Consider the following 121,896-nt stretch of genomic DNA (forward strand, 5'->3'; position numbering starts at 1 on the left):
GTAAGTACCAATAACAAACCAATCCTTTAATTATGATATAGAACAGCTGGTGGCATTCACAGAAACATTTCCTTTCTACAGATAACTCAGAGAACAGGGAATAGTGCTATTTTCACTTGGACCCTTTCAAAGAAACAGGAAAATAGGAAGGGAGTTTTAATGTTGTATTCTACATGAACATTAACTCCCACATCCCAATTTTCTGTCCAACATTATAAACAATGTTCATTTGAAGGGCTTTAGATTTATTCCTATTTTAAATACTGCAGGGAATGATTAAAGATACTGAGCATTAATCTTGTGAGGATACATCAGAGGCACTTCCAGCTTGTGCCCTGCAAGCTAAAACTGCACAGGCACCAAAGACTGTAACCTTTCTGCTGCTCCCAGATCATCTGGTAAAATTTTCATCAAATACTCAGCCCTTTTTGATGTCTGCCTGTGTGGTACTTGTCAAGAGCTGGAGAGACAGATTGGTGCTGGATAACTACTGTTTGGACCCAAAAGGCATTTAATAGCTATGTTACAATCCCTAGAAACTATTCAGGGATTCTTTACCACTAGTTAATGAATGTGTTTAGTGATGAAAACAAAATAAAGTCAGAGTGGGCTGAGCTCTTCCTAATGGTTTGTAAATCCTAAATACAAGATGGATTCTGCTCTTAACTTCATCCAGCAGTTTATAAGTTGATGTGAGAGTGAGGATGATAGGAAGATATGGCTCAAGGTCAGCTGTTGCCTCATGGTTTTTGAGAACCAGCAGACTCAAATTCAAAGCATCTGTTGCAAAACTAAATGAATTCTAGTTGAAATTTATTTCTACAAAAGTTGTCCGTTGGGACATTCCTACAGTAAGTTGAATATTTATTTCTGCTGTGAGACATAATTGCATCTGCTGTGTGTTTTTGATTTCTGAACGTCTGGGGGCAAAATCTCAGTTGCTCTAAATGGGTAAAGCTGTTTTCCCTCCTTTTGTTATGGAAAATTCTGCTTGAGATATCAAGCTGTGGGAAAGTTGTTTTGTTTTGGATTTTTGTAAGGAGATGACTTTGGATAGGTTCATTTTTTGGTGGGTTTTGGATCTTTTTTCCTTGTGAAGATAGAGTCAAACTACAAGTAGAATACTTGCAGAAATGTTGTTCTCTTGTGTCTGGTAAAAAGCCTAATTTAAATAGTTTCCTAAATTAAAAAAATAAAAAAGGACGGTTCTAGTAAAAGTTATTGTTTTGTTCAAGTTTTTATTTCCTATGAGCACAATAATATATCATTAACAACCTAAATATTTTCATTCAAAATGGTGCCACTTCTCCTAGTTGGGAGTATGAAACTTCATCCTTTCATCCTTCACTGTGGGCCAGGTTCCAAGGCTGAACTGACATCTGTTATGGGGAGGAACATAAACTCTTCCTCTGGCTGGTTTCCAGTGACAGAGATTTGGGGCTTGGGAGGTCTTTTGAGGGTGTTTTGGAGTTTTGTGTTGCTGGATTTGTGGGTTGGTTGGTTGGTTGGTTTTTTTTTTAGTAAGAAAATATTTTATATTTAACATCTCTAGCTTTGATGTGTTTTTAAACAAATTCCACAGCAAGGTTTTTTTGCTCAGTAATCATTTTGCCCTTATGAGAGTTTTTTATATGATCTCCCAAAACATCTCCCCAAAGCTTCTCCATTTATTGCATGTTGAAGAAGGTTTTTATGGAAACAGGGGCATGCAGGCAGAGTAGGTACACATCCCTTTACGTACCCCACTGCTAATGTCCCATGCTCTGTGCATCTCAACGTGAGAATCATGTGATACCTTCATAATGTCATCATTTCAATACAGAGGTTTGGGGTTTTTTTCAGGATTTTCAGCTGTTGTTTCTTAGCTCTTTGTCTAGCTACTTTGTGCATGAAATAATTCATGTGGTTTGGACATCTATTCAGGAGAAGGCTCTAAGTTCAACTTTTAAACTCTTTAGTTTGTGTATGAGAAATTTTTTCCCACTAGCTTTACTTTGGACTATTAGCCATAGCTGTATCTGGGCCAAGATTTTTTCATGAAGCATCAAGAATTTACTGAGTACATATGTTCATTCTGGTTTTCCCCCTTGAGACTACCTTTCTCCTGCAATCCAGCCTGGAAAAGAAACTTACTATTGAAAGAGCCTTGACGCTTTGCACAACACTTCCTATCCTTGATGCACTTCTCCTCTTGGGTTTTTCAGGAAACCACTGGGGCAGCATACAAAACTGCAAATAAAATGCAAGTTTACAGTTATACTACTCATGGATAAAAATCATAATTTAAACAAATAAGTGTAAATATTGGACATGTGGCAGAAGACAGAACAGATTAGCACTTAGCCGATATGCAGAAATTTTTCCTGCTTTGTTAGAGTTGCTATTTTGTGCTAGTCTGTGCTTTAGGAACCTGAAAAGAAATTTCTAATCACAGAGGGTCAAAACTGGTAGCAGGGTGCTCAAACCTCGTGCTTTGAGCTGTGGACCTGCTACATCTTGATTTTTAGTTTCTTTTTTAACCAGACAAACTCAACAAGTTTCAACTTTCAGCAGAAGATGGGTGACCCAGGAAGAATAGGCCTCAGCTCCCTGATTTTTCTGACTTCATCCTCCAAAATCTTGTCCTTTCCTACTAAGTTTCCCAGGAAATGCAGCTTTGCAACAGACCCAGTTTTATTATTTACACTATTTAAGATTGCCCAGCTTGAAGCAGATTTTCCAGCAAGGGTGAAGGGCTCCAGCTGCTTGGGTCTTTTAAGCAGCCTTAAACTTGACAACCAAAAATCATGTAAGCAATTTACATATCACACCTGAAACCCTGGACTGTTGTTTAGTTACATGAATTCTCACCAGATTCTTGTTTCTATTGAGGCTGTGCATGCCTACAGCACAGGGACAGGAACTCTGCTAATAATCCTGCACAGCCATTCTTCTGGGTTCCCACACTGTGGGGTTTGCACAGCTCTTGGTTGTCTTCTCCTCTCTCTTTCCTAAGTAAAAACTGTACAAGTTTTTCTGCCTGCTTTATGTTAGTGATAGCAGAAAGGAGGTTGCTGGAGAATGTAGATGTGAAGCAGAAGTTTTCATTGGTTTGGATTTTATCTTCATTGGCTAGAGTGAACTAGAGTTGGTAGAAGTAAACTTTATCTCTAAAATATCACTTTTTCTGTAGCTGTTGTCTGTATTCTCTTTACCCTGGATCTCCAGGGGCTCTTGGGTTTTGATTCCCAGTCCCTGAGTATGACTGGCCAAGGACTGAGAAGGACAGGTCAGAATCACCAGAGTAGTTTTACCTTCTCCTCTGACTCATTGCCAGGCAGGACACAGATGTTTTCAGGTTCTCCTACTTGTTGATATCAGGACATCAGTTTGTAGTTTATTGCCTGAGGCAAGTTCTCCTCATATGCATGATTGCAAAGGCTACATAAGCATTATGTATGATAGAATGTAAGAATGTGACAGATTAAGTAGAGTAAGTAACTGCACTTTGCAGAGTTCATATTTGGTATTCAGCTTGCAGCAAGAATAAGAAATTGAATTGTTTACTCCACTATTTTTTGAGGACTATCACTAACAGTGATAAAAATGACAAGATGACAAGACCACATGTGCACTTAAGGCAGAAAAAATAAAAGCATAGATTCAATCCATAGATTTAATTTTCATGCTCTTGCAGTCTCTAAGGATGTACATGACTGACAATTTTAATAGCAAAAATCTGGATCTGAGGGTCTTCCTCCACTGACCCAGCAAACCTTTGCCAAGTCATGATGGCTGCCTGATGCACAGTCTGAGTGTCAGCTGAAGAAAGAGAAACACCTGGGATTCACGAGCTGAAAAAGACATTCAAAAAGGAAATACAAGATGAAGTGGAAGAAGGTCACAGGCAAAGAGAAAAGACTGGAGTAGATAAAACTGATGGTATGGACATTGCTGGAGATGAGACTGCTCCTGCTTCATGGATCATAGGGATTTCCAGCCTTGCTTTTGTCACTGGCAACACTATGCTGCTGGGATATTACTAGTTTGAGAGTAAATGTCCATCATGTGGCAATGCTCTGGGCAATGGGCAGTTCTCTTCCTCTGAAAAGAGTATCAGCTACACCTGGGTGTAAGAGAGGTGAAGGATGCACCAGGGAGCAGCGGGCTGCAAGGAGAGGCTCTGCTACCAACTGGGAATGCCTCAGAGCTCATCTGCAGATGTGAGCTCCTATTTAATGTGATTTCCAGCAAATCTTTAATCGGGCCCATGACCAGCCTTCTTATGTCACTTTTATCTGGATCTCTCTCGTCTCACCCCATAAAAAGTGGCTTTTATGAAGAAGTGGAGTAGCCTACTGCACAAATGACACATCACCTCCTGAAATCTAATAGAGCTGTCATCCTCGTGCTGCTGTTGTATCTGTTAAAGCCATCAGCTGAACATCTGTCCCTCTGTATTTTATACATTACAAACCACTTTGCCAACTGCCTCCACCCAGCTAGGTTGCCGGAAACACTGCATTTTAAATGCTTTTAGAGTGGGAGGAAAGAGGGAGTGGTTTTTTCATTTTTCAGTCAGCTGTATCTGATAAAAGAACACTTTGTAGTGATGGGTAACCCCAAACATTTGAAAGCTGGTTTGCAAGCCATGCTGCAGTATTATAAAAAGGACTGGAGCTCTTCAAAACTCATTCGATTGGAATCACACTGGACCCAAATTTGGCAAGAAAACCACCTAATTTCAGTGCTGAAATCTGTAACAAACTAGAAGTAATTCTCCATTAGCATGGAGTTCATATAAATCAAGGCTTCTGCTTCCAAAACTGAATTACCCACAACAGCATAAGCTCTTGTTGCTTTTAGGAACACACATCCAAACCCAAGCATGTCCAGTTCCAGGTGTTCAATGCTGTAATGGGGGCCAAGATTTTTTGAGATTTTTGAATAAGTTAAACAGCATGTTGAGTTTTCCTGAAAAAACTGGTCTCCTTTTGGAAGGGATTTTAACCCTTTCAAAAAAAATGTTTTTTTCTGATTCTGAATATTTTTAGAAATATTCTAGATTTCTATAGAAATATCCTAATTTTCTGGCAGGATCTTTGTATTTGGCTTGATGATGCCCACAGGAAAGAGCTGCAAAGAGCTCATGAGCATGGACCAGCAGCAGAAGGCTGGAGAAATCAGTGATGAAATAGAGGGAGCAGGAGCAGACTGCAGGGCATGGCCAGAATAGCTTCCTTGGCAAGTCCCTCTTCCCACACACAGTTGGGTAACACAACTTCATCACATGCACCTCAAACAGAATTTGATCTCCTTGTAAAGAGTGAGGAGCTGAGCAGATTGCTATTAAAATCAAGCAGATTTCATAGAATTAACTGTAGGGTGGCAAACATGAAATAACCAACTGCTATTTCTTTTTTACTCTTGTTTTAATGCTTTTTTGCCTAAACAGCAGCAGGTGTTCTGGGCTGCCCTGTCAGCGTTTCCATATGGGTCAGAAACTAAATCAGCTAACAAATATGGTGCAAAGTAATTAATTACTCCTGCAGTACTTCTCTCTCTTTGCTGATATTGCATTTATTTTCATTTTGGGCTGTGTGGCAGTTCCCAAGGCAGTGTCTCATTTTGTTTGCAACTTGGTGTAGTGAAAAGAACATAATTGCTCCCTAATTCTAAATGTTGCTATTGTGTTGTGGGGTTTTTTTTACCTGACACCCTTTTGCTTAGACAATGCTGGAGAGTCAAACCATATATAAAGATGCTGTAGGTTTAATGCATTGTGATTGGGATTGATATGGAATATGGTGTATTTGAGAGTTCGTCTTGAGGGAAAAGTCACAGTACAGCCAATTTATTAGCTGTGATGCTTCTTAGTATCTTGAGAAGCTCACCCTATTGCACCTGCCAAGAAAGGCTGTCTCCTGGAACAGCTTAGGCAGTTTATCTCAATAGATACTTGGATACAGCATAAAGGACACTTGCTGGCTGTGTTACCTGCATTTAAAATGGGTTAAGACTAAACTGTGTGTGTCTGCAGCCTGAGTATGTGCTACTGATAAATTCATAATCAAAGAAGTGAAACCCTTTTGAAGATCAAAGGAACTGTTGTTATGTGTATCTGATTACAAGCAACGGTCTACAATGTCTTGTAGCAGCAAATACAATCAGTGACACAAACAGGAGTGGTTGGGATGGAGACATGGGGATTTAGGACTCTCTTCTCTGGTCTTGGGCACTCTGACCCAGTGTTAGGAGCAAAATACACATTGCTGCCACATACTTCCAGTTTCTCCTACAAGCTGAGTTTTCAGTCAGTTGAAAAGACTTGGGAGGAGCAGTGAAACTGTCAGATGTATTTTGTCATGGAAAGAAATCCTGACTTTTAGAGACAAAGGAAAGCTGTACTTTCTCCCCCACTTCTCCTTTTCCATATCAGACCTGTCCAAGAATGAGGGGGAAAAAATCACACTTAACTATGATAGGTCTCATCCTTGCATTTTCCAGTGTTATGAATTCATGTTGCATGGTTTAGGCTTTGTTCTCCTCCTAACATACTTTCTAGTGTAGTAATATTAAAAACTGAGAGCCCTCAGTGCTCTTTTCCTCAGACACTCTTCTAGCATTCTCCTCCAGGACCATAACCTTGTCTGTCTCCTGAGGTTTGAGGGATGGGGGAATTTTTGTAGACTCAGGGCACACAGCTGAAGGAGTCCCTGAGACTAAGGCAGCCATGTGCCAAGATCAGTGCTGATGGGGTGTGGAGGAGTTTGATTAATATGCTGAAACTTAAGCTGTGTCTGCCAGAGGCTGGTACTAAAATACCCCAAAAAAAAAAAAAATCTAACAAGTTAGATGTTTGAGAAATGTTGTAGATGCCTCACGTTATCTGGGGCACAGGGAGGAGAAACTTTGCCTTCTTGTATTTCTGCACAGGCCAGGTATTATTTTGTTGGTAGATATCAAGAAGCACGTGAGAAAGGATAAATGGAATATCTGGAGACAGGGATTTCCACCAAAGCCACCTCAGTGGCAGCCCCAGAGCAGGTTTTTCAGTCTGAAACATATCACATGCACTGTAACTAATCCTTCCCTCCCATCCTCCATTCTAGGCAAAATCATCTGTGCCTGGCAGCGCTTGCAGGAGCTGTGGTGTAAAGGGGTCTGTACAGTGATTCCAGTCTCATCTAGGTTATAAAGTGATTGTGCTCTCTTCCTCTCACTTCCTCCCACTTCCATATATCCCAGCAATGGATTTCCCAGAGCACTTCTGTCCCATAAATAAGGTATGGTGTCACTCTTCTTTGCCTGCCAGAGAAACTGGGTAACACCTGAAAATCTGAAGAGGAAGGAAAGGAATATTTCATTATAAGTGATTTCTAAATGAAGAATTTTAGAACAAGTGAGTCAAAAGTGTACCTTGAGGAGGAGGGAGGTTCAGTAAGATACTGTATGTTGGAAATTCCAGCTGTTGTTTATAAGAAATGCTGCATAGATTCATAGCACAGCCCAGGTTGAAAAGAATCTTGAAAGATCATCTGGTCCAACCTTGTCATGAAGAAAAAATGTGATTACCAAAATGTCCTGGTCTTGCTATTACCAGGCATGTTGGATTGTGCCTTGCTTTTGACAAGGTCAGATGGTGTCACTCTGATAAAGCAGAGTGGGAAATGGGGCTGATAGGCCACTTCTATTAGTTTTCACATGCTCTATGTAACCAAAAACTGAAGCACAATCTGTTGGCACAAGATTGTCTGTGTACCCTTAGTTCAGTCAAAGAACTTTTTTGAATACTTGACATTTTAGTCTCAACCATAGTTTACATCTGAAGTAATTTGAAGGTTTATTTTGATTAGAATCTGAATAGTCATTTTTGATTAGCAGTCTGCATAGATCAGAAATGATATTGCAAATCTGAAGCCCTGCTGATTGCCAAAGGTAACACATTCTCTGTGCTTACTCAGGTTTTCAGTGCTGAACTTTTTTGAAGTTGAGCTGAACCACGGAATGTTTGTTTGCTTTGCAACTGTTGTCTAGCCATCTGCTTTAGGTTTTACTTGATTTCAAAAAGGGTTGAATTGTTTTGGCTTTTTGTTTTTTATTAAAGATGTTGGATGCATTAATCCTCTGAAAAATCAAAACGCCCTCAAGATTAATTACAGATATGGGTCAGCTATTTGTTGCTTTCTACCCATATGAAACAGGTGTTTGGGTTGGCAAGTCATCCAGGGGTAAAGGAAGGACTTCATAGAGGTTTTTTTTTCCTTTGAGTTTATGGTGAAACTGAGCTTTACACATTCTCCAGGAGTCAATTACTTCAAATGTTGTGTTCTGCAAACAATACTTACTGGAACAGTTTCATAGAATCACAGAAAAACTGAGGTTGGAATGAAAATGTACAGGTCATTTAGACCGATCCCTACACAAAGCAAGACCATCTGCCTTTGTCTTTATCATAGCCACCCATGAGGTAGCTGGAGAAAGCAATTAGATGCACCTATCCTCAGCTTTTTCCTTGGCTGAAAAAATGCCATTCTTGGTCTGTCCTGTGCTCCAGTCCTTGTCTGACTTGGTTACAGCATTTTCGTGTCTTTCTTGGCTGAAGTACTTCCTATGGGAATACAGGACAATCTCTTCCCCTTATCTGGTGTCTCCACACGTAGCCTGAAAGGTTGGATTGGGTTAGAGAACAGTGCAGGCAAGGTCTGGGGAGATGAAATGGGAAGGCAGTAAATTCACCGCTGAGACAGGCACCTGTGGCTGGCAGCTTTCAGTGGGAGGCGGTGAGCTCACGGTGTTTTCCTGGGGGGAATTCTCCAGTAGCATATTTTGGTGTTGGAACCCAGGTTTGTTTTCCTTAGATCGATTTGGCAAACAAATAGTGCTTCCAGCAGCCAACAGCACTTCAAATTTGATCCAGCAGGGAGCCCTCTCATCAGGTAGAAGGGATTCAGACTGCTGAGGTTAAACTCAGATGCTGGATCCCAGCTCAGCACCCCACTCATTAGAGCTTGCTCACCATATGCTGACAGATGACTGTCTTTTCCTCAACAACTAAACTCTTGTTTAGCTTTATTTCAAATGTTTACTTTTCTGCTGGGATTTCAATAAAAGCCCCTTGTCCTGCAGCAGCAGCAAGTCATCCAGGACAAGAATGGGGTCTGTAAAACTGTCCTGATTTTGTGCTTGTAAAGCTCTTTGAGAGAGACTACACTACCCATCCTGTGTTTTGCTTTTGGAAGGAAGTTAAACATACATTATTTAAGTTATTTGTGTTATTGTTAGATCATGGGGACAAAGGGGCTGACTGGTAACAAGCATAAAATAGTTGAAATTTATGCCCCTATGATTCTTTTTCTGAAAAACTAAACAAAACAAACTCCCAAAACAGGAAAGGAAGAGGTGGGGGGAAGTGAGGATCAGTTGTTATGTTTTGAATTGCTTTGGTTTATGCGTTGTATTTTTTCTTTTTGAGCTCCTGTTAGCCTACTGCATCTCAAGCTATCTCTGGTCCAGAAATAAGGCCACTTATTCAGTTTCTCTAACAGAAGAGTTGCTTTTGAAAATTAAATTCTAGACAACTAGTGTTTAGGTTCACTGAGGAGAAGTGCTTCCAGCACTGTATTGTGCACTTGCCTCTGTTTCCTGGTGGCTTTTCCCTCTGTCTGCACAGTGGTCAACTCCCTGTCACAGAACGAATGCTACAGCAGTTCTGGACAGGAGCAGAAAGTGTATTTTAAATTTCTCTTTGCCTTTTCTGTTTCCAGCTTTAAATGGTGCTGAGTAGTGAAAAAAATCAAGCCTTAAGACTAGAGCAGCAGCAGCTCTTGAGCCTGCAGTACCTTTGGGTGTGCTCAGTGCTGATTGTGCAGCTCCCACAGCATCCAGCCCCAGTGCTGTGCTGGATTCAGCCCTCCTCCCAGATTCTGGAGAGAAGGGAGCCAAACCTGAGAGTCCTTCTCCCCTACTGGTGTTGACTAAATCATGTGAGAGGGATTAAGGAGAGCAGTGAAGCATTTTAACCCTACTCTCTCTGCAAGAGCACTGGGGAACCGGAGTGTTCTTTAACAACTGGGCATGTGCATCAAAGGGGCTCGGACATGAGAGGGGGAGAGAGGTGGAGTTTGACAAAGAGTCTCTAATCCAGTTAGCTCTTGCTGCTGCTGATGGGGCCACAACATGGAACTAAGGACTGTTTGCCCCAGGATTTCCTCCCTCTGGACCCTGAGCACTAAGGATCTCTTGGGTTTCAGGAAGGCAGCAGTGCCATAGCAGATTTGTGTGGTGCTTCCACAGCCGTTCCCACTCCTCCCTGGAGCTTTCTGAAATCACTCTGCCTTTTGATAGTGGCCCAGCTCCCCAGTTCAGTGCCTCCTCTTTGTGCAGGCACCATGGAGTCCAGGCTGGAGGGAGATAATACTTCCTGAAGTGCTCATTTATCCCAGCGGGAGAGAGGCGGCTCGCAGCATCCACACGGGTTATTAAGCTGCGCTGAAAAGAAAGAGCAAACTGCAGAGTTGTATTAGTTTATGTATTATCAGCATTTGTAAGGTACCTGTTACCCTAGTAACGAGGAACAATGTATATAGGTTCAACCAGGCAAAATCGCCCTCTGGTCAGGGAAATAAAAAATTCATGGCCTTTCCTGCAGTGCTTGGGGAGGAGGGCTTAGGAGACAGAAGAAACTGAGCTGGTTGTTATGATCATACAATCCCAGTTTCTGTTCATTCACTGCTCCTGGGAACCCTGCAGAGCTGCTAACAAGCTGTGTGTATATTGAGAGCACGTAGGGATATGCTGGAGGCAGGGGGGACAGAGGGGTGGGCAGGTTCACATAATTTGAAGCCTGCACAGTCCATACCAGTGCAGTGGGCTTGGGGATATCTGGAGCTGCCCTTTCCATGTCCCTCCTGCTCTCATCTCCAAAGGACTGGCTGGGGAACTCACCAGTGGGGCTTCTCCTGACCCCGTTCACACTGGGACTAGGCTGTCTTGGCATGAGGGGAGTGACAGGCTCTGCTGTTTGTGTGACAAGTGCATGTGCTGCTCTGTCCTCACTTCTGAAGGTTTAGTGTTTAATCATTAAATGGGAATCACAGCATTGCCGAACTGGAAAGCTACCACAGGTCTCACAGTAGCAGTTACTCTTGTAATGAGGGCTGAATGAGTGAATGAATATGGTGCTGTTGCTGTTTGTGTCACGGCACGGTCTGAAGACCATCATGCTGGGCACTGGGAGCTCACCCTGGCACCATGTCCCACTGGTTGGCCCATCTCTGGAGCAGGGATCCTGGCTGAGTACATGGTCCTCTGCACTTTCAGATGCTTGACACTTGGTATTTTCCTTACAGAAAAATAGATTGTTCTGTATAAACAGTATAACAAGATAAACATTGTGCTCAGTATGACAACCAAGAAAAATACTGCAAGGATACCTTAAAGGCTGAGATGGGTTCAGAAGACAATGCTGACTTTGTGTCACTGTCAGGGGAAGAGTCATTGCTCAGGTCCTGGCAGTTGTAGGAGATAAAATAGCACTTTCTATTGCATGTGGGTCAGCTAGTATGGACTTGTTCCTAGCATTGATTCTGTATGCTGGCTAATGACAATACAGTTATTGTTCTTACACCTGTTTGCAAAGGGAAATTAATTGATGACAGAATTTTAGTGCCTCTCCATGAGGCAAATGGATCAGGTTTCTTTATTTTTGCCATTTAGTGCAGTACATCTCGTCTTTCAAATCCAAGCTGCAACCCAAGATATATATAGGCAATTCAGCCCCTTGTTTTATCATCTTCTAAAAGACAAAGTCATTAAAATCTCCACCAGAATGAAATAAGAGGTGAGATTCTGATAGCTGTACCAGCTGAGGGGAATCCAATTATTTGTGGCACTGCAGGGTTTTTCTGCAGGATCACATCACAACTGGTAGCCAGCAGCACAAAACTTACTTCACTTTGGCTTGATGCTTGTCACAATTGCTACAAAAACAGTAAAAATTCATCATCTGTTACTGTTCTGTGTTCCTATCAATCTATCTTTGTTGCATCAGAAGAGATTTGTCTTCGCTCTCTATCAGCCACCACAGTGATTGCCTCACTGTGACTTTGACTATAATTTTAATCGTCTATAGATCCTGCACTGATCTTTCTGACACTGAAAGATTTAAGAGTAGAGTTAAGCTCCAGAATCGATGTTAACAAGTCTTTACTTGGAACCCTTATTTAATAAACTCTCATAGCCTCTAGGGGTGATTTACAAAACTGACCTTCACTGACTGTCTGTAAAACCAGAAAATCAGTAAATACATTTCTTCAGAAAGTAATGGATGCTTCCTTATTGGGAATCACCATGGCACCTGAGCCATGGCCACAGCTTTACCTGCCCCAAAGAGTTACTGCTCTAACTTTTGAGTAGATGATTTATTGCCCTGTGGAATAAACCCAAGCTCCTTGTTCAATGCACATTAAGATGCTGTAGCAGAGGTAAAAGTAGCTGATTACTTGCAGTGCAGAACCTCTTCCCATGTCTAGCAGAACCGACAGTTTAAATGGTCCAAGTTATAGGAGTCTGAACCAAATGTTGTAAAAGATATGGTATGGAACAGCCAGGCTTTGATGAAGACATGGCTGGATAACCTAACAGGTATTCCTTGGCTTAACAGCCCTGCAACAAAGTGCAATGAGTTGTGTGGCTTTGAGTTCCATATAAAGGTTTCTGCTTTAAAAAGTAAGGGGGGAAAAAAGTAATTGCATTGGGATTCTGTTCCGACAGACAACGTGCGGCTGGGACCATGCCCCCAGTGAAAATGCCATGGAGACCATGTGTCTGCTCCTACCCATCACATCCCTTTCCATGCCAGTGCCTGGCCCCAGTCCATACACAAAACCCAGGCTGCTGGCTGCAGTGGTATTTGCAAAGGTGAAATCCTGCAGCTGTTACTGAAGCCTGCTCGTTCCTGATCGGAAAAGTCGATAAACATTTTACAGATGATGGGTTTGGGCAGCGGGTCTAAAGTGATTCTGCTCTGCCTCCTTTTGCCCTCTGGTTTGACTGCTGGAGATGCTGTGTGTACTTCATAGTAAATGGGTATTAAAGGTTTATTAAGCGATACAAGTCTGTTAAGAGGTGCTATCCACAAATCTGTATAAAATATTCCAGGCTATTGTAAGCCCTATGACAAGAAAATGGAAGGATTTTGCATCAGTTGATTAACCAGTTAGGAAACTGTGCCTCTCATTAAACTTTCATATGACATATTAAATGTACAGTTGTAAATGAAAGGTGACTAGGCCATTTATTGCAAAACAAATGGATTGATATGATTAAAAGGGGGTTGTGCTTTTCTGTGGGGATGCTGTCAAGAGGAATAGGAAGAGCACTCACAAAAATGAGAATGCCACGATGTGCTTTTACTTCAAAACAGAGTCCTGAATCTGCCCTGTTAGAAAAATCTATCACTGAGACTTGAGTGAAGTATTATCTAACCATCTGAGACACAGCCCTATAATTCATGGGTCATTGACACAGTAGAGAAGATCAGTTCTGGCTATTGTAGCAGCAGAGGGACTCTTAATCCATGGATTATTAACGTGGAAAATTGAAGGGGCTGTTACAGGCTTGTGGTTTATTAGACTATTGTGGATTTAGGGAGCTTTAATTTGAAGATTATGGACACAATGGAGTGCAACAGATCCCTTGACAATGTCAGTGGCAAGGCTTTTGTACAGGAGAAAGCTTCTGCCTGAATTCTGTCCTTCCCCATCCCACAGGATACTGCTTAGGAAAACACTTATGAGGCTGCAGTCACCTTTGAAGCTCATTTGATCAAAGTAACTCAGAAACACACTTCTCTGAAGATAATGTTCCCTCAGCTCTCCAATCTGGAAATTATTTTGTTCTAGCAAGGCTTTTCTTGCCAGCACTTGATTTTCATCCCCTATTGCTATTTTGTCTTGCAAAAAATTGATGCTGCATTGTGTTTGTATAACATCATTAGGTCCATGGGATGTTTTGCAGGACAAGTGAGCTGAATGTGTTGCATTTTGGAGAAGGACTAAGGACTGAAACCTTGGACCTTCACTAGTAACAGCTTTGTGAAATACCCTCCTGCCTCTGATCACCATCTCAAAAGCCCGTGTGAGCTTATCTCTGCTCTCCATCCACCTTGAAGGGCTAATAGAGATGTGAGGAGTTGTGGGTATGGAGAGGCACAATGAGGCTTGAACAACGATAGTTCCAAAGACAGCCAGCCTTCTGTGAATGCACACCAGGGAGACTTTCTTCCCTGCCCAAGAATGTTGTATGTTTTCCTTTTACCCTTCCCTATCCCAGAAGAAGGGAAGGAAAATGGAAATTGTTACAGAAAACACTGTGGGAAGGGTTGGGGTTGAGGGAGACTCAGACTGGCATTGGGGTAACTGCAGTGGCTCCACTGCACAGCACGGGCATGAACTGGAAACCTTCCTTCTCCATTCTCTGATTTATGTTTGCAATACAAGAGGAGGAGCTGTGAGCAGGCCAGCACAGAGTGGCTGGCTGGATCAAGGCTCTTGGCATGTCCTTTGTGCCCGTGCTCAGCTCGAGGTGTCTGTGACTCACAGGTTGTTTGGTTCTCTTCCATGGCTTCTGCAGCTAGGGAGTGGACTGAGGAGAGCAGGGAGGGAAAGCCAAAATGCCATCTGTGCAGGCATTGTTTGATTTGTTGCGCTCTTGTCCAGATACAGCATGATTTGTTTGTGGAGCTTCTTGCTGCTGGAAGCTGAGGAAGCCAAAGCATGAATGGGATCAAAAGGAACTGCACAAGCTCAGGATTGGTGGCTCATGAATGGCTTTTGAATGATGTCTCAGAAACAACATTGACATCAAGATTTCTAGCAGTAGGGAGGACAACAGGAAGAACAGCCATGCCCTCTTGTCCATGTTATTTTCCAAAGTTGGATAATTCCTACTTCTTCTATTAGATTTCATTTTAGGGCCAGACAAAACCTTAAAAGCTTTCCCAACAGGGAAAGGAAGAAGGCAGCTACACAAAATAAACTACAGTGTGTGTGAATTGGGGAATGGGAAGCAAAAAGGAGGCAGGGAATTCTGTCAGGACAAGACAGGTGAAAGGAATGCTCCAGTTTTCTGGCCCAAAATCAGTAAGATAGTGTCACTGTCAGTATGTGATAAGAGAAAGCATGTGCAGGACTTCAAAAGGCCACTCAAGAATTTCTAGGAACAGCCCTGGGCACTGGGACAGTCCCCACCCTCTGATGCTCCAGTGTGTACCCAAAGGCTTGATATATACACAAAATCTCTGCAGTCATGCAGAGACTTGATTAAATTGTAAAATTGTTGAGTGATTATTTTAATTGAAAAATATATATTTACTTGAAATAAACTCCTGTTTCTCAACTGTGCTTATGTTACACAGATAGTTTGGTTTATATTTGAATAGAAAATGTTTAATATTCAGCCTGGGAATAGTTATTTAGTACAAATAACTATTTCTTCAATATTAATTTCCACTTCAAGTATTTACATTTTCTTGCTTTCCCTCCTTGCCCTCTTCCATTCCTCTCCCCATCAAAATTTACTTATATTTCCCAGGGAATATATGTGGTTTAGAGTAATGCAAAACAAATGATGGATTGAGTGTATTTGCAATGCCCTTTGAAAACTGTCCCAGTGTTCAAATACTGCTCAGTTTTATTCCTCTAAGTGTTCTGCAGCTTACTGCTGCAACATGTCATCTACACAGCCAGGAAGTTGTACAAGATACACAAGATTCAAGCCAACAGGATAAAATCCAACTGATTTTTAGCTAGCTTTTGAAATGAGTAGAATTTTGTGACCCAGAACTCCAGAAATTAATATTATCTTAGCAGTCAAACACAGATGGTCCACATGAAGTTTTCTGTGTAACTTCTAATTTGACATGTGAAACATTTTATATATTTTTTTTAAAATATACTGTGATTTTGAGCCCTATGCTATTTAATAGAGTGCATATTGTTGCAAAGGAACAAAGACCTGAGAAGTGTTTGGTTCAGGAACATTGCAGGTTTAAGCAACTTTGAGAATTTGTGTAGCCAAAGATGCCTGATTTTTGACAAGCATTGTACATGCAACTCCATGAAATGGGAGCACACCTTTTAATGCTGATGTGCTGGACATCTGGAAGGAGTTCTGAAAAGTTTTAGTTGCTCTGACACACTAAACTCTCAAATAGTGGGAAACTTTCCTTTGATTTCAGCAGATGCCTCCCACTAGTACACAAGAAAATGTTTGTCTTTATATTATCAGCAGTTTTTATATTACAAAATAGCCAAAGGTCAGAATTTCATTTTCTCTCGGGCATGGTGCTGAATGAACAATAGCTGAATAACTGTATTTGGATTCAGTCACTGATTGCACTCCCTCAAGTTATTCTCACAATCGCTTATTTTTCCATTTCTGCCCAATAAAGTGGCTGAAGTTTGGTAAACAGCTGGAGTCAAAGGGGTGTGGGAGGTAAAAATCCAGCTGAGGTAGGTGAGAGGTTCTACTGGTGAGAATATGAAGGAAGGAAAGACACTGAGTTCCCGGAGTACCGGGCATCACCCTCCCTGTGAGAGGATTGGGAAACAATGCATATTTTGGTCATTTGGTTGCTAATGTTCAGAGCAGAATTACATCCTAATTTCAAGTGTTTTGCTAACAGATGAAGCTTTTCTACTGAAGCCTAGGAAACAGAATGGTCGTGTTTGTCATATTCACAGGGGATACCTGGGGCTGCTATGAAACACTCCTCGCTGTATGTGGTGAATATCAGCTCCCATTGCCATGTGAAACACTGTGACTTGCCCCCAAGGTGCAGGGGAATAGCACAGTCTGGGCAACAACATGGAATTACTCCTTGCTCTCCTCTGTCTCCTGGCCTTCCTGTACAGCAAGGTCACATGGGGAGCCATCAGGAGGCTGCTGACACTGACTCAGAGCAAGCCTGGCCACTTCTCCTCCTCAGCTTTGCCAAGATAACCATCTCTGCTGGGAAGAGCCAAGGTGGGGATCTCTTTCTTTACTTGATCAAAGCAAATCAATTACCTCCTTTCAGAGCTTTATATACTAGCATCACATAACATCTCTTTTCACTTAACTAGTTCAGCCATTCATTATCCATTCAAATGGAACCTGGCAGAGCTTCCTGTATTCAAGTTTTTTTGGATCAGTAGTTATATCTGTTATTGGTCCAGAAAACATCAGCTTTCATCTGACCTCTCCCTCGCATGGAGCTTTTCCTTTCAAACCAAATTTTTTGTTTAAATATTTAAACATTTATTTATTTAAGTAGCAAACCCATGCATCCTCTACTCTTGTCAAATTTCACTAGACTGCATTTCTCTGGCTTTGCTTGTTGTCTTATGGCTCAGCAGATAACGTATTAATGACCTGTACAAAGCCCCAGCAGGATGTATCCTAGGGAGAAAATGGACAATGTCTGGATTTCTCAGTAGTCCTTCATTTGGAAATGTTGCTCAAAGATGTTACGACTCTGATGAAACAAATTCAGCTGCTCCTTTGCAGATACTACATTCACAAGAAAAGATCTTCCATCTTCATTTGCCTTGATTCAAAAGTTTCTGGTGTTTCCTACAGGAACACTAAGCTCTGTGTTTATTAGTCCAATAAATGGCTGTCACTTAATGCTCCAGCCAATCCTCCCAGCAATTTCCATCAGCAGGGTTCCCATGCTGTGCATCAGTGACGGTTCGTGAACTTGCTTCAGTAACTTCCCATGAGTTAACACAGCTGAAGCAGACAAGTCAAACTACAATGACTTAGTTTTGTTGGGGGATTGTGAAACCTGGTTTCCTAAAGAGATTTCCACCATCACACTGTAAGTCTCTACACCTGAATATGCTGTTAAGCTCTATCCAAATTTGACAGACAGCTAGATATGTCAGCAATAGCAAGATAAGCCACTGAGGAGAGATTAAATCCATGCCACTCAATCAGGAACAAAAGTTGACCTGTAATCTCAACTAAATCCCCAAATCCCTTAGACTACTCATAGGAAAAGTATTGCTGCTATAGGAGATGTTCTGACTTGGGGTTTGTGAGTTACTACCCAGAGACTAGCCCAGCCCTGAACCAGGGAGCCAAAGGCAACAAGGCTTTGCAGCTTCTGTTGCTCATAGATTGGCTTCTTGTGAAACTCCTTCCTAATTTCACTGTCAGAGATGCGTGTCAACTTTTGGGCTTTTGTTTTAAATACACAAAGGTGATTTTTTTTTTCCATTAAATATTGTGTAAGTCTGCTGAGAGGTGCATTTCCAGTACTTACTTTAGTAATAATTCTTGAGCATGGATGGGAAACTGAACCTGAGGGCAGGGAGCACAGAAAGCTTTATTGCATTAGACAACCTGAGAACATCTCTGTGTGGGACTGCAGCTTGTAGAAAATCAAAATATAAATGTGCCATTCATATAATGTGGTGGAGTGATTCCATGATCCCAGAACTCTGCCTGGGACATTTACATTTGGATCACAGTGGTGCTGTGATGAATGCTGAACATTCATCAGTGAACAGTGAGTTCCTGACAGGTCTCAGGTCTGTTGTGTGGTGTGGGCTGGTTTTTTCAGCTCTGTGTGTTTAGTAGACCCTCATGACCAACTGTACACCTTGTCACTGCTGAGGAAAGGTGTTGGAGCTGAGCCCTGCTTTCCTGTGTGAAGCTTTCCTCTCCTCCAAATCTGCAGCAGCATTTCCTGCTCAACTTTATCTGTTGAAGTGAATTAGGTGAGAAAAAGGTACACAGAGCAATTCTCAAAATTCCCCCAAGATGTCCAGCTCCCCTGAGCATCAGTATTAAAGAATTTCCTATAAGTTTTCTATTTACATCTATGCTAACCTAAATCCCTCTGAATGTCTGGTACTAACTCATCTACCCATGGTTATAGAAGGAATTTGATGTATACAGGAAACAAATCCTTTTCCAATAACAAAACCAGTGTTAGCTGCTGTCTTTTCCATCTCACATGCTGCATTCTGGAGAGCTAGCCAGCTTGAACTGGATACTTTATTTGTGAAGGGAAACTCTCAAACTGCTTTGCATCAGGAAGGATTTTTATATAGAAGTGTATATGTATAAATATACATAATGTGTGTATGTGTATGTACAAAATACATTTACAGTACTAAGAAAATATGAAATGACAGAGAGGTTCTGACATTCCAAATTCTCATCCAAGGGAGAATTTCACCTGTTGCCAGTGGCTTTTGAAAACCTTTGTGAAAAGTGTGAGTGCTACATTGCACTACGTTCCTCACAAAACTTAAGGATGGTGAATGAACACTAGTAAATTCTGAGTAGCTTTTTTCTTTTTTAATTTTAATTTTCCCAGTAAACTCCCTCCTACCAGAAGTTCAGCTGGGACTGCTTACTTAAATTTATTTTGCTTAAAACAGGAACTGAGATTTAAAACCATTATTAATAAACAGTTTATTTTTGACTGTGAGGCATCCAACGTAAGTCATAAATAATTGTCCACTTAATTAAAGACACTCACCTTTCCAGCTGTTGCTCTAATCAGCTCCATCTAAAGCAAATAAATTCAGTGCTTTTCCAGTTCTGTCAGGGACTTTGGTGCAGGCACAAAAAGTGTCAGGGTTCCTTTCTCCACTTACTCCAAGTGTTACTGGGCCCTGTTGGAGCTGATTTTCAGAGGCCCCGAGACATCCTTGAACTTCTGGGAACTCTGGCTCTTCATCAGCAAACTGTCTAAGATGTGGATTTACATGCCTGACCAACAGAGTGAGCTCACCTCTTGTCCTTATTTTTTTCTTATTTTCCTTGAATCCAAGAGTGGACCTGTGAGAAATTAAAGTAACTTGGCCACAGCTATCCTGGAAGAGCAAGTCTGCCATTGATGTAGCCAGCAACTTGCTCAATGACCCTTCAAGCTAACCCACACACAAGATCATTTTCTATGAAATGGAGAGGGATGTTTCAGGCAGCTGGTTGGAGAGAGGAGCATGTCTGTGACTACTATTAATAGCAAAAAAAATTTCTCATTTTTAGTCTTTTCTACAGCTGAGTCTCTGTAAACCTCCTGAGTTCAGGAGTAACCAGATGAGTCCATGGAAAACAATTCTGCTGAGAGCTTTGAAATACAAGTAGAAAGATATCACCCTGACCCCAGAAATCACCCATGAAGTTTGTTACAGAGGCTTCAGGAGAAATGAGATGAGAAACAGAAGATACCTACAGGTAGCTGGAAATGTCTGGGTCGGTAAAATTCACCACGCTTTTGGAGTAACCTGCAAAAGAGGGGACAGTGGGTTAACCTTTGTTTATGGAGACGTGACAAAGGTGTGCATTCCTCCTCGCTGCATCTCACCCTTAATTGACTTCTGTTCCCAGTCCTGGGTATGCTCCAATGGCCTGTGATGTGATTCATAAAGGGGTGAGAGAGAGCCTAGGATGTCTGCAGGTAGGAGAAACCAAAGCATGGCAATACAGGTAGGTAGGTAAGTAGGTATTATTCTGAAATCACACAGAATTTCACCAGCCAACTCTCTCTGTCATCTACTTGGTCAGGCCCCAGAAAGTTGCATTGATCCTCAGTGTTTGTGTGGGAGGGCAGACAGAAAAGAGATTAAATGCCCTTTTGCAATATCTTTTCAAGCATCAAAGCCATCTCTGCTGATCAAATAACAGCACTTCAGTGACTATATCATCTGCCCAGTGATATTACCTCTGGTTTGCAGTTAGATAACACTTCTCAGAAAGGGAAATTTAATCTGTTGGATTACTTCTTCTGAGTAACTGGGGCAAAACATACAAACAGGGAAATTTTGCAAGGCCAGAGTTTGTTTTTACTTATGACATCCTTTAAAACAAAGGTTAACCTTCTGTTCAGAGAATTCCTTGTAGGGCTAAGGTTCAAAACTGAAAGTAGCAGCCCAGAAGAAGTGTGTGAAGCAGAAGATGTGACTGGGAATTGTGTAGCAAGTTGGGGGCTATGATAAATCTGAATTCTTAAGAGAATATATGAGGGCTGGGATGCTGCTATTTTGGGTTAGTTTCTCACTTCATCCATTTTTGATATTACTTACTATTGCAGTTGAATGGTTTGTAGTTTATATTCTGTATTAAAAAAAAATAAATAAATAAAAAAACAACCTTTTCAAAAAAAAAAAAAAACCAAAAAAAACCCAAAAACAACAACCTTTTTAGGTTGGAGAGACTTGGAAGAGAATGATGAATACAGTCTGGGAGGCTGTACACAACACCTCCCTTCTCAGAGGTAGATGTCCTCTGAACCACTTGAGCTGGTTTAGGATTGTTCCCCTTAGCAGCTCTGTCCAGGGTCTGTTCCCATGAAGCAGGACCATTAACTAAAGCCTGAGCATGCTGGAGGAGGGGCATTCTCTGCAGAATGGCCCTTTGTGCACTGCAGCAAAACTGGAGCTGGTGCCACTTCAGTGCTTTGGGTCCTGTGTTTGTGGATTTAACTTAATTTTCTGCTACAGGTCTCCTGGTATGTAAGAGAGCAAACTCAAGCTTGTCGTTGTGTTCAGTGAGGCAGCAAACTTGAGGGGGGAAAATTCCCCTCCTTCTGTAGTTCATGGTGTTCTTCTAAACTATTTATAAATAGGTCTGCTGCAGCCAGTGTTTGCATTTGGAGAGCCTCACTGTTCTCATTTTCAAGGCTTCTCTCAGATCTGAAAGTAAAGGTCAGGTTGACTCCCCTTATTTGAAATAGAGAGGAAGAAAGTTAACCCTGTAAGCAGGTGGCTCTAATGCAGTAATTCTCAAGAAAATGAGTACATCTTCCCCTCCCTTTGGCTCCATTTTCATTTCTCTGCCCTCTTCATTAGCTGATGATAGTTCTAACTTCCTGAATCCTTTTAAAGAGATCCCCCTGCAAATCATCATCCGGGATTCATGAAATGCAGAGATCTGGTAAGCAGCACAAATCACACGCTTCTGGCCCACACTTGCCAGAAGCCCTGGATAAGTTTTCAGCTGAGTTTATGCTTCATCTTCCTCCACTCTACAGAACAATAACATATGGGCCCATTTTCCCCAAAAAAGCTTGCACCAAAACCCAACAATCCACTTCATGAAGGATTATTTTTTGCTGATTGAGAGGTGTTTGGAGATGACAGGCATCTGATATCATCTTAAGCCTCAAATTGCTGTAAATCCTGTATTGGTTTACTTTTTACTTCAACCAAATAAGATATTATCCTGCCTCAGAGTTAACACTTTCCAAGCTTGCCTCAGCTGAGTGTTACACACCAAAGGCATTATTATCTGCCATCACTGGACAACGCACTGCACAGAGCCACCAATTCATGTGTGGCATAGCTAAAACACTAAAGAGGATTACATGGCTCATAAGGCAGGAACTACATACATGTAACAACCATTTTGCTTCTGTATGGGGCCCTTGAAGGATAGGCAAAATACTTGAACAGCCTGAGGGACTGTATTGTGTGTATGGGCAAAGGATGTGGGGTCTCATCACCTTCCAGATGTTGCTATCCAAAGGCTGCAGTAAGAAGGGTGTCAGTGGATATTTACTTCAGTGAGGACCTCAGTGGAGACCACAGCCTATGTCTGAATGATGAAAACAAGAAGGAGGGTGTGAAAACATTTACTTCTGAAATGCAAAACACTTATTTTTATTTCTTTTATTTTTTATTTCAAGAGCACCTTACCCTCCTTTATCCCAGGAGCTGTCTTAGTAGTCTCCTTCAGAATAGATTATCTTTGACTCAAGCATTTATTTTGGGATGGATTGCTAATAAATAGAGTTTTCTAGGTGTTCTGACTGCAGGGAATGTAATTGGTAGGCAGGTACATTATGAACCTAACCAAAGAAGACTTACAAGACTGAATATTGTTTTATTGCCTATTTAAAACTTTGAAATGAAATGTTTGTATAAACGAAGGTGCATTATCCCAAGACAGTGGTTTTATTTGTGCTATTACTTAACAGAGTGTTACAAACACCCAAGAGGCCTCTGTAAACTTTCTGGCTGAGTTGTGAATTGAGGCCAAGGTGAATGTCATGGTTTGACACTGGCCAAACGCCAGGCACTCACGAGAGTGTTCGCTCACCTTCTTCTGCTACGGTTGGGCAGAGGAGAGGGGAAAAAAAAATTAATGAAGGAATCATGAGTTGAAATAAGGACTGGGAGCGAAAACACTCTAGGAGCAAAACAGGTTTAAATTGCAAGGTATAAAGCAAATTTATTATTAACGGAGTCAGAGGACGATAATGAGAAGTAAAAAAAGTCCTTAAAGCACTTTTTTCATCCCCCAGCCCCTCCCTCCTTCCCAGCGACAGCACAGGAAGACAGAGCATGGGAGTTTCAGTCAGTTCATCACTTGATATCTTTTTCTGTTCTTTCAGGGAGAGGAGTCTTTTTTCTGCTATGCTGTGAGTCCCTCCCACGGGCAAACAGTCTTCCCAAAACTGTTCTGGCGTGGGTCACTCGTCCCTGGGGTGCAGTCCTCGAAGGACAGGCTGCTCTGGTTTGGAAGCAAGGGCCCTCTCTCTCTGTCTTTGGAAGCAAGGGCCCTCTCTCTCTGTCTTTGGAAGCAAGGGCCCTCTCTCTCTGTCTTTGGAAGCAAGGGCCCTCTCTCTCTGTCTCTTGAAGCAGGGGCCCTCTCTCTGTTTGAGTCTCCCACTGGAGCACAGCTTTCTCCTGCATCCACCCACTCTGGTGTGAGCTCTTTGCCCACGGGCGGTGAGTGGATCTCTGCACCCCCGTGGAGTTCATGCATTCCAAGGCACAGTTTGTTTCACCGTGCTCCTCACCACAGCTTGCAGGGGCGGCCAGGCGGGCAGAGCTCACCGCAGGCCGCACCGAGATGGCGGCGGCCTTGTCAGCGCATTGCCGTGTGCTGCACCAGGCATGGGCCCCAGTAGCGGCGCTTCGCCACACTTGGAAAAACCAGTGTTTTGGTTTTCTTCTTAAATGTCATCACAGAGGTGTTACCAACCTCCCTAACTGGGCCAGCAGCATGTTCATCTTCAGAGCCACCAGAGATGGGCTCTGTTGGACATGGTGGAAGCTTCCAGCAGCTTCTCACAGAACCTACCCCTGTGGCCCTCTCCCGCTACCAAAAAATCAGGCAGTCCCAAATCAACACAGTGAATTTCGCCCAGTAAGATCCAATCACTGAGTAAAGGTGTTCCTCTTAAGGAGGTGTCCTAGTCAAAACGGCTAGAAGTTATTCTGATCAATAACGGAGGTACTCTTTATGCATTTTTGTGGGTGTGTGAGTTTTTTACCCACTAGTAACACATACCGGTATAATGTCTTTTAGCACAGAAGCACTAAATAATTAATTAATTACCACCGTTCTCCTTGGGCTGCTGCTTGTGTTCAGCTGCTGCTTGTTGTGAACATCCCATAGGCTCTGAGGAGAGGTTTCTGTGCAGGCAGTGGCTGTTACCCTGGCAAGCAAGCGTTCACCCACTGTTTAGAAATCTAATTTTCTCTGCTGGTATGTGAAAAATTGCATGGAATTCTTGTCACAAAATTCCTTTTCTAGTTTTCCTGTGCTTTGCGCTTTCACAATTCTCTTTGGCACAGCAATTATTACTGTACCAGCTGCAATGCTTACAAAAGGTAATCATAATGAAACCTTGGTAGGCGTCTTGTGAAATGCCAACACTGGTGCGTATGGGTCCCACCAGAGCTTTTATTATAGATTTTGCTAATTCATTTGGGTATGCATGTGAAGGCTTTGATGTCATTTGCCTAACAAGCTTTAGCCAAGTGAATTGTCATAATTATTTACCTATGAACCATGATATTTTTTCTAGAAAAGTGTAGTTTGTGACTGGTGTTTTGGGATTAACTTCTTCTCAGTGTGTTCTTTGAACTGCTTGGCACCTCAGTTGAATGACATAGGTTTTAGTTTTGTACATCACTGAAAAAAAGCAAACTTATAAAACACTGTTAATGAGAACTAGCTTTGCATTTCAACAACCATTTTAATTATTACTCAATTATTTGCTTTATTATATTGGATTTCAAATTTAATTTTTGGTAGCTCTGTTTCAAGTATAGAGACTGGTTATATTTACATTTATGGTATGTATATTTATAATATAGGTTTACATATATTTTTATTCACAGAGACCTTAAAAATTGAATTTTCTTTTGTATTTCTTCCATTTATATTGATAAAATATCATACACTAAGTATTCCCATACCAATTACATATGATTTGCCCACTCATACTTATTTTGTCATCCTTACTTCCTCAGGCTATTTTCAGCCTTAAGCCACTGCTAATCCATGACCTTAGTGCTTTTGTCTCCCGGTCTGAATTATATAAGTATTATGGAACAAGGATTGAAATTAACTGCTCTTGACTTTATTGTACAATAACAGTCAGCTGATTAGCTTTTGTATTTCCACTAACTTGAATAATAGAAAAAAAATTAATTACTTTAATTTTTTTAAATTATTAATTTATATTTTTTTCAATGTGGAAAGGCCATTTATGAAATATTTCTAAAAGGAAAGTGGAAATGAAAGAAAATAGTGATGGACTGCATTTCTGGGTGTCCAGAATTGCTGCCAAGCACACAGAAAGACAACTGAAGCAGGAATGTACCCTGCATTCTGCAGTGCCCACTGCAATAGTAATTGAATAAAATCTGCTGAGACAAAAAAGGAAAAACAAAAAGTACTTTGGTCACAGAGCTGAAATAGAAAAGCAGCAACTGTTAAAAGGAACCTTTTGTAATGTCTCCTCAAACTCTGTCTCCTTCCATGAGACTCAAAAAGCAGAACACCTGTAGAATGTCAGCTTTCCTTTGGGATGCAGGAGAGCAGCATCGCATGGCATGGCCATGTCTCCAATAGGCTGGGCAGTTTGCTGCTGCTCCTGTTCCAGCCAAGCTGGCTGATTCTCATTTGAAATGCTATCTCTAAGCTGCTTTTGTTCAATTGCTTACTTTCCTGAAAGGTTATGATCAAAAGGCCATACTTCAGGAATAATTTGGCTCCCTTGTATGATACTGGTTTCAAGTGGCATGTAAATAAGGGGTCACATTTTCCAAAGAGAGTGCTGTCCCACCATCAGTGCTGTGAGAAATCTGCTTCACAGCTCCATGGCTGAATTTAGGGGGAGGCATTGCTGACAGGCTGAGTCAGTGGCCCAAATTCTTCTCCCTTTATCCATATAACCACATGAAAATTGTTTCTCCTATCCACAGAATGTGCATGAATAATTTGCTTGGCATGGGACTGGAGCTAACTAGCACAATAAATGCTTTTGTAAGCTCCATATGTCCCTTGCCTTGGAGCTTTTCAGATGATACAAAACCCTGGTACTGTGACTAAAATGAGAAAAGCCTGGGCAATGACTTCAGAAGCAATTGGGAGTGACCTAAAGCTCATAAAGGATTCTTGGCTTCAATGATGTTGACTCAGGTCCATCAGACTTACAAGTTACATCCAGACCTTATTGAGATCCTGGAATGACCCCTGCAGTCTGCAGAGATGGGTTTTTAAACCCTGCAAGGGGGTCCAAATTTCCAAACTTCAGAAGCACCCGACTCTTTAACTGTACTTTTTGAAATAAGTTCAAGAAACGAGTGCACACACGTTGCTTACCCCTCTCCTTCTCTTTGCACTCAACATTTTTGGTGTAGGAGAGTTCAGTAACGGAAGTGTAAACCTTCTGTTTACATCTATAAACAAGATAAGGTACAAATTGCTGCAATACAAACTTCCTTGCTCTGGCCCTCCACTGACCTCAGCTATAAATGACAAGGACCCCTCTTTCTCACAGTTGCAGGAGTCTCCAGTCTCTAGGGCAAAGTTTAAACCAGCAAATGTGCTTACAAAATCTTCTGTGTGAATTTTTCTGACTGCTGTGCTATTCACACGCCGCTCAGGGCCAGGGGCTCATGCCTGTGACATGAGGGACAGATGCAGCTGGACCTACATTTGGAGGGTGCCCCAGACACCTCCAGCTGCAGGGTGAGCCTGGGTGCATTTGCACTCATTTCCTGAAGTCAGGGAGCAAGCTACATGCACTTTTGCTGAAGGGCTTGGATAGAGAAGGCTTGAACCACATTTTAGACCTACAGGAAACATCCGTGTCACTGTATCTCACGCCTCAAGTCTTCTCCTGGAAGCTGGGTCAAATGAATTGGTTGCAAAATATCCAAGATTATGCCAAGTAAACACAAGAATAATTAAATTTAAAAGCTACTCACGCATTGTCTTATTTTTATAGATTTCAATGGGTGCAAAAAGAAGAGCTGCCAATAACAGAAAAGCTGTTCTAGGCATGGGAACCAAATTCCTTGGTGACCAGGACAGATGAGACATGGCCTGAGGGAACAACACAAAAAGAGGGCTGGGGCATGAGAAAAATCTTAGGGAGCGGGGCAGAAAAGTAAAAGGGAACTTCTACACCTGAGAGCTATAACTATTTCTCCACACCCTGAGAGATGTCACAGCCACTGGCAGTCACACACACGCACCATTGAGACTATGGTGGGTATTCCTAATCGGAATTGTTAATCTGGGATTTCCACAGCCATGTCTGTTCTGGGTGGTGGAAATAGAAAATAAACCTTCATGTGTGGTACCGATATCAGACTGTAGAGCAGTGCAAGGTTGGGCTTTTGAGCACCAGCACTGCATTTGCACAAGGGCAAGAGTTATATTGATGTTTGTATGTCCCCAGACAGGACTTGTGTCCCTCTCCTCCTGGAGCAGCTCAGCAGAGGAGCACAAGGACATCACCTCTGGCATGGGTCACCCAACTGCAGATCCCTGGAAGATGGACTGGTGCTCAGGCAAGGCCCTGTAAGCTTTCTTTGTTCCTGCCCTGTCACCACTGAACACTCAGTGTCCCCTGGAAAGAGTGTGAAATGGCTCTAAGAGGGTCAGGTCAGTAGTTCTTGGGTGTTTAAGCAATGCAGAAACTCCACAGCACAATTCCTCTCCTTGTGCTGTGCAGTGGATTGCAGGAGAGTGACTTAGGAATATCTGCAAGAGAGAAGAGCCACAGGGATGGTTCTTGGTCACTGGTGTTAATGATGCTGCAGAGAGGTGGTGACACTGGATCCCTCACAGTGCTTTCAGCAGAAGCATGTCAGCTTCTGAAAAGTGCCAGCTCCCGGCCCAGAGGCCTGTTTTCTATACATAATGGTATCCAAAACATTTCATGCAATTACATACTGCTGCCCTAAACCACATGGTTTTATATATGTATAACCAGGGCTACAAGGTTCCATTCTCACTGTTCAGAGGAGTTAACTGATGCACAGAATCAAACAGGATAACGTGTTTGTTTTAATGTGCCCAGTTCTACTCATGTTTGGGGGAAGTTGCTCTTTTGGCTCTCCATGTGTTCCACAAGCTATGACAGATCTAGGAGTCTCAGCCATGGGCAAGCATCTCCCTGTCCTGCTGTTGAAAGAACACAAATATCCAATTTGTTGGTAGATGAAATGGCTCGGATTTGCACAATTCTCTGTTTTGACTATGGGCTTTGTGCTAGAAAGAACCATGTGCTGGAACCTCCTGTGAAAACAGCAGAGAAAGAATGCTGCTGGTGTGTATGAGATTTCTCTTCCCTTCAACAAATGCTATTCTTAGCTGGCTGGCCGGTGTGGAGTAACGCATTAACTGAGTGTGATAAGGCAGGGGAATGCCGATACTGGCCCCATTTTCAGCCCTGTGTTTGCTCTGCCATTAGACAATGGGGTCTCGGTCCCCTAGGAGGCCCTGACGTGTCAAAACAATGTCAGTTAAGTCAACAAATATCCTTGTGTTACAGTCATTTCCAAATTGTGCTTTGTCCTTTTAAAAATTCTGAATGGAAAGGTTAGGAATATTTAAGAATTAAGATGATAAAATATGGGGAGACAACATGGAAAGCTGGCTTACAAACACGAGCCTGATTCCCATCACCAGCATTTGTTAAAGTTATTTATGTTGTAATGCATATGAGAAAGTTGAAAGGTCTGAAAAACATGACATGTATATCTCACCATCCATGTGTAGGGTAGGAAATTACCCCCTTAGCAGAGCTGCCACACCTCCAGACATACAAGGTGTGCTGCCCACATGCACATCTCCTTGGGTCTGCCATGCACCTGCAGGTGATGAGGAGCTCCAGCAGGGCCAGAGTTCTCAGGAAGGTCCAAATCCTTTAGATAATTTTGGGTAACATTTCTGGCTGGGGTAAAAATGTCATGCCCTTGCACTGGGTATATGGGAGCTCAATTCCTGGTGCCACTGAATTCAGATATTATGGTGCTATAATCCTTACTGCCAAATGATCACATCTGGATTTAGAAGCAAGTTGCATGTATGAAAGCAACCTTGAGGTTACTGACAGGCTGCTTATTCCTGCTGGCATCCTTATGGCTCCTCTCCTAGTTTATCCCTCCTTGCATGCAAAAGACAAAGTAAGGCTCAGTTGAAAAGTCTTGGGAATTTTGAGGGCTGTTCTTGTGTGCTTAAGAGCTGACAAAATTAGCTGCTTAATTCATTGGCTGAAAACAGATGAAAAGTAACACCTACTTGTGCTATGAATAATTCATCAGAGAAAGAAAGTGCTTCAGGATAGTATTTGAGATGAAAACTGCATAACAGTAGTCTCACAAGTCAATTTGCTACCTATAAAGGAAGGGATTTCTGTTGGCTGTCCTCTCTTCAGAAAAAAACCAAAATAACTCCTCTTAACATTGTCTGCATTTGGAAACAGCCTACATTTTAGGTAATTAAAACTGATGTTCCTGACAAACATTCGCCTCCAAAGAAATGGTCTATTGTAAACGTAAACTCTCAAGATCCTTCCAGGCATACCAGCAGACTGTCTCCTAAAAATTCTTCCCAAGCCATCTGGTGCCTTATCTTTGTAGCCAAGCCATACAATAACTTTAAAAGAGGATTGCTGCTCGCAGGGTTTAATCTCAGGACTACAGATTCTCTTGGAAGTATCCCAGTTCACTCTGAACCCATTAGGCAGCTCTGGTTGTGTGAATTCTCCACTACTTTTAATCAAGACCCAAAATATGCAGCTGTGGTTCTCTGGGGAGATCCCCTCTTCCTGTAGTTTGCAAAGGGAATGAAGGAGTTACAGGGAGAAGCTGGAGATTTCCAAACCGGGATTTACACTCCATTAATTCTCTCTCCAGCATCCCAGCCAGAGTGGCATGACATGAATGTGGTTAGGAAGGTTGCAGCCAATTCACATCATTCTTGCAGCTCTCCTCACACCTGCAAGGGGAACGAATGGATTCCAGGTTTGCTCCTAGACAGCCTTTGCCATCAAATAAAAAGGTATTTAGTGAGTGAGAAGGCATGAAGGCATAGAGCAAAGGTGGCTGTTGGAAACAGCCGGGAAGAAAAAGACAATTTTGTTTCAGCTCTGCTGAAACACCAAAGTGTGTTTCAGATCACCCAAAGTTTGCTCTCCCTGCATCCTGCTACTTTTGTGCCTGCTTTTTAACATCTCACCTAAACTCTGTCTTCTAAGAAACTGAATTCTTAGTGTTAAATACCCTATTTTGGTTGCAAAAGCAGAGCCTGACAGTGAAGTCAAGCAGCAAAGCCAAGGCTGCAGGTACCTGACAGCAAAGCAGTAGTTCAGGCACAAATCAAAGTGAGGGATCCTGTGTTAGGAGAGCCCAGCTGCCCAGGCAGCGACAGCCATCGCGAGAAAGAGAGCAGGGTGCGTGGCTGAAAATAGAATTTGTTCACCACTCCCTCATCCAGGGCAAACAAAGCCTAGCTGGGGAGAGACCAAACCCCTTTTTGGATTTTTGTCCTGTGTTTATATGCTAAATCTTCGACACTAAGCATTTCTAGTCTGTTTCTTATCAATGCTGCTTTCAGAGGAAAGGAGGAAACTGGGTGCAAAAGCATAGGAAAGAAAGCTGTTTCCCCAACATCTCCTGCAAGTTGGAGACTGCTGACAAATCTGAAGCATCACATTTAAGCAGCATCTCTTAATCATTTAGCCTGGGGGGGAGGTCAATGGCTGTGGTAATGATGTGGTACCAGCAGTGCTACAAAGTGATGGGCTGCCATTAGATTATCTTCTCTCTTCCTGTGCCCATCTGTTCTGGCAACCCTCAACTACCTGAGAAGAATTTTAAAACACCCTAGTTTTGGGTACTGCAACTTAGCGAGCACAGACATTTTTCTAAGCTAAAAAAGGAAATGTTTTTTGGTTTTTTTTTTTTTTCAAGCTGTTGCATCTTGGTAAAGAAATACTGGATATTATATATGCTTGTCAGGTGGATATTAATGAGCAAGATGTGATGGTGTAAAATAGTTCCTGGAAATGACAGAAATTCTGCACTTCTCCAAGTCAGTGGAAATTTTGATGATGAGTTTTGACAGGCACTGGATTAGGCCTAAAACATTCCCAACTTTTTGGCCATTGACAATTTTTTGACAGTTTTATAACTGGTAGAGACTTCCTACCACAATACAAATACGACAACACTGTGAAGACTTCCCCCAGGGAGACGTCTTTGCTTTTAGCTGGGTACTTTGTTACACCCCCAGGGAAATCAAACAGTGTAGGGAAAAAGAACTTGATATCTGTAAAGTTGCTTAGCCTTTTCCCTGCTCTATTGGATATTTGTATTTTGTTATCTCTGGAGACAATCTACTATTTGGGAAAAGAATGAAAACAACCCTCCTAAAATAGAGTTTTACAGTTTAATGATCCCTGCACTGAAATATTACATTATACACTTAGGCTGCAGACAAGATGGAGAGGGAGGGTGGAACTACCATGAGGTCAGAGCTCTATGACCCCATGTTCTTTGCCAAATCAGTCATCTCAGTCTTCTTTTCATAAGGTGATGGTGACACCTCACAGAGCTGTTATGATAATTTGTTTATATAACAAAAGTACATGGCTCGAGGGATAAAGCTTTTTGTACCTGTATAATTTCCAACATTCCCAGGTTGCCTTTTGGTGTGGGATTACAGAACATCTGCTCTATTTAGTCCTCCTAGTGTTACTGTTAATGTTTTGGCAAAGGCACCTGAAACATAGTGTAGATGCATAAGTACATAATATCAAAAGTCATGAGGAGTGTATTCAGGTCCTGTTTGACTTATTGCATGTGACATTGCAAAGTGACATTGCAAACACAAAAGATAAACTAATATAATGTTTAGCTTGATGTGGCTTAATTTGCACAAAAATGGGAAAACTCAGAATTAAGTGTTTCGTAGCTTCTTTAGGACCTCTCTCAGATTGACCTGTAGTAAAAAGGGAGATGGGATCAATAACTGCTTATTAGGCCAAAGGAACTGCCAGGCTGCAGCGAGACCCAGAAGCTGGGCTACCCTGAGCACTTTCCACGTGGCAGATAAGAGGTGTAAGGAAAAGCAGCAGTGTATGAACAGTCAGCAACAATGCTGGGAGCAGGGGAGGGGCAAGCTGGAACCAGCAGTTTCAAGTGGAGAGCCTCAAGGGATTATTATGTCCATCCGTGCTGACCTGAAGATGAAAATCCCACACATTTGCAGTGTCTACGTGGGCTTTGCTGTTCCTCCCACCCAGTCCCTAGTTCCTACTCATGTATCTGTTTTCCAGGATTGTTTCTGAGGCAAACTGAAGGCCAGTTTCCTTGCACGTGAGTGGAGCAGTGGAACAGGCTTCCCCGCGTTCCCTCCTTTGCCTTCTGTTCCCAAATGGTGATTCCCTATGCAGGCACAGAGCAGGGATGATATCTGCAAGGACAAAGCTACACTGCATTTCCACTGTGCTCATCCTTGCACCTGTGTGTGGAGCAATGGATGGCTCTCACAGGGCACAGCTCCTGCTGCAATGCTCTGGCTGGGAAGATGTTTGAGTTGCAGAGTTTGACCCAGGACTGAGATGAAGGATGTTTGGGTATTATTGCCCTGGATAACCTTGAATTAGTCACCTCATCTGCACATCTCAGTGTTCGGGGGAGTGGGATGGTACCGATGGCTCTGCAGCATCCTGGCACATCATTTCACATCTCCCCCAGCCATTGGCTCTAAAATGGGGACCAGGATATGGGCTCACAGAGGGCAAGTTGTGACAGCTGTGCTGTGCTGGTATTGTTGGGAATGGCAGGGAGCACTTCTCAGCCTCCTATGGTTGGAGGAGCAAACTCCCAAACAACCCAGTGATTCAGACCTTGATGGCAGCAGCACACTACATGGGGTAAGAAGAGAAGCCCAGGGAGGAAGCAGGAGCTTAAAGGACTACAGTAGATGAGTGTATTTAAATCCTTTTAACGAGGATCAAAAAGAGTTGGCTTGGCACAGATGAGTTTGAAAATTAGGTATACACCGAGAACTTACAAGTTTCAGTCCCTCCAAACAAATGTGAAAGGCTTACAAAACTTAAAAATCCATCTTTGACACAACTGCTGAAAATGTCTTTTAAAGAGAAGCCCTTATGAGAGCTTCCAAAACAAAGAGAAAGGCAGCCCAGAGTGGTATCCTTGTTACCAGCACCAGCAGATGAATGAGAGGCAGGAGAGGGTAGTCAGTTGTTTGAAGGGAATGAAATCTTTCACTTTCTGACCACACAGATTAGACAGAAGAAGAGTTGGCTATTCCAGGTATCTTGTAGCATTGAAGAGCAACCATCAAAGGGAAACTGTCTGCCTTGTGGGATAATCGTTGGGCAAGCAAGAGGATGCAGCAGATAAAGGAAGATGATGCTTACCCAGAGGGGCTGAGCCACAAAGAACAAAGATTAGTACTGGGGATGGCCTCACCTATAGGGAAAATGAAATGGTAACAAGGGGGAAAAGCAGTGCAAAAACCTCAGGAAATCTGGGTTCCTCAAGTGTATTCTTGCAGCAGTATGCACTGCCTTAAATTTCTTACTGAAGTTTTGCTGTTGTGATCAAGTTCTGATTTTGTAGTTTATAGAAGAGGCATTTGCAGCTCAAGTTCTGCAGTATTTACATAGGCAAAATTCCCAGTGTTTTAAGGGGATTTTTCCATGGGTAGGTATGGGCTCTTAAGTCTTACTTTTGACTGGGTGAGGACTTGGAGTCTGCACAATTGCCATACCGTAAGTATTAATAGATACTTCCTAAGAGGAAAGTTATTTGAATTTAAGATTGCAGTTTAGTTTCTCTAAGCTCCACATAATCTATTTACTTACAGTACAGCTTTCATTCTGCACTTACTAATCTCCAGCTGTAAAGTTTCAAAATGCCACACAACATACAACTTGTGCATATTGATGGAAATGGCTCTGGAAGTCATGCCATGCTGCATGGAATGCATAGATGTATGTTTAGTGACATTGCAAAGCCAGGACTTGGTCCTGGGAGTGTTCAGACTGCTCCCAACTCTGCCCCATAATGGAGTCCCATGAGCTGGATCCTCTCTTCTGAATGATGGAGTTGTGTTTCTTGCCTTCCCTCAGGGTGGTGGTTTCAGATCAGTGGATGGCCCTGTGAGGATGCTCCACAAAACAACCTTGCTCTATTCAGCGCAGTGCAAAAAAGAAAGGGTCCTACCCAACCAAGTCACAGGTATGTGCTGTCACTTCTCAGCCTCTACCAGCTCCTGAGCTCCATCAAACCTCACCCCAGAGCCAAATTAACTGGTCACTTTGTAGAAAATTGAGGGGAAAAAACCTCCAAAGCTTTGATAAATTTTCCTGTGACTGAGCTGAACAGAAGCAAGGCAGCTGTCACTAGCACTTGACTGGTATGGGGGGTGCTGAGGCTGAGTGGTGGGATGTGAGATATTTGTGAAATGGGGATGCCCCGGGGCACTCTGCAGCCCAGATAGTCCAGACCTGTTTCCCAACACTGTGCTGATCAGAGGACTGAGGGCTGCACCCCTCTTACCCAGACACTGACAGGACTAGCCCCACGTAAGCCTCCTCCCCTCCCCTCTGACTCAGCCCTGATGCTATGCTCAGCTTTTCACCTCTCCTTCCCAAGGCAACTCGGTTCACTTTTCCTCACTCCCCCGCTGCTGACTGGCTGCTCAGTATTGCTCCACACGCCCAAATGGCAGCACAGGCTCCCCCTGGCACACCTGGGAAATGAGTCCACACCCACCTGAGTTTGGGATACAGCCTACCCTTCCTTCTCCCACCATGATTTCTGGAGCATTATCCCAAGCTCAAGCACCCTGCGTGTATCTCTCTCTGTGAAGACTGAAAGCTTTGGAGTACATGTGGAGATTGTGGGAAGGTGGTCAGGGCTCAGGGTGCTCTGCCAAGCACTGCAGCTCAGGGAGGTATGGGTGAGTTATCTCCCAGTAAGTATCCGAGATTTTAATTAAACCTGGTTTATAAATGCGGGCACAAGGCCATGCAGGGAGATTATGTGCCATTACACCTTGCCCTAAGGATGTGCTCACTTGGTCTCCACAATCCTGGAGATTCCTGCACTGTCGAGGCTCTGCCACCAGAGCTGCAGCCATGGTCAGCCAGTAGCAGTGTTGAAGATGCACAGCTTTGCAGGTGATGCTTTATTTACTCTGAGTTTTACATTCATCATACAAAATTAATAATTGACTCCTAATAGTTGAGATTTGTAGCACTTCACTAGTTGTTTTGAAGAGTCAGGAGGTACCATTTTGCCCAGAAGTGGATTCTGAATTGAATTTTATTTTAGAACTTTCCCCTTCTGCAGCAAATACCAGCATTTCTGTGCCTTGTCCCAAAGGTGAGCAAAGAATGCAAAGAACTTTGACATCTTCTATGGAAGTGCAAACTGAACTTTCGAACTTCTCTTCTGCCTTGCTTACAGGTTTTAAATGTTTAAAAACCTTTTAAACCAAGGCTGGGAGTTTTGATTTGAGGAAGGGGTAGAAGACAACCCTTAACTACATTTAGTTCTAAAGGATGTCTAAAATTTTTACAGAGACCTTTCAAACTGTAAAACAGGATAAAATAAACTCAGATTTGGAGTTCCTTTTCCCTCAGGGTGCCTGAAAAGTGCACAACACAAATCTCATCCTGAACAAAAGTTGCTTGAAGTGCCTCTTATCTGAGAAATGCATAAGAAAACAACTGCTATAAGAAGTGCCACACAGGGGATTCTTCAACTCCTGATCCATTTCTTCAAGCTGCCTTGGGGAAAAAAAAGGGAAAACGTTAATTAGGTAAGAAAACCCAGCTCTCCTCCCAGTGAGTGACAAAGAGACTCATCCCCACCGGGTCCTGGCAGAGCAGGCAGCTGCCGGTGCCGCTCTGCCTGGGCTGCTTTGGGATTTTAAAGCCTTTTGGATGGAGCCTGCGGGGAGCGGTTGCCGAACCAGGGTGTGCGAAGCCGTGGCTCGGACTTCCCCCGCCCGCTCCGTCCAGCTCCAGCGACGGCTTTTCTTGACTAAAACCTGCGACTTCGGCTTTCGCCAGCAATGAAAAAAGAAAGTGTCATGTTGGAAGGAGTGGAGCGGGTGGGAGCAGAGGAGGGCGGGCTTCATCTATGGAGCACGCCCCTTTTAAACTGAGAGTCGCGGCAGCTCTCGTCCACCAGCCCGACGGGGGGAGAGGCGGAAAGCGAGGGAGAGCAGGCGGGCGGGCGGGCGGCTCCCCCGTCCCGGCCCGTCGGTCCCGACCCCGGCCCGTCCGCCCCCGCGCACCATGCGCGGCCCCCGGCGCCCCGCGCGCCGCCGGCCCGCCCGCCCCTAACGCCGCCCGGCTCCTGCGCCTTCCCGCGGCAGCGCTCCGGGGGCCGGGAGGGGGGCCACAAGAAAGGAGAAGAGAAAAAAAAAATTAAAAGAGGGAAAGGGAGGAAAAAGGAGGAGAAGAAGCGGAGGCGGGGAAAGCTGCTCCTCCGAGGACAGCGCGCAGCACCATGCAGCTGGCGCCGCTGGCGCTGGCACTCACCACGCTCTTCATCGACGGCTTGAGGACGGGAGCGAGGAGGCAGAAGCTGCACCCCAGGCAAGGTAAGGGGGTGCTCGGGGAGGGACGCGGGGAGTGCTGCGCTGCCGCCCCCCGGGGCCGCGGGGCACGGCCACTTCACTCAGCGTCTGTCCCCTCGCAGCCCAGCTGCTGGAGAAGCTCAGCGAGTACGAGATCGTGACTCCTACCCGAGTGAATGAGTTCGGTGAGCCCTTCCCCACCGATGTCCACTTCAGGCGGCGCCGGCGGAGCACCAGTGCTGCCCCCGACGCCTGGACGGCGGCCGTCGCCGACTCCCCGAAGGCACACTACAGGCTGTCCGCCTTCGGGCAGCAGTTCCTCTTCAACCTGACGGCCAGCTCGGCCTTCATCGCCCCGCTCTTCACCGTCAGCCTCCTGGGAGAGCCCGCCGCAGACCAGCGGCGCCTCTACGCCGAGGCGGCCGACGCCGATGTGAAGCACTGCTTCTACCGGGGGCACGTCAACGCCCGCCCTCGGCTCACCGCCGTTATCAGCCTCTGCTCCGGGATGGTGAGACCCCCGCCCCGCGGAGGGCCAGGGGCGGAAGCGGGGAGGAGGAGGAGCGGGACGAGGGAGGGAAGGTGGGCGGGCAGAGCGATGGCGGGCGGGCAGAGCGACGGCGCCCGCCCCTTCCCCTCACGGCAGCGGGCGCTCCGGCCCACCCCGGCCGGGGCTTGCTCCCACGCCGCTCTGAGTCGGTCGGGTTCCGCGGTGCGCCGCTCCTGCTCCGCGGATTTTGGGGGGAAAATGCCATCCACCGACACCCGGAGGGGGCGGTCCTCGGGCACGGACCTCGCCTGCCCCCGGGAGTGCCGGTGAGCGGTGGCTGCGGGCTTAGCACCAGCGCTTGTCCCGGAGCCACCCAGCACCCGGGACATGTCCCGCTCCCTGGTACCCTAGCTGGGTGCCCTTCGGTGCGGCGATGTTGGCACCGGGATGCGCAGAAGCTCCTAAAAGGGCTGACTCTTCTGTCTGTCCTGGTGCCTTTCAGTCCCACGGGGTGCCAATCCCAAGGGCTCCCCGGAGGTTTCTTCTGGCTTCATTCAATCCAGGGGTTCCTCTTGATGCATGTGTTCACCTAGGCTTGGGCACACGTGTATGTGGCTTTCCTCCCTGAAGGGAAGGGATGGACAGCAGTATGGGATGGCTGCAGAATGTTTTGTTTCGGAAATTTTTTTATTTACCCACCAAATATGTGCATTCATAGTTGTATGCAACTAGGAGCATTGATGGTATAAGCATCACAACTTCCTCTGGTCCTTACATGTTGGTTATAAGCCTGTCTCATGGAAATGTGCTGTGTGAAACCAGCACATGATGGGGTTGCACTGGCGCCTCCAGCACACAGCATCCTTTAGGTAGAACTGGCTTGTAAATGTCACTGGCATAAGGGTCTGGTGGACATGCCTCTCTCGTCTCATGCTCCCTGCCTGTGGGTTAGTAATTAGCCCTCTCTAAGCACCAGTGGGATGGCTGTGCAGCCCAGGGTGGATACAAGCAGTGTAACCAAAGCTGGAGCTCCAGCTTTGCCTTCACAGGGTTTACCACAGAACTAGGCACACCTCCCTCATTAACTGCTTGCTTTCTGGGGTAGTGCTGCCAGCTGGCTTGTCATCGCGCAAAGCTGACCTCTTGTTCCTCTCTCTGGTCCCCCTCAGCTAGGCACATTCAAGTCTGATGATGGGGACTATTTTGTAGAGCCACTTCTATCACTTGAGGAACAGGAGTATGAAGAAGAGCACAATAAACCACATCTTGTCTACCGACACCGGACACCTCCAGCCAACTCTTCAGGGGACTGGCAGACTTGCAATACTCCAGGTACTCATTTTCTTACTGCCTTGATGACTCGATACTTGGAAGTGCTGTTTGCAGTTAAAAGGCAGTAGGTTTGTGGGGAAAAAAAGGGATGTGGAGTTGAGGGACCCCTCTAGAAATGGTGCTGTGAGTGCCAGGACTGGGCTCGTGGCGGTAGCACTGTCCTGGAGAGATGTGGTGCACCCATGCTTTCTAGGAATTGGTTATAAGGAAGTTGAAAGTCAGAAAAAAGTTTCCCTTTGATTCCTGATGTAATGCTGGCAAGAGAGCTTTTCATCTGTCTTGCCTTAAGTATCCTGTGAGCCCTTAAACTTGTTTTCTGTTCTATCCTACCAGCCATCCTAATCTGATATACTCTCTGTCTGATACTCTGTCCTTTAAAGGACACCTGTCTTAGTCTTGCTGTGCTCCTGGTCTTCTTTCCCCAAATCTGGCTGTGAGTTGCCACGTCTTAACTTCTTTCTAGTGGAAATGAGGAGGTCCTAACACCAACCCTGACAGTTCTTCCCTTAGTAATCACTTTTCCATGGTTCATTTTCAAAGGCTTTTTTTTTTTTCCTCACGGCCCTTCCTCCGCCAGCACCATCTCTATGACCTCCTCACTCCCTCTTTCTAGTCCTTGCACATATGAAGGAGCACAGACCTTTTTCTCTCCCCCATCATGTGCCTTGATGAGCAATAGCCTTGCTCCTACTGTCCCTATTATCTGCAGTGGCCTCCTGCTGCTCTCTGCTTCCTTGACTTCCTGATGTTCACAACTAATCCTCCCCTTTGGCAGCAAATACCTAAATTTTCTCTGAAGAAGCTTATTCCTTCTGTCTCCTGTTTCACCTGTGGTTTTGCTCTCCTCCTTTGGCCTGCAGCTAGATCTACAGTAACTTTAAAGCCTAAACAGAGTAGACCTGGACTGAGTTCCCTTGTGGGCTGCAAGCTGCTCATTTGCTGCAAAGTAGGTGGAGTTGTTCAGGAAGTAAAGATACACTAGAGGAGAAGTATGGTGCCCAAATTAGGCTGCAGTTAGCACGTGTTACTTGTTTGGCATCCGTGACTGTGGATCCTGGCTGTGCTGTTGAGCTGTCAGTCTGTTCAGCTTGCACTGATCATGCTGACTCCAAAGATGCTGTGATACTCTGTGACCAGCCAGAGCAACATGTGTTTCTTCTAGAAGACATGTGAATCCACCTCCACATGCAAACGTATGTACCAGGGGTACAGTGGCACCTCTCACAAGGCTGTCATTGTTTGTTCTTCCAAGGGTTGCTGCTGGAATATGCCATTCTGGTTTCTCTCTTCCAGCTGTTTCTGCTCCCTTCTTTGAGATCAGATGCAGGAGACTCAGAACAGTTGGAAAGAAACACGGAATCTGGCACATTGCATCAGTAACCCTTGGAGGAACGGAGCAGCAGATCACAAGACTCATTGAATCAAAGGTAGCTGGGAGGGCTCTGAATTTTGCTTGTGAACTTGACTCTATGCTGCTGTAACAGACTGCTGTATTTCACCCCACTGTATCATAGTTTCCATTTAGGATATTATTCTTCTGTATTGTAATTCACAAGAATAACACTCCATCTGTGATTTTACCAATGTGCTGTATATCTCTTCCTCCTTTGTTGCAATATGCTTTGCTTCTTGCTTGTCTTTGTTTTCTTGCTCTTCTCAGTTGCTTCATGTAGTGGTGGGAAGAGTTCTCACCTCTCACAAGCTTAAGTGTTCCAGATAGCCATGAGAGTCTTGTCTTCCTGTCCTCTTTTCCTCCATCTCTCCCTCTTTACCATCTCTTCTTTTTGTCATGGTCCAAGCTTTTGAAAGGGAATGATGCTATGGCCATATGTGCATGGTGAACAAGTCTTGGTTATTTCATTTAAGGAGCAAGTTCAGAGCAGCTTGGGCAATGCTGAACCTTGGTATCCTACCTGAGGTTACATCTGGTGAGAGAAGGTATCTCACATGTCTTTGCAGCAGAGGTGAACATGCAAAATCTAGCAGCACTCACTGTTTTAGACAAGGTGTATCTCTCACTCCTGCCAGAGAAGAATGGCTTTGTGAGAGTTTGGGAGTTAGTCATAATTGTAGGGTGTTGTGTGAATCCAGTCTTTTGTCAGAAGAATCTGTGAAACAGTGCATTTGCTTTGCAGGCTTCTGGCAGGGGTGGAAATTTGCTTGAAGAGGAAATTCATGGGAGGGAAATCTAAGATACCCCCTCCTGGGGTGAGCAATGTTGCCAGGCAGTGGTGCTATTAAGAATGACTTTCTGATAGTCATCTTCCTGGAAATGATTAATAGTCAACATACTGGTGTGCCCTTGCCGTAATGATGTAATTTTAGACTTCTCGAGGTATTCAGGAAAGTTTCCCTTGTGAATTGACTAACAGATTGAGTAAAAGCTTTCATTGGCAGCAGTCTCCCTGGTACTTTTAGGTTTCAGTGTCCTGAAGTCAGCTTAGAAAACCAGGTATTTGCTTTTGTTAAGTTTTAATTAGCAGTTTCTGATAACAATTTTAGGTCCTCTGACATAAAAGATACTCTGCAGGTGTTGTGGAAAAAGATCTTTTTCCTCTGAATGTTGATGGATATCAAATGAAAGCTGTGCTCTGCAGGTGAACTTTCACAGCACAGCACTGGGGTCTCTGGCAATGCATTTCAGCCGTCTGGCATACAGCTCAACCGCCACAAGAAAAACTTTGGACAGAGTTTTCCTTGGGGTAACAGGTTAATGTAGTTTCAGTCGTAGGAAATGGTGCATTTTCCTCTCCTTCTTTTCTTTTAGTTAGTGCCGTGAATCAGTTTGTCATCTGGCCAGGGATCTGGCAGAATAATTAGTTGTGTTTTACTGGATGAGGACTTGGCCAGGCGGACAGCATGATGTCACTTAGGTGCAGCACCACTACCACCCATCGCTTCAGGATAGCAAGCTCTTCCGACCCAATTATTAAATATCCGCTTTTTTGAGGTGGAGGAGGAAGAGAAAAGAAATTGCGATCCTAACAAAAGAAAAGAGGAAGTGGCTCATTGCAAGGCTGGAGAGCGCCGCTTTCCTGCACCCCACGGAGGAACTATCTGACTCCAGTGATAAAGGCGCGGAGCCGCATCCTGCATCCGTGTGCCTGCCGCCTTCATGAGGCCGGCAGCACCTCCCCAGGCCCCCATCCAGTGGGACCTTCTGCCAGGAGCAGACCCATGAACCCTTTCCATGTGAAACCATCAAGGTTTGGTCCTGCAGAGAGGTGTCTAGCTCCAGATGCCAGTGGGACACTGCCTTTGGTCATCACTTAAATAAATCACTTCAGGCACTTCTTGCTCTCGGTCTTATGTCCATTTCTGCTGCTTCTCCTTTCTGTCGTGTTTCCCATGCTTTTTGTCAGTGATGTATGTATATATGTATTTCTATGTATATTTTGGTTATTGAGTTCTCTGGAGCTCTTCTCTTCCAGTTTTGTTGGGGTCTGTGATAGCTTTAGCCTTCTACTGAACCTTAGAATGAAAATCATTCTGCCTGTTGGCCACCCCTTGTTCTGAGACAGATGTGACCTCCACCTGCCTGGTTGCACTAAGCCACAATTCCCCTTTGTCCGTGAGTATAATTGCAAGTATTGTGCCCTTTCATCGCCCCACTTCTGTTGCCTGCCCAGCTTTTGCTCCAAACTTAGCAAATTCTGTGCAGCTTTTACTGTGACCCTGATGCAGGACTCCCAACTAAAACTTTTTGAGGCAGCTCCTTCTTTGTACCCATGATGCCTTAAGTTTTACCTTTCATAATTTTTAGATTCCATACTGCCTTAGAGTGTGATTCTGTTTCATATAAAGTGTTAGTAAGTTCTCTTCATAGAGTAGTTAGACAAAACAATCCTTTTCCAGCTTGAGAACCAAGGACAGCCATTACAGCCTCAGACCCAAAAAGTATAAACAACAGCGAACTGAAGAGAGCAAACTGAGAGTATGGGACTTCATAACCTGAGGCTATAGTTGGACAATTAACCCTAATACGTAAATGGACCAAAACTTGTAAAAATGTGAAAACTCGTGACTGGTTGTCCATCTTGGGTGTAGCCATGGCCTGGCTCTTATATTGCACAAGGTGTATCCTTTAAAGGCCTTTTAATAAATACCTACTTTATTCCTTTAACATTGTCTAATCTATGTTCCAGATCATCCTCTTCAGGCATCACCCACTGCCTTCATTTGGCTGATCTACGCTTCCCATTTCTAGCCCAGCTTCATTAGTTAAATACCTCTCTGTTCTTGCCTCATTTCTCATTATTTTTTTTATATTCAAGACCTGTCTGGGGCTTAGATGAATAAACCAATGACTGAATGTATAGTGAGTGTGAGCTGCTCCCTCTCTTGCTGCTGGTCAGCTGTGCCCATCCCAAGGCTGGTGTTGGACCTGGGCTCTTGGGCTGCATGTGAGGACCTTGCACAGAGTCCTCACTCCTTAATGAGAGCATTTAAAGCAGGAATATCCACCATGGGCAAAACTCGTCATGCAGAAGCAACAATAACACTCTGATGGTGCCAAACTAGTAGGAAGATGATTAGAGCTGTTCCTGTTTCTGGAGGGGAGCCAAGGGGCTGCAGCCAGCAAAGAGGCCTTCCAGCAGTTCGTGCTGAGGTGGTGAGGTTTTGGAAACAGCTTCAGATGAGTGCAGGACAGAGCAGGTCTTACCTGCGCCGTGCTGACTGTGCCCCCACCCACTGCTGGCAGAGGTGGGAAAGCCCAATGACTCACCTGCTGAGGCTGCATTCCAAAATCCACCAAGTATTATCAGCACAGATGGCTGTGGGACACAACCTGCATGCTTAGCATATCCCAGTACCTGCCAGAAATGGATACAAAAGGGTCTCAAATTTGCTGGTATTTTGTGGGGTGTTACAGCAGTTTGACTACTGGAGAGTACACGTGTGGCCAGCCACAGCAGCTCCACAAAGGGAAGCCCCATGTGGTCCAGGTGAGGAGGAGAGAAGCTCTACCTGTAAGTTGTGCTGAGAAGAGTCCTATAAAAAGCAGAGGAGAAACCAGCAGCATGAACCATGTCTTGCCGCTGAGCTAGCGTGACACAAGCATACTCAGTAATGTGTCACTGATTTTTCAGTTGCATTAACGAGTAATTTGTAATAGATTACCCTTTCATAGTAACTGCAACAACCTTTCCCACTGAATGTGACACTGGGAAACCACCAGAGCAGAGGAGTGCTGCCCTGTGTCTTGAGCAAGCAGATGCCTGTTGCTGCCAGCTCAGTGATTGTGATCTTGTTTCTGCATGATAATTAGCACCAGCTTGCTCTCCTAATGCCAGCCAGCTGCATGGGAAGTCACTGGTGAACCAATGGCACAAGCAGGAGATGGCCTATGTTCATATTCCCATGTGCTTGGAAGGGATGATCAGGTTGAAGTTGCCAGAATGGGGGTTTGTTAGTGTGTTATCAGTGCCATGACCAGGGAGGAGATCTGGGGAAGGATGTGTTAGGTGTCTGGTACTGTGACTAAAGCCTGACTTTGTAGTGTGGTCTTACACTGGTGCAGGAAGGGAATGAGCTTTTGTTCCTGCTCCAGCTGTGGTTCAAGGTGTGTTTGCAGTGTTAAAATTGGCAATGAAGTGGAATGAGGCCAGTGATGGAAAATTTCCTGCTCCTTCTCCAGACCCTTTGTGTGTTTTATGTTGTTACTTTATAGCAGTTTCGAGGCAGAAACTTTGAATTCTTTTTCCACAGGACGCAATGTTTGTACTCTTGTGAGTGGTCTGTGGTGAAATCCCAGATACTTTGCGCTTGGATTGTTGGTCTAGAGCCCTTTACTATTTTTGCTGTTTCTTTTGGACTCTGTCTTGCTTCCAACTGTGTCCCCTTTTTTTTTTTGTTTTCAACTCATTCATCCAGCAGAATTTTGCATTCTAGGTGTCTGGTTTCCAGGCAGGTCTTCAGGCAAATTCTGTACTGCTGAGTGTCACGTAAACTCAGGGTTGCAGGAGATCTGCAGGGAGGTTTTCTTAAGCCTTTACTTCCAGGTTGAGCAATCCTTGAGCTCTTTCAAGAGTCTGTTTAAGCTGTCAGCTTTGCTTTTGGCCCCAGGGTAAAACACTGACTTCGTTCTTTTCCTCAGAAAAGTTTCTTATCTTAAAGAAGTGGATTGTAATTTTTAGTCAGATAGTAATTAATTCAGGTTTCCTTCCCTCTCAGAATAAAGAAGACAATTACATCACAACTCCCATATGCTAATATAATTAATTCTATTTCTGCCTCCCTGCTGAGGTAACAGCACAGTAAGAGCCAACTGGTATTTGGTCAGATGGGCCTGGGAGGTCAAGCACAAGCTTTTGCCGTGCTGAGCTGGGAAAGGAATCAGTCTGTAATGTTTGAGGTATCTTGTGACGTTGGCAAGTGAAATATGGTAAAAGACTACTTCAGTTAAAACCATTGATCACAGTCAGTGATACAAATCCCATATTTAGTTTTTGCTTAAGATTCCTCAATGTGAGTTATAAGTAAAGTGCGTGCATTTTGTTGTTGTTACTCTTAGTATTGAAAATGTATCAAGCATCCATCTGGTGCCCTAAAGGTGTAAGACTTAAGATTGTGACTAAACAACTTGTTGATTGGTTATTGTTCTGCAATTTAAATGTGGTAAGTGGACAGAGCTAAATTATTCTCCTGGAATCAAAATGGACATACTTCTACCTCATCTGTGTGGACATCCACTGAAGGAGGACAGGTGGGAGAAGCAGGGGGGGATCACTTTGGTGCTTTCTATCTGTTCCCTGTGGCATATACTACTGAAAATAAACAGGCTGACTATTCTGTGACTGCTTTTCCCATATGCCTGTGATGTCATTATCAACCTCCCTGAGGTCAATTGCTGAACAATTTCTTTTTTTTTCTGATGGGATATTTTGTCTTATCTTCTGCTGAATGTCAGTACAAAATTGTGGTGGCCTCAGTGTTATTCCTGTTGGCATAGTACCTCATAGGTGTCACTAGACACCAGTGTGGGACACAGGTTGGTGTACTTGTGAGTGTTGTGCATTGGGAGTTGCCTGAAGAGCATGTGTGGGAGTTCTGTAAGATGATCTTGAATCATTTTCTGCCACATGTTCAGCTCATGTGTTAGTATCTCCTTTCTTAAAGAGGAAATTTATTGTTTTGTTCACTAATCTACTTTCTGTCTACTGTGCAAAATTGATAGCTTTCACTTACAACTTTTTACCTTAGGCAGAAAAATAATCTTTTAGGCTGGAATGCATTCTGATAGTCATCACCTGGAAAGAAAACATCTAGAGTATGTGTGGTCTTTAGTGTGAGCATGGTATAAACCAGAGAATGTTTTGTTACTAAGGGAAGCTGATTGCTGCTCACTGCAAGTCCATGGTTCTCAGCATTCTGGTTCAAGCAATGAGAAGAAAGGCAGGGTCACCCTGACAGACATCAGGGTTCACCACCACCTTGAGCTTTGGCACCTCCAAGTCTCTATAGTCACAGACACAGGATGCAGTGAGTGAATTGGGGTGAAAGTGTTGGTTTTTGCATCAGTGATGCTTCATGCCAGTCTGAACTGGTTATGGCTTTATAGCTTTGCTTTCTGGCATTAATATTTTCACATATTGCAAACACAAATTGCAGGCTCTGGGCTTGACACGTGGGACTGACTTCAGCAGGAGGAGCTCCTGGGCATGGACCTGGCTATAGGGGCAGCTCTGGTACAGTCAGGGAGCTATCCAGATGGAAGACAGGATTAATCCTGCTCATAGGACTGATCATCTCAGTGTGGTACAGAGCAAGGCAGTGGCTGGTCTCCCATTATGTTTCAATCCCTGGCTATTGTCTCAGCAGGGTGTGAAGCTGCTGGCAGAGAAGGTGTGTTCAGCTTTGGGTTGTGCTGACTACAACAGTACCCCACAGTAACAGAGGTGAGAATTTGGCCTCATGCAAATCCATCTGAGATACATTTGAAGGTGTATCTCTTGATACATCTGAAGGTGTATCAAGATGTTTTGTATCTCTGAAAGACAGAGATACAAAACATCTCGATATAGAACTAGAGCAGACCCAGGGCTGGAAAAGTTCTTTGGTCTGGCTTCTTAGCTGTTTGTGTCCTAAAGAGGAGCCAGTTTCCATTCCATTTCTTGGCAAGAAGAGCCTAAAAATGTGGTTCAGTTTCAAGCAGTCTGATCTCTGCATCAAGGCAAATCCATTCTGCCTCTCTCTTGTGTTTCCCAGGTGATGGCAGTCCCTAGGGCGGCTGCTGTTGTACCAGCTACAGGCAGCAAATCCAGCCAGGCAGCTGGAGCTGGGGCTTGTACTGAAGCTTTTGGCCAGGGTTTGCTCCTGTGGAGTTGAGGGAGACAGGTCACACACTGACTGACTGCGTGAGGGGAGCTAAGCTGAATTTTGGTCTCTTTTGTGGAGGTGTGCAATAATTTATTATCTGTGCAACTGGATCAGAGCTAGAAGTGATGCGGGCCAACTGCTGAGTGACAAATTTTGTTAAAAATCCTAGGTCACACATTCAGAAAACTTGTGATAATTAGTCAGTTTGAAAGGATCATACATTTTTTTTCTAGCAAGGAGATGTTGTTAGCTCAAGAAAGAATTTTTCTTCCCCCTTCTCTTGCTCTCTCTTTCTTTGTGTTTTACTTCTTTTTTTTTTTTTGCTGCTATGTGCAGCTCTTATGAACTTGGAGCTGAACTGGAATTGCTTGAATTGTTACATGTCTTACTTAATTGTGCAAATTGCTTTCTATTCCAAGGACTAGTTAATGTAGAAATGGAAAGGATTAGGACTGTTGGGATAAGTGATCATTCTGTCTTTTAATATTTGGTTTAGTATAACAATAATTACTATGTCAAAAGCAGATCCTGACTCTGCCCTTTCACTCTTTCATGCTGGCAAAGTACTCACACAGGGCCCGAGTCTTCCCTGCCCTCTTTCTTGTGATAGATCCAAAGTACATTAACCAGCAGGAAACATCCATAAATCACCTGAATGGGTTCTGGGCTGAGGCTTCTTGCCCAAGCAAAAATAAATGGCATTAGTGAGAAGATGCCATCAGGAAGTGATGTCCTTTCACAGGATTGGGTCTCCTTTTAAGTCCCACATTACAAAGAAGAAACCAAACAGAAAAAAAATTAAGATAAACTACGAGGTCTGTATAAAGACAGTGAAAACAGCATAGATTGTCTTAGTAAAGTATGCAGTAAAATGGACATTATTCTAGCCTTTACCTGCCTTTCAAATGAATATGAACTGTTGAGTCAGTGCATGGGCTCGCCTGATACTTGAATTATTGAACTGTAGTTTGCATGGTTTTGAAGGGTTTGTCTACTCACTGGAGTTTGGTTTTTCTACAAAGTAAAAGAAAAATGTTTTGTTTCTTAAACCCATCCAGTTACTGCCAAGTGTAAGTAGATGTGTTTCAGGTCATTGCAAAGATTGGTGACTTGCCAGAAAACCATTTTTCTTCCTAATTTCTGTTACTATGTTAACACAACAGGAAAAAAAAGGGAAAATAAGGTGGGGAAATATCACACCTTTTTCTGATGTTATATGTGGCAGTAGGAAGCTGGTGCTGCAAAATCACAGTTTTGTGTAATGTGAGAGATTTTCCCTTCTGCCTGATGGAGCAGGGCAGCACGTTGCACCATTCAATGAGATCCCTGCTGTTGTGGCCATTGTAATGGAGCAGGATATCAACAGAATCAGGCACACAGAGTTCCTGGCAGTGCCTGTGTGCAGCTCCCATTAATGTGGTCAAGATTTTACAGATGGGTTGAGAGCAGTGCACAGCCATTAGCATTTAATTTTTTACAGGTGAGTGCACACCATCTACATGCAGGAAAGCTGGGTGAAGATAACAGTTCACTACTATCAAAGTCCAGGGGCGGCTTTCCATGCAGTGCATCCCCATCACTGGTGCCTGGTTTTCCAGTAACCAGGCTGACAAACACCCAATATGTGACCTGTCCAAATAGCACACTGCAAATGTTAGAGTGACTTTGTGAGTGGAAATAATTCAGTTGTTTTGGAAGTGATGATGTGTCTGACTTCATTTGTGTGCTGAATGGGGAAGGAAACTGATACTGTACCAACACTTGGCAGCATTATGTTAATGATTGGACTTGATGATCTTCAGTATCTTTTCCAACCTAAATGATTCTGTGACTCTGTGCCAGATCTCTGCACGAAAAGGAAAGTTATTTTTCCTCTGTGCTGGCCATACCTGGCTTTGTTGGGCTCTGAGTCCCCTGCATGGTCAGGGGCAGGTCAGGGCTCTCAGAACAAGATGTGGAATTTCATGTGGTACTCTCTGGGTTTTGGGTGGGTTTGTGGGGTTTTTCTTAGCGTGTGACACCAACTGCAGGATTTCAATGCAAGCCCAGTGAATATCAATTTCTTTTATACACCTGTGTGATAGGTGTCTTCAAAGATAGGTGTCTTTGCAATTCCCTCTTTTTTTTTTGCCATCTAACTTCCCTCTGACTGGATAGTTGGAGGAGAAGGCACCTGAGCCTCGTGGTCCCACCTGGGGCCCTGCAGAGCTCTGCCTTCACTCTGCAGCCTTGTCTTCAGCCTCACTTGAGCCCTGTTGAGCATCTCCCCATCCTTAACACATTTTTCCTTGGGCACCTGCTCCTTTTGGAAGTCAGTTATTTAAACATCCTTAACACATTTTTCCTTGGGCACCTGCTCCTTTTGGAAGTCAGTTTCAAATTTGAAAATTTGAGTGGCGGTCTGAGGGTGGCAGAGAGGAGAGGAGAGAAGCTGGCTGAAGGGCTGGGGTTAACACTTTCTCCTCAGTCTGGTCCTCTCCTCACCTTTAAGTTATTTGTATGCATAGTTGGCTCCCCAAGCTGATTGGCACTGAATGAGTCGGGATAATGTCATGGTTGCCCACCAAGCGGTGCCAGCATGAGAGCATAACCTTGCCAACACAAGGGCATTGATTAGAGCAGAGGAACTAGGGCAATCCAATTATAACCACAAATGCCATTGGCTTTCTCAAATTCTTACTCAAATAACTGCAGACTCTCTGCTGTATTAAGGTGGTCTGGACCATATCAAGAAAAGGGAATTTAGAGGACTTAGGTAGCACAGAGTAGGCAGCATTTAATTCTTAGCTACCCTATTGCCTATTTACACACAGGGCAAAAGGATAGTATTTTTCACATAGGTAGAAGCTGGCTGATCCCCTTTGCCTGCTGTGATGCTGCAGAATATATTTCTTTATTTGGAAATTATTACAAATATTCCTCAAAGGAAACTATACAGGAAAAATAACTAAGAAGTTTCCTATCATTTCAATCTTGTTTGAGCATTGAATATTCCTTTGTTCTGTAATATTGTGCTTCCTCTAACCTACTCAATGGGTCAGATAAGGAAATGTGATATTTTTCACCACCATGATGAAATTAAACTAAAGCTACAAAGAGCATGAGGGTTGTAGCCTGGAGTCGTAGATGGGTAGTTCAGATCTGGCTTTATATTAAATGCAGAAGTGAACAGTCTTTCGTGGATGAATCACATTCAATTAGCTACTTCCTATGATGAACTGATTAAAAATTAAGTGGCATCAAATAAGCCTGATTTTGCTCTTACATTTAAATAATGCTATAATTACTTACTAATCAGATGGTAAATCTTAATTGTACACGTTCCATATGTTTTATATGCCTGTTCTCCCTCTTCACTTTGTCGTCTTTGTATCAGCATGGAGTATATTTTCAGGCTGCTTTTATGTTTGGCCTAATTGAATATCAAAAGCAGTATATGTGAAACTTCCTGAATTCTATTCTTTCGCCAGTGGCAGCTGTGCTATTAGATGACCTTTACCATTCCTGTAGCACAGAATAATAAAGGGGAGGGGGGGAGCTGAAGCCCAGCCGTGTTATTGTTAGAGACAGAAATAAATCATATATAATTGCTTTGCTGTGAAGGCCAAATCCTGCCGTCCTTCATGCCTGAGTTAGAAATACAGGATTTGGACCTTTGTTTCCTGTGGTTTCCTGGCCACCTTGGACGTGCCCAGAATCCTCACGCTGCTGCTGCAGTGGCTAATTACCATTGCAGGGCTCCCTCCCTCCTGCACGGCCCAGGAGCTGGCTCTGGTGCAGGGAATGTCCACCTCTAAGTGCTACTGGCTTCCCCAAGATGGCTTTAAAAATGAAGCCTTAGATGTTGAGTTACATGGTGGGCTTCCACAGAGTGCTTCTGTTTCAGTTCCCTGCTTGTTTGGAGCAAGCCCACACAACTTTGTTGAGGTGATAGGTATTTTGACTTAGCATACATGTGGTATTTATTTAATTCACTCCAGAATGTACTGTATGTTTTTTCTGCCTTTTAACTGTAGATCATGACCACAGTCACAAAAAGAACAAGCGGAAACACTGGAGAAGGCAGTGGGCAGAGAGCAGCATTTTGTCTGATGTGGAGATGTTGAAACACAGCCTGGAAGTGAATTCTTTTTCTGGGGACAGCAACAAGACGGGGACCATTGGTGAAAAGAAGAGCCACAAGCGAACGAAGCGGTTCTTGTCCTACCCACGTTTTGTGGAGGTGATGGTGGTGGCTGACAGCAGGATGGTCGCCTACCATGGAGCCAACCTGCAGCACTATGTCTTAACCCTGATGTCAATAGTGAGTGTTCAACCAGGGCGAGTAGATTCACCCACAAATCATTTTCTAGTGGTCACAGAGCCCCTCTCTGCTGTGTTCATATGCAACGCCATCAGTTTGCCTTCCCTAGGCATGGAGATAATGCTGGGGTTACATCAAAAGTGGTAAAACATGGCTGGAAAACGCTGGTTGGAGTCTTCTTTCCCAGATCCATCATGCTTCCTGATCCTTCTCACACCTCTCTTCCAGCTTTCTGAACATCAGGCACCATGAGCAATGTCACTGGTTGTTTAGTCCACATGCTGCACTCTTCTTTTTACTTAAGCCCACGTGAAATAACAGCTGAATTAAAAAGTTACTTTGGGCACTGTGCCTTCCAGGGGACTGAGGCTGGTAGGTTATGCAGTTGCCTGACTTCCCTTGCTGTTGCAAGGAGAAGGAGCCTGTTGTCACCTTCATCCTTAGTATAGTTGGCTTTCCAGGCTAAGAACAAGCACCTTAGTAGCTGCAGGTACTAGGATGCAGTAGTGCAGTTTCCAGTTCTGTAGATGCAGAGTGACTGGCAGGGAGTATCCAACATATTTGTGTCTCTGGAGGGATGTTCATCCTGTTTGAGGGTAGAAGTGCACTGAATACGTGGTCTGAAACTGCCCATGTCAAAATCAGGCACTTGGAAGAATAAGTTGCTTTTGACAGTCTTGTTTGGTGGTGTTTGTGTCTCAGAGCAGAATGATCCTTTAATTTGGTGAAAGGTGTGCTAAAGCAAAAGGAAATATTTGATTTCTGTGATACCAGCAGGTTTTTTTGATTCTAAAATTGTGCTTCTGCCAGGAGGTCTCTCGAAGTAGCATCAGAGCACTGAGCAGAGCAGAAGAGCAGCCCAGGAGAAAAACAGTTGCAAAATAGAAAATATGTGTGTTGTCTTGTTTGTTTCCTTGAATGTTAACAGTAATTCCAAATATTGCTTTTTGAAACAGGTGGCTTCTATCTACAAAGACCCAAGCATTGGAAATTTAATTAATATTGTTATTGTGAAATTGGTCGTGATACATAATGAGCAGGTAATGGAAATTATTTTCTTCACCTTCTTCTTGACAATGGCATTTGTAGTGAGCATTGTCATGAATAATTAAAATACCTGCTTTCTGTGTATTGCTTATCAGGATGGCCCTGCAATATCTTACAATGCCCAGACAACATTAAAAAACTTCTGCCAATGGCAGCAGTCCCAAAACCACCCAGAGGGAAGTCACCTTCGCCATGATACAGCCGTGCTTGTTACCAGGTGTGGTGAATATTCTCATGAAAACTGTAGCCAGTTGTGTGTCAGGGGCCATGAGCCTGTAATATATGGGAAATGTTCAGGTTTTGATGTGCATGTAATGATACTTGCAGGGGAGCATGTGTCCACCATAACAAGAGATGATTTTGAGAGGTTCAAGGCTGTCTAAGGTCTGCCTGTGGGTTTAGCATAAGAAGAAAAACTGACTGTGGTGGGGAGTTAGTTTGGACTCTGGATGATGTGGCAAACCAGCAGGAGAAGGTCCATTGAAGGACCAGGAGTTGTTTCTGCTGTTGTTACTGTGCTTGTACCTTAACTTACTGCTGCATTGAGAATTAATGTGTCAGGTCTGTTCTGCTTTCAGACAGGATATTTGTAGAGCACACGACAAATGTGATACTCTAGGTAAGGAAAACCTTTTGTTTTGTCTTTTAATAATTTTTTTTTTTGTAGTGACAATGTTAGTTGTCTGTGCTGAACATTTCTTTTTCTATCATAAACCTCTCTGTTCTCTCCTAGGTCTGGCAGAGCTGGGCACAGTCTGTGACCCATACAGGAGCTGTTCGATTAGTGAAGATAACGGACTGAGCACTGCTTTCACAATAGCACATGAACTTGGCCATGTGTATGTTTTATGTAAATATATTTACATTTAAATAGCCCAATATTTATGCTAACTAGGGCTTGCCAGCCAGGCTGGGAACTGGTACTGCTGAGCCTAATTATTTGAGGGGAGATCAATATAGTTGGCTAGAAGATGCACCACTGAGGTAGATGAAACTGTGGAGTGCTCTGGAGCCTACCTGAGAGCAGCCAAACCAGCAGGGCCACGTTTTGGGGAGGACAAATGACACAATACCACAAGCAGCACCTAAGAAATGACATCTTGACCCAGCTATTGGAACTAGCCAGGGTTTTGGGCAGAGATCCTTGGGGAGGACCAGGACAAAGGATGCTGGCACATCTGAACTATCTTTTGGGACTGAAGTCTTCTCTTGAGAGCAGGTCCTCAGCCTGCCACAGCTTGTCCCACAGCTCTGTGTGGTGCTGGTGAAGGCAGTGCAGCAGCTGTGTGTGAAGGAGGAACTTACCTCCATCATCTGGGAGGTGATGAGGTGCTTGACTCAGCTCTTGAACTGTTTCATCATGGAAAATCTTGTGCTGCTGGACATCCCCAGAAGAGACACTGCCATTCACCTCCTCCAGCAGAAATTTCTTCAAACGATTTTTGCTTTTTCTCACTACTGAGGCTTTTTCTCACTATTAAGCAGTCATGAGAAAAATCACCTTAGATCACAGAGTCCTTTACCCCTGACTACAACCTTAGGCAGCTGATTCAGTCCCAAACCATCACACGCCTGCTTTGCAGTGGAGGTCTGTAGGTGTGGGATGGATGAGTACTTGGGAACAGATCTCTCATTGTTCTAAACTCTTGTTTTTCTTCGTGGAGAGCTGGCTGAGACAGTCTATTTTTAACCACAGTAGTATTTGTTTAAATAAGACTTCCTGACAGAAAATCCCCAAAGTTTTGGTGTTCCCCACACCTAACCTGTGCCTAATTCCTTTGCTAATGCTGCCTCAGAGCTGCTGGGGGGTTAGCAGTGCTCCCGAGCAGGAAATGCCTCTGTGCTCTTTTTTTCAGAGAGCAGAGTGAAAAGATGGTTTGTTGGAGGCAATCTTAATGGAATACAAACTCCCCAGCCTTGGAACACAGGATCACACCAGGTCACTTCCCCTTCCCCACTTCAAACAGCGCAGCGCTTTAAGCCGCTCTGTCTCCATTAGTGAATTTACTACATTCTTCAAGGTGTCATGTGCTGCAAACATCATGTTGGTTTCTGCTGTAGCAATGCTTGCTGGCATTTTGTAAACCTGCCACATAAAGTATAAGAGCCAAGTCTATCCCTGGTGCAACCCCCCCTTAGTGTGGCCCAGGGTATTTCATTAGAAAATATTTTGCATCCAACAGGGTATTGCCTGTGTGCATGAGGGTCTGCAGTCAGTGGGCTCATGTCAAGCATCTCCTTCAGAATTCCCCAAGATCAACTCTTGGATCTGTGGTCAGTTCCAGAGTATTTGCCATTTTTATGAAGGAGGGGCCAGACTCCAGCCTGTCTGCAGGATAGCAACTGTCAGCTGAAAAGGAAACTGCAGCTGGATTTGCATCTTACTCCAGGCTCCCTGGAGGACTTGTCTGGCTAAATATATGCAGTCATGTAGTGGAGAGCTTAGCAGGGTGCTGCACAGCTTTTCCCAGATGAGTGCTAGAAACCCTGTTCATTAACACTTCTAAATTTATTATGAATATGTGTTTATTAATACTTTTATTCTGTAATATCTGTCAGCAGCATATTTAGGGAAAATTCTTGGGTTTGCTTGCATTTAGTTCACACTGTTGCCCTTGCTGTGCTAAATAATTGATGTTTGGCTCTTAACTGACTCTACTTTTTGCTGCTCTTTTCCTCTTAGATTTAACATGCCACATGATGACAATCAGAAGTGCAAGGAAGATGGAGGTAGAAACCAACAGCATGTCATGGCACCAACACTGAACTTCTACACCAATCCCTGGATGTGGTCAAAGTGCAGTAGAAAATACATCACTGAATTTCTGGAGTAAGGCCTTGCATATGCATGTGTTTGGGCTGTTTTCACATGTCCATGTGTCCCATGGAGTTATTCAGTTAATTTGGAGCCCTAGTGTGCAGCATTTGGAGGAAATCAGAGGGATTTGTGTGTGCATGCATCCTTTACCTAGAGCAGGAATGCACCCCTGGCATCCAGTCCCTGCCAGTTCAGCCTCATGATAAGCTGGCAAGGACCAGCCTCTCAATGGGGAAGAATAAGTCTTCCCCCATGGATCTTGCTTTTAAGGAATGTGTGTTCTCCTCAAACCTGAAGAATGACTTTTCCAAGCTTTGTGGCCCAGATATGGAGCTGTGTTTTAGAAGGCAGATTGAATCTGCCTTTCTGCTCCACAGGTCAAGATAAAGCCCTGGCACTAATCCGTGTGGGAACACCGTTCCAGGAGCCCACGGGTCAGTTTGATGCATAGTGATTTGCCCATTTTGCTGTGATGCCTTCCCATGTGTTGTGGTGTGGAACAGAATGAGAGCCATGATGGTGTTCTGGCAAATCCAGGAGCTCAGTGTCTTGGGCAGTTCTGCTAATCAGTGATTTTTTTTTTTTTCTGAATCCTTTATAAAAATGTGCCAGTGCTTGCTCAGCAACTAAATGCACACTCAGAAATGCTTTTGCCATGGTAGCTGACTGTGATGTGATGGATGGTTGCTGTCACAGCACAAGGGTGATGGTGTATGGGTAACACACCCTCCTGTGCTTGAGTTTGAAATAGTTCTTGTAGTGCTTGTTAAATACGGCAAACATGGTGTACAACTGCCCTAAGGCTAATTCAGGCAAACACAAGTGGGTTCTGATCTCCCACCTCCTGTTTAACACCAGTATTCTGATTTGTGTTGTAGCACTGGTTATGGGGAGTGTTTGCTTGATGAACCTTCATCAAGAACTTACACATTGCCTCAGCAGCTCCCAGGGCTGATTTATGACGTCAACAAACAATGTGAGTTAATTTTTGGACCCGGATCCCAAGTGTGCCCCTATATGGTAAGTGAAATTGCACACCTTATTTTTCCTGGTTTTGCCAGAGCAAAATAAGGTCTCCTGGGGTTGGATGAATGGCAGACTCACAATCCATCAACTTACTGTCAAGCTTGTGAGTTAATGATAAATCCTGGGGGGATAATTTCATAAAGGATCATCTGTCTGGTAAGGCATGTGGTACATATTTAATGTTTTGATCTCTGAAATCACTTAAGCAGATGCAGTGTCGGCGACTTTGGTGTATCAACGTCGATGGTGCTCACAAGGGATGTCGAACCCAACACACACCTTGGGCTGATGGAACAGAATGTGAGCCTGGAAAGGTCTGTAATACCTGGTGGTTTGTGCCTCTTGACTCTATTTCCTTGGGCTGAGGCTGAGCATATCAGTCAGAATCATCCTACCCTAATGCCAGTTGTGTGGGGCACGGCTCTGACCGCAGTGCTGGAAGCCCAAAGCAGCTTGATGTGTTTTAAGCCTGGTGGTGCCTGGGACATCTCCAGCCCAGATAACATAATTAAAGTCAACTTCTTGGCATAACATTGTTTAAAGCAGGTATTCCTGGAGTGCTTATCTTTTTGAATTAATGCCCTTGAGTGAACTTTTGAGCAAAACTTTTGCAAAGCTTCTCTAAGCTTTTGTTAGAAATTGCCTATGTGATGTGAGCAATTAGTAATTCTGTGTAACATAAACTTGTCAGCTGGCTTTTCATCTTGACAGCTTCAGAGTAAAATATAGAATTGGTTGACGTTTTATGTATGGAACATTTTTGGCAGTAATTCATAGAAACTTCCCATTTCCATGTGCAATGTTAATTTCCAGCTAGCATTGTGGTTTCTAGGATAAGTGTTTAATTTTTAGTTATTCGTATCTGTAGAAAAATAGTTGAGAGCATTTTTCTTTTATTGAGATACTGAAGCTTTTGAATAAAAATGCTAACTTGTTCTTACTATTTGTGTCTGAACAAAAGTATTCTCCATCTGTGTCTAGTAAAAATAGTGTGATGTTATTCTACAAGGTAAAGCTCAAAATTTTGCTTTTCTGGCTCTTAAGATCAACATTAATAATAATCATGTTTTCTTTAGAAAGAGTCAAAGTTTTAAATAGTCTCTCAAATGTACTTTAATAGAAATTCTGGATGCTATTTTAAATATAGTTTTCCATGCAGGCTGTGGAACTCTGGAAATTTATCTTTTGATGTATGTGTCTGAAAACTCGATTGTTCAATGACACTTGACTGATTTCCTTCAGGACAATGAGCATCATGTGTCAATTTGCCTTCCTTTCTTAGGGAAAAGTGCAATTGCAGATTTGTTTTTATTGTTGAGAAAGTGCATTAGAGATGTAATTGGAATGTCTAATGTTTTTCTGTAAAATCACCTTTTGAGTGTAAGTATCTGCAGAGTCCCTGTGACTTGAGACCTTGTGCCCTCAACTTCTTTGCTGGTGAGCTTGGGATCTGCTCACTGCTGAAAGATCAGCAATAACTTTGAAATGTTCTTGAAATTCCAAAAATCTGGGCTGCAGCAAACCTGCACTTACCCTTGGATATGACCAAGTGATGTGCAAACAGCAGCAGCTGAGCAGATCAGCACCCCCTCAGAGCCGCCCCGTGTCATGCAATGTCCAGCTGCATGGCTCTTAATGAAGACTGTGTGAGCAAAAACATATCAGGCCACAAATTTAGACAATCTGACACGTTTAGATAAACTAGATAAGTGTGATCTGAATGTCTCAGCTTAGAGCATATGGGCTCTTAAGAGAAGCTATGGCAGCCCACTCGTGTTCAGGCGTTTAAATGTGTTCTCACAAAAGGGCTTTATGGAGTAATTTTGCTGTCTGTGTGTTCATCTGATTCAAGCTTAAAGTTTGGATCAACATAAACTCTGTCCTGTTTGGTATTTACTTGGGCTTGTGAAGTGCTGAGGTGCGAGTCTGAAGTGCTTTTCCTTGGAATAAATTGCTATTTTGGTACTCTGCTGTGGCCAGGAGCCCTGTCAAACTGCTACTTGCTGACTAATGCCTCAAGTCTGCATGTTTAAAGCCTGTGCTGTATGGGTTGGCAGACGGAGAAAATACCATACCATTTTTTGTAGAGATATCTTTGGAAATAAGAGAGCCTGAATAGCTAAAAAAAAGATCTAGCTAAAATTACTGGGATGTAGATTTAACTGGGCTCTAAATTTACTCTTAAATCAAGGGCATTAAAAAACATGGGAGTATTAACTTACACATATTTTGCATGTGAGGACACTGAATCTGATACTGCTAAATCAAGCCATAAACCCAGCCCAGAGTCTGGCTTTGCTGGGTGATGGTTTTACCATGTTCCACAGAACCAGCTCATTGTTGGGTGGAGATAAATCTCTGAAAGAAGACAAAGGGGGTTGTAAATTCGGGCCACTCTCCATTGTGGTTTTCAGAGCTGTTTAAAGAATGGTAACAGTGGAGCAGATGAACAGTAATGATTGGTGTCTGCTGCCCTGTGGCAGCAGGTAGTGTGTCTGTTATGCATGCATGGAGCTGCACAGCCCCTTCTGCCCCCTGCTACTCCATTCAGCCAGCCAGCCCAAGGATGGCAGCTGGATTTGGGGAATTATCTAGAGCTCTAGGAAAGGAAAGTCTGCTGTAATGTCTTCCATCCCTGCCAGTGCTCTCCAGCTCCACTGTGTGTCTAAGATATTTTGAATTTGCTCCAGACAATCTGCCTTTTATTCTCTTCATTCTGTGAGCTGTAAGCTTATAGGAAAGAGAACCCTGGCAGGCTTTTCAGTCTTTCTGCTGTATCTCAACATAGAAATTATTTTTAAAATATGAAAGGCATAAAGGTTGCACAGCCAGACTGTTCACAGTCTGGTTCCAAGAAGCACCATTGTGTTTTCATGAGATAATCTTGCCATTTATTTAAAACAGCTGCTCTTTTCCCCTGCTTCACTTTACCATCAACTCCAACCCCCAAATTTTTAATAAAATCAATGAATGTAGATGACTTCCTGGTTAATATTCAACCATGAGATGGGAGACATATAGGTCATGTCACGGTCTGTAAGCTGTGTTCATTCACTAGTTAGCTATTCAGTCATCTTCCCTGGGTCAGTGGTGCCAGGCATGACTCTGGTTAGATATTTAGCTGTGAGCATCAACATTGCAGCAAGAAGTTCTCCACTGGGACAGCACTGTTGGATTGGTGTCATGCATTTCTGTTGTTTAGTGATAGCTGTCAGACCTGTATAGGGACCCTAACCTTCAGGTTTTCAACCTCTAAATGCCAGGAAGAGTTGTGCATTGTAATTTGTCCTGCAGCAAAGAAACAGGCATTTCAGCTGATTTTATTGCTGTTCTTTACTGTAGCAGATGGGTTTTAGTCAGTTTTATCTGGGGAGGCAGATCTTCAGATGAAAGCAAATCCGGGGCATTTTGCAGCCTAGAGACCATGCTTGTCTCTGAGCAAACACCACATGCAGGACTCAGATTATGAGTTCTTCAGCTGTCCTGCAAACCATGTCCATGGGCAAATGCACCTGAGATCAGCTTTCTTCATCAGCAAAGCCATGTAACAGGTTAGCCTTCATGGGCAAAGGTTGTCCCACGTGCTGCAGAGCTGGTGTCCTGTGGGATGCACAGCCCCGTGACAGCTTGATTCTGCTCTGTTTTCCTAGATAGCTTTATTCAAGGTGGTTCATAAGGGTGTCTAAAAAAGCAGGATGAGCTTGTGGTATGTCTTGACACAGCCTTGTTGTGCTATTAGTGGAAAGGCTGGAAAAACACAGTGCATCAGCAAATTTGACTCTGTTCCCATAAAGATCATCAGATCTGAACAGCACCTGGTGCACAGAAATACTGCAAGGGAATATTTTAGCAATGCTCTCTGCCTGTATTCTATAGTCTGTAGCCTCTTCTAATCTGTGAGCAATCAGCAGTGTTTGGGCTTCCCATAATTACACATATTTAGGCATCTGCATGTCTCTGGGTTTAAAGAAACTATAGCAAGCACTGTTCACTGAGAGGGGACATTTTTCCCTCTATTCTGGTGAGGCCAGAAGGTGACTCTTCCCTCACTTCTGCAGAAGTCTGTGTAGTCCATGTAGTAAACATACTCCAAAGGATACAATTTATACCATGAAAATAGGGATAGGGGCTTGCCAAGGTAACTTAATCCAGTTTTCCAAACAAAAGAAAACGAGTCATAGCTGGAAAGCAGAAGTGTAGGCCAGGTCTTGGCAAGTCCTATGTTATGTCTGAGTGTAAAAAAAAAACCCTTGGGCTTGAGGAATTAATTTTTCTATTTTATTTGCCTTTTGGATTTGGAAGTTTTCTGCTTTGGGTAACGGTGGGGAGGTTTGAGTTTTCCCTGGTGTTTCTCCTCGTTGCCTGTCTCCTCCCCTGACACAGCTCTCTGCAGAGTTTCTGCAGCTCTACAGGAAATCAGAGCAGCTTTTCGAAAAGCTGGTGCTGTGAGCTTGCTGTGCTGCTTAGCACCAGTAAACAGGGAATATTTAGTGGTTGCTGTTGTGTTTAGTCTTCATCCCATAAATCATTCCACAGACTCAGCACCTTGCCTTTACTTTGCCATTTAAGGGTGTGGAGAAAGAAAAATACGGGGTGACAGACAAAAGTAAAAGTATATCAGTTTTACTTGATTGCAAAATCATTGTGTGTGGCTGAGAAATAAGTGAGGCTGAGTCTTGCTGCCCAAGCTGATCACTGTCGGTCACTCATAATGCAAAGAGCACAATCCCACCTTTGCCATGTCTCTCCTTCACGTGCAGCACTGCAGGTTTGGGGTGTGTGTGCCCAAGGAGCGAGAGGCGCCGGTGACAGACGGAGCCTGGGGCTCCTGGAGCCCCTTCGGGACCTGCTCGAGGACCTGCGGCGGCGGCATAAAGACGGCGATTCGAGAGTGCAACAGGCCCGAGTGAGTGCACAGAGGGGAAGGGCCGCTGGGTGAGATGGGGAAAAGCAGTCTGGGCTGCCCAAATGGGCTGAAATCAACTTTGGCTGTTCCCAGTCCTTGTGAGTGCCAGGACAGGTGGCTCTGCCCTGGGGATGGGTGGCTTTGCTCAGCATGGGTGAAGCAGGATCTGGTCATTGGTGTGTGGGTGAAGTGCTCTAAAAAGGGATCCATTCAACAATGAGGGATAAAAAGCTGATACCTCCATGGGTTTATTATCTTCTGTTTTCCTGTAGAGGCACAGCTGGGGTCCCACTTCTAGAGGTGTTTTTCTTTCTCCAAAGCTGTGATTCAGAAAGGAGGGAGAAAGGAAGGAGCCTTCCTTTTTCACCATTTTACCCCTGCTTCGGTTGCTTTTGCAGCTGTTCCTAGAGGCCATTATAATAAAGTTTTCTACCATGTTATTCCTGCTTTGTCTGGTTTTGCAGCTTTTGGCTGCTTTTGCAGCTGATCCTTTATACAGTTATATTTCAGCTGGTGCAGACTAGCCAAACCTCAGCAGAAATCTGTGCCCCATTAAAAAGTGGTACTCAAGAATGTTTGCTATCAGCCTGGAATGCAAAATCCTGCACCATTTGAAATGGCAGGGAATTTTGCTGTGGCCTTCAAGGAGACAAACATGTAGCTGGTGCAATAGTAATAGCTTGAGCAACTGGTATGAAAGCAGCCTGTTTACGTAAATTGTGAATTGTGCTGGTTTCTGTTTAAATGCCTTCTTGCAGAAGAAGGTGTAGGCAGGAGGCTTTCTGGGCTTTTATTTGGAACTGAGATACAGAGAGGAGAGGGCCTGTGGGGCTGGTTGCAATGAGGGGTCTTAAAAGATTCCTATTTCTCATCACTGGTGTTGGATGGTTTATTGCCAAGGAAACTGCCACTAGAGGTGTGCCAGTGCTAGTTTCATCAGTGCTGATGGGAGAAGGGAGAGCTTTATGCCTATGACACTCATGCTGTGGTAACAGGAGGGGCTGCCCAGCACAGCTGGGCAAGTGTCAAAAGTTGAGGCTGAGAGAGTAGGACACCAGCACGTTAATTAAAACAATGCTAAGAAAAACACAAGTGCAGAGAGCTCTCATCTGGCTGTGCTGAGTCAGCATGCTCCATATGGTCTTTGGTAGCCATGGAAAGACAAAAAGCATCTTTGCAGCTCTGCTGCTGAAACTTTGGATGCTGTCAGCGAGATGTGTTCCTGTCTTCTGAGAGGCATCTGTTCAGACTGATAGCTTTTCGTGATAGAAGATCTCCTTTATCCTAAAGGCTAGCCAAGGGATTTGAAATTCCGTCTTCCCTGATTGCTTGTGGTTTGTATCCTGGTGCTTCAGTAGGTGTATTGCTGTGGCTGGGATTTGCAAAAGCACCTAAACACACTCGGCACCAAGCTACCCAAGAAATCCTTATGATTGATAGTGGTGATTTTCCAGGCCCTCTTTCCTGAGCCTTGTGCTGGCACTGGCCGCTCTTCTGCAGCCCCTGACAAAGTCTCTGTGAGGAATAGTCTGTCCTGGCACCACCCTCAGAGCTTTCCACTGGTTGTTGTTGGCTTGTGCCTGTAATTTGACACCACAGGGTGAGCTCCCACCACCTGTGTCCCCATTATCATGGGGCTGCTAAAACGATGCAAATGGATGAACCCCACTCTCTTGCCTTTTCTCCTTCTCAAAGTACTTCAGAAAGAGACAGTTTCTCCTCTGTTGTAGAAGGCAGCAGACCCAACCCAGATGCCTCGATAAAGGTCTGAAATAATTCTCAGTAAATCTTTTATATTTAAAGTTGGTTTAGCTTTTTAAAGTTTTTTCTGTGCATGAGAATCTGGGGTGAGATCTTGCACCCAGTAAAACATTGTGTTAAATCTGGCGTTGAAAATTACATCTATTCCCTCCATGCTGCAGAAAGTGAAGCTGCAGCTCCTGCCTCTCTTTGTAGAGTGCTCTGACACCTACATGATGAGTATCCTGCAGGGATGCAGGAAGAGCTATAAGCCTCTGGAATGGCAACAGACTGTTTTGACATACCCTGAAGGAATGTGTTTGCTAAGCAGACCAGACCCTTCCCATTGAGATTGCCCACATGAGAATTTGAGCCTGGCTGCTGGACAAAGCCCATGGCTGTGGTGCATCATCAGCGGGTCTGTGGTTCAAGCTCTGGATTTCAAATAAAGACATGTTGCAGAATTATGGGAAAGGGCATATTTGATAACATGAAGAACATAACAGAAGCCCTGTTTTTAGGAATGGCTTTTTGGGTGGGGGGGAATGTTATCTCTGGATGTGAGTCAGATCACATTTGCATTTTAGGCTATCACAGAAGTATCCACCCGTGCTTAACTGTCTGAGCCTGACATGTAAACAAATGTATAGATAACTGTGCTAGCCACCAGCCAATTCCCGGTCCTAGGGTTTCCTGGAATGTGGGGAAGGATATCTCAAACTGATCTGTGCACACTGGAGCTTCACAGATTCTTCTGCATGAAGTCACGAGCAGAGCCTCAACATCTGCAAGTGAAAATGCTCAAGGTGATGGATTAAGCATCATGTATGTCAGACCTGTTGGGTGGGAATGGGGATGAGACCCCATCATTCCCCGGGCTTGAGAGTTTCTGGGCTGCTGGGAGGGGTGCAGTGGGTCTGGGATGTGTGCAGGAGCCTGTCAGGGGAATGATACTGGATTGAAAGTGGGCCCATGCCAGCTGTTAATTGGTCAAATAGATGACTCTGAGAGAAGGGAAATGGAATAATGTATTGCTTTCCCTTCTGTCTCTGTGGTACATTGTTGATGATCCATAAAAATATTACACAGAACAAAGTATGCTGTATTTCTTCGTGACACTGAAAATTGATGTTATATGAGGGTGACTTCTTTTTCAGGGTCAGCTCTTTCTGTCCCTCAGATTCTGTGAGAAGCAATGCTGGTTAAAAACACTCTGAAACTGTCAGGGGAGTTTGGAGCTGTCTTTAAGTGTCAGAAGTGTGAGTGTGCTTCGGCCCCCAGCATTGTCTGCAAGGAGATTTACTGCCAGGGTTACAAAGCTGACAGTTTGCAACAAGGTGGCAAGCTTTAGCATCCTTCAGTTTGTGGTGTCTGTGTGTCAATGTTATCTCAATCTCAGGGGTCATGTCTAGCGAAGAGAAAATTAAATAGTAGCTTGGGATTTTTGGATTTTATCAGACATACCTTAAAAAAATAAAAAAAAAAAAGGCTCCTGTGTGTTCTTCATGTTCTCCTTAACTAAATAGTTGAGTTTCATTTTAGTTAAATTGATTTATATTGGAAGCAATGTGGTGGCCATAAAAATGTTGTAATTGCAATTTTTTAAAAAAGAAATGCCCTCTTAAAGGTTTGTATAACTCAGAGGCTTTGTCAAACTGCAGCAGTCCTGCAGAGGTACAAATGCTTTTGAAGTGAAAATGATGAATCCTGTTAATTCCCCCATGAATGACTCAGACTCACCCAGGTCTGGAGTGTGCTGCTGCCATGATTAAGAAGTTTCCCAGTGCTGTGTAGTAAGGTGGTTTGGATGTCCCTTTGTAGCTAGAGGTAGCTCATGTGTCTGCATGGGAATAGTCCATGGGAAGGGCTCTGGTATTGGGAAACCCCCAGCAATTGCCATTGTGCCTGCAAGGCAAGGAGGAGTTCGGGCTGTGTCTGCAGGAGCTGCTGTGCTGGGATAGCCCTGGAGCTCTCCCAAGTGTAATCAAGTAAGTTCTTTGAAGCTGTTTGTCACAACAAGGTGGACAACAGACTAAATCAGTAAAAACCAGGTTGAGACTTACTCCTCCACTAGGAACTGTAAAGGTGTAAAATCAGTCTGTCATCAGGAATCTGCAATGGCCACTGTGCTGTTGCTTGGGCTTTTTATCACTGATACTTGCTTAATTGCAAACACCAGAAACCTTTGAAGTGGCAGGCATTTCACTTCCAGATGGCATGTGAGAACTGCCCTCAGAGCAGGTAGAGCTGGTGTTGTTAGCTATTGCTTAGGGCTGTGCATGGGGACAAATCATACCCTGTGGCATTTAGGGTAGGACTAGAGGGGTCTGCACCAGATCAGTGAGGATCTCAGTGACTGGAGGATGCTGGCAGGACAAGTCCCACGTGTGTAACTGCTGGTGCTCAGCATCTCACCTGCAGCTGCTCAAGGACACAACTCCTTCTGCCAAACCTGTGAGCATCCCTAGTGTGGTGCTGATGGGGTGGTGGGAAGTCTGCCTGCCTTTCCTGGTTTTGCAGGCAATCTTTTGGCAAGAGGAAGCTGTTCTGTGCTTCTGTCTCCCATTTGTTTCACAGGAACTTTGCTACTTGAGTCACAAAGAATTTTCAAGCGTAACAGTGAAGAAGTGTTATTTGTGGGAGAAATGGCACTGCTGGGCTTCCTGAGTGATGGAGGTGCAGAGATGCTAAAGAATTCTGTTCAGCTGCAGGAACTTGTTGACTCACTGTGTGTAGAGACCACTGTGCAGGTGCAGGAGGGTGCCATCTCTTTTGTTAGAGGCGCTGGCTGCATGCAACGTGGAGATCTCATGGTGAGCACCTCTGTTCTGAGGACAGGGGTGGCTCCCATTTATCACTCATTCATCTGCATCTTGAAGGGTTCTCCAAGTGTGCAAACCTTGTGTGTGTTCCTTCCCAACTGAGCTCCAAGGGATGGAGCGTTCTGCCAGCATCCCTGGGGCACTGATGGGCGCCTGGTCCCCAGGCAAGGCAGAGCTGATCCTGAAGAGCAGTCCTGGAAGGCAGGAGTTGTGAATGCCCAGTTGTTGGAGCCTGCCAAGTCACTCTTCTGATTGCACTTCTTGCTAGTGCAGGCATTCATTTTTCAGGGGGGAGGTAGAAGATGTAGGTTTGGTGGTTATTTTGATGTGCAGCTCATTCTTGCACCACTGCTGGCAGCAGATGGAATGGGAGAGACTCTTTCAGAACTCTGAGTGATGTTCTCTGGCAAGGCTTCATCTACATATGAGAAAAATAGTTTTATGACTACAACCCTGAATCTGTGACTGAGGAAATTTAAAATGATAGCTTCTCCTAGGCTTATCTACTGGGTTTTATGTGGCTTGGATGGGATCTCTCTTCCCAGTTTATACCAGTGTCATCCTGCTATAAAATGGGGGTAAGTTATTTATTGGCTGTCTTTGGTGCTTTCTGGAATATATGGAGGTAAAGTTGTTTCAAAGTGCTCAGCATTGCCATTTTTAACATTTGTGGCTAGAAATCCTGAAAGACTAAGTGCTGCCTAACCTTTCAGCCTCTGCAGAGAAGAAAGCCTTTTCTCCTGTAATGTTTAGTTATTTGCAACCCACTAGATCAAAGGCAAATTGTCAGCCACAAAATCCATAGAACTGATGGGGTTGTAAGGAGACATGGGCCTGAGTGGGATCCCTCAATGTGAAAATAAATCCTCAGGTGGGGAAGAAGATGTTGCTCTTCCTTTCTGGTTTCTCTCACTACCATGGCATCAATCAGAAAGCAAATATTCTCTTTTTCATCTGATTTTATTGCATATGTGGGATTTTTGTGTTAGACACCAGCATGACATTTCCTGATTGTCATCTGGGGATATTAATTAAAGGTATGCAGAAAGATAGAGCCCACAGAATGCTGTTGCAAATCCTGATTGTACTGAACCGGTTGCAGAATTGCAATTGCACCTCATTTCCAGCCTGGTGTTGTCTCTGCAGACCCAAAAACGGTGGGAAGTACTGCGTGGGTCGTCGCATGAAGTTTAAATCCTGCAACACGGAACCGTGCTCGAAGCTGAAGAAGGATTTCCGGGATGAGCAGTGTGCCGACTTTGACGGGACGCACTTCAACATCAACGGGCTGCCCACGAACGTGCGCTGGGTTCCCAAATACAGCGGCAGTAAGTGGCTGGGGGGATGCAGATCCTGCCTCCTGGATTGCTGCCTGGGGGTGAGGGTGTTCAGATAACGTGCTCCTGGTCTCCCTCCCTCCCCCCGCAGTCCTGATGAAGGATCGGTGCAAGCTGTTCTGCCGGGTGGCGGGGAGCACGGCCTATTACCAGCTGCAGGACCGCGTCATCGACGGGACGCCCTGCGGCCCCGACACCAACGACATCTGCGTGCAGGGCCTCTGCCGGGTAATCATTGTCCCTCCTCTTCACCCAAGGGGGATGGCAGCTTTGTAGGGCAGGCTAGCGCTTCTGCACCCTGCTCCAGGCAGTAGTTGGCATGTCCTCTTCGCTCAGAGGATGCCAGCAGTATCTGCAGGCTCTGTCAGCCCCAAATGGTCTGAAACTTGTGCCAGCCTCCAGATTTGCCAAAGAGCCACACATGGAATCATTGGATCATTTAGGTTAGAAGAGACCTTTGAGATAAGTCTAGCCATGAACCCAGCAGTGCCAAGTCCACCACTAAACCATGTCCCCAGGTGCCATATCTACATGTCCTCTGATACTACCAGGGAGGGTGACTCCACCACTGCCCTGAGCAGCTTGTTCCAGTGTTTGACAACCGTTTTGGTGAAGAATTATTTCCTAATATCAAATCTAAACCTCCCCTGTTGTACGTGAGGCTGTTTTCTCTTGTCCTGTTGCTTGTTACCTGTGAAAAGAGCCTGACGTCCACCTGGCTACAACTTCCTTTCAGGTAGGTGTAGAGAGTGAGAAAGTCTCTCCTGAGCCTCTTTTTCTCCAGGCTGAGCTCCTCAGCCACTCCTCATCTTAGTCCAGACCGTTCACCGGCTCTTCTTAGGACACACTCAAGTGGAACATGTTTGCACATCTGCCCTAAGTTACTGAGGGCTACAGAATCTCAGCCTAAATCCCAGGCTTCTGTGTTTTGCTCCAGTTCCTTCTGATCAGGCCCCAGAGCCCTACATTTCCATTCACAATTGTTCTTCACACTTTTCTCTATGAGAACAATTGATGCAAGAATTTTTTTCTAGTGAAAGCATTACCTGGTACAAACAGTTTTTCTGATTCTAGCTTTGTAAAAAAGCCTTTTGTTGTAAAATCTTATGGGATGGCTACACTGTAAAACAGTGGAAAAATGTAGGGAAGCAAACCAGTTTATCTCATAGCAGCCTTTTGCATACACAGCTTTTGTGTGCCTTAATTAGGAGATTTGTCAATGCTGTTCTAGTCTGTATTTGCTCAATCTGGTTTTTTTTCAATTTTTCTCTTAAAGCAAGCTGGATGTGATCATGTGCTGAATTCAAAAGCAAGAAGAGATAAATGTGGTGTTTGTGGTGGGGATAATTCTTCATGCAAAACTGTTGCAGGCACATTTAACACGGTGCATTATGGTAAGAATCTGTTGCTAAAAACTTTATAGTGAAAAAATGTGGGTCTATAAAAGCCATTACAACACTTAATCTACAAAAACACCGATGTAAAACACAAAATCCTTCTAGCTATAGTATATTCCATTTTATAACTATTTATGCTATCCCTAAATGAAAAGTATCAGCTTGTGTAATGTGAGGTAACTTAGCTCATTTCCCTTCCCCTGTAGAAAACAAATCAAGTGCCTGTGTAATAGCCTTGACTTTCTGTTACATCTTTCCTAGGTTATAACGTTGTGGTTCGCATCCCAGCTGGTGCCACTAATATTGATGTGCGTCAGCACAGTTACTCAGGGAAACCAGAGGATGACAACTACCTGGGTGAGTTGTACTCCTTACTTCACTCCAGAGATCTGCTTGGTTGTCTGGTTGTGGTGATGTATCTACTGGCAGCTCTCTGCTAGGGAGGTTGAAGAAGTAATTTGAGGGAGGTGTTTTCTTGGCGAGAATTTTTCTATGTCTGCCAAACATTCAGCCTTATCTTCTTCCTTTTTTTTTTTTTTTTTTTTGTTCATGCCATCCTAGTTACAAAGTTTGGGAGGTTCAGCAGTTATAAGAAATATTCCCTTAGGGTGTGTCTAGGGCTGTGAAGGATTGTTGAGCCTGGGTGGGAGCTGAGGGACAAAGCTGGGAACCAAACAGGATTCTGAGCTCTGCTGGAGTCTCCTCACTGCAACTTTATCTCTGCTGTCACCATGCTTTGGTTGGTGCCATGTCCTGAAAGATGCTTGTGTAAACACATACAAAGAAAAATTATTTTCTATTCTTCTGAGAATAATAATTCTGATTTCAGTTAGTGAGGTCTTCATGTCCCTGCCTGATAGGGACATGTAACTGTGAAGAAATACCCTGCACCAAAGATGTTGGTTTGATTTAAACTTAACAGTAACTTGGCCTTTGGCTGTTGGAATTTCATAATCACTGTTCTCTCTAATCTGTGGCTGTGTCTTTAGAGGCAGATGAAAATGCTTGTGGTGCTGTGTTAGACCACTGTGCTACATGCACATATATGCTGTTAGCATGGTCATGAGTGTCTTTTCCACGGTGATCACTGACTGACCCCCTAGATAGTTTGGGCTCAATAGCAGAGATAACACAAATGAACATCACAACTGATGTTACATTTCCCAGTTGAAGGCTGATTTTGCTATTAAGTCCTGTCAGAGTCTCTGGTCCTTCTCTTTTGCACACCCTGTTCCTTGCACCACTGGCTGTGTTCCAGTAGCACAGGGTCCTGTACTTACATCTTTGAACAGGGCACTTCATCTTGTTCTATCTCACCAAGTTCCTGTAACTAGGTATGTTAAAAAGGGGAGTTGGCTGTTGGCCCCTAGCCCATCGGAGGTATAGGGACTCATAAACGAGTAGCAGAGACCACCATGCACCAAAGGGAGGCAGTGCTGACAGCCTTGGCTGTTGCTCTGAAATGCCATCCATGTGCTGGACCCTTCACTGACGCAGAAAGTTGAGGCGGTGCAGCATGAATGCACATCAGCACCAAAAAGTGTTACTGAGGTCTCTGAGTTTTCTGTCTTGGAGAAGGGAGCCAAATTTTATTTTTCCTCTTTCCTGGGAAAAACAATCCTCCCTATGTTATGCCTATTCAAACTGGTTCACCCCAGAAGGAGCCCCAAACTTCTCAGCTCTTCTTGGAGGGCCTTTAATCTTCTTGGGAAACAATGAAGTCAAATCTTCTTTAATGTTGCTTTAATATTGCTGGGAAAGCATCTCTTCACATTAGGCCTGACTGGAAGCAAATGAGAAGTGTGCATGTGTCCACTTACTTTGCAGCTCACTGAGTGTGAAATCTTGGGCCCTCAGTTACTGTGAACCTTGTAGTTGCTTAACAATTTAGGAGGAATTTGATGTTGTCATCAAGTCCAAGATGTACCTACTGTTATAGGAGATACAGTAAAAGAGAAGTAATCCTTTAATGAGTTTTACTACTGCCTAATAACATTAAAACCTCCAAAGTGTGAAACTTGGTTGAGTGTAGCCTCTGCTTTGTGAGGTTTTCTCCATCTAGGTCTTTTTGCTACTAATCAGTGTTTTGCTTCATTATCTCTCCTGATTCAATGGGAAAACTTTCCCTTTGGTGTTTTGGTGTTTAGATTTTTCAGTACAGGGGCTTTTTAGTAACATAGCTGTGATGGGTGAAATGGTGGGGAAACTAACTTAGGAAATTAGCTACATAATCGCATTAGTGTGAAGTTGTGCAGCAGACTGCTGTTTTCAGGAAACTGTTCCTTTTATAAAGCATTTAGGCTTTAAGCCTCCAGTGCTCTCACATACCTTAAGATCTGGAATAATAAAAAGTATGGGGGGAGGAGGGAGAGGGAGACAAAGGGGAAGATACTGACCAAACTCCCTGTAATTATATACTAGAAAATTATGTTTAGGTAATTAGGGTGCATACATTTACTCTAAGAACACACCTGGAAACACCAGGGAAGACCCCTATCCACACAGCTCATGGAAAGTTTGGACAGGATTATTTCTGTGGTATATGTGGGGATACAGCCTATGTGTGCTCCTTGCAGCAGCCAGCCCAGAATGCCTTTTGGATATCTCTGCATTGGGTTATGGATGAACTGTTTAGCAACAACTTCAGGAATGCAGCCTTCATTTTTAGGAGGCTTTCCAGTAGAAAAAGGAGAAGGCAGAATGTCTGCAAGAGCTCTGCTGCTCACTTTACATCCTTACTGTTTGAGAGTGCCAGTGGGCTTTTCCCCCACCCCCCAGAGAAAGGAGCACTGAGAGCACATGACCCACGTTGCTATGTATGTATGAGTTAATTCTGCTTCTTTAGTTCTTGTTTTTTGCACCTATGCAGCCTTATCTAACAGTCAAGGAGACTTTATATTAAATGGAGACTTTGTCGTCAGTATGTTTAAAAGGGAAATCAAAGTTGGGAATGCTGTGATCGAATACAGTGGCTCCGATAATACTGTTGAAAGGATTAATTCTACAGATCGGATTGAGCAAGAAATAACCCTTCAGGTGAAGTATATGTTGTGTGTATGGACAAGTCTGCCCAGCACTGTTGGACTGAAAACAGTGAGCAGTGGTATCTGTTGGTTTACTCTGCTTCACTTTTCTTCCTCTCAGGTTTTATCAGTGGGCAATTTGTACAATCCTGACGTTCGTTACACATTCAATATCCCTATTGAGGACAAACCTCAGCAGTTTTACTGGAATGAGCATGGCCCATGGCAGCCCTGCAGTAAGCTCTGCCAAGGTGGGTGCTTGGGAAGGGTAGTTTTGTCCTGGATTCATTTGGGGTCTGGGCACTGCTGTCAGATCCCTCTCTGTTTGATTTCTTTGAGATTCTCATCCTGTGGGTACGATTGTTTTCCTGCAGTGGAGGGTAACATCTACAAGGTGCTTCTGGGTTTCAGAGCAGGGCACTGTACGTCCCCTCCCAGCCAGGTGAGCCTCACAACCTGGTTTGCAGGTGAGGAAGTTGAAGCACAGAAAATGAGGCATTTCCTAAGGGTGGCCAGCCTGCTAAATACTCACTCAGAGCCCATCCTTACGGGGGTACTGCAGCTCTGCCTGTGTCCATCCCATCTGCAATAAACCCCTTCTGCTCTGCTTAGTCTTAAACCCCCTCCCTGTTTCTGACAGAGGTAGAAAAGCACAACTAAACATCTCTGAAATACTGCTGTGAAAGGTTTAGAGAAATAACTGAATTGATCACCTTGCTGCATGACTCAAACCAAGTGCTGGTTTTCTCTCTGCAGGAGAACGAAAAAGGAAGCCTGTGTGTAAGAGAGAGTCAGATCAGCTCACGGTGTCAGACCAGAGATGTGATCGAATTCCCCAGCCTGACCCCAGCACTGAGCCTTGTAACACAGAATGTGAATTAAGGTGCATTGTGCTCAGCCATGTATATAAATAACATTGTGTACTTATTATTTACTCCTCTTTCCTTTCACTTCTCACCCTAATTCCTTTTCTCACCAGCCTGTATTAGATTTTGAAAAAGAAAAGGATTGGTAGTTTCCTCTTTGTCAACCAAGAGGGATTGTCATCCACCGGTTGTGTTTTGAAAGGCATTTTTCAAGGTTTTTACATTTCTCTTGCTGGATTCAATTAGAGCTAACTATAACAAAAATTCTCTAATGTTGAAAAATCTCCCTGTGCAGTACAGGGCCTGAAATTTGCATCTGCCTTCATCAGAAATGCTCAGCACCATTCTACATACAGCCTGCAAAGAGGGAAAAACATAGCTAAGACTTGGATTTATCACTGTTTATTTAAAGCAAAGAATAGGCTTAAGTGTAGAATGGGTTCGGGGCTGTCCCCAGACAATTCTTGGCAAGCTGGAATTGATGGAGTACAGTCTAAATCATCACAACCCATTTTCCTTTAAAAAGCAATGTGTTTTCCTTCCTGGGGCTTAAATGTGGTGGCATTAAGCGTCCGCTGGTGAAGCAATTCAGAAGGCCGAGTTTCCCGAGGGGTTTCTCCAGCCCTGTTAAAGCAGGGCTGTGCAGGGGCTGTGCGGGGCCGGGTTGTCGCGGTAACAGCTGTTGCCATTGCAACAGGTTGGAAACTTGAGAAGGGCAAAGCAGGAGTCTGAAAAGCATGCAGGGATGTGAGGCTCCCACCAGTCAGGAGCTATTGATTCCAAATCCCCTTGATCTTATTCTTCTCTGGGCTGTGATAGAGTTTGCTCTCTTGGCTTGGGAGTGGGGCTTTCCTGCTCCTTGTGCAGGCACAGGCAGCAGCCCGAGGATGTCCAGGACCCCTAGAGGATGTCAGTGTCTCCTCCTCCAGAAGTCACCCATGCCAGGGGTGAGGGGCAATGAGCTCCTGTTGGCTTCAGGGTCTCCAGCACCTCCCTGGATCAGGCCTCATGTCTAGCATCTCTTTCCAGAGCTGGGTTGGTGTGAAGGAGGAGTATCCCCAGGTAGATCCTTGGGGGCCTCCCGCACCATCCTTGTTGTCCATCTCACAGAGGTGGACAGCAGGGTGGAAATCTGTCAAGAGAGAACACCTCTAATCCCTGCTGACACAGCTAGGGCTTGAGTATCTTGTAGCAAGTTGTTTGCTTGTCCTTTGGAGAGCTGAATCTGTTTTCTGGGTGTCCTTTATTGTGGGACACCTCTCCAGCCCATGCAGATAATTTTCTGATGCTGTATTTTCCAGTTTTTATGCCAAGGTGGAAAGTGCAGGGGAACATGGGGTGGAAAGCTTTCAGAGCACTGTTCCTTGCTTGGCCATGAACTCCCCTTGCCACCTTGGCTGGTCCCACAGGATTACAGTGTGGCTTTGGTGTCTTTCTTTTGCTTAAGAAAGACCTTCTGACAGTTCCTTCCCTTCAAGCATCAATGCCAGGTTAATTGTAAGTCCCAAAGCACTGGGAAGTGTGACACAGAGCCAAAACTTCCTGTTCAAGAGCATATATTCCTTATTTCTGTCAAACACCCTTGAGCACGTTCCCTGCAGAGCCCTGATGTTTGCTGTCCTCGGCGCAGGTGGCACATCGCGAGGAAGAGCGAGTGCACGGCGCAGTGCGGGCTGGGCTACCGCACCCTGGAGATCTACTGCTCCAAGTACAGCCGGCTGGAGGGCAAGATAGAGAAGGTGGATGACCGCTTCTGCAACAGCCAGGCCAAGCCCAGCACGAGGGAGAAGTGCACTGGGGACTGTAACGTGGGAGGATGGCGGTACTCGGCCTGGACTGAGGTAAGGGATGCGCCGTGGCACGGCGAATGCTGCTCCTTGCACAGGAGTACATTGGGCTGTTTAGGTTGCTAACAGAATATATGTAAGATATGGCCACAGTGGTTCTGCTTTCATTGCTTCCTCTGGAGGACACTCTAGTCTGAATCAGCCTGCAATTAATCCATACTTTAAGTATCCATCTTCATTACATGAAGGTCTGCTAGCTGTCTTCTGCCAGCAAAGCCAACACCACTGCCAGGATCTGGGGAGGAAATGTTGCTGTCATCAGAGGACTTCAGAAATTTGTTTCCTTTACACATCTGTGCTTTTGCATGAACAAGAAAATTCCTGAATGCAGGCACCAAGAGATTGATGAGCCTGGGGTTTTCCATCAAGGGCACAGTAAAGGGGGGCTGGTCAGGGAGAGTTAATCTCTCTTAAAATGAGAACAAGAAGCAGCCGTTTAGGAGATCTGAAAGGCAACACTTGTAATAATGGGGTTATATTCTGAAATGAATTTGAGAAACACATTGCCACGACATTTTATTAAGCTTAGCAAGATTAGCTTTTTAAAGGAATATATAAAGTAAAAGCCTGTTACTGAAAGTATAAATTGTTGTTCTGGAGGTTTTCTGCAGTCACTCCACAGTGACTGCAAAGAGGGAGGAGGCAATAGCAGTGGAGTGGCAGGAAATAGTGACTGGGCGTGTGTCCTTTGCAGTGCTCCAAGAGCTGCGGCGGGGGCACGCGGCGGCGGCGAGCCATGTGTGTGAACACCTACAACGACGTGCTGGACGACAGCAAGTGCAGCCAGCAGGAGAAGCTGACGGTGCAGCGATGCAGTGACTTCTCGTGCCCGCAGTGGAAAACCGGCGACTGGTCCGAGGTGGGTGCTGGTCACCAAGCTGTGCTCACCCTGCTGGTCCTCCACCCTGAGGGGCTGGTGTCTGCAAAGAGGTGTCTCCTTCCCTGCTGGTCTGTCGTGGTTTGTTTGTGCCTCCTGCTGAAGGTGGCAAGCCTGTGCACAGGGAGGCTTCAGACAGGCGGCAAAGTCATTGGCCTTGTTACCGCTGGTCAAGTGGCCACTTTCCTCCCTGCAAAGCCACAGGGGGTTAATGTCTCTGCAATCCTGCAGTAATTTCTCCCCAGTTTTTCTGTAGTTCTGCTGTGCATTTGGGAAGAAAAATACCTTCTGCCCTCATTTTCCCTTGAGATTGTCCTCAAGAGCCCTGGCAGCTCTGGCTGTCACTGGAGGGCAGGATTGCACCCTGCTGATGTTTTGCTCAGTCTTTCTCTGCTGTTTATTATTGCTTCCACTGCTGCTGGTGTTTTTTGAAATGCAGCAAAGCTATCTTGATAGGTTTGTCTCTGTAGCAGGACTGGGGGTCCTGGAGAACAGTCTTCAAAGGGTGTTCATCATCTTGTTGTCAAATTTCTCTTGTTTCTGTGAGTCATGTTCTTTTAGGGCATAATGAAAGCAATTAAATGGGAACAGGGATTGCTTTCTACCAAACGTGGTAGAAATCTTCTGATTCGAGCTGGTGGCAGTCCAAGCCACACTAGGGCAGTGGAAGAAGTGCTCACAGCCTGCAGAAGCCAAGACCCTTAAAATGCACAAGTTTTTAAAAGAACAAGTTTTTTAGAGACACCCTGTTGTGCACAGCTAAAACCCCACAGGGCAGTACTGTGCCTTTGCCCTGTGTCTCACAGCTGCTGGAAGTCAAGAGTCTTTTGTTCTCATTTTGCCCATGCTGAAGGATTCTAGCCCAGCTGTGCTCTCCATAATCCAGCCCCTTCTCTAGACCAGCTCCTGAGAGCAATCTTCTTGTTGACAAGACACTCTCCTGTCTTCCAGGACATGCTGATGTTACCTAAAGAAATGCGCTTCAGCACCAGGATTTTTTTAAGCAGTGGTTGCAGTAGATCTCCAGGTTTATTTCCCAGTGCCAGGGCCGGTGCTGAGCTGGCAGTGCATCCCCAGCACCACCTGAGCTTGCACTTTTCTCCTCACAGTGTTTGGTCACCTGTGGAAAAGGGCACAAGCACCGCCAGACATGGTGCCAGTTTGGAGAAGATCGGTTGAACGACAGGTTTTGCGACCCCAAGACGAAGCCGGAGTCGGTGCAGATGTGCCAGCAGCAGGAGTGTGCCTCGTGGCAAGTGGGGCCGTGGGGACAGGTACCACACAGCCCCACAGGGCTCCTGGCTGGGGGAACCTCGATAAGGGTGGCTGGGGCTGGGTGCTGCCCTTTCATCCAAATTCAGCAGCATAACTGTGTTAATTGATTTGCACACCACAGCAGCCCTTTGTTTGCTTGGGTTCAGCAGATAGGCAGCAATAACAGTACCTGCCCTTTGTGCTAAATTTAATCTCTGTCATACTGAATTGGCCATGATTTTGAAAAAAAGGGGTTTCCAAGGTTACGCTCCTAAATCCATATTTAGGCACATAAATACATGCCCTAATTTTCACAGAAAAGCTGCTCGTGTTGAATAACTTTTGTTGCTTTTAATGTTTTCCAGTTTCTGGGTTAGTGAGGGGTTTTTTCTGTTAAAATACAAGTTACTTATTCCTCCCAGAGTGTTCTGGCATCTGCTTTTTCACAAAGCTGTTAGCTCTTGACTTAAAAAACAGCAACAAACCCAGAGGAGTTGTCCCAGTCAGACATATTTCCCATCAGTAAAATTATTCATTAGCTGCTCGTGCTACCATGAGGCTGAGCAACCAGTTTTAAAGAAGGATATCATACAGGTTCTACCAGACTCTAATGTGTGCAGCAAAGTAAATCATTTCAGTGCTTCACCTTCCTTCCCAAGGAAACAAGTGAAGCATGCAAGGCACTGGTGGCTGCAGTGAGTTAAAACTTTGACCTAATTTAAAGCTGAAATGCATGAAGTGGAGAGAAACCAGAAGGGAAAATATCTTTCATTTTTGCTGCTCTTGCTACGTGCCTATACAGAGGCTGGGCTAATTAATACTTTCTAACCAAAGCACCTACTCAGACTCAGTGCTCTTTTCTCCCATCTGTCTTCTCCCAGTGCACTGTGACTTGTGGCCAAGGCTACCAGATGAGAGCAGTGAAGTGTGTTGTGGGCACCTACGTGTCAGTGGTGGATGATAATGAGTGTAATGCTGCAACCAGGCCTACAGATACCCAGGTAAATCCTGCTCTCTTGTCTCCATCTCTTCCCACTGTGTGTATAGAGGCTTCCAGGCTACAGGTAACATCTTACTGCAGCAAAGCTTTGCCCTGAGTGCCAGCCCTGCAGGGCAGTACCTTGAGCTGCTTATGGTTGTTGGAAAGATGCAGCACAGCACCCTGCATGGTGGAAATGGGATAGATAAACTGTGTTCAGGGAATTCCCATCCAGATCCTTTCCGTGTGGTTCACCTTACACTCTGAAGCTCCAGATTGCCAGAAAGGCAACAGACAACCTATGAGGGTATCAGGACTTCGTGGGTGAAGATTAATTACCTTTGCTTATGGTTTATATCCATGGAACTCTAGTCATGCAATGGGATGTGAGGGTGTGTTCAGATGCAGCACCAAAGCTGGACTCTTAAGAGCTCATGAGCTAAAGAATGTGCAGTGGATGAATCTGGGATCACAACAAGAGGCCTCAAGGTTCAGACATTTACTGGCCTCAGAGGTTCAGGTTTTGACACAGTCATCTCCTCTGGCTTGCATGGAGTTGTGGATGCCTGGCTGCAGTCTGGACTGCAAGGCTGTTGCTGTTGCCCCTCACCACAAATGATGGTGAGAGGCCATAGTTTCTTGTCTGCTGCATGTGACAATGTAATGTTTGTGACAGCTGCAGTTCCAGACATGTCCTCACTGGCCAGATAAATTGAGAAATGTTGCACACCCTTTGCAAATTTGCTGAAGAGGCTTTCCATGCTGTGTACTTGGAAGCAAACATGTAAATTTCAAACAGAGGATATGTCCAAGGTGTCTGGAGGAGCTGAATAAAACAGAACATTACCATCTGTCTGTCATCTAGGAGAATTGTAGTGCTGATGCCCTGTGCAGCTTCAGTGTGCATGAATTCACAGAGTTTAACCAAGGCCACAACATTTGGGAAAGAGCTGTTTTTCTCATGTATGGAGACCAGTTGCACTACAGTCAAGGGGTAACAAACCCACCTGGTCATCAGCCATCATTTGGCATGCATGCCTCCAGCATAGTTATGTGAAATCACAGCAAAACAGAAATTGGGTTTGCCATTTGTCAGAAGCTGCTCTCCCCCTCACAGGGACAATCACCCTTAATTTTCTTTTTTGGCAAGGACTACTCAATGGAGTAAAGTCATGGATGTTCATAATTTCTGGCACCAGACCTCCTGGGAGGTCCAGACAGGACCAGAGCCCTCCTGTGAGGCACTGTACAAAGACTGAGCAGAATGACACATCTGTCCCCAAAACCTCACATTGCTTAGTGTGTGGTGGAGATCAGCACATGGATATAGGTGGTCTGGTGGGCTGCAGGGAATCAAAGGGCTGCAATCAGCAGTATAACCTTTACTGTGTGGGCTGCAGGTCTCACATTGAAGGAAGGGAGCTTTGAAGGGAGATAAAGTTGCTGTTTTGCAGATGCGTGTTCATGCCAGAACCCTTAATGAACTTTCATCTTTTGCCTCAAAAACATCTGGTTTTAATGCATGGAGATGGCACATGGTTATGGGGATCCCTATTGTAGAGTTCCTAATAAGTCAAAAGTCCACACAGGGTACTGCATATGAAGGCCCCAGGATACTGATGCTGAGTTTTGCTGGTTCACCAAGGGGATGCAGGGAGGAAGCTGCCTGCACAATGCGTGCAGGTCACAGACTTTCAAGATGTTATGTGTTCTTCATAATTACATTGAAGAGGAGGTGGTTTAATCAAAACATCTGCAAATTCTTTATATTCTGCTTTTCCCCCATGTATTTCCTGTACAGGACTGTGAAATAGCTGTATGTCCTTCCCATCCAAATAGTCCTGAAGCCCAGAGAGCCATATCAGGCATTCACAGGACACAGTGGAGATTTGGATCCTGGACACCGGTAAGCACACATCATAATACTTTCAGGATTATTTTACAGAAGACAATGTGATATTTTTAAGTGCATGTGCCCAACTTTTCATTATAAAATTCCTTGCAATGTATGTCAGGCAACTTCCTAGTGGAGTGCTCTTTGCTCTTCCCTAGTGCTCCGCTACATGTGGGAAGGGAACCCGGATGAGATACGTCAGCTGCCGGGATGACCAGGGCTCTGTGGCCGATGAGTCAGCTTGTTTCCACCTTCCAAAGCCATCAGCCACAGAAATGTGCACCGTGACACCGTGCGGGCAGTGGAAGGCCTTGGAGTGGAGCTCTGTAAGCATCACGCTGTCTCTTGCAAGAGACCTCATTGCTGGAAATGTGCTTCATTAATCTGTCGCACTTGCCCTTACATAATTGAGGTTATTTGGGTTTTCTGCTGTTCATTATTAGCAAGAGCTGGTTTTCCAAACTGGAAATGTGACCGTGTCTCCTTTTGTAACGCAGTGCTCGGTGACTTGTGGTCAAGGTAAGGCAACGCGACAAGTGATCTGCATCAATTACAGTGACCAGCTGGTGGATAGGAGCGAGTGTGACCCAGACGACCTCCCTGCCACCGAGCAAGACTGCTCCATGTCTCCTTGTCATCCAAACAGCCATGACTACGGCAGGCCCATCCCCCCTTTCCTCTATCCGGATCATCGCCTCAAACCGCACCCCGGGGGCAGCCCGAACCGAAACCGTGCACATATACCAGGAGGCAATCAGTGGAGGATTGGCCCCTGGGGTGCTGTAAGTGCCCTGATTCTCTTATTCCTGAGTTTTGTTGGGTTTTGTTTCTTTCCCAAGCTAATCCATATTTTCTTAAAGTCAGCACAAAAGGAAAAGAGAGAGCGACCTTTCTCCCCAGTCTGCTCTCTGCTCACATAAGCAAGTGTTGCAGAAGGGCTCAGGCATCCCTTGTCAGCCTCTCATACCTTGTATCTCCAAGACAGTCTAGGCAGAAAGCTGACAGCATCATTTTCCATGAGTCGAAGGCCGACCTCTGCTTCTTGTCTGTCTCCTGGGGCATTTACAGCTGTGCAGGGTTGTTGCCAAAGCACAGCAGAGCCTCGATGCCAGCTCGTCTCACTGCAAACAGTATGCAATGCTTTATCATGGAAGTCTCTAAAGAGAATTAAGCACAAATGGGATGTCAGACACTGCAGAAGGGATTACTCACCTGCTTAAAACTAGGCTGGTGTTTAGTTTCTTTACTTAGTCAGCACCTAAGTCATTGCACTGCTATTAGCAATAGCTGGGTTTTGAAGTTTAATAATGCCTGTTAGATGTATTAAACTTCTAGCAGTGCATTCCCACGGTGCAAGGCACTGGGAAGGAGCTGGGAATGCAAACCTATTCCTGGACTCAATGAAGCTGTGGGCAATTGTGTCTTCCAGTGCTCTAGCACATGTGCGGGGGGGTTCCAGCGGCGGGTCGTGGTGTGCCAGGATGAAAATGGATACACTGCAAATAACTGCGATGAGAAAAGCAAACCCATGGAGCAGAGGTCGTGCGAATCTGGCCCCTGCCCTCAGTGGGCCTATGGCAACTGGGGAGAGGTGAGTGCACCATCCATCTGGGCTCCCTGCCCAGGGCAAGACTTTCATTAGCAGGTGGCTTAAAATTTGGGTGAAGAGAGGGGTGGCATTTATTAGAAGGACTGGAGCTTGAAGGGGAGCCTCTGATAAATGAATGAATGCAAGCAATTTTTGGGTGGTGTTTTCATTTCCATTTGTCATGGGAAAACTTTCTTTCCAAGCAAAAGTTTTACAAAACTGAAGATTTTTTTTGAGAAGCCTAGTTTAACTGAAGGCCTTTTTTTAATAAAAGCACTCCTTCCTTTTGAAAATTAATCTGAGATGAGCAATTGTAGATGTAAACCTCCACTGTTACATTGAGTTGGGCAATATCATGGTGGAGCAGCATGAATGGACAGCTTTAGGGGGAGAGAAGCTGAGGCAGCTGAAGGTCCGTCTGAGGCTCATGAGAGGGATTTGGCTGGAGTGGGTTAGTTTGGAACAGAAACTACCATTGGTTTTTTGAGGTGCTAGTGCTTTGGGCAGAAAGTGAGCAGTATTTTTGCTGTCCCCATGGTGATTGCTCTGTCCTCTGCTGACTTGCAGTGCACAAAGCCATGCGGAGCAGGGACAAGGACACGGCTGGTGGTGTGCCAGCGCCCTAATGGAGAAAGGTTTACGGATCTGAGCTGTGAAATCCTTGACAAGCCACCAGACAGAGAGCAGTGCAATGTGCAGGACTGTCCTAGAGATGCTGCCTGGAGTGCTGGTCCTTGGAGCCCGGTACGACCATAAACTCTTTCTCTTTATGAACTGTTTTGTAGATATCCCCTAACAACATTTAATTTGCTTCAAACCAAGGTGCTAATGCTTCATGTCTTAAAACTGCACTTACAGAGGATTATTTACAATATATTCAGAATAACACCTGTTTCAGGAAGGGCTTACATTAGGGGAGCTCTGGTCCTTTAATTTAAAAGGCACTTTCTGCTAAGTAGCAACCTTTATCCATTTTATTACACTGTGCAAGTGCTGTGCATTATGAATCTTGGTTCTGACTAAGTTTTTGCATATGGATTTAAACCTGAAATTTAAGCAGTACGTTTCCATTGAAGATAAATTGTTCAGCTCTTTAATGGTAATACTGCACTGGGCACCTACTGGTTTAGCAGTGGTGTGTTCTCTGCCAAAGGCAAGAGAAGTGGGGAGAATGTGCTAAATGGCATCAATTCCCAGGCATGTATAAGTGTGTATAAATGTGTGTGCATGTGGGCACATGCCCACACACAGACCTACATAGAAAGATGTGTGCATTCATACCTGTGCTCTATTTCTGTTCCTGTGTATATAATAAGATGTGATGTACAGTGCAAAGGCACCTGTAAGCTATTCTCGTGCATCTCTCTGGTTCTGGAGAGTGATTGTCTAGCTTGATCTCCAGCTGCTGCTCTATCACTAAACCAGCAAATGATCAGCCAGGTGTTGGAAGGCTTAAAACCCTGGCAGTTTCCCAACAGCAAAATAGTATTTGGAGCAGAGATGTCTTACTTTGCTCCTTCGCTGCTGGAGGAGTCTGCTACAGAGATGCTGTTGTGAGGGCAGAGCAGCCCTGAACCACAGGGTTGGGGTGCTATTTTGGGTGCCACACCTTTGCAATTCTCCCTGCCCAGAGCAGCAATCTTTCTGTGAACCTGCACCAAAGCAAGTGCCACCTGAGGTGTTTCTGGAGCCCTGGAAAACCACAGACCTGTCCATTTTGGAGTGGCCTTCAAACAGATGTAAACCTTTATTGTGTATTTTGTTATAAAAGCATTTGAAGACAATTTTTAAAAGAAACCTGATTCAAAAGCACTTTATAGGAAAAGGAAAAAGAGGCCTGTTTTTTAAGGTATTGGACTTTCTCAATTGTCATAGTTTGGAAAGTCATCTTGCCAAAACCTGCTCTCCTTCTGTGGGTGCTTTCAGTAACACAGATGCCTTCAGTAACACTCTTCAATATTTTCACCATACCTCAGTGAGTTCTGCAGTAGCCATAAAACTGAACTGGTGTGTATCCGGTGCTTCACCAGTACAAGAGACAGTGCTATGAAATATTTCATTTGAGGTGCTAATGTACCCCTTGTCCATCAACCTGCCTGGTGCTAAGGAAGAGCAAGGTGAGGTAAGCAGAGGTAGCGATGCGTGTGCTGGCTGCCCTGCAGGATTTGCCAGCTGGGAGGTGCTGCCAACTTTTTTTTTACCTGTGCTGGACCATTTGCAAGAGCCAAAGGTGTGAACAGAGTTGTGTTTCATTCTGGTGTCACTCAGCTTCTTCATGGCTGTTGAGGAGCAGGCTCCAGGGCTGCATCTGCTTCCCAGGGTGCAGTCCTCTAGTCTGGTGGTTTTCTTTTCACCCAGGAAAATTTCCCTTGGCTCCACTGTGTTGTCTCAGTGGGTTGTCCTTGCTCTCCTGGGAGCAGGTGGGACATCTGGCAGACAGGTGGAGGGCAGGGACACCCTGTCCTGCCTGCAGTGTCTCCTCCCAGCTGGCGCAGGGTCACAGCCCTGGGGAAGGGGCTGCAGGGCTGAGCCCCCATCATTGCCATGAACTGATTTGATTTTTCAGTCTCATTTACCAAGGTTGGGCTCTGACATAGGGGACCCAGAGCTGTCTGAAGACTGAGAAGTATCTCTGGGGTCCCCAGGGCTTCGTGTCCCTCCAGCAGAACACTCCACGTGTATGTCTACCTCGTGCTACTACTGTAGGTAGTAATGGTCAAATTTTTCTCCTTTAGTGTGGTATCACCTGGATTTGCTTTAGCTCTGTCATCAGTTGCAAACATCATTCTGTAGCTGTACATACTTCATCTGTTGGGATGGAGTGTCACTACCATATTTTTTTGGTCACTTTTGAAACAAGAGTATAGTATTAGCTGAAACTTTTCAGCAGTATGGATTTATGTATTTATGTAAAAGTGTATTTATTTTTCCAATACTGTTATTTAATTTTATATAAATATTGCATACATTTACAATGTTTAATGTTAATGTTGAACAGTGAAAATTAAAGACAAGTAGAATGTAATCATAAATGAATTTGTATAATGATTTCTTGAGTCTTTTGCTAAATTCAGATCATATACTTAGTTTTGGTAACTTTTGCTAAATTTTCTGAAACGGTTCTGCAATGTTCCATCTTTTATCTGACTTTTCTTTTACTTGCTTTGTTCTCCAACAGAAATTGTCATTCTCAATGATTAAACAAACACAGTTAAAGGTGTATGAATTACAAAGTTTGGATAACTAATTTCTTGCAATCATCTGACTGATTTAGCATTACTCAAGTTTCAGTGAAATTAGTACTATAAAATATATACAAATTAAAGCAGAGAGAGTCTGAAGCACCCAACCTGCAGTCCTTGGGCAAAAATCCACTGGGATTTTATACAGTAAACAAGTGATCTTTATCTGGTTGGTTAAATCCAGGTTTGGAAGAGATAATTAAATGGATAAACAGATTGTATGTGCAAATGATAATTTTACAACAAGAGACTGGTGAGATGTCTTGTCATTTTAATGTATGTTCAAAGAGGACTAAGAGGAGGTGACACTTTTATTCCCTTGCTTATTTAAGAACATGTATTTACCCACTGCAGAATTGTACACCGTGTGATAGACCTGACCTTCTTATTAAAACCATGCTTTAGAAAACGTGCACTGACTGTCACCAGAATACAGAGAGTGTTTTTTCTCCTCTGAATGCTTTATGGTATGAATGCAGATCTCCATACACACTCTCGAATCCTGAGAGGAAATCTTGCCATGTTCTCCAGAATGGGAGAGATGTTCCCAACAAGAATTATCCATTGCTTCACTTAAAACCCAAGGTTTGGCTTTAATAAATATACCCATATATATACCACATATATAACATGTATGCATAACCTCCCTTAAAGCCCCTGTCTTGGAGCAGATTTGCTCTGTGCAATAATCTCTGATATTCTGAGTTTTCCTTAACATCCAGCTGTATTCTGATACAATTCAGGAATAATGCTGAATTACTTTGTTGTGGGTTTCTCTTTCTTTATGAGTTAGGAAATGGTCACAGATAAGGTAAAAACAATTCTATCTCACAGCATATTTCAGCTTTTCAGTTGGGTTTTTCAGGTTCAGTTGGGTGAGTCATTTGGGTTTCACTGCACAGGACAATGATCATTTGACTTTACACTCTGGAAAATGGGTGGGTGAGGTTTAGATTTATTTGAGGTTTGTTTGGGTTTTTTTCCAAAAAAATATTATGATTTTAAAAGTAGTCTGCCTTGTCAGGTGCTTGTTAGTCTTGGGTATCTGAAGTTCAAGCTGCTGGTGCAGTGGTTGTGTAGCTCTCAGTGCTTCCCAGCTCTGTATCCTGTAGGCAGAAGTGCTGGAATCAGAGTCTTTGAGGGCCTTTTGCTCTAATGAAGAATCAGAAGCTTACTGTCAAGTAATTAGAACATTAACCAGCTAAGTTCCAAACTCTCTTATTGTGGGTGTGAGTTCAGGTTTGGGCTAGGACAGCATTGGTTTCCCTTGGAAGATGGTGGCATTGATGGCTTTGCAGAGCTCTTTGGCTGCACACAGAGATAGAGCAGCAAGGAGCTCTGAACTGGGAAGTGGAAGAACTGCCTGGCCAACATCTGTGTAGGCAGCTGGCACTCTGGAATTTTAATCTTAAAGTTGTTGTCAGTGGAAACTTTGGGTAATTTGTATTTAATTCTTTCAAAGCCCCAACATGTTGTTTGCAAAATGCCTTCCCCGTGCAGCTGGCTGAAAATAGGCTGCTCAACAGCAATATTCTCTGTGTCGTTGTTCTGATAATGTTCATAGCAGGCAGGATGTCAGGTCTTGCTAAGGCAGAAGTGATAGCCAAGGACAGATTTGGTTGCAATATAACTCTGCTGTTCCCTTCTTCTCCTCTGCAGAAAATGAATTTGCTGTGACAGCAGCATTGCTGAACTGCTCTTGGGGTTTTGTTTGAAGAGTCTCAGCCTGTTGCTCCTCTGAGGCAGTGGTGATGGATGCTCATGCATCTCTCTCCTCACCTCAGTGCTCACAGCTGGTGGCTCCAAGGCAATCACAGCTGGGCAAAGCCAGTGGTACCCAGCTGCCTAGTAGAGTCACATCATTTTTTTCATCTCTTTTTACCCTAAAATCTCCAATTTTTGTTTTCCTTTCCATTTTTATTTTTTGCCTATTATCACCATCTTTCATTGCTCCTTCTGTTTCTATTTAAAAAAGGAGAACTATATAGGTATACTTTTGTAATCAGTTCTCTGTCTCCTCTTTGCTGGTGTTGATGCTCCATTAGCAGGAAAACAACCATGGAAGCCCATCAGCTACACCCTGCAGGTGAGGGACCACCCTGGGCACTGTGTGCTTAACACTGAGCCAGCACCTTAGTGATTCCTGGACCAACTCCCCACAGGACTGATTTCCTGTAACTTAAAGCTCAGCTCTTGCAATCCACTCTCCTCCTTGAAAGCCCCCATTGGTCTTTACACCTCTCATGACCTTTGAGTGTGATGGAGAAGTAAAAGGACTGGTCAGCAATGTCCCTTCTGACCTCCCTAATCTGGTGACTAAATGCAGGAGAAGGACCAGGGAAAGGAGCTGCAGAGAATCTCTTCTGCTGTCCTTAAACAGCGTCTCCTGAGCCAGCACAGACAGGAGCTGGACCAGTGGTTAGACTCACAAAGGTTATTTTCAGATATCTTTAAAATCTTCTCGTCCCTTTGCCCCCAGACAGTGCATCTTCTCCCCAAGTTCCTCAGTGTACTTTCCCACTCAGAGCAGTCTCTTTCCTGCCACAGTGCAGTGGCTGTTTGGCTGCATTTGGCATGCCTCTGTGGTTGCCTTTTTACACCTCCTCCCTTACACATTTTCTCAATGAAATAGTCATTTTCTAGGCCTAAACTCAAACAAGAAGTGGTGAGGCTGCTGTTCAGCAATGGCTGGCTTCAGTCCTTGTGTTATGGGTGGCCCATCCCTGGCTGCAGATCTCCTGCACATCTGCACATGCCCACACAGGAGAAATAAAGCAATAAATAAAAGGGCAATTGCTTGGAATATTTGTCTCCCAAAGCACTGGCTCTGAGTACAGGAATGCATTAGTCTGCAAGGGACACATTAAAGCAGTAACACACTATCAGGGATGAGCTGTGAAATGCAGCATCTTCAGGCAGATCCCTGAGCTGGGTTTTGGGAGGTCTGCCTGCAGTTTTGCTTATTTTCCAGATTCACACTCTATACTCCACACTGCAATCACTGCTGTTGCTCAGATCCTAGGGATTTAAAACCAAGGATGTATAACAATGAGGGACATTAAGCACAAAGACATTTACTGTGCTTCTAACTTTCCCAGTGAATGATTTGTGCAGTTAGTAAGAAAAAAATGGTGTAGTCAGTCCTGTTCCAAAGGCACTTAAAGCTCTATTCATATTTTAATTTTACTAGCTCACAGGGGAGGTGAGAGAGCCAGCAGCATGGATGAAAATCTGTCTGATGCCCAAGACCATGTACAGGTTGAAAATATTTATCCCTAGTGCATTAAGCCAAAATTCTTCTTTATAAAGTGGGGGAGCAAGCAGCAACCCAGTGCTCTTACAATCCCCCAGTGTGATGCACACCTGTGAAACAGGGCTGACATTTCTTGCAGAGCTCTTTACTTTGTATTTTACTCCATCCAACACAGAGAAATCCTATTCTGGAACAGAATATCTAAATGGCATTGTAGTACCACTGTTCTCTAGAAATATGAAGTGTCACTTAGCTGAGGCACCTTGCTGCTTCAATTGATACTCTCCTAGAAGTGCCACAGCATGGAAAATAGGCTTCATCAGTACCTTCCACATCCCACTGTATTGGTGTCCTTAGGTAGCTCACACATCTCCTCCTCACTGGAGGAAATGCCTCCCTCCCTGGAGAGACCTGCAGTGGCTCTATGGGGCTTTTGTTTGTTGTTCAAGGAGCAGGACAGGGACACAGCTTTTAGGAGAACTTTGTGTGCCCACAGCCCTGCTAATTTCTGTGCCTGGTGAAGTCTTTTGTGGTGTAACAACAGGGCAGGGAAAAGAGGGGGAGAAGGTGCTGCTTACTGGGTGGATGCTACAGCAGAGGAGATGCATGGCTTCTCCTGCTGCAGTTACCACTTTATTCTCATATATCTTGTGAGGTTTCCCAGCTTGGGGAAATTATTGTATTGACTTTGGCACCCAGGACTTTAAATCTTGCAGGAGTTAAAGAACCCAAGAACATCCTTTCCTCTGGGCAATTTGTGCTGGAGCAATGGCCTCCAGACACACCAGCTCTTTCTTCCCCTGCAGCAACACATTGGACCCTTTTCTCTGATAAATTTTCCTCCCTTTTTTCTGGTTTGTTTTTTGTTTTTGTTTTTGTTTTTTTTTTTTTGTTTTGTTTTTTTGTTTTTTGTTTTTTTGTTTTGTTTTTTTGTTTTTTGTTTGTTTGTTTGTTTTTTAAATGTGTTATAAGACATCATCTGAGGCTACTCACCAGTCTCTGCAGCTGAGTTTGGTGGTAGAAAGGTGAAGATGTAGTGATTTTTGTTTAGAAGATTTCTCCCTTTTGCAGTAATGACTTGGGAAGCTCTGTGCCTCTGCAGCCTCTGGAGGATGGAGACCTTGTGGGCACTGCAGAGACAGGGCAGGCCAGCATGGAAGTTTCTTCTTGCCCATGCCCAGGGCAATGAGGGCTCCTTGGGAATACTGGAGGAAAGCCTGCTCCTGTTCAGACTGGGCACTGTGCTCCAGCTCTAAGAGGGCTCCTCAGAACACTTCCACAGGGGCTCTGGACAATGCTCACAAACACATTCAGACTATACATTCCAAAATCCCTAATGCTCATGCCTTTTTTTTTTCAATCACCTCATTTCTCTGAGGAGTCAATTTGGGTGAAACATTTCTAAAGCCTCTTTCAAAACTGCAGTGCTGTGCTTTGCTGTGTTTTGTTCAGGTCTCTGGTCCATTTGCCCTCCCTTAAATGTAGAGATCCCTCTTCCTTTTAAATGTACAAGAATCACATGTACTTTTTGGCCATGCACCAGCTAAAATCACCATGACCATACACACTCAGCACCCTTGTGTCTTAAGTCATGGCTCCTTAGTTTGTGAGGAAAGGAAGGCCAAGCTGGGTGACTCCTGCCCTGCATGTATCCCCACCCAACTTTAGGGATTTCTCACCATGCCAATGCAGATGGGCACAAGACCATGATAAAACACATTGGTGGGAGAAACAGGGCTCCAGAGCAGCAATAAACATTTCCTAAACATCTCCTAAAGTGTTGCAGTCTTGCTTTCAGCCTGTCTCACTGAAGCCAAGGGAATTGAAACACCTTGCTGTTGTGAAGCTGATTTGGTTTGGAAGCCACAGAGGCCCTGTTGCTGAACAGCTCACAAAGGTTCCAGCATTTTAAGATTCCTGGTGAAGGTTCAGCTGGTGAGGAAGGATCCAGGCTTTCCTTGGTGCTGTGTCTGTTGATGTCCTTTGTGCTCAGAGACTTCAGAGGTACAGAAGTCACCGGGATATGGTTTCAGTATCTGACAGCAGCAGCGGTGGTGGTAGCAAAAGGTGATACAGACTAGCAGGTTGCTGAAAGGTAGCCATGAGGGTACATAGTTGGGTTTGCTTGTAGTTGAAGTTTGCTGGCATCCAGGAACACGGCCCTCTTGGAAAATGGGTGTAAAGCATTGCAGGGCTCTGTTGCTTTTCTGCTTTATTTCATCCAACACATTTTGTCTCAGATTGTTGGAAAGGATGAACCAGGGCTTACTTACAGCTGCTGACTTTCCATAAAATCCTTAATGTGGGGCAGTCTAAATCTACAAGGATTGATTTTAATTTCCTCTGAGAAGTTGCTCCTGGCAGAATCTGATAAAGCCATTTTCAGTCTAATCCTTCCCAGCCCTGCATTTGCTGAGCTATCATTCCTATCTTTGGGAATTCATTGGGTGATCACCACAGCTTGCATTCATTGTCTTAAATACCTCCCAAGTCGTTGTCTGCTGATGCATGGTGGGTCTGAAAAGTAGTCTGACAGCATTTTCTGCAACTTTTCACTTCTGGGGGAGAGTGTTCCCAGGTTCTTGCTTGGGATATGCCCTTCTGCCCTTTGTGGAGCTGCCCCTTCGATGCACAAAGTTTACGAGGAGCAGTCATTCCATTTCTTCTTGACTGCTCTGTGGTGCCTTTTTCTTGCCAAGATCTGTTCATTTGTGCCCAGGGCTCTTGAGTCCTCTTGGTGCTGAACTGACCCCGCTCCCAGAAATTCACCAGAAATTTTGTACAAAATTTTAAGAGATTTTGAACATATTCTGGTTTTCTTCCTGCTGCCAGCCCTATGCATCAAGTAGCAGCCTTTCTATTTTAGAGAGGTCTTAATGAACAAGATGTACCCTCATCTCCCAAACGATGAGATCAGGGAATGCAGAAAGGGTTATTTTAAAGCAATTTGCACACACTTGGTAAAACAGAATGATCATCTCCTAAACTCTGAAACAGAAAAGAAATTTTTTGTGAACACAAAAACACAAGCAGAGCAGAGCAAGTCATTGCAGATGTTTAGCATCGTGTTCTGACCTTTATGGAAACAGTTGATATGGAAATATTTCTGCTGTATTTATTTAAACCTTTTTCCTTGAATTTATTTAAACTAGGCAGTATATTTATTTGAAAATATCAGCAGCATGCCAGTCTCCAGTTCTTGGCATGTTAACAACACTAATCATGCAATAAACATAAAGCCCTTAAATCTGTGCTAAGTGCTTTGATCCTAATGCTCTCAGGAAAGTTCTTTTGTTACTGTTCTCCGTGTAAAGTGCCAGGTGCAACTCTGGTAGGTTTAGGAGATAATAAAGATAATAACAAGGACAAGGTTTGCTAGGGTTTTAGAGTGATGGCTATAGCTGATTTTTCAAAATACTGTTTCTCTATTATTTTATGCACCGCAAACTTTTTGGTGTTTTTTTTTTTACAGAAACATAACAATTTGTTGTTTTCACACCCTCCTCCATGCCTGGCTGTCCTCCCAGGTTCATCCAGGGGTGCTGTTTGCTGTTGTGCCTCAATCACAGGCTGTAAACAGCCTTTCAGGGCAGCGTTTTCCCACACTTAAGTGGAGGCAGAGGCAAGCTGACCACAGACATGCCCAAGTGCATGTGATCCTTGACTCTAGGAACCTGATTAGTGAAAAAATTCCGTACAGTATCTGACTACACCTTCAGGGCTGGCCCAGAGGTGCTTAAAACGGGTAGAGGCTTTTCTGTTGACTCAGAAAACCTTGGATAAGGTGAGGTTGTTATTCCAGAGAGCCACCATATGCCCCCAGTACTTGGAAGCATTTTCTATAGGGGGTGTGGAAAAAAAGTTCAAGAAAAAGAGGAATGTGAAGACAGTGATTTTGCCAAATGTTTTGAGGAAGGCAAGGTCAAAGCTTACCTCATTGTGGTACTGTTATTGGTAGGTACCATAAGCAGGCAGCATTTGCAGCCATGAAGAATCCTGTTAATGAAATGCAAAGTTTATCCAGGGTCCAAAATAAATGATGAGGCTGATGGTGGTAGTTGGGTGTAGCATTTCCCGGACTCACATGGTGTTGAGATGCAGCCCACTATTAAATTATGCTTTGCATGTGGCTCACATATGCTTAAAATCTATGTGCCAGATAAAAGTTGAATACCTGAGACGAATTAGATGGCAGTTATTAAGTAGACTCTTTGCAAAGGAATTTTCAGTCTCTGATATTTGGTTAAATTAGATTATTCAACCTTTCTTTTCTGTCAGTGCAAATGAGATCATAACTCAAATGTGCATGAAAGCAAACGGGTGGTTTAGATCTGAAAATGCACAGCTGCCTAAATTTGATTTATATTAAAGGCAGACATAGAAATTATTCATTCCAGCATCTTGGGAATTACATTTAAGTATTAAAAAAATTAAGCAAATTATGCCTCAACCTCTGAGTGCACCGAGGTTTGCACGCAGACTTGTTTGATCATGGGATCACGAGATAAATGTCAGAATCAGGCTCCACGCCAAAGTTAAGCATTTTGTAGGGGAGTCATAACTTTGGAAATAACTAGGACCAAATTGTGTGTGAGATCAAGTATTTATCAAGCAGCTTCAGGTCCCAAGAAAGGTGCTTGCATTGTTGTACAGTGTGGTTAGTCTTACTTTAGGATAAGTAGTGGGATCCAATGTATTTTTTAAATTAAGGATACTCTGGGCTGTATCAGCTCCAGATGTGGGACATGAGAGAATCCTGATCAATGCTGTAAATTTACTCTTTAACTTTGCCTGTCACAGTAAAGTGGCATAACCTGCATGAGCATGAAGACTGTTTACCAAGGAACACTTGAATTTTTGTTTAAGCATCAGTGTTGGTGTTTAGTCCAAAGACAGTAAGTGGATGAAAATGCTACAGGTTTAGAACTGGGTTTTGTAGGATGTGACATTTCTGTCTTGCTGCTGACTTGTGTTGCCTGGGGAAAGAAGTAGAGAGAATGAAAAAATTAACTTCTGATGAAAATTGAAGGCTTATAAAAATAAGGTAACATTAGCTTGATCTTTCTTCTGTTGAAGCTAAAGAAAATAAGTGAAGTTTATGGATTTGGCAAACTCATGGAAGTTTTATTTTATTGCAAGGGACAGCATTTCTTCTGTTTTTCAGTGCAAGTTTGGATGTTGCTTGTTGAGTTTTTTGGCCTATCTTGATCTGAGCTCAGGAAAACTCAGAGGCCACTATCCCTGCTCAGCCTCTCAGAGGAGCATCATTAATGGCTCTTAAAGCTGTTGATCAACAGGACCTCAGTGATCTTTTGTCAGTCCCTAATACTCTTGCAGCAGGAAAACAGCCTTTTTCAGAGCATCGTTTATACAAGCTTTTAAGCATTAATATCTGGGTTTTGGAGCTACATCCGTTTCTCTCCACATTGGTCTGAATTTTTCCATTTAGAAACTGCTCTCTCACTGATTTGTTGTGGGCTGAATGAGCTGTAAGTAGGGCTGTAATATAAAATATTCACAGGTGTCAATGTATATGCCAGTTTCTATTCTAGTGGCTCTTCCAGAGCTGCTATATATATAAATTTTTTAGGTTTCAAATGTATTTATAGGCTGGGAAGAGCTTAAGCTGTAATATATTTCTTGGGAAATATACTGATGGAGTGACTCCACAATGAAGGCTGAAGCCTCATTTCTGCGTGTTTTCTCCATTCTGAAAAGAAAGCAGGACATTTTATAAGGAGAGATGGTTAGAACAGTGTGTTTGCCCTCAAGGATTAAACCAGTATGCTTATAGTGTAGCATGTAATGAAGAAATGGAAGCTGAGTCTCTGGGTGCATCATGCTGAGTAAGAGGCTTGTTCTACATGAAACTGTCATATTAAATTCGTGTCGTGATTCCAAACCCCTTTGATTCGTAAATCTTTGGAGGAGACTAATCTGAAATCAAAGTGAAGTTGCTTGGGGTTTGCATGCCAGAAGTGGTCACATTTGAAAAAGTTCAGTGAACCTGCAGAGGGAGGTTGAAATTAGTTGCTTCACTACAAAGCTTGCAGCTAACATACCTGCTGGTTTGCTTTTTGCTTTGATTCTCCAGGCTCTGCCTTCTTGCCACCTTCTGAGTTGTTTTCAAAATGCATAAATCTTAAGGATGAACATGTCCTGGTTTCAGTCTGTTTAGTGAAGAAAAAAAGAAAAGTCAGACTACAGTGATAAAACAAACACGAGCTTTTGTACCAAGGACAAGGAAATGCTGCACTTTTCTGCCTTGTCCTTTGTGCAGTTATTTCCCTCTGTGAAGGTGCAGAGCACACTTTACCCTCCTGATTTACCAATATTTGACATCCCTTTGTACCAAGGTAAATGGAAATGGTTCCTTTCAAGTTCTTCTAAGTAGATACTGAGGGCTCCTGCCTTGATCCCTGTAAGATGACTCTGCTCCTTTGAAATAACTGGAGTAATGCCAGGAATCCAGGCTGTTATCCCTGCTGAATGTCAGCTGTATTCTCTATTTTGATACTGGCATTTTTGGGGGCTTTGACCAAGAATATCACACGATATTAAGTGCCTGCACTCCCCTCAAGCTTTGTGTAGCCTGCTGGGGACCTGGGGAGGTTCTTTTTTGTCCAGCTAAAAGAAAATGCCCTGGGCAGCCATGGCCCCTGTATGAGTGTGAAAGCTGATCTGTTATTACTTTATATTTACAGTGTTCTGTCTCCTGTGGAAGGGGCCAAAAGCACCGCAGTGTGTACTGTTTGTCAAAGGAAGGCAGGCATGTAGAAGAAGAGAATTGTAAACACCTTGCTAAGCCCAACGTGCAAAAGAAATGCAGAGGGGGCAGATGTCCGAAGTGGAAAGCAGGAGATTGGGGCCAGGTGAGACATGTTGTGTACCCTTTTGCACCTTTTGGTATTCTTCCTCCATCAAATTAGCTAGAGCCTGGTTTTCCCATCACTTCTGTCCTGGTGAATTATTCAGGGATGAAGGTTTTGGGCCAGATCCTGGTGTAAAACAGTGCAGCAGTGGAGCAGCACAGATTTGTACCAGCTGAAAGCTAGGCAGCTGGCTTTTAGTGTCTGTCTGAAAGGAAATCCCTTGTTGTATATTTTAGGGTTTTGCTAGAAACATCATCAGTATATAACATTAAAGAGAATCTACTATTTATTCATGTTTTTAATATAATTTAAATATCATATCTCAAGTAAAATCTTCCTTAGTTTTGAGAAATAAATTCGTTGCTTGATTTTCCCTTGTTAAAAAGTCAGACAGTGATGCATAGAGCAGAGGCTGCTGAAAGTGAAAAAGTATTTTGAGTTATTAAACTTCTTGCTTGCTGAAAGGATACCTTGAATCCTTTTTTCCTGAAAAATAATGTCTTTGTCATCACCTTGAGTCTGCTACATCACATTTTTAACTCTGAACCTTGCTTTTCCCTCTACCTCATTAGTGTGCTAATCAGAGGAATTATTGAAAATCCCAGACTAAATGAACTGTTAACTTGTAAAGCATCGTGTTCCCTGGCATTCTGTTTTCCCAGTTTAGGTACAAAACACCCATTCTTGGGGTATTCCAGTTCCCTGAAAGGCAAACCATTAACATTGCTACAGGCACACATGCAAATGTTAGGACTGGGACAGCATGCTGTTGATTAATGTCCACTAATAAGAAGGACAATAAACCCATTAATGATCTATGATTGTTTTCAGACCTGTATTAGGTTTTTTTTAATCCTTACCTTTGGATTCACAGGATAGGAGTATTTGCCATTATGTGGGTGAGGGGCTGAGTGCCCGTTCACCATGGAGGTTCAATTACCAAAGTCTGGGCTCTTTACCTGAGGATAGGAGCATCCAGCCTGTGAAATCCACAGCACTGCTCCCATACTGGAAATTAAGTCGATATTCTTACCTTTATTACCCTCAGGACTGAAATATCAGTTTTTTACAGGAGCCAGACTAAAATGAAATGCAAGGCCATTAGACAGCCTTGTGGTATCCAATTTGCACCTTATTTAAGTGACTACTCCTGAAAGCAGTTTTTACTAATAATTGTAAACATAATAATGTAATGGTCTGTCAATTGCATTAAAATACACTAATACTAATTGGTAAAAGTAAGTGGTTTAAAATTCTCAGCTTTCCACTGCATCATGGATATTAATTTTATGCAACTAGAGAAAGAAACCCGAGTTAATAGGAGTATGAGGTGATTTATTAGTCTACGGTAATCTCTCATGACCAGGCAATTAAGGAATTTTTGTATGGTAATGATAAGGCTAAGAACAGGCTTTTCCAGGAGTAGCTCCTCAGCCCAGGTTCCTGATGCAGGATGTGCTCAGCCAGCCAGCATCCTGCTTGGGGAGAAAGTAAAGGGGTAGAAGCACTTATGCTACAATGTCAAATGGGGCTTTTTAAAGCCCTGTCAAATGCTGTGGCATGGATCTCTGAGCCTCACTGGTGCTGGCAGCATTTTTTTTTTGCCTGTGACAGATGGAGAGTTGGGAGTGCTGGTTCTGGGTCCCTTGTAGTGGGTGTTCAGGGCTTTGCCAGAGATTTCATGCCTGGGAACCAAGCTGGATTTAGGTGCTAAACTTCTCATTAAGAGCATGAAACAGACATGAGTTTGGTGCTGTGTATACACAGTAGATCAGGGTATAAATTGGGCATGAAAACTCCATGTGGCTTTCCCTATCTCCAGTGCCACTGTTGCAAATAGGAACCATGATCAGCTTCCGTTTCGATATTATCCATAAAAACCCCTAACTTTCTGAAGGTCTAATTGTCTCAGAAAGTTAATCCCAAAGCTGAGCTGCAAAAGTCTTCATGAGAAATAAGGCAAGGTTTTCCCATAAAAGTGCATCCTTGTGTCACTATATATGCCAGAACCTGTTGCATATACCTTTAGGTAGGTGCTGGGGATTTTTGCCTTCTGGAAAAGGAATTACTGAGAAAAATACAGGAATGGTTAAAAATCAGTCTCACTGGCTGTGCTGGTGCTCCAATCCTAGGTTTTTTTCTCTTTGGATGTTTTGTATTCAGAACGTGGTTAGTTCTTTTCTAGATTGTTAAGAACCCACTTCCCTGGAGCAAAGCATTTTTGATATATCTCTAAAAAGGCTTTTTCTCCAAGTTTTAAGTGTGTTTATGTCTGCACTGAAATATCAGATTTAATGTGTTTGTTTCTCCTAAGTGGTGTCAATTATGGCCATTTACCTTTCATTTAACAAAAACACCAATATTTATTCTGCTGTCTGGTATTTGCATACTTCAGCTACAGGCTGAAATCCAGCCCTATATAAAAACACAGGCAGAGCATCAGGTAGAGTTTCTGGCACAGTCCAGGGACCAACCTCTCCCCAAACCCAGGTGTCACACACAGTGCAGCCCCCCATGAAAAAGCCACGGTGTCACTTGTGCTCTTTTATCCATACCTGGGCTTTTTATGTTGGTGATAAATGCAACTCAAAAGATATCTTAGAGCATGGTAGGCATCCTGGTGCATGTGTTTCTCCAAGTTTGTGTCTTTATTCCGTTTAAGAGTCCCCTATGGAATGTGTAGGACAAAGAGCACTGTTAATTCCAGGGAAGCAGCAGCATATGGGAAGCATTTGCATCACTAGTGACAGAAATCCCACTGCTGCTTTCAAAAGCTACACGAAAATACTCCCACCCTCCTATGAATATCTGAAGCCAGACAAATAGTCACAGTCAGCTTTTCTCTGGTTTTCTTGGCTTTATGGGACATTTGGACAGTAAAGCAAAGAGCATTATGGAGGAATACAGAAAAGGGAATTGCTTCCTTAATAGGCACCACTTAATTCTCTGCCTTAAGAAGGCTCATTTTAGTGGACCTTGCAATAACAGGCTGTGAACTTATTTTCTTAGTTCCTGATATATTAATAAGTAATATTAGTTGTTATAAATAACTAATATTCGTTGTTAATTCAGCTGTGGCTTTAATACATACCTTTATTTTTACGCACTTTCTTCTACAAATGCAAATTGTCTTTACTCCAAATCTGTATTGTATACTTTAAGGTCTAGCCAAGAGGAATGTGTTCCAGGGGAGTATTAAGCACTGCTAAACATGTTAGTGTGCAGTCACAACACTAAGAAATGTTGCGTGAAAGAAAAAATAAGCTGTTAATAATATTGCAGTATAGATAATAATTTAAAGATGTCTGAGAAACAAAAAAATTCAGGCATTTGTTGCTGTGCCTTGAAGTTGGGGGAAATGTGCCTACAGTGTAATGAAGGAAATGTGAAATGCAATTAATTTCAAAAAGACATTTGTTTTCAGAAACTAACTGTATTCTCTGCCTTGGTGCATGTGCATGTTTAGATGCATGCTGAAAGAAATCCCAGCTGTATCACACCTTTCCCTCTCTACAGCTACACACTTTCCTCTATACAATCCAAGTTTGCTTTTCATTAAAGGCCACTGTATTTTGAACTATTACTTTTTTGAACCAGTGCCTGAGAAGCAATACTCAGAGCAAATCTCAGAGCCTGGCCGCCTCTGGCGTGTCGGGGTGGTTTAGCAGACCCGCTATTTTGCAATAAAAACAGATTTTTCAATAAAAATCCTGTCCAGGAAGTCCTGACCCCACTGAAGCCACCGGCAAATATTCGCACTGGCTTCAGATTCCCGGTTTTCCCTTGCGCAATGAAAAGCCTCACTTGGAAGTTGGATAGAGCATCGCTACCGCTGCCGTGGAGCCCAGAGCAGAGCCCGAACCCCCTGAACTTACCGTGGTGGCTGTGACGGGGAGCTCCACTCACCTTCTGTCCCTTCCTGCAGTGCTCCGTGTCCTGCGGCCGGGGCGTCCAGCGCCGCTCCGTGCAGTGCCACGGCGGCGCCGCGAAGGCAGCCGAGGAGGCCGAGTGCGACCCGGCCAGCCGGCCGCCTCCACAGCGGGACTGTCACCTCCCCGCGTGCCCCACGCACCGCTGGGCAGCCGGAGAATGGCAGGCGGTAAGCAGGGACCCCCTTCCCGGCCCTGGGTCGCGGCTCTGTGCTCTCAGGCGTGGCGTGATGCTGGATGCCGAGGCCGGGGAGCGCTGCCGGAGGGTCGGGGTGTTGGGGTTGCAAGCTGGGGTTGCAAAAAAAAAAATAAAAAGAGGCGGAGGGAAGGTTGGTGCATGGTGGCTGAAAGGGGGAGAGGAGAAATGCCTCTCTAGGGTTAATTTATTGCTTCTGCCCTGTGTTTGGCTGGGACCTGTGCAAATACTGGGCAGGTCTTGGGTAGGGCGGATTTGGGTCTCTTCCAGGAGGCAGAGCCCTGCTGCGCTGCTCCAGCCTGAGCCCTGTGCCTGGAGGAGTTAGGGAGCAGTGGTAATTCCCTCTTTCCTGCCCCATTACCCCAGCTCCATCGACATCCCTATCCTTTCACTGAGCTCCTGGTCTTTGCTCTTTTATCAAACCATGAGCAGTGCTGAGATCAAGTCTTCTGTGGGAGATGATGCTTTTCTGTGTGACCAGGATCAGTTCCCATCAAAAACAGCTCCTGAGACTGAAACTGGGAATAAAGCTGCTACTCCAGTGGTTTGGGGAGTGACTCCAACTCTCCTGCAGTGTGGGCATGAGTGGCCTCAAGGCTGGTGGGTGGTAGGAGGACGAGGGGATTCTGAGCAGGAGGAGCATGCACTGCCAAGAGGGTGCTGTGTCAGCCCTCAAATGCACAGTAGTTTTTGGCAGAGGCATTTCAGACCAGACACCAAAATGATTCTTTTCATTCTGTCTTTTTCCGCTTCTAGCCCCTGCATGTGGTACCTCAGCCTGACGGGAACAGGACACACAAGTTTATCTTCATTTCCCCAATCTCAGCAGTGCTGGGAAGTTGGGTTTATAATCCTGTGTAACCCAGCCACGAGTGCAGGAGGCCAGAGGGGGCTGTGCCCTTTCCCAGCTGCTTCCCAGTACACAGGGAAGTGTGATGGGAAGCAGCAGGAGGCAAAGCCAGGCTGGTCACACAGTGGTACCAGATGGAAACATCCCAGCCAGAAAAGCTCAGGAACAGCTGAGGGGGCTCCAGCAGCTTCATTGCAGTTTTAGTTTTAGTTTTACAGAGCCCATTAACTCCTTCAGGGAATAAATTTAAAGGCAGCAAAGAGGTCACCACAGCATGTAGTGCCAGTCCTTACCTAGTGCTGTAATCAGCCCTGAAAAGAAACAGCTCCTGCCCCATCCTTTCGTAGAATCTTAGAATCATTAAGTTGGAAAAGACCTCCAAACTCATCAAGTCCAACTTTCTACCAAGTTTTGCCCTCTCTCCCTTATTTTTGCAACTTCTCAAAGCAGTTTGGAGAGGTGCCTACCCCCACCCTTCTGAGCCCTTGATGGGATTCAAATCCTAATGTTTTCTGAAGTTTTCCAGGACTCCCCATTGCCCTGGGCAAATTTTAAACATATTGTGGAGATTTGTTTTTTTCCCCAAGGGAGCTTTACTAAGATGATGGATTGGAGGTTTCCTCACCTTCACAAGTACTCATAAGTAACCATGAACAGGAAAATGCAGGAGCTGCCCAATGTGAGCTTGCCCCTTTGGCTGATTCCAAGCATTTCTTCCAAGCACTTCTTATTTTGTTCTGATGTACACAGTGAAAAAAAGAATAGCACCTCCCCCCCAGCCACAGGCAGTGTCCATGAGGAGGCACAGATTGCATTGGTATTCTCTGAGCAGGGAGCAGCAATGAACCCTAATTGACATGGAAGTCAGGATATAAATAACATCTCAGTGCTGTCTTGTTCTTGATTTCTTATCTTTAAAGGGAATCTCTCAAGAGGTTTTTGGGGTTTTTTAATTGTTCCTTTTTGTTGTTGTTGTTTAGAAAAAAGTGTTGGTCTTCACAATGAGAAGGAATATGAAACTTACTGGAAACCATTTACTGCTCTGTTGGTGTATCACCATTAATCACCTGTTCTCAGTGCCCTCACCAGGGAGAAGAAAGTCAATAGAAAGAGCCTTGCTAATGTCAAAATAAAACTCAGGACTAGAGTCCCAAAGAAAAAGGAAAAATTGGGAGAAAGAAAGATTTTTTTCTTTTATATGCGCCTCTGTGGAAGGACAATGCATGGCTCTGGAAGCTCCTGAATCTTTGACATTTATCTTTTGGGGGCAAATTGTGCCATTCTTGCCTCATTTGAATTGCAGAGTTACCCAAGGCATGTTTCAAGTGTTCATGGCATGGGGGGTACATTTCATCTCTGTGTCAGATTGTTATTTAAAAAAAAGAAGAAAACAATCAATGCTTTTGCAAAGCAATGCCTTTGGGTTTATTTTAATTATTATTATTGCTCTTCTAAAGCAGTTTCAGAAGTGCTTGAAATGATCCTTAATTTGAACTGCCAGGAAAATAGTTCAGAATTTGGAAAATGAGGCAAAAGAGACAAATATTATCAAATGCCTGACCTGTTTTCAGATTTTGCTATCAATAGCTGTTACAGCCTGGCCCCACTGTTTTGTGTGAGATTTAAATCAGTCCTGAATGTGAGAATTCATGCAAAATTTGTCACTGCTTTAAAAGGAAAAATAGCCTTTCCATGCTAGCTGAACTGTCTGCTTTCTACATGAATAGTGTTTTATAACTTTGGAGTGGCTGATTGGAAACTCTGCAGTGTTTCTCTTTGACTTAGTTTATGATGGTCTCACTGTCTTTGAGCCTCATTTAATATTTCAGTGTGATTATTTTAATTGCCAGTTACCCTTAAAAATACAAATAACCAAAGTTTCAGCTCTTGATGATGACAAAATGCACAGAGCTGGCTCAGGTTTATTTGGCCACACAACTGTTATTTGCAGACAAACCCACATCAGGCTGGCCTGTGCTTGGGAGTGTCAGTCTTTCATCAGCAAGTAATGGTTTTAAACAAGGATGGACTTTTGATGTGGTAGCTCTTCACTGCCAATGTTAGAAGATGCCTTGATGGCATAGACATGGTTCACCCTCTTAAAGTGAAGCTTGAGCCAAGGTACTTTGAAATTTAGTCTGAAATATACATTAAGGAGATGAGACAAAATCAGGCTTGGTTCTTCCCGCTCCTTTCAAGGTGCCTCCTTTGGCTGTGAGGGACCATGGAACAATTCACCCTGTATTGCTGACCCCTGGCTGGGCTGGAAAATGCCAAAGCAGAGAGGAGGGAAGCTTTGAGCATCCTGTGACCCCACTCCCACTGAGCAGGAAGGTCGAGGTTCAGGCTGCCCCAAAAGGTGCCTGGAGAGCTGTCAGGGAAGCTGCCTGAAGATGGAGCTGTAGTGGTGCCACATTCACACACAATGACCCCCTTTCAGTCTGTACTTATGTAATAGGGAGACAATCAGAGATGGGCAAATATAGCTCACTTTGTTTGCTTTCTGGGGAAATCACACTCCAGCAAATTCCCCCAACCCCTGTAGGATTGCCATGTTTCAGCACAGACCTAGAAGGAGCTTCCACTCCAAGGACTCAAAGCAAGAGAGTAAATAAGGTTGAAAGCACACAAAGCCCTTGGGGTCTTCTGGCAGACTGCAGATTTTGCAATGTTGACTGTTGCCTAAGAGCTCCTAAGTTATTCCTTTGGAATAAATGCTGCTTTGTGGAGCTGCCTCTCCTTCCCCATCCCTTTCCACTTTGCCCCAGTTTTAAATATTTACACCCAACATGATGTTGTGCTCACTGCTGCTCTCCTGGTTTGCTGCTGCTGCCACAAACTGATCTGATTTTTCAATAATCTCAAAAAATTTACAACCCTGGTTCTGACAGCCAATTACAGTAACAGGGCCATGACAGTGCCTGCATTTTGCAATTAGCTGAACCCACTAATAGCTTCCTAATTGTTGGCCAGCCAGGAGAACAGGAGCTGCTTCAGGGAGGCTGGAAATGATATTTGGAGGGTAGGACTCTAACTAGATTAAACTGGCACAGTGTTCCAAGCCTAGGTGACTTCAAGCAGTGTTTCTGTACAGATAGGGATGGTCTGATTGGATGTTTTATCCTTTTCCTTAAGGGGAAGACATTTCCTACATGTTCTATAAAATGATTATTTTCATGCATTTTTCTCCTTGTTAATCCCGTTAGTTGAAAGTGTTAGAAGTCCATTACAGGCAATAACTAAAAGAAAATAGGGTTTTATCTAGACAGCTGCTCTTACACTGATTTATTTTGTTTTATGTGTTTTTCTAAGATGCTCTCCAAGGACAGCCTCACTCCCAGGAACACAGCCTCACAGTCAGGCTCGTTTTTCCGTGACAAGCAGAGAAAGAACTGAGTCCTTGAAATCTGCAGAAGGACCTGGGGAGCAGTTGTACTTGTCTGGCATGGGTTGCTCTTAATATCAGGCAGGGCAGTGTTTAAAAGAGAATAAACCTGCAGGGCTGCCTCCACTGCAGTGATTGTAGAGTTGTGTTGGAGGCTAGGCTGGGTGAAGCTCTAGCAGCCTGCTGTAGTGGAAAGTGTCCCTGCCCATGGCAGAGGGTTGGAATGAGATGATCTCTAAGGTCTTTTTCACCCAAACTAGTCTATGATGATTCTATGATTATGTGTGCCCCATGTCAAGGCAGAGAGCTGGGGAAGGAGCTCTCCCCACACCAGCCACAGCCAGAGGTGCAGCAGTGTGATTTTTGCCAGGGGGATGGTTGGGTTGTCATTCTCCAAACAGCTGTATTCACTAGGGGCTGAAATAATGGGGGTTGGCCCTTTCTTCTCCCCTTGCCCTGTCTCCTAGCCCAGCATGCCCAATCCTGCATTTTTTGATCCTACCACAGCTGGACCCCCACATCTGCCCCATCCCAATATTTGCTACTGTGGTTTCTCCTCTCTCCTGGGGATGTGGGTCAGTACCTCCAGAGGTACTAACATCTGCCCCATCCCAATATTTGCTACTGTGGTTTCTCCTCTCTCCTGGGGATGTGGATTAGTACCTCCAGAGGTCAGGAGCAGTTGGTCACAGGCAGCAGCATGTGGCACAGCAGGGTCCTGGTGGAAAATTTTCCCCCAGGTGATACCAGTGACAGCTCACAGGGGTTGCTGGGAGGAGGGCTGGCTCTGGATGTGGGTTCATTCCCTGGAGTCCCTCGGCGTTGCCTGAGCTGGTGTTTCTTGCACGCAGTGCACGAAGACGTGCGGGGAGGCGTCGCGGTTCCGCGAGGTGTTGTGTGTGGATGAGAAGGAGCAGCTGCAGAGCAGCGGCCGCTGCGAGGCCAGCGAGCGCCCGCCCGAGGTGGAGAGCTGCGGGCTGCCCCCCTGCGAGTACATCTGGATCACGGGAGAGTGGTCAGAGGTGAGATCCCTGCACCAACACTGCCCCTGCTTGAGGTATTGCAACCCCAGTCAACACTGGCAAGGCAGCGCTGTGGGTTTTAATTTTTATTTTTTGGTTTATTTCGGTGTGCAGTCTCCCTGTTGGGTAGAAAGGAGCGGTGCTGTGGGAGACAGCCAGGATATTAAAGACTAAAAGCAGCGTGCTCAGGGTCCTAGATAATATTATCTGGAGGCAATTTTCTTCCAAAGTACAGTGCATTCAGCAGGCACCCTCTTTGGTTTTCTGCTGATTTATTTCATTTATTTCATTAATTGGTTCTATTCCCATCCACTCCCTGGGGGCTCTGGGGCCCTGTGAGTTGTGTAAGGGTCCAGATGTGCATCATGGGAGAGAGGCAAGCCCGGAGGTGACCATGGGGGCACATCCTTCCTCAGTGCTGTCTTTGCAGGGGCAAGGACCCAGAGTGAGGGAAGGCAGGACATTCACCCTCACAGCTGGGAGGCAAGGAAAATAGATGAGTTTTCCTTGCAGCGGGCGCCGCATGCGGGAGGACTCAGGCTAATCTCAGCCTGTTTCCTTCTGCAGCCAGTGAAGGATTAGTTTCCAGTTGGAGAAACAGTAGAGGGAAATGACAAGGCAGCTGCTGACACAGCACTGATTAAAGAGAAAGAACAAGAAAAGGGAAAAAGAAAACACGGCAGGACTGAGGGGAAGGAGAGCCAAGCCACCTGAGATAGTGCAAGGAGGGAGAAACGTGGAGACATGAGAATATCTCAGAGCAGCCTGGTCTCCTGAGTGGATTCTTACGAGAAATACTGAGGTGCCTGTCAGGCTGGAGCTCTGGCTGCTCCTTGCCCAGGTGCCCTCTACCCACCCCCAATGCCTGTGAGACCACCTGGGAGCACTCAGGCCCATGAAGACAGAGAGGTGAAGAGAGCTTACAGAGCCAGAGTTTGACTCTCCCAGGTCCCATTCAGCCCTTTGATGAGGAAGGCAGAAGTGCTGTTTATCCTCTAATGGCAATGAAAAATTTCTCATTTTTCTAGTTGCTGACAAGTACCTGCAATTCAGGGTGAGCCTTGACCATTTTCTCTCTCTCTGCATCCCATGGAAAAAAAACCCCTACCAAACCAAAACAACTAATAGAGGCATTTTCTAATTCCCATGGATCTTCTGCTCCTTTTTTTGTGCTTGGGAAGAAAGAACATGTGGCCAGGAGCCAGCCTGGAGCAGGGAGTCCTGGAGCAGCTGTAGATCCAGCCCAGAGAGGAACTGGGTGCTCAAGGAGAGTGTCGGGCACCAGCCCACTTGTAGTAGCCACTTAAAATATTCATGACTGGCTTAAATAGATACCAAGGATCCCTTGAATCAGTTTCCTGTGTTAAAAGCTGTCAGGCCTGGTTTCCTCCCCTCTCATTTTGGGCAGCCTTCCTGAAGCAGGTGATGCTCACCAGTATTTGCTCTGCCCGCAGTGCTCCGTCACGTGCGGGAAGGGATACAGGCAGCGCCTCGTGTCCTGCAGCGAGATCTACACCGGGAAGGACCACTACGAGTACGGGTACCAGAACATGGTCAACTGTCCTGGCACACAGCCCCCCAACATCCAGCCCTGCTACCTCGGAGAGTGCCCCATCTCGGCCTCCTGGCGCGTCGGCAACTGGGGAAGCGTAAGTCGGGCAAACTTGTTTTGTGGCCAAAAAGACTGGAACAGCCTGGGGTTTTTTTAGGCACACACCGAAGGTTTGGCAGGGGAATGTTTTAGAGATGCTTAAATTAATGCATGGAATACTCTAGTGCAGCAGCAGGCCTGGTGTGTGTAGGGCTCCATACTTCAGACTGAACCCCTTCATATGCGGGAGTCCCAGCAGCTACTTTTAGCTACAAGTAGCTGCTAAAAATCCCGTGAAAATTGGGATGTAGCCAACATTTGTGGCCCTGTTGATGGCCATGCTGAATGTTTAGTCAAAGAGTGGGGTCATTGCAGAAAACAAGGGTTTGAAAGCCTTGTGCTAGAAGGATTGGTGGGTCACTGGCAACTGCAGTTGATCCCGCTTGGCCACATGTATGAGAAGGACTTGGGAGCCAGCATTAGGCTGAAACACTGGTCATTTGAGCCTTAAAACAATTTTTTTTCTTGTTTTGTCCTCCCCCTCCTTCTCACAAATGCTGGGACAGGTCAGGGGAAAGAACCTGGCCTTTCTGCTAAAGTTATTTGTGTTGAGCCTCTTCTGGGACCTGAACTACAAGATCAAATTTTAGTTAAGGTGATAACATTTCACTTCTTAGGGCTTCTGACATTCTTTGAAATGTGATGTTTCTCCCATAAACTTGATTTATTAACCCATCTCAGGCATTTGTAGGAATTTGTCAAACCTTTACAAGGCGATGAGTGTCAAGCCAAGTAAAACATAGTAGAAGTTGTCACGGTAACTGGCAAAGCCATTTGAAACCTAAGTTCCTCCTGCCCCATAGGAAGCTTCAGATCCTCCCTGTGAGTCAGCACAGAGGAGTTATAGCAAAGAGCTCAGCCTCAATTAATTTATATTTTCCCTCAGAATTTAAGTGCAAAATACCCAACTCATTAATCCAACTTCACGGCAATGAGCACTCATTTCAAAGAGCAAGACCTTTCTCCTCACTTTGGGCTGCTGAATGTCCCAGTGACCACCAAGTGCCATGACCCTTGTCAGCTGTGATTTTGAAAGGGATTTAATGTAAAATGTCATCACCTTTGATGGACAGAGAGAGTCCTACTCAGCGCTTCAGCTAAATTTTATAGAACTGGACTTAATAATGAGTAAATGCTCAAGCTGTGCATACCATGAGCCACTGAAGACCATCTTCTTCATGGTGTATTCCTTTAGAATAATAATTTCTAAATGGATGAACAACTTCATTTTCTTTATAGCCTAACCTGCTAGCTGTAGAAAAATCTGATTTTAATTTCTCAAGTACTCAAAAGAACAAGGTGTGGATGGAGGAGCAAGGTGCTCCAACCTCCCACAGCCCACACTCAGTAGCTGGATGCTCTGCTGCTTGGTACCACCAACAGCTTGTGCAATTTCAGCCTTAGGATTGCCCTTAATCTGGGTGGTTTGAGGATGACCCAGTGTTTGCACAGATGTAGCCATTTTCCCAGCCGGTGAGGGAAGGGAAGATTTGGGTGCTCCTTTTCTTTTTTTTTTCTTTTTTTTTTTTTTTTGGGTGTAATTTGCATGGAAAACAACAATCTTCCTAATGTGAAAAATAAGCAATTTCACTTGAGCACATGGTTCTCTTTAACCAACTGCCTCATCCAGCAAAGTGTGCAAACATTGAGCAAAGTATGGTAGTCTTGAAGTAATCAATGATAATAAGGAAGGGATTAATTACCGAAGGGACTACTCATTTGATTAAAATTAAGCCTGTGTTTGAACACTTCACAGGATTGGAGTCTTTGCTGCTGTCTCTTGATACAAGGGAAACCATCTGTCTCTGTTCTTTCTTCTGGAGCCCATAAACCCTTGAGATAAACCAGGAATCTCTGTCTTGTGTCCCGCAGTGCTCTGTCACCTGTGGAGTTGGGGTCATGCACCGCTCAGTGCAGTGTTTGACCAACGACGACCAGGTCAGCAGCTTGTGCCATGTGGACCTGAAACCTGAAGAGAGGAGAACATGTCACAATGTCCATGAGTGTAAGTCTGCAGATTTACACCTTCTTTTGCCTTTCTCATGGCTTCAGCATCTTTTCCCCTCAAACTCCTAGAGATCTGCAGTATTTCCAAGCATTGGGAGCCATCCAAGTAAGCAGTAAGACACTTCAGGGAAAGCTGTTAAAAATAAAAAAGATGTTTTGATGCTTTGGAAGCCTCAGAGTGTTCCAAAAGAAATTTTGATGTACAGTTGTTCAGTGACTACAAGTATTTCTGTTTTGTTGCAGGTGACTTACCAAGGAGTTGCAAAGATGTTAAAAATCTCAAAGGTGTCACTGAAGATGGTGAATATTTCCTGCAAGTCAAAGGAAAGACATTAAAGGTGCATTTCAACAACAGAATGATAGTTAATGGGTTTTCTAAAGGTTCAAGAGGACCCTGCCTGTGGTCTTCACTTCCACTATTGGATTTTCTGCCTTTGGTTGTCTCAGTGATGCCTTTGCACATGACACAGTTCTGGCTTCTCTCTCTCAGGTGTATTGCTCTGGGATGCAGACTGACAGCCCGAAGGAGTATGTGACCCTTGTAAACGGGGATGCAGAGAATTTTTCAGAGGTGTATGGATACAGGTAAGAAATCCTGTAATCATGAACCTCACAGTGTTTTTGTTTTCCATGGCAATATTTCCTGGTCATGAGTAGAAAGGGTTTTCTTTTGATCTAGATTGCATAACCCGACCGAGTGTCCGTATAACGGGAGCAGACGAGAAGACTGCCAGTGTAGGAAAGATTACACAGCAGCTGGGTTTTCCACCTTCAGCAAAGTAAGGCTGGACCTGAACACTATGCAAATAATAAGTGAGTAAAAACAGGGCCTTGCCAATAAAAAAAAATGTTTATTTTACACAAATATAGCTGTAACTACAAGCAAGCAGTAGTACTCTAGTGAGCAATATTCTTGAGAATTCCTGTTAAAAGTTGCTTTTAGACTTGGTCACCTGTTTGCTGCTTTGCACTGGGAGACTGCAATTTGAGTACATCAGAGGTGCTTGTGTTCTTTCTCTGTAAAACAGGAAAATACTAAGGCAATTCCTGTTATATCTGCTCTGCAGAATGAGTATTTGCATACTCCCAGCAGCCCAGTGCATTTTGTGAAGGATTTTATTTTATTTGATTTGGTCCCCTCTTTTCAGAATGGACCCAGACACAAAGCCTGAGCAGGGAGGAGCTGCCCCACTCCCCCACCCCCCTCCATTTTACTCAGAGAGGTGTCAGGAAATCCCAGTGCAGGGGTCTCCACTGGGGTGGGGATGCTATTCCCAATGGCCAGGGCAGAGAAGTCTCTCAACAGAGCCAGACCACAGGAAAATAACTTGTGTTGAGGGCTGGGGACATGGATTTGCAATGGAGAAAGAGAATATAGCTGTGCAATAAGAGTAACACAGTCTCTTTTGTCATTCCTGTGAGCTGGGAGCCCATCCCATCACCAGAGACCCTGTAGCATTCCATGGGGTTATGGTTTCAGTCCCTTGACTCCACTGCTATCAGTTTTCAGCAAGTGTTTTAAAAATACAACATATTGTTGGGAGTTCATTCAGTAAATAGCTAAGTGGTTTTTTAGCAAATCAAAATCCTTCCCTGTAAAACGACTCCTTATCTGATAAGTGAGTTTTATCACTTAATTTCCAAGACCTCCCAGTCTATCAATCTGTAAAAAGCAACTAATAATCTGTAAAAGCTTCTAGGTAAAGATCTCAAAGGAACCACCCTCTGGGAATTTGATACCAGCTCCCTTTGAATTTCAAAAGGAGCTGGGCACCTACCTCTGTCAGGCAGGAGCTATCTCACATCCCCATCTAAATGAGTCTCAGTTACTTCAGATCCCTCCAGAGCAAAATACTCCAATTCCCTTTGAAAACCCGACCCCTGGGCTGGGGCAGCCAGGAGAGCAGAGATGTTGTTTGCTTTTGTTTAAAAGAGAGATTTAGAAGGTGCTGTAGCCTTTTTGAAAGTGGGGAATTTTTTGATAGCGAAATAAACCCCAAGTTAAGGGTTTGAGTTTTGTTGTTATTTATACCTTGTTCCTAAATCACCAACAGATTTAAACAGAGTTGTAAATATTGAGTGTAAGTGTCCTGTTAAATTCAGTGCTTATGTGCTGGGAATCACATGTGGGATGAATCAGGATATTTAATATTTTAAAAAATATAGTAATCTTGATATCATAAAAATATAGAAGTCTTGACTTCCTACATTAATGTGGAAAGCCAGCTTTGGTGAATTTAAACATTAGCAAAGAGCACGTTTACATTTATTTTGTCTCTCTCCCTGCATCTTTCTTTCCATGTTATTCACCAACTCTTCTCCACAGCAACTGATTTACAGTTTGCACAGACACATGATGGACGACCTGTTCCTTATGCCACTGCTGGGGACTGCTACAGTGCTGCCAAATGCCCGCAGGTATTTGACAAGAGCATTTAACAGGAATTGGTGCCATTTGTTATGTTCAGGCCCTCTATTAATTACTGCTGACCGCAGCAGCCCAACTTCAGTGAGTGGCACATTCTTATCTCAGCGATCTGAAACGTTTCCCTTTGTGAAGAGGAAGAAAGTGATGGAGAAAGTTCCCTTTGTGAACGGGAAGAAAGTAATTTCCATTTTCCGTGTTATCAGGCTAGTGGCTGCCTAAGAGACATTCCCTAAAGCCCCAGTAAAGGAGAAAAGGAACAAGAAAGAGGCTTGGGGGGAGAACTAGTTGAAGACAGGGGGATCAGTCCACGACTGGACTTGGTGGAAATGCTGGGCAGAGAGAGCAGCAGGGGGTAGATGCTTCTTGAAAGTCTGTAGGAGACAACACTGTAGGGGTGGCTTGCTGCATGTTCCCAGCCTACTTTCTGTGGGCTGGGAAAAGTAAGTGATCTGTTTGGATAGTCCAAGGTATTGGGTGGGCATTACTGGCAAAGGGCATTAACAGGGAGTCACAGCAGCACATGGCAGAGGGCAAACCTCTCCATCTCCATCCCTCCCTGCCTTCAGAGCTGACACTTTCCTGCACAGCTCAGCAGCTTAGGGATTGACTCCTTACTTCAGGAATGCTCATAAATGTTAATATCCATCCACCTGACCCAGACAGTTTGCTCCTCACAGAAAATCAGCATTCCCAAGGCAGCAAGGAGCAAAGCTAACAGCCATCTGGTACTGCACGGCTGTGCTGGGCTGTGGGTCAGCCTGGGAATGTGTCCAAAGGATCCCTCCATGGGTCCAGAAATTGGCAGGCTGGAGTCTGCCATGGGGGTGAGGGGAGGGCTGGGGGACTGAGCGTTGGATGCTGGCATAGTCCTTAATTTTCCATCCATCTTTTTCATTTTGAGAAAGGGTGGAGTTAAGTGTTTTAAAGAAATGGAAGAGTTTTTATTTCACTAGTCTGGGGAAGAAAAAAAAAAAAAAAAAACCAACAGTGGAAAATAAGGAAAACAAGGACAAGTGTGCCCTCTCTAGTTGAGGAGGGAGTAGTGAGAGCAGCTGCAGCACATCCCTGAAATTCCTTCCCATCAGCTCCTGGAGCAGTCGGGCTCTGCAGTTTGCCATGGGAAAGCCAACAATGCCCTCAGCCGGCAGAGATGCAGCAGTGCAAAACCGGGGTAAAGCAGTGAAAACCTGGGGGGAAAAGGCAGTTCAAAAGCAATCTGAACCCCCTCCTCTGCAGCCACCAAGGAGAAGAAATTCCTAATGTGAGCCATGCTGTGATTTGTACAATGATCATGGTCAGAGAATGGAAAACAAGGAAAACCCTGCTGTCAGGATCCAGTTAGAAAAGTGACACTGTGGCATGCTGGGAGTCTGGAGCATGGCATTTTGGGATAACCAGGCTCTTGTTGTTTTTTAGGGTCGCTTCAGCATAGACCTGTACGGGACAGGCCTGTCCCTAGTGGGAACAGCCAAGTGGCTCTCACAGGGGAATTACGCGGTGTCAGAAATTCAGAAATCTCCAGTAAGTTGTAACTTTAATTATGGCTATACCTGCTCATCAGAAATTTCTAATTACCATATTGTCATTCATGGCAACATCTTCCAATAGAGACTAACAAAAAATGAACATCTGACATTAAAGTGCTGTATGTAATTGTAGTGTGGCGAGGCCCTTGCGGGTTTACCTCGATCAGTTATTGCAATTAATTAGTGAGCCTGATTAACTGTGAAGCTGAAAGTGCTGTGGGGCAGATATATCCTTAATCAGTTGCCTGAGATGTCCAGCATGGAGTGTGCATCACAAGGCAGGGCAGCAGGACAGGGTCAGGGCTGCAGAGCAGAGCTGGACCTGCAGGTAGGGTCTGCTGCCAGCCAAGTGCCCTGAGTAGGAGCTGTTCCCAACACATGGCTGATAAAGCATGGAGGATGTGGACCTTCCTGCTGGTCTGATCTGGGTTTATCTCCTTGGGAAAGCCTCCAGTCACTGGAGTGTTGTAGAGGCACCATCCCGTCACTGCCTGGGGCTCTGCTGGCTGGAGCCTCAGGGTAAGCCAGGCAGCCCTTCACCATCACTCACAGCCAAATTTGTACTTGTACTGCTTAATTTGCCTGCCTGTTAACACCTCCTGCAGTCACTGTGTGCCTTCACTCTGTTGCTTCTGTGTCATCTTCTGAAACGGTAGAAACCCAGGATTGGTTTTTTGGCTGTTATTTCATGTGAGTCATCCCAATTGCCCCTGTTAAAACTCTCCAGAGGAGGTCACCATTATTTAACAAACAGCAATTGGCAAAATATCCTTTCCTGTACTGCTTTCAGTCTCCCCCTGGCTCTGGGGAGCATGAGTCTCCTCTGTGCTGGTCTCTTAGAGGAGAATTAATGCTACAGATCTGACCACACTAGAGGTGGAAGAGGACAAGCCCTGTATGTCAGTTCCAGCAGGTTCTTTTCCATCCCCCCACTTCTAAAAGGAGAGAAGTCAACTTTGGGGTTGCAGAAAACATCATGGCTGGCAGAATTAAAACAACCTTTAAGGAACAGGGATGCTCAAAAATCCTCCATCACCTGCTGGCATCTGTCAAGTGCTGTTCCAAGGGCGTAATTGCCTGCAGGAGCAGAAGAAAGAATGGTGTAGTGAGAAGAGATGATAGCAGCCTGCTGCAGTCACAGATCAATAATGTCAAGGGCAGGGTGGAGCTCGTTTAAAAATAAGTGCTTTCTGCAAGCTTGTTGTGTGCTTAAGTCCAATTTTCTGGTAATTGAGGGTTGAATTCCCCTCAAGGACTGTCTGTCCATTCTAATGACCAAGAGGAGAAAGACTCAGCAGAGGTGAGATAAGGAAGGCCAGATGGAGGTATTAATCTCCTGACTCAAGCCCAGAGTTGCACCCTGCTTGCTGGGCTCACCTGGAGACCAAGTCAACCTCAGGACCACTCCATACTTACCTCTCCTGGCTGTGGGAAGGGGAGGAGGGTTGGCACCTCAGCAAGTGACATCACCTCACCCTATCACTTTCCCTCCTCTCTTGCCTCTGGAGCCACTCCAGGACTTGCCCTTCCAAGTGGATGTTTCCTGGCATTGCCTGCAAATACCCTTTCCATGCCCCTCCCATGCTCAGGCAGTGCTGAGCAGTTGTTACTGGCCCAGAGTGGTTTTGTTCTTGCATGAGCCAAGTTTTCCACTCCTTCCTGTTATTCACTGTGGGGCAAACTGGAGAAAGCAGATATCCGTAAGATACCCTCCAAATGGCCTTCTCCTTGGGCAGCTTTCAATTTAATAAATCAAAACTACCCTTTCCTATTTGTGTCCACCATCTGACCTGCTAGCACTAAAGAGAATTACATTTGTGTATATTTGAATACAGCAGTGATTTCATAGATTGATTTTGGCATCATTTGTTTTCTTATACACCCTGAGAACCGTGGCTTGAGTAACCCAGATCTGGCCCTTCTACAGCATGGAATTCCTGAGCTCTTACTGAGCTGTTATTTCTGATTTTTCCTGCAGGATGGTACCAAAGTAGTAGGAAGATGTGGTGGTTACTGTGGGAAGTGCACTCCATCATCTGGAACAGGCCTCGACATTCAGGTGTTATAGCAGTGGTGAGTTCTCAGCTGCTTCTGCATGAAGGAGAATGTCCCCCAAAATGCTCTGAAGGAGCAAATCAGGCCATGCTTGCAAAAAGACATGGAGTGCATTGGTGACAGCCACCCACCCCGCTCAGCATCCCCGTGGGATCCCCTGCTCCCCCAGTAACCCTTGTGGATACAGCACTGTCACCTGGAAACACCTCCCCACCTTACTGGCACCCACCTTTGCTCTGCTCTTGTGCCAGTTTCTCTAGTGGAGATGTTCCAGAGGCCAGGATGACTCTAAATGTGCACCTTTTCTGTGTTTTCCAGGTTCTCTGGGAGCAGCCAATGGAGATGAGATGGATGAAGGATAGTGATGCAATACCTCTGCCTTCCACTTTTATATCTGTGTATATGTGTATATAGATTGCATATTCCTAATGTACAGTATAATATTTATGTTTGGGATTATTTATTTTGATTTAATATTTTTGTACGTAAAATCATTATATTAAGGCTGCTTTTACTATTTTTATTTTTTATTGTTAAATCCTGCAGTCAAACCACTGCATTTTGCATACTCTACATTATATGTAGCATTATGACAAGTGATACTTAATTGTCACTGTATTCAGTTGTTTACTTTCAGTCAGTAATTTTCCTTCAGTTATGGGCTGCTTTGGCCCTCCACGGTGCTACACAATCTGCATAGGGGTATTTTTGGCATTTCAGTCTGTCTTTATGCAAGGAAATTAGACAAGATGTGCTTAAATTTTTATTTTTAGGGATTAGGCTGACAGCACTCAAGGAAAACATGACAATGAATACTGTGCTAGTTGCATTAGCAATCTTTATCTTTTAGGTATGTTTTGAATTTCACATGACCTCTGTGGCCAGTGCTGAAAGCACTGGTTTGGTGCTAACATGATATTTATTAATGCTCTGTAGTTTTAGTTAATCCGATGCCTTTATCATTGAAGAAGGGGATAAAGCAGAAAAATTGTCAGGCAATTCAAATCAATCAAGATCTACCCCAGGTTTAGGAAAATTCCTGCAGATGGATCTTCAGTTCAAGCCCCTTTTTTTTAGGGTTCTAAAGTGAACTCACTTTTTTTGAAAAAAACATATCTTTGTCTCCTAATTGCATGTGCCACTGTGCTTCCTGACTCCATCTGGAAGCGGGGTATTAACTCATCCCAGACAGGCTGATCAGGCCATATGTTTGCCTGGGCTGAGTTTTCAGAAGAGATGTAGTTTCTTACAGACTTCATTACAAAATCCTAGCATGAAGACAAAAGCATCCCTGTGGTGTTCCCTCCCCATGGGGCTGGTGAGGACTGTGGGGACAGCACGCCCAGGGATGGGGACAGCACGCCCAGCCAAGCCACCCCTTCTCTTGGCCAGAGTACTCCCTTGCAGGCACTTGCAGCATTTCCCCAGCTTCCTACTCACTCCCAGACCATCTGCAAAGGGAGGCTTCGCTGCCTCCTTTCAGCAAGATCACTCTGTACCTACAGATGATTCTGCCCCCCCTTCAAAAGCAAGCTGCTTTACGCCTACTCCTGTGTTGCTTCGGATCTTCCTGGTAAGGCATCTGTGCTCCTTGCCTCTCCTCATTCCCATGTACAGCCAGACATTTGCTGTTGGCTTTTTTTTAATCAAACTGAGGAGCCATGTCCCTTAGGTGTGGTGGCTCCTGCCTGTACATAGCCCTCTGCCTGTGGCACGCCGCGCTCTCACAGAGCTTCCTAGCACGCTGAACGGGGGTGATGCGACCAGGTTACTTTGTTTGTAGTCTATGACTGTGTCCCTTATCTCCTTCTCCACAACTTTACTTAGTGATAGGAAGGTGTTGCCCTCTCACCTTTTATGTTGAGGCAGCCAGGAGCACAAAGTACAAGGAAAGGAAGCTTTTCAGCACAAAATTACCAGCAGTTTGGAAAACCAAAGAGGCTTATCTGCTACTCCAGATAACTCTTTCCATTTTGGATGCAAGCAGTTACCAAACACAACCTTGGGATTTTGTGTGAGTCTTGCAGAGCTCTCCAAAGGATGTGTAATCAGTGTGTTACAAAACAGTTGGATCAATGGTGATAAATGATCCAATCCCTAGATTCATAACCTGTGTGTGCCAGGCTGTGTTCAGCCTTTGGAGTGAAACCTGTCAGCCTGACAATCAGGGATTGACACATTCCTGTCAGCATGGAGACACCTCACAGGTGAGCAGGGCTGTGGTACAGCCCAGCAGCTGGAGAACTGGTGAAGGAAAGAGGAAAAAGGGAAAGAGAAAGAGAAAAAAGGGAAAGGGGAAAGGAGCAATAATGGAATAGTGATTTTTCTAATGATAATTGCTTATGTATAAATTCTGTAGGGGAAAAGGGAAAATTGCACTATGAACTTCAGAAAGAAATTGTGGTGCTTTACCACTGTAAGTGAAGTGAAATGAAGTGAATGGCTATTTATAAAAGAAATACTATTTTGACCTGTACAAATTCATTTCTACCATATAGTTTCAAGGCAGCTATTAACAGAGCTAGCAAAACCTAAAAAAGTACAAAATAAACTATAAGGGAAAAAAATGACAGAGCACCGATCCTGACATTCCTTAATGGTCATCATTAAATAGAGCAGATTTTGAGGATCAGAGACAATAGACATTTCTTGTTCAGGAAAGAACTCTGGGTTTTGTATATCAATGCCATTATTTTTCTACAAACTGGGGTATTTTTTTGCAAGCACTTTCCTGTACAATGTTTCCTTTCTTTCTGCTTATACTCAAAAGGAAATGAGAATACCTGTATGACATGTCTGTATGGTCTTGCTGCATTTGCCATCATATTTCAATACCTGTGTCCTACAATAGAGGCAAAATACTTTGTACACAAGGGAATAATACATTTAATGGTAAACATTCTTTTCCGTGCTGGTGTTTATTTCCAAGGTTTGGCTTTGATTGTCCCATGCAAAAGGAATGAGGGATGGGAAGAATGTTGTTTATTTGGAGCCCTGCCCCAAACCTATGTTGGAGTCTGTGGACCAGGGACCGCCTTGGACAATGGCCATGACCACCCAGTCATGTCCTGATGGTTGGAGAGGCTAATGCTCCCAAATTTCTGCTCCAAGATGCATAATCTACACAAGCACATCTCAGAGATGTCCCATGCATTGTTCACACATGGCTGGTGACTGGCTGGTGCTGCCTTCAATGACCAGGGACATCCTTTGACATGGCATATAAGGGAGACAAGCAGTTCATTTTGCAAATGTTTTTGAAAGATGAACTGGGATAATGGCCCTGGTCCACACATCTTCTAGTGTTACAGAAAGAAATGTGCAAAAAAAAAAAAAAAAATCAACTTTCCTAAATTGGAAAAGACAGTATCAGACATACAAGAAAATTCAGGCAGGAGAAATTTGGTTTAAAAGGAAGCAAATGTAGGGACTGCCTCCCAGGATGACAAGTGTTGAAGTGCAACCAGTGTTACATCACCACTGCCCCAGATACTGCAGGTAAGAGTGAAGTTGCAATTTCTGTCTTCCCTTATATGTTCCTCACGGTTTGTCTCAGAAAATGCTGCAGATCTCTTAGTGCTGGCAGGTCCAGCCTTTTCCAGCTTCTATTTTTTCAAAGGAGAGAGGATTCCTCCCTCGTGCTGTCTGAAACACTGTCAGATGTAGAAAACAGAACATGCAGTGTTTCAAAAGCTCAGTTCTTATTTTAAATGACGAATCTCATAAAAATGTCTTTTCTATCATTTATCCTTAATAAATTAAAGACTTTAAATGTGAGCTGCTGTGGAATTAATACACAGACCCTGAATCATAACCTTCCAGCTGTGTATAATGAAAGGTCATTTTAACACTTCCATTGCTTAGGTTCTGTGTGCTTAGTGCTGAGGTTCTATGACAATTGCAGCACTCTTCTTCAGTCTCTTTGTGCAGCTTCAGAGATAGAGGTGATTGCTTGATCACCTTTGGCCTTCTGCCCCAATGAGGGGCATTTTTCTTCTACAGAAAAATCAAACACATTTTGTTGAAGGCTGTTGGAAAGGCATGTCTCAAGGGATTAGTCCTAAATCAGGACATTTGATTCCTTTCTTCTCTTTCCTCATGCCACACTTTGAAAATTGAAGAGTGCAGAGACGCCTGTTCTGTTGAGTCTTTCCAACACAACTCCTCAAACAGATGATTGAGGGCTGACTCAGAAGAAAGCATTCTGTCAGGGGAAGAGCACTGAGGTGAGACACCTCCCATTACGAGGCAAAGGCACAGGAATTCAACCCAACCCAGGCGTCATTAACAGCAGAAGTGGCTCAGACCATGCCTTAAGTTCTCCCGTCACTTGAACTCTCAAATTGAGAACTCTTTCAGCCAGGTTGTTGTAAGAGAAGTGTTTCAGTTCATCCAGCAGCCACAGCCCTTTGTAATGTTGGTCACGTTGTGGGAGGGGATGAGTCCCTCTGCAGAACAGATTCCTGGAGGCAGCTCCGGCTTGCATTGAGCAGGAGGAGGAAGCTGATGACCGAAAGTGGTGCCTGTCAGTCTCACTCCAACATTTTCCAAGTATTTTCGCCTGTGAAGTGATCCAGGCAACTGGAATTGTAGCTTCCCAGAAGCAGATTTAACTGACAAGTTTCTGACCTCTCTTTGCAAGAGCGAGATGGAGAATGCTAAGAAGTTATTTTCAGCCTTCACAGAAGAGTCTGAGTTTCCACTTCAAAATTGGCTTAATTTTCCAGCTATTTAATATTAGCAAATATAAGGCACAGATTTCAGAGGGGGGAAAAAAATGGTATTTTGACCTAACCCAAATGTCTTTTATAGTATATTTCCTGGGGAGGTTTCTTTTGTTTGTTTGTTCCAATTGAAAACAAAAAAAAAAAACCCAAAACAACCAGTGAAATTTTCCATAAAATTACTTCTGCCTCTCTCTAGTTATAAATATTATTTCTGAAGTGTTTGGAGTTGTGATCTGTTGACTGTAAGTACAAAAAAATCTGATGTAGGTACCGTTTTAAGCAAGGGGAGATAGAAATGCATTTGTCCTTTGTGACATTGATCCAGGTCCTTCAAGGCAGGATATGAAATGCAGAGACTGAGGCCATGCCCATCAATCCATTTCCACCAGGAAAACCTCAGTTCTGCTGGGAGCAGAATGGTTTCCACATTACATCTCCTCACAGGTTTTGGCACATGCCTGGCTCTAATGATCAGTCTGAGCCGCCAGCAACAAGATCAAGCTGCAGCTAATTAAACATGTGTTGGTAGTCAGTGTCTCCATTTCCGAAGAGACAGTATGAGGAGAAGAGCCAGAAGTCTGGAGTAATCTCTGAATACAAAACCCTTTGTATGTGGGGCAGAGGGTGCAGGGGGAGGCAGGGCTCTGATATTCTCTCTTAAAATCATTACTTGGCTCCATTCATATGCTTATAATTTCTTCATCCTTCTTTAGTCTGCGACTACATTTCAGATGAGCAATTAAATTAATCAGGTCTTTTCTGCATTGTCCTTTTCTAATCCATCCTCGCTGGCTTGCTGACCTTCCTCTTTGAAGCTATTCACAGCTCGCTGCCTGCCTTCCTCAGCCCCACACAGAAAGGAACATTGACTGTGAAATGCTTTCACTGCTCCTGGTAGCAGGGAAGTGGGAATGGCTCCCTGCAAACTCACTGGCAAGAACAGACACGTCCAGGTTAGTTGCTGTTACTGGCAAGTACAAGTAGCAGTAAATACAGGTGGTGCCCCCCCGGCAGGTGGGAGCGAGGCCGCCTGCAGCAGAGGATGCAAGCAGGTACCAGATGCTGCCAGAGGCTGGAGCTGTGGCCTCATGCATGGCTTGGACTTCCCAGATGAAGTTTCTCAGCTTGGTCCCAGGTGTGAGTAGCCTTTTGGAGCAGGATGCACATGTGTAGTGGGAGCATGCAGCTCTGCACTCCTCACTGAGGCTGATGCCTTGCCAGAGCTTAGAACAAGCAGGTACACACTGGTGGCAGCCTTTCCCTGCTTCAGAAAACGTAGCACGTTTTTCAAATTTCAAATCACGAGCTGCTGAAAGGAGATGTAGGGCAGCAGTGGCCATGGAGGTTTGTTTCCTGGCAGCACAGGAGCAGCACAGTGAGTCTGAGCCTTGTCTGTGGGAGCAGGAGGCAATGGCCTTTCTTCTTACCTGTGCTGGGGCTCAGCTGCTGAAACACTTTGTCTCTCCTTCACTGTTCTCCTCTCAGGGTATCCCTGAGCATGCCATGTCTCCTCAAGTCCACGTGTCTCAGGGGGACAGTCCACCCAGGTCAGTGGTACAGGTGATCTAAGGAAACCCCAGCAGATCACTCTGCTGACTCTCACCTGAGCTGCTGCTCCATTCAGGTAGAGCAAATGGAGAGGTGATACCCTTCAGATCCACTTTTTAGAGATATTTCTAAATTCTGCTGACTGAATTACTTGAAGTGGGGTGTCCTGAAGACATTTCAACAGCTCTTGTCAACACCGACAGCTTCATCCTGCTCTGTGTGGAAAAATGCAGTGGGTGTGCCTTGTGCTGGAGCAGAGCTCACCTGGAATAACCCTGAGAGCTGCCTGCCTGCCCCAGAGAGGCTGTTGCCCAAGATAACCTGAGTGTATCTTCCTCTTCAGCTTTCCTCCACATTGTGCAAGTGGTATGTGAAGCTTTCCAGGTATGACTGGCATTCAGATTTCACGGCTGGCATTTTCCCATCTGATCATTCCCAATGGCTTGGGGCTTTCAAGAACTCAAATGTATGGCAGCATTTAACTTGGGAGAACCAGAAGCTTTTGACAGCTGGTGTGTCCTGGGCTGTCTGCCTTGGCTAAAGAACTGGTGGCTCCAACAGGCAAAAATAGCACCAATATAAAACCTGATAACATTGGTGTCTACAAGAGAAACAATTTCTGGCCTCTCAGGGCCACAGACAATTTTCTAATTTTTCCCTTTGACCAGCTACCTAATTTCTCATGATCTGAACTACCACCAGCAGCCTGGTTTTGCCAGGCATTTTCTACCCTATTCATAAGCAGGCTTCAGTCCTGTAAAATGGTAAGTAAAACACTCTTTTCTTTTTCTCCCAATCAAAAGAGACAATAAAACAGCTTTAAAAACATGAGTCAAAAGACCTTTCCACCTGCAGGGTGGCAAATGAATGATTAATGTGAGGGACAGCGGGACATCTGTGACACTTCCAGTGCTGTGGCAAGGGAAGGGCAGGATGGCTTCACTCCTGCCAGCTCACCTCCTGCCGTGCCTGCCGACACCTGCCTCTCTGCCAGTTGCCCTAAATTGGTTTGTTTCCCCTTATCTTCATAAATGGTCCTGAAAAGTCAAAGTAGCATGGCAGAAGTGTGAATTTACAGCAAAAAGGAAATAATTCTGCTGCACCAAAGAGAGCTCCAGGGAGTGAGGGAGGATAGTAGAAAGTTACTTGTTGCTATAGCACTAGGATGTTGTGTGCAAATTGGCAGAGTCCCACCTGATTGCTTTGTTTAGTCTCAAACTGAGGGCCATCTCCCACCCCCTTTGTCAGAGGGGCTGGGGGAGCTGTGCTCAGGGGTTCCTGAGCTTGACAGCAGAGAAATACAGATCTGGGAAAAGCTGAAGCACTGGCATTTCACTTCGGAGAGCAACAGCCTGAAGGGTGAGGAGAGGGGTTGGAAAGGAGCAGGAAGGAGGAAAGGGGGCCTGTGAGACTCTGCATACTGGCATCAGAGGCCAGGTCCCTCCAGCACCTCAGCAAAGCCCAGCCTGCCCAGTCTGAGAGGGGCAGGTCCCTTTTTCAGAGGGTAAGTTTTATGTATCCACTTGGCTCTGCATTTCATAGCAGGTGCTCCTCTCCACAGAGTGGGACTGGGCTCCAAGTTTTTATTGGTGTGGACTCCAACTCCCAAATGCTATTTACAGGGAAATTGAAGACCGCCTTCAAAATTAACAATAGATGGCTATAAATCTTATTCAGTTACCTAGCAACTAACACAATAAAATGCTAAGGTTAAAAGGAGAAGGGTTATTTGGAGATACCTCGGGGAGCACATAATGGCCATTTGCATTCCTGGGTGGGAGGACACAAAAAAAATTCCTGGGATATTTACAAATGAGTATATTGATGAAAGAAAAAAGGTGCAATTACTCAGTACTGTTTTAATCAAAATACCTCAGAACAGAGAAATCTAACAAAAAAAAAAAGTAGTAGTCAAATGGCTGTGATAAAGAGCACTGAGAAAATGTATGATCTACAGAACTTGTAGAAGGGTTTGTTGAGTTGCTAAGCCTACTTTGTTGCCATTTGTGACATTTGAAGTGTGTGTACTGCAAAGTATCCGTGTAATAAACGTTCAGAGTGAATCTGACCATTACGTGCCTGATGGAATATGCCCCAGAAAATCCTACGCAGTGCAAAAAAAATTTAAAACCAAAGTAACACAGCATGATTCATCCCAGCCTGGGTTCCTGTTATGCACAGCACAGATTGAAATTCCATATCCCCACCTCAAACTGGGGTTTATGCACAGCCTTTTCTGCTTGCAGTAATTGCAAATCTTGGAGCTGGAATGAGTGGAAACACTGGGAACTCCTAAAAGACCCTCATGGGGGCACATTTACCCAGGAAGAAGGAGGCTTGGTGGAGGAACGATGCAGCAAATTAGATGTGTAGTCCCCATCACACTCCTTCAGCAGCTGTGGCACTTAGAGGTGTTTTTAAGCCCTCCTTTTGCTGTTTGAAAGGCTTCAGACAATAACTTCCTAATAACAGTCAGACATTT

The 121,896-nt window shown here is 44.4% G+C and overlaps 1 protein-coding gene and 1 long non-coding RNA gene across 8 annotated transcripts; one reads left to right on the forward strand and one right to left on the reverse strand.

Moving 5' to 3' along the window:
- Nucleotides 1-35,560: 35,560 nt before the first annotated feature.
- LOC121349654 lies at nucleotides 35,561-37,462 on the reverse strand. The gene is made up of 2 exons (XR_005954575.1): nucleotides 36,821-37,462; nucleotides 35,561-36,057 (listed from the first exon to the last, which is right to left on the reverse strand). It is a non-coding gene; the product is annotated as an uncharacterized LOC121349654 (long non-coding RNA).
- On the forward strand, nucleotides 36,068-116,040 carry ADAMTS9 (ADAM metallopeptidase with thrombospondin type 1 motif 9). 7 transcript variants are annotated; one of them, XM_041460249.1, is made up of 40 exons: nucleotides 36,068-36,882; nucleotides 36,981-37,369; nucleotides 38,518-38,680; nucleotides 51,016-51,302; nucleotides 52,259-52,342; nucleotides 52,445-52,566; nucleotides 52,928-52,968; nucleotides 53,083-53,188; nucleotides 55,033-55,179; nucleotides 56,046-56,187; nucleotides 56,400-56,507; nucleotides 60,954-61,099; nucleotides 66,808-66,989; nucleotides 67,090-67,226; nucleotides 68,275-68,392; nucleotides 68,657-68,752; nucleotides 71,265-71,431; nucleotides 71,540-71,669; nucleotides 72,175-72,301; nucleotides 73,915-74,125; nucleotides 74,826-74,990; nucleotides 76,118-76,282; nucleotides 77,144-77,263; nucleotides 79,043-79,147; nucleotides 79,294-79,461; nucleotides 79,633-79,917; nucleotides 80,565-80,726; nucleotides 81,291-81,467; nucleotides 93,923-94,090; nucleotides 98,016-98,189; nucleotides 103,302-103,472; nucleotides 104,927-105,121; nucleotides 106,996-107,128; nucleotides 107,374-107,468; nucleotides 107,621-107,715; nucleotides 107,810-107,943; nucleotides 109,457-109,548; nucleotides 110,975-111,079; nucleotides 113,063-113,157; nucleotides 113,458-116,040. In XM_041460249.1, exons 1-39 carry the CDS (start codon nucleotides 36,789-36,791, stop codon nucleotides 113,150-113,152), a joined length of 5,796 nt encoding a protein of 1,931 aa, XP_041316183.1. In that variant the 5' UTR covers nucleotides 36,068-36,788; the 3' UTR covers nucleotides 113,153-113,157; nucleotides 113,458-116,040. The 7 variants fall into 7 exon arrangements, 6 of the variants coding, with proteins under 6 accessions (XP_041316183.1, XP_041316191.1, XP_041316199.1 ...); XM_041460257.1 differs by having other exon boundaries at nucleotides 56,403-56,507; XR_005954571.1 differs by lacking the exon at nucleotides 113,458-116,040 and having other exon boundaries at nucleotides 107,810-107,909.
- Nucleotides 116,041-121,896: the final 5,856 nt, after the last annotated feature.

Source organism: Pyrgilauda ruficollis, unplaced genomic scaffold (genome assembly GCF_017590135.1).
Source record: "Pyrgilauda ruficollis isolate IOZ18807 unplaced genomic scaffold, ASM1759013v1 scaffold10, whole genome shotgun sequence".
Taxonomy (NCBI): Eukaryota; Metazoa; Chordata; class Aves; order Passeriformes; family Passeridae; genus Pyrgilauda; species Pyrgilauda ruficollis.

Coding starts and splice junctions, on each gene's coding strand:
- ADAMTS9 (XM_041460249.1), top strand. CDS start 36,789: ATGCAGCTGGCGCCGCTGGCGCTGGCACTCACCACGCTCTTCATCGAC. Junction 74,991..76,117: donor AAACCGGCGACTGGTCCGAG/GTGGGTGCTGGT, acceptor TTCTCCTCACAG/TGTTTGGTCACCTGTGGAAA. Junction 107,716..107,809: donor TCAGAGGTGTATGGATACAG/GTAAGAAATCCT, acceptor CTTTTGATCTAG/ATTGCATAACCCGACCGAGT.